The sequence below is a fragment of the Nymphaea colorata genome, chromosome 1 (genome assembly GCF_008831285.2).
Source record: "Nymphaea colorata isolate Beijing-Zhang1983 chromosome 1, ASM883128v2, whole genome shotgun sequence".
NCBI lineage: Eukaryota > Viridiplantae > Streptophyta > Magnoliopsida > Nymphaeales > Nymphaeaceae > Nymphaea > Nymphaea colorata.
Genome location: NC_045138.2, coordinates 35854875 through 35985375, shown reverse-complemented (window position 1 = coordinate 35985375; position 130501 = coordinate 35854875). Strand labels below are relative to the sequence as shown.

The window sequence follows — 130501 nt, the reverse complement described above, 5'->3', positions numbered from 1 at the left end:
AGGTAGATTCATTATAATTTTTTCCTGTTTTTTAAAGTAGGCTCCTGAGACAGTAAAAGTATATTATTATTGCTAAATGACTCGTGAAGGTCTACACTTTTTTCTAGTTTCAAATTGTCCCCTTTCACAATGCCTTTTGAAAATGAAAAGGAAAAAAAATCCATGTTATCATTGTTATGACATCTTCGCTATTAAAATCAAGAAACAGAGAGCACTTTCAATGTCATGCAATTCCGCAGATGGACTGCACAAAACAATTAACCATTGGCACCTGTCTTTAATTGTTTTGTGTATTTCACCCTGCGATGATAAAAATGATGGTTAGTTCTCTTGGGCATTTGTGTTATGATAGAATGTCATAACAAACAATATCTAAATTTAAGCTTATTATTATTAGTATACCAAGAAACATGAGCATGCTTTCACATAATTTTTCAAATTTATGGTCCACGTCAAGCATTACAGAAGAATACACTAATTCAAGCGAGAAAAATTGGACCCCAGATGAAACTTTTTTGCTGGATATATATAAAAAGGCCGAACCGCTTTTCCGTGGTGTCGACAGGACAGCAATGGGCAGTTCTTTTAAAGCAAAAAGGATTTCTTGGCAGCCTTTGTCATTCAATTCCTCAGGATGTTGTTACCTAATTCTGGTTCCTCTCCAGCTTATTTTAAACGGTTCCCACCGGAAAGAACATATCCAATTGCGGGTCCTGCGGTGCACATGAAGTTTGAAGATTTCAGAGACAAAGCCAATCTCCAAGCATTTAGTAATGTGCATATTATAATGTTTTGCTCCAAACCAGGGGTGGAGCGATTATTTTTATTTTTAAGTTTCTGAGGAGGGGAGGAATGTGGTAAATAGCATGATCAAACAAAATCTTTAATCTTTTTTGGGTAGAGGCTGACTACGTTATCTAAAAATTTATCGGGCTAAATTATAATTTTTGAAAATTTTAAAAGGAAAAATGTTGTCTTTCCGTGGCCCTTTGCACAGTTACAAAAGAAAACTTAATTGTATTAGGCTATTGGTTGATACTCAAGCACTCTGTTGCTTTCAATTGCGAGATCTGCCTTCCTTTAATTACTCAACCATTTATGTACTTTTTTTTTTGAAATAGAAAAGTTATTTTGTATTTGCATTATGCATATTATGATGTTGTTTTATGATGGAAAAGGAGCAACAACTTGGACATATAATCGAGAGGCAGTTGGCTTTGACGTAGTGGTTAAGAGCTTATGGTTACCTTGCTGGTTGAATGCTGTTAACGAAAATCAAGAAATCAAACTGAAGACTCACCATCAACACGAAACTGAAGCTGGCGAGCAATACTACGCCCCTTTTAAGGGAGCTAACAGCAAATGGACTTTGAAAAGATCTTCAATAGGGGTCAGCTATTCACAAATATTTTTCGAAAAGTTCTATTGTGTATATTAAAGAAGTGAAACGTCCTTCTTTCAGTGTAATTGCAGTTTCTGAGGTGGAAACCAAGCTATCTCGCATCTGCTTTGAATTTGAAGACCCGTCTCACATTTCACCAATTCTTCATTGAGTTTGTAGTAATTCTTTCACTTCAAGTGCAAATCAATCCTTTGGATGTTAATTGGTAATCTCGTTGGAAGTTTGATGACAAGGGAAAATGGATTTATGCACAAACTTGAAATGATTTATCTTCGCAATTTTTTTTTATTTCTGGAACACATATAAATCTGTAAAAAGTACATTTGACAAAATATAAAAACATCTACACACACACACGCACACATAGTTTTGAATAGCAGAAGAATAGCAGACGTATAATTTATCTGCAAAATGATGTGGGTTGGTGGTTGACGAAAAATTCCATCTATGGCATGGCCGCAGTCAGCTTGAAATTTTTTCTATAAAAATCTTTTGAACATCCTCCTTGATGGTCGTCTCCTGATCGTCTTTGCCATACGAGTGTAACAGCTGCCCCATGCGTGCACAATTCACGGAAAACCTGATGAAGGCCGGAGTGAAATCTTGAAGACCACTTTGTAGGCTTGCCTGGTTCAGCTTCTTCCACGCATCGCCAATCAAATTCAAAGTTTCCTTCCGCGCATATTCTTTGGAAACATTGCGTTCCTTTGCATAGAACTCTACGTAGGAAGCATCGTATCCTCGATCTCTTTCAACCTGACAAAAGACAGACCACAAGAAGGTTACACATATGTTTGCTAGAGATGAGAGAGATCGAGAAGGAGAGATGGGGATGGAGGCAGTCGTGCATGTTACCTTGGAGGAACCAAGATCATCCCACAGTCGGAATATTGCAGCAGGAAGGAAGATGAGGCTTGCGGTGGCATCGAGCAGCTCCATTGGGACCTGTTGGTGCATGAGGAAGTAGAAATGAGTCAGACCAAGCGGTAGTCCACTAGTGGTGGTCGCATTGTCAAAATACTCCTTTGTACTGGGAAGGCTCTGCGACTTCAGCCACCTCACTTCTCGTAGAAATGCTTTGCAGAGAGACGCTGACTGCAAAATTGAAAAGAAAAAGAAAGGGTTTTTGTTGGTTATTAATTATTGGCCAGTCAACCACGAAATGATGTAACAATATCTACGAAAATATTTATAAAGCGTCAAATGATAGGGATATATGTGGTTCAAGACTCAATTAGTACAAGTTCAAATTAAGTAAAAGCGGCTCATCTTTACAAATAAACTCCAACAATTGACCATAAACGTAATAACTTACTTTCGTCATTCATGGATTTTAGATATACCAAAGTTTAACTAGCCATATTGATGCTTAACTGATATTCTTTTTAAACCAAATCTGAATATGAATTTGATCATCGGATGTCATTTCTTACATCCGAATCTAATCCCTAATCGTCCTTTTTTTTTTTTTCATATTTCACCTTTTTGAAGTAGTTCAGTGGGGTAACCCATCTAAATCTGGTACATTGACATAAATGGTCCATGAGCTCTATTATTATACTAGGAGGACTTCGCTGTCTGGAGTGACATAAATGGTCCATGAGCTCTATTATTATACTAGGAGGACTTCGTTGTCTGGAGTCAAAGAAAGCCACCCATCTAACAGCTGGAAAGGTGTCCTCAAGTGCTTTCATCAAATTGTTTGATTCAGGAGATCAAAGAAATATGAATAAATAAAAACTAGCGCAAACTCGAGAAGTCCAATACTAGTATTAAAACAAAATGGCAGAAATTAAGTACTAAAACTTCTCTTTTATTGCAGAAAAGTGACCATTTTGTCGAAGAATTAAATGGACTAATTATTCAATTAATTACATCGATATTGAACAGAAAACCCATAAATGGTCTTGATTAATTGCCGAAAAGAAAAAAAAGAAAAGAAAAAATGATCAGAACCAATTTGTCACGGCGAGAATGCGTTGTCAAATCAAACGGTATATACCCTCCCGTTTCACCCGACTAGGGGAAGAAAAATATTGAAACAGATTAGCACTTACGTGAGCACAGAAGGTATTGCTAAACATACCGTTGCTTTGGAATGCTGAAGTATGTCACAGCCGTTCTGTGTCAGGACCATGAGTCTGATTCCATTCAGTACATTCATGAAGGCCAAAAAGCACAACTTGATGTGTCTTGGGAGTTGTTCCACAGATGCCGTATCCCAGCTAATAAAATTAAGATACCCATTGGATACACCAGTCAATACATCTCAGACAAAAAATCATTAATATTATTATAGATAAGCAAATTAATGGTTTTTCTTTGCGGCAGAGATTAATTTGTTGGAACTCATCAAATCAATATATTATCCGGATTTGAAATGCATAGTTCTAAGAATGACTTCACATGCAGGCTTGCTTCTAATCCAACAAGTTCTAAATTCAGTGTTGCCCAACTGCCAATTCTATGGAATAACGTATAATTAAGGAAGACGGTTGAGAAAGTAACCTCATATACGTTATTCCATATAGTCTGGCTTCGACAAAATAACTTCATATATATGGACAACTTGTAACCAATTTCAAAGGAGTACAATAGTCCTTTCTATTTGACGATCGATACCATTTTTTCCTTTTGACAAATGGAGAGAATATGTTTAATTAAAATTGAAAACTTCAATATATATTGAGTGGAAACGAGTCTAAGACGTGAATTTTTTTATCACAAGGAAAATTTCCCCTCCATTTGACAAACAATAGTGGACCCCAAAGAGTTGTAAACCGTAGGAACACCTTGAAGTTGTTTGATCGGCAATAAAATACTGGCGATCGAGAACAAAGCATCCCGTTCCATGCGGTGAGAGATCGAAACACGAAAACAATATGCATGCCTTCATGAACAAATTCACGCATTTTACATGTTTGGTGTGTGTGCTTGGATATTTTCCTGTACCCCTTTTCGTTAAAACATGCCTTACCTATTGAAAGCTTCAACGAAGAGAACCAGATCATCCAACTGATCATCTCCATAAACATCAAACAGATCATCGATAACAAAGATCAGTGCTGTGATTTTGGCAAATTCAATCCTCAACCGGGAGAATTGTGGCTCTGGCAACGCCAAAGTGGATAACATGAACCACAGCACAGGCTGGTTTCTTGTAAGAAATCCCATTTCCTTGATTATCCCAAGCTCTTCCCACCACCTACATAAATTTCACAAGTTGTACATGAATTACGTCAAGCATACCGGCAACAATTTGAAATAAGAGAGCAAATTGAAGGAAGTACTGGAAAACCCAAAGGAAGTATGGAAAAAGGGACTCTACTTAGAAAATTCTTGAAGATCTCTTTGGTGAAGGGATTGCACATAGTTGAACTCCAATATTGCCAGTTCTACCATTTCTTGATCTTCACAAGAACGTTCTATATAGTGTCTTGCTCCAATCCTTGGCAACGTTAAACGCAAAGGATGCTCTAGCACATGCCGGATTTGGTTGGCTGGAGAGGGGTGAAGAAGTGGAATTAGTGCCTCAAGATGTGCCTTAGCAAAGACCCTGGCCTCACCAAGTATGTCTTCTCCTGGACACTGGAAGTATGAAGCTTCATACAAACTCATTAAACCACTTGAATCTTTAGCCAAACCAAGGTTGAATCCCCCTTCAAAATCCTTGAACTTTTGGAACACATCTACACCACAAAATCAGCAAATAGAATTAGATCAAACTGCAAAATAGAAATCATAATTAAACGTATATTATTCTCAGTAGTAACTAGCAGTTATCTGATATGTATGACTGCCATGCATAAATTGAAGCGAAAAGGTGGTAGGGATCGTCGCTTTTTGATTCGTCGCTTTTTGCTTTTTGATTCGTCCCGATTGAAGATGTGACGAAAAGTGGTGACACTCCATGATACCAGCCCGGATACAACATGTATCTTCATCTTGCCCCATCAATGGGACGGCGAAGGTCAACAAAAGATGCGTACAAATATTGTCCTCATGGTTGCTTCAGAGAAAAAAAAAAAAGTTGATTTCCGCAAAGGTTCACCCACCAAGAAAAATCGTTGATCTCTAAGTCTCACTCACTAAAGGCCCATTTGGTAAGTAGAACAATCTTTTCAAAACATTTGAGTAGATTCATAAAACACTTTTTTAGGCGTTTTATGAATATGCCCAATTCTTTGAGTCAGATATTTATGAAACAATTATATATTGTTCCCTTTGCCAAATGAAAAGGGTGCATCAATTTGAAACCTACCAATTTGAATATGCAACGATATCTAATTACTTAATATGATCTCTTGTATAAAGGAGTTAAAAAAGGGTCAAGACGTTGGGTATTCCTGCTTGGCTTGGGACTCACCTGGGGAAACGTAGAAGCCTTGCTGCCGGAAGAGTCTAAACTGAAGGGCTACCGTATGCAAGTTATGATCACTGGTGTCGGATCCACCGAATTTATGGTAGATGGAGATCAACTTAGCCTCGATCTCATGAGCAAAGTGGTAAGCGATGTCGAAGCGGTGGAGGGAATCGATAGATTTGATGAGCTCCAACTCATTGTCCGTAGCCATGAGTTTTCTCCTTACTTTCTCCTTCAATTCCTCAATTCTGGTGATGGGGAAGTTGCAAACCATTGGCGGCCTATTATTAAGAGGAAGGGAAGTAATTGATAAAGGACTTGAAAGATGGTAATTAGTTTGAGGAGAGGAAATGCAGAAGAAGCGACTCATATTATCAACAGGAGAAGTAAGGGATCAAAAGGCTTTTTGGCTGGCCTGGGCTGTGAGGATCGAAGTGCAAAAGAAACTCAGTGAAATGGAGAGAGTACTGTGGGAGGAGAGGCGAAATAACAACAGTACCGGGTGGTGATCGAAATGAGGGTATTGGATGTCTATATATAACGTAACCAGTACCCCAAACAAACAGCTTCTCTTGTATGTATAGGGAGTCCATCTGCTTACTTCATACATATTTGACCGAAAATGCTCTTTTTCTCAGAAGGCGGTGGTTGAACATGACAATGGCTTCTTTGTGTATGGATGTGAACCGTTCGGATCGGACCCGATAATCCAAAAAAAAACCGAGAATCAAAAATTTTCTTGGTAGCTTTGGCCTGTGCAGCGCACATTCACATCTGTTTTGGATTTAGAAGACTTTTCTTGGTCTGAAATAGGGAGCTGTCGCTGATCAGTTCCCGAAACAAAAAGAAATGAGAAATATCGTTAGTTTTTCTAGGAGGAAATAAATTAACAAGAAGTATCCTTTAGACCTTCCTGAATTAACAAGAAGCAATAGAGTTTGCCATGCAGCAGAGTTTGCCTTTGAGCAACATAAGTCCATGCAGTTTTGACAGTTTGGATATGCATCACAATATGCTAGTTACGTTAGATATTTCACAATAGCAGTCAAACATGCACGCATAATCTTTACATAAAAAGTTCAAAAAAGGAAAAGACGAAACAAGATAGAGCAACATTAAAAAAACATAAGAGTTCAAAAAAATAGAAATATCTCTTTGTCTTTGCAGACTATGCATAATATTCATCAATAATGCCATGCATGACATGCGGGCGGCCGCGGTAAAACTCGAATTCTTTCTACAAGCATATTTCTAATGTGTTCCTCGATGGTGGTTTGCCGATAAACGCATATAACAGCCGCTCCACGCGAGCACAGTTAGGGCAGGATGAAAACCATGAGGACAACTTTGCAAGCTTGCCTGGCTCAGCTTCTTCCACGCATCGCCAATCAAATTCAAAGCTTTCTTGCGTGCGCGTTCTTCCGAAACATCGTACTCCTTTACATAAAAACACCACAAGAACATCACAAAGACATTTGTCTTCTCTGTAACGTTAATGCTAAATAACGAAATGCTTATTTACGTTTTTCACTTATTGGGATACTAATCAATAGTAGTTGTAGCATGCTCGAACTTGTACAAAAAGAAATATTTAGAAGCAAAATTCCCATATTTATAATTAAACCTCGTTCTCATTAATTGATGACAATTTACTTGGTGAAGTGACTCCCTTTGTTATGTTCAAACGAAATAGATGAAATGTTGATGAATATATAAACATTAAAAGCAACTCCTTGAACGTGGAAAGCCTGTTTTGCGTATTCAAGAAAACGCTGTTTTCCTCTCGCACGTTTCATTCATTTCATTTGTGGTCCCATCGATCTATTCATACCGTCATTCTCGTAGGATTACCTTTTTCTTTTTCTAACATCAAGAATGTGTACTTGACAAGTTAAACATTTGCCACACTAAAAGAGAGGCCCGCAAAAGGTGTTTGAATGGTATATGGAATAACAAAAAGCATAAGAACACTTGGGTTTCTCTTCAATTTTTTCTGCTGTTATTAATTATTACTAGAGGCTGACCTCCCGTCAACATTGATGTTGGTAACTATTGCTTGTTGATTTGAGGGAATTTGCTACATATCCCTTCCAATGCCTAACCATATGTAGCGGGAAGAAGCAATATTGAATGGGTACATGAAGACTGGAGGACATGATCAAACAAACGCGCATTGTAGAATACATGAAAGAATTGGCAGCCATGCCATTGCTTTGGAACGATGGAGTATATGTCCACGCCGTCCTGCGGTTTAAAGGCCAAAAATCCAATTCCGCTTACCGCTACGTTCATTAAATTCACAAAGCACAAGTTCGTGCAGTTGGGAAGCGGCTCCACAGAAGTTGGGTCCAAACTGAAAATCCAGTTGCGATTCATCAGTGAAAACGGTCGGTAAAAGCAATATCAAATACATAAAACCCATCATCTCGCACCGGTGGTTGGTGACCGCCATTTCTTTTGTCGCTCGTCCCCTGCCGTCAAGCGTCAGTCTCCGGCCACAATTCGTCGGTTTCCCACAAAGAAAGACCGAGGGAGCGGAGACAAAAATGAACAAAAGAACAAAGAAAACATCGAAACCCTTTTCTTAAAAAAAATTCACTTCGTCCCAGTTATTTTCAGTATTATGTGGCATCCTTTACCAGAATTAGTTAGATGCCTCATGTTTTTAGTAAAAATTCTAAAATACTCGACCTTTCTAAGAATCCAGATTTTATTGTCTGACAAACATGGAAACTTGCTTCGAAGGATATAAATCCAGATCTGTCAAATAAGCTTTCAGTTTGGAAATATGCATTTTATTTCCATTCCACTATTTCCAAAATTTTGTTTCTGGAAACTTTTTTTTTTATTCCACAATTCTTGCCTTTCAAATGTTACCCTATTTTTATTCCACAATTCTTGGCTCTATGAACCCTTCACAAGCTAAACTAAGCATACATACATAACATACGCCCTTTAGTTGGGTACCACTTATGCCGCCTTGTATTTGTTCGTTAACAATTGAAAAAAAAAATGATCATTACGTGTATTTGTTGGGTGTGTGATTAAGATTTTATAAAAGGTAAACAAATAATTTTGTTGATCTGCATAATGTTACGCGTCAGAATGCTCATAAATAACTAACTAGTTTTTGTGAAAAAAAGTGATGGAAGACAAGGCGGGTCGGTAGAGGCCATGGTGCCCCCTTCTCCTTTTAGCTTTTAAAAATTTAAATGTAAATTTAAAAAATTAGTTTAATGTACATAAAAAAAATATTTTTTTATTTTGATATTTGGTAAAATTTTGAAACTATAGTTCGACGGGCACAATGCTCCACGGATATAAAAATATAATTCTAAAATATATATTAATATTTTGTAGTCTTCCTTTGCCGGCGAGGGATTACCCCAAGAATCCCCCTGTTACATTAATTGGAAAAGAAACCCATATTTAATATTACGTTTCTGTCTCTTAACCTGCCGCCTTAAGACGTGAGAAGAGAAATCGGCCCTGCCATTCAACTTTGCTATGCGCTTTCATGTAATCTTTGTCTCTCTCGATCTATTTGCACCCGTGTCCATAAATTTTTATATGTAAAACTGAATTGGCGATGAATCAAAACACATATGGGCTTTTACTAATGGAATGAAGGGAGGTAATTGTGGTGCAGGATTCGAGCGATGAGAAAGACATTGAACAGCTGAAACGATATGTGAGAAGAATGGTAGTGGAAAGTTGCAGGGGTGATGTAGCACTGATGGAGATGGTGGACAGCATCCAGAGATTGGGAGTTGCTTACCAATTCCAGAAGGAGATCATGGGTGTCGTGGAGAAGATAAGCAGATCAGAAGACGAGGGATCGTGTGAAGATCGAAGCCTTCACCACGTATCTCTTCGGTTCAGATTGTTGAGGCAACACGGTCGTGATGTTTCACCTGGTGAATATATTTCTTTGCAGTTATTTCTTTTGACGTCTATGTTTTATTTTCTTTTGGAAAGTTTCGCCAATGATGACCTCTTTTAGAAAAATGGTTGTCATCCGATGACGAATTAGTAAATAAATTGCCTTTTTTTCCATTGAGTGGTTGATAAAATGATAATCAACCAAACAATAATTAAATTTTTATTACTTATATATATATGTATAACATATATATATGTATATATATAACATTTATATTTATATTTTTTTTGAAAAAATACATCACCCAGACATGCACCTCACTGTTCACATGCGTGGCATAGCATAAGAATAGCTAGCTCACATTTTGTTTCTCTCTTGATCACCTCACTTTTGGTTATAATTTTCACATAAATAGCCATTTGGCAAAAATAGCAATATGTATATGCTCCAAATATGGTGACAGATTTATGGGATACAATAACATAGTATTTCATAGCCTTAATATTTGGGATAGATACATAAAACAATTACCTACTGTCATTGTTACCAAACAACCCCTGTTTAGCAGTTGGAACACTCTATTAATCTAACTAAAAAAACTTAAAGCTCAAAAAAGCCGTTGCCGATAAAGCATTTGAATTTTGAACTTGTGCCATCTAACGTTCTTGTTTGATTATTTCGTTGATGGAATTGCAGACGTTTTCAATGCTTATAAGGACGAGACTAGGCATTTTATGAGCAGCCTTAAAGAAGATGTGAAGGGGGATGCTGAGCTACTACGAGGCATCACACCTTGGCTTTGAAGGTGAGGACGTATTGGAAGAAGCCATGGCTTTCGCAGGCCATCACCTTGAGGAAATTGGCATGGAAATGGGCTCGGATACGGACCTTTCTCAACAGGTGGCTCGAGCCTTAGACCTCCCCCTACACAAAAGGATGCTAAGGTGGGAAGCCACTAGCCAGGCAGTATATTGAAGCGTATGAAAAGCAGCCCGGCCATTGCCCAGTCTTGCTCGAACTAGCAAAGCTGGACTTCAACAATGTGCAGTCTTTATACCAAACAGAAGTTAAAGAGCTGTCAAGGTTGCATACCAATCAATCTTTCTATAGTATTCATAATGCTTTCTCAGGTTCATAACTCTTGCAGAGCTAACAGAGTGGATAACACCATTAATTAATGTTTTAGCTGTATGCCTTTTTCATTTTCTCCCTTTAGAGAGTCATCACCACTCTCTTGGAAGAGTCGAGATGACTCAAGAGGCTCCTAGCCTCTTTCTTTTGCAAGGGCGGTGGATGTCATGATTAACAAAAATAATAAAGAAAAAAAATGTGGAAGTAGGTGGAAACATCCACCATCGACTTCCTCTCCCTATAAATAGGGATGATGGGTATGTAAGTGGTGTGTAAAAAATTGTGAGTTGAGTGTGTTTGAAAAGAAAAAGTGTCTTGAGTGGGTATGCTCACTTCGTGAGCTTCTTGGGTGGTACGAGTGCAGCAAGGTGTGAGCTGCTTGGGTGGTACGAGTGCAGCAAGGTGTGTAAGTGGGGTAGCTCATTACGTGAGCTAGTGAGGTGAGTCTTTCTTAGACTCTTGGTGTTCATGTAATATTTTATTATTAAAAATAGCAAGTTCATTTTGTGAATTTCGTTGGTGTTGTTATTAAGTTGTTATTAAGTATACTCTGCCAAAGTTATTATTGAGTATCATTTTGGATGTCGAGACTCTGCTGGATTTTTTTCGCATAAATTTGAGTTCGGATTTGAGTTATATATAGGGCTCGCATTTCGTTTTTCCAACAAGTGGTATCAGAGCGAGGTTCTGTCTGAGGGCCGTTTTACTGGTGAGATTAATTGGGCCAATTATATTATGAAATTATGGTGGCATTAGCGGTTGCATTAAATAATATTAAGAAGCTTAACAATAGCAATTATGGCTATTGAAAATCCTGCATGGAGCCATATTTTCTAGGACAGGAATTATGAAAGATAGTTTGGGATCAGACACAAATATTCCTGTCGACGAGGAAGTGAAGAAGAAATGGATGATCAAAGCAGGAAAAACTCTATTGGCAATTAAAGTATCAATCGAGAAAGATTTATTAGAGCATATACGAGATGCTACAACTCCTAAAGAAGCATGAGATGCTTTTGCAACCCTATTTTCACGAGCTAATGACGCCCGCCTACAATTGTTGGAAAATGAGTTAGCTACATTAACTCAGGGAAACATGTTGATACCAGAGTATTTTATGAAGGGTAAAAATATCTGTAGAGAAATTTCTCAAATTGACCATGAGTCTAAAATTAGTGAGGCACGTATACGGAGAATCCTTGTTCGTGGACTTCGTCCAGAATTTGGCAGTTTTATAATTAGTTTTCAAGGCTGGCCAGTTCAACCAACTTTGTTGGAATTAGAGAATCTCTTGATCAATCAAGAAACGTTAGCGAAGCAAATGGTTGGGCTTTCTCTCAAAGGAAATAATGAGGAAGCGTTGTTTAGTAAGGGTCAGAGATCACGTTGGCCAGCTAAGCCAGTCATTTGGTCTCCAAGTAGGAATGTTGACAAGAAAGAGAAAAATATAGAAAAGAAAATAAGAGAAACTGCACAGCAATGGAGACCAAAGAAGAAATGTTTTAGATGTGGAAAATTAGGTCATATTGCTCATGACTACAGAGTCAGAATAGATGAAGGAAATACAGTCATGACAAATAAGCAATATTGGGGAGCTAACGAAACTGTACAGAAAAGTTCATTTCTGTACTCAATGGAGGTTAAAGAAGATATTACACAAGAAAGATGTAATTCTGCTAATACAAAACCAGTAAAAGGAAAAGAAGAGAAGATCAATTATCAAACTGATTGGATAATTGATTCTGGATGCTCAAATCATATGACTGGTGATGAGAACAAGTTTGTAAGTATGAAAGAACATGATGGAAATCAAGTTGTTGTTACTGCTAACAACACAAAGCTCCCAGTGGCACATATTGGAGAAGCAGAGGTTGTAGCCAACTTTGGCAAAGACCGGATTTTATGGTATGTTTATCATGTTCCAGGAATGACTAAGAATCTGTTGTCTGTGCCACAACTTACAGCTTTAGGGCACTATGTTGTGTTTGGCCCAAATGATGTAAAAGTTTATAAGGATGCAGATGTTCAAGGAACTCCCATGTTTGAAGGAATGAAAGTTGAGTCAATATATGTCTTGTCCGCAGAAACAACATATATTGACAAAGCAAAGAAGCATGACACTGTAGATATTTGGCATGAGAGACTCGCTCATGTTGGATACAACAAACTCCGGGAGATGTCTAATAAAGGGCAGTTGATTGGCCTGCCCAAGCTTGAGATGCGTACAGACAAAGTATGCCCTGGATGTCAGTATGGAAAGGTGCACAAGAGGCCATTCAAAGAATCGAAGTATAGAGCTAAAGCACCATTTGAGCTTGTGCATTCAGATATATTCGGCAAAGTACCAGACCCATCAGTTGGAGGTAAGTGGTATTTTATCACTTTTATTGATGATTTTTCAAGATATACTTGGGTCTATTTCATGAAAGAAAAGTCTGAAGCACTTGAAAAATTTAAGGAGTTTCATCAGATGGTGGAAAAAGAACTTGGGTACAGAATTCGGTGCCTACGAACCGATAATGGTGGCGAATATACATCCAATATGTTTATGGCGTATATGAGACAACATGGTATTCGAAGACAATTTACTTGTGCCTATACGCCTCAACAAAATGGAGTGGCAGAACGGAAGAACCGTCACATAGCAGAAACATGTCGAAGGATGATGCATGCAAAGAACATGCCACCAAGATTTTGGGCAGAATGTGTCAGCACCGCTGTACACGTAATCAATCGACTACCAATGCCGAGATTTAATTTTAAGTCTCCATATGAAATGCTCCATAAAAAGAAGCCATCTGTGAGTTATTTTAGATTTTTGGTTGTGTATGTTATGTTTTTAGAAATGCTCTATAAAAAGAAGCCATCTGTGAGTTATTTTAGATTTTTGGTTGTGTATGTTATGTTTTTATATCTGAGCAGCACAAGACTAAGTTCGATAAGAAGGCACAGAGGTGTGTATTTGTCGGATATGATCCATATCGAAAGGGATGGAGATGTACTAATCCTAGCACAGGACAAGTTCATGTTTCGCGCGACGTCATCTTCGATGAAGCATCATCGTGGTGGTCAGAAGAGAAGAAGATGCTTCCAGACTCTCCAGTTCTTGAGAGAGATGTTCAAAACAAAATACAATTCGAGATGAATCAAGGCGAACCTAAATCGGAAGTTCTAGAAGCAAGACGACCAGATAAACAAGTTCATAGCCCAAGACAAGAATAACGTGCGGATCCATGAAGAACTGGAGTCAGTCCAATCCAACAAAGAACTGCAGAAGAAGAAAGACCATCACAATTTGAAGAGCTAGAAGAAGCACCCATAACACTAAGAAGATCAATGAGAATACCAAAACCAAATCTCAAGTATGTAAATGCAGACTGTGCCATCATGGAGGAGATCGAGCCAGCTTCTTTTGAAGAAGCAAAAGATGTTGAAAAATGATATGCTGCAATGAAAGATGAAATGAAGACATTTGAGCATAACGAGACCTGAAAACTCGTACCAAAGGATTGTCAGTGCAAACGTTCACCAAGTTTGAAGAATGTTGAGAGTCATAAGTAGAGAGTCGGTAATGAGGGGGAGATTGTAGAGAGTCTCTCTTGGAAGAGTCGAGATGACTCAAGAGGCTCGTAGCCTCTTTCTTTTGCAAGGGCGGTGGATGTCATGATTAACAAAAATAATAAAGAAAAAAAATGTGGAAGTCGGTGGAAGCATCCACCACCGACTTCCTCTCCCTATAAATAGGGATGATGGGTATGTAAGTGATGTGTGTAAAAGATTGTGAGTTGAGTGTGTGTAAAAAGAAAGTGTGTCTTGAGTGGGTATGCTCACTTCGTGAGCTGCTTGGGTGGTACGAGTACAGCAAGGTGTGTAAGTGGGGTAGCTCATTACGTGAGCTAGTGAGTGAGTCTTTCTTAGACTCTTGGTGTTCATGTAATATTTTATTATTAAAAATAGCAAGTTCATTTTGTGAATTTTGTTGGTGTTGTTATTAAGTTGTTATTAAGTATACTCTGCCAAAGTTATTATTGAGTATCATTTTGGACGTCGAGACTATGCTGGATTTTTTTCGCATAAATTTGAGTTCGGATTTGAGTTATATATAGGGCCCGCATTACACGTTTTCGAACACTCCTTGCTAATATGGCTAATTAATGCGTCCATTTTGCAGATGGGATATTGGATATGCTCAGAGAGAGCTTCCAGAGTACATGAGGATATGCTTTCTCGCTCTCTAACATACAACCGACGAATTTGACAAGATTTCAAGTCGGAGAAAGGTTTAAACTTCTTACCTTACTTGACCGGAGCGGTAAGTACTCTATTCAGAATTATACAGTGTAGTTATTTCCTGATTTTTGCATTGATTTTGCATGACTTCTTGGTTAATTTCATGCACTTTGATTGATGGATCACGTCACTCGTACTACTGCATAAAATTGATCTTCAATCCTCGATCGAACGTCTAATCTTTCAGTGGACTGATTTTTGCAAAGTGCTTTTCGTGGAAGCAGAATGGTTTTGCAGTGGGCATACGCCAAAGCTGCAAGAATACTTGGACAACGCGTGGATATCCATAGGTTGTCATCTGGGCTTCTTCCATGTTTATTTCCTTGTGCAGCAAAATATAGAGGGCAAAGCCACATATCTGAACACAGACAAGAACTTGAGTCTCATAAAGACGTCGGCCATGCTTTCGCGTCTACTTGATGATCTTGGAACTTTAGAGTTGACCTTAATTAGCATCTTAATTTACCAATTATGTATCAGAAATGTATAACAGAGTTACATATAATGGTTCCATTATATATGTATGTTCAATTTGATGAAGGAGGAGATGAAGAGAGGAGGGTCTGATTAGAGATGGGTGGAAAAAAATGAACAAAGAGTACCGCCGGTTGGCAGCTACCAAATGTCTGTTGGGTCGGGTCCAGCCTCAAGACTTGACCCGACCCGTCACTTAAGTGACGGGCGGGAGAAAGGAGAGGGCACCCACGATGGTGCCCTAGCTCTCACGACGACCCTCTCTCTTTCTTTTTTGGCTCCTTTGAAGAAAAGGAAGAGGCTTCCTTTGTGGCTCACACCAAGCAAGGAGAAGGGGAAGAAGAAAGCAAAGAAGAGAAGGGGAGAAGGAAGACAAGAAGGAAAGAGGAAGAAGAGCACGGTTGTGGGTTTGGGCCGCCGTGTGGGTTCAAGTGTAGAGAGAGAAAGTGAAGAAAACAAGGGAAAGAAAAGAAGAACATAGGTGATTTCTTTTCTTGTTGTTTTCTTGTGCATTCATTCTTGAGAATGATTTATGCTATTCTCTGGAAGAAGAACAACGTAGTTGTATTGCCTTTTTGAAGTACAAATATATATCTCTCTTGCCCGTGGTTTTTTACCCCATTATTAGGGGTTTTTCCACGTAAATTGGTGTCTCTTATTTTCTGCATTGTTTAGCATATATCTTGACATATATTGCTGCAATATTGGTGTTGAAATATTCGATCTTATGTTCGCTGCCCTGTGATTCCGTTTTTAGCAGTTTTGTGGTGGTTTGTCCTCTTTTATTGTTGTTGAATCATTCTTATTGGGGGATACAACTATAACAAAGTGGTATCTGAGACAGGTTAGCGTCAGGTTGGTTGTGTGCATTCTTATTAAAAGATGAAGTCGACCCCTACTAGGATGGTTTCTCTAAATGGGAACAATTGGACAATATGGAAAGCCAAAATGGAAGATTTGCTATATTGTAAACACCTGTATGCACCAACTGAGAACCAGAAGCCAGCGAATATGACAGATGAAAAATGAAAGTTATTGGATAGGAAAACCATTGGCACCATCAGACAATAGTTAGATGATTATGTTTTTCATTTGGTATCCGCAGAGACAAGTGCAAAGTCATTATGGCAGATGTTGCATGATCTTTAAGAAAGGAAAACAACTGGGAACACGGCTTTCTTTATTAGGCAATTGGTAAATCTAAAACTTAGAGAGGGAAAACCAGTGTAAAAGCATTTGAATGAAGTGCAAAGCATAGTCAATCAGTTGTCAGCCATGAAAATGATATTAGATGATGAGTTACAAACACTCTTGTTGCATAGTTCTCTTTCCGACAGTTGGGAGACTTTAGTTGTTTCTTTGAGCAACTCCGCTCCAGATAGTGTGCTTACGATGAAACATGTAACGAGCAACATTTTAAATGAAGAAACAAGGAGGTAGTATTATTGTGGTAAATGCTACCACAATATGACATGTAAATGCTTTCACTGTGGTATTCTAGGGCAGAAGAAGATTGATTGCAGAAAATGAAAAGAAGAAAAAGAACAAAAAAAGAAGAGTCAAGAGAATGTGAAGCCAAAAGAGTACACTGTAGTTGCTTCAGATGATGAGGTAGTATTATTTTTGTCTGAAGAAAATGATTGTCTTATAGTTCAGAATGGTGATTCTACATGAATTTTAGATACTGGAGCATCATATCATGCCACACCATGTAGAGAGTTATTCTTATCCTATAGAGTAGATGATTTTGGAGTAGTTCACACGAGCAACAGTGACACTTCAAAGATTGTTGGGATAAAAGATGTTTGCATTCAGACGAGCACAAGATGCAAGTTAACTTTGAGAGATGTAAGACATGTTCCAGATCTTATGATGAATCTGATTTCTGCAGGAAAACTAAGTGATGATGAATATTGTACTTCGTTTAGTTAGACAGGTTGAAAACTGACAAAGGGAGCACTAGTGTTGGCTAGAGGTGACAGATTTGGCTCTTTGTATGGGATGAAGTCTCGAATCAGTAGTGTGGATCTCAATGCAGTTACTGGTGGAACTTCGTCAGATTTGTGGCATAAGAGGTTAGGTCACATGAGTCAAAGAGGAATCGACTTGTTCACCAAGAAGAATTTGTTGCCAAAGGCAGATGGTACAGAGATATCTCCATGTGATCATTGTTTGGTTGGTAAGTAAGTTGCATCGAGTTTCCTTTCAGAAAAAGCGCTTTTCAAAAACTAAACATGTATTAGATTTAGTTTATTCAGATGTATGTGGACCTATAAATGTGACATCTAAAGGTGGAGCATGCTATTTTGTTACATTTATTGATGATGCATCTAGGAAGGTGTGAGTCTTTACAATGAAAAGCAAAAGTGAAGTAAGTAGTATCTTCATGACTTTTCATGCATCGGTTGAGCGCGAGACTGGTAAGAAGATAAAGAGACTGCGTGCAGATAATGGTGGTGAGTAAATAGCATATTCTTTACGAGAGTATTGTTTAAAGCATGGTATTAGACATGAAAAGACAGTTCCCTATACTCCACAGCATAATGGAATTGCAGAAAGGATGAATAGAACTATAATTGAGAGAGTTAGAAGTTTGTTATTTAACTCTAAGTTGCCTAATTATTTTTGGGCAGAGGCAATGCGTACTGTAGTTTATTTAATAAACAGTTCTCCTTCAGTGCCTCTAGATGGAAACATTCCACAGAAAATTTGGTTAGATGAAGATGTTAAGTATGATCACCTCAAAGTTTTTGGTTGCAAAGCATTTATGTATGTACCTAAAGAACATAGGACCAAACTAGATGATAAAGCTATTCCTCTGATATTTCTTGGTTATGCAGATGATGAATTTGGTTACAGGTTATGGGATCCAAAGAATAACAAAATCTACAGGAGTCATGATATTGTCTTCAGAGAGGATCAGACTATTGAAGATGTCATGGGAGACACGAAGTCGTGTGTGAATGCTAGTGGTGTTCATGAGCCCACCTATGCAGAACCTGAAGAACTTTCATCTGAGCATGGTGAGACTAATGAAGATATAGAGGAAGAGGAAAGAGAGGCAGATGAGCAGTATACAGATGGCAGCCCTATGAAACTCAAACTAATCATGAACATGAGTTGCAGGGGGAGCTTCCTTCTCATTCAGAACCAATTGAGGAGCAATTGGGAAGAGGTAAAAGAACATGTATACCATCTACTAAATATTCTACTGATGAATATATTATGTTTACAGATAGTGGAGAGCTAGAATGCTATGTAGAGGTGCTAGATGATATGCATAAAGATGAATGGATTAAAGCTATGTGGGAAGAGATTAATTCTTTGTATAAGAATCACACTTTTGATTTGGTAAAGCTACAAAAAGGTAAGAAAGTGTTGCAGAACAAATGGGTCTACAAGCTTAAAAATGAAGATCAAGGCAAGTTGAGATACAAAGTTCGGTTAATGGTGAAAGGTTTCAAGTAGGAAAGATGTATTGATTTTGATGAATTTTTTTTTTCCTATGGTTAAAATGTCATCTATAAGGGTAATATTTGGTTTGATGGCATCTCTAGACTTGGAGTTGGAGCAGTTAGATGTAAAAACTGCTTTTCTTCATGGAGATCTAGAGGAAGAAATCTAGATGACACAGCCAGAAGGTTTTGTGGTTGTCAGGAAGAAATACATGGTTTGTAAGTTGAAGAAGAGCTTGTATGGACTTAAACAAGCACCTAAACAATGGTACAAGAAATTTGATGCATTTATGATAAATCAAAAGTATCGCAGGTCAGCCGTAGATCATTGTGTCTACATCAGAGAGTTCTCATCAGGTAGCTTCATTATCTTGTTGTTATATGTAGATGACATGCTTATTGTTGGACATGATTGTCAATTGATTAGTCAATTGAATAAGGATATGGACAAATTCTTTGATATGAAAGACTTGGGGCCAACACAACAATTGTTAGGCATGCGGATTGTTCATGATAGGAAGACCAAAAAGTTGTGGTTATCAAGAGAAATACATTGAGAATGTGCTTAGTAAGTTCAACATGAAAGATGCCAAAACAGTTAGTACACCTTTATTAGCACATTTTAAATTGGGAAATGAGCAATGTCCATCCTCAGCAGATGAGAAAGAAAGAATGGAGAATGTACCCTATGCCTCCACAGTAGGGAGTCTTATGTATGCTATGGTTTGCACATGCCCAGACATGGCTTATGCAATTGGTGTAGTCAACAGGTTCTTGTCAAATCCAAGCAAGGAGCATTGGGCAGCAGTGGAGTGGATCATAAGGTATCTTAAACATACTTTGAATTACTGTTTATGTTTTGGTGAATCTAATACAGAGATAGGTGACTTGAACTCTAGAAAGTCTCTTTCTGGTTATGTTTTTACTTTTGCAAGGGGAGTTGTATCATGGCAGTCCAGGTTGCATAAGTGTGTTGCTCTTTCCACCACAGAGGCAGAATATATTGCAGCAACTGAAGCTTGTAAAGAGTTGTTGTGGATGAAGAGTTTTTTTCATGATATAGGCCTTGGTCAGAAGACCTATGTGTTGCATTGTGATAGCCAAAGCGCTATACATTTGACGAAGAATTCAGCGTTCCACTCAAGGACCAAGCACATTGATGTCAGATATCTTTGGATTCGTGATGTGTTTGAGTAAAAACTGATTCAGTTAGAGAAGATAGAGACAGAGAAGAATCCTGCAGATATGATGACGAAGTCTCTACATAAGGAGAAACATAATATGTGTAGAGACTTAGTTGGGATGACTGCTTTTAAGGCAGTGTATTCATTTTGTTCATTTTGCAGGTATGATCCATCTCTTGATGCTGGAGGGGGAGTTTGTTGGGTTCGGTCCAGCCTCAAGACCCGACCCGACCCGTTAGTTAAGTGACGGGCGGGAGAAAGGAGAGGGCACCCACGATGGTGCCCCAGCTCTCACGACGACCCTCTCTCTCTCTTTTTTGGCTCTTTTGAAAAAAAGGAAGAGAGGCTTCCGTCGTGGCTCACACCAAGCTAGGAGAAGGGGAAGAAGAAAGCAAAGAAGAGAAGGGGAGAAGGAAGGCAAGAAGGAAAGAGGAAGAAGAGCATGGTTGTGGGTTTGGGCAGCCGTGTGGGTTGAAGTGTAGAGAGGGAAAGTGAAGAAAACAAGAGAGAAAAGAAGAACATATGTGATTTCTTTTCTTGTTGTTTTCTTATGCATTCATTCTTGAGAATGATTTATGCTATTCTCTGCAAGAAGAACAACGTAGTTGTATTGCCTCTTTGAAGTATAAATATATATCTCTCTTGCTCGTGGTTTTTTACCCCATTATTGGGGTTTTTCCGCGTAAATTGGTGTCTCTTATTTTCTGCATTGTTTAGCATATATCTTGACATATATTGCTGCAATATTGGTGTTGAAAATTCGATCTTATGCTCACTGCCCTGTGATTCCGTTTTTAGTAGTTTTGTGGTGGTTTGCCATCTTTTATTATTGTTGAAGCATTCTTATTTGGGGATACGACTATAACAATGCCCTCATCCTGCTGTGCTAGACATTTGCCTTGAATTGGTGAGGACGGCCCATCGTTTCTTCCTACATGGAGATGGCAATGCTCACCATGAGGAGGGTAAAGACTTCATGGACACCGCTTGATGTGGAAACTGACATTGGCACCTCCATCCCTTTTGTAATAATGTTTTGGATGGCGTATCGGTACTAGGAAAATGATTCGATTTCTGTGGGCACTGCTGTTTATGTTCTAGTGGGATTAACTATCTCTTCCTTTCACTCTCTTCCTCATCTTATGAAAAAATGAACTACAGGATTTTATATATATATATATATATATATATATATATATATATATATATATATATATATATATATATATATATATATATATATATATATATATATATATATATGCTCAAAGTTCGATTAAGTTTATATTAAGCAGCAGAATGCCAAACCTTCAAAAGATTCACTTTCAGTTATACATTGTGCATATCTTAGAGCTTGAAGAAGCAAAAAATGAGTATCTAGATCTATTGTAAAAGGCTGAACATTTATTTCTGCATAGAGTCCACTTCATCAGAATTGGCCTTGTTAATTTAATAACTTCAAGATATATATTGGAATTGAAGTCTGGTGGAGCTGGGATTTTCTTGTTGGGGGGCTACAAATTTTGTTTTTTTTGAAAGGGGTTCATTATAGTTTTCAAAACTTTCACAAGGGCCAAGCAAATTTTTTTTTTTAAAGTATAATATCTAAATCTTGAATTTTTAAAATCCCAAAAACGGATGGCCTGCCCCCCAGCCCGGCACTGCATATTTAAGCACACACCACTTGTTGAAAAGTCAAATCTGGTGTTCCATGGAGGTCGTTTGATTGCTGTCCACTGGGACAAGACAGACAGGACGTCCTGTCCATTACACCACTGTCATGTCTTCATGGACAATGGTGTTCCTTGTCCACCGTTTGATGATTTTAGGAACAGAACACTATGTTCTTTTTGTCCGGCGTTTGTTTCGTGTGTGTCTGTTCTATCTGTTCTGTCTGTCCTGTTTGACGTTTGTTTTTGTCTTGTCCGATCTATCAGTTCTGTCCGATGTTTAATTCTGTCTGACGTTTGTACTGAACAAAACCTTCAATTTCAATATCTTTGTATTTATTTCCAGAGAATATTTTATTTACAAGTACAACTTCATCAGCAATAAATAAGAAAAAACAAAAAACTTAGAAGCCTTTTATCAGAAAGCAAATACAAAACGCCAGTGAACAAAGGGAGAAGCATTCACATCACATTGGAAGAGCGTGCACCATTCACCTTAGTTTTGAAAGTATTTCAAATGAACTCTTCTTGTAAGGAGTAAAAAAGCATACATTTAATCAAATACAACAGAATGTCACAACAACAGTTGTGACAAAGCTTTTATGAAAATCATATTGGGTTCGTCGATTTCGTTGATCATGTCCCAAAGTAACGAGAAACATCGCTACTTGTTCTTCAATTGTGATTTCTCTTGCATCAGACAATAACTCTCTACTTTTTAGCAAATTGCATAATAATGCATACGCTCGTTGATCTACCCTCAATAGATCTAAACAATTTCTTGGGTGTCTGTGCATACAGTCATGCACAAATTGGGCTCCAGCTAGTCGATTAGTATGTACTAAATTTCTAGTAGGTCTACTTTGAGCTTTTAAGCGTTCCATCATCAACCACATAATAAGAATAAAGATAACTGTGGATATTTTGTCCATCCTGATAATAAATACACAAATTTCATGAGAATAAACACTATTTAATTGCAAATAATTGTAAAATAAAAAATAATTGCAAGCATGAGTTCATAGCAATTTACTATATATTGCAAATTATAAACAATTAAAAACATAAAAAATACACTATTATGAACAATTATTATATCACAAAGAATAATTTGATTATGGATGATCTTAAGTTTTTGTAGATCACCTAACACTGCACATGCACTAAGCAGGGCCACCATTGAAACCATGTCGGGTTTAACATTTGCACTTCTCATCTGCCAGAAGAACTGCAGAGCATTAACAGGACAACCACCATAAATGTTGATCATTGTGGTCCAACTGATCACATCTTTCACCTGCATTATGTTGAATAGCTTAGATGCATCATCAATGGCTCCAATGCTCGAATACATTTCCAAGAGTGCATTACACCTACTTTAAGGTGTGCATCAATTCCGAGTTTAACAGTAAAGCTATGAATGCATCTGCACAGTTTTTCTGACCCCAGCCCAGCACAAGCAGAGATCAGACTCAACATTGTCACTAAATTAGGCCTCAAATCCAACAATTGGACTTCCTTAAACAATCGCACAACATCACCAAACAAGCAACGATTCACTAACCCAGAGATAATGGAATTCCATGTAGCTATATTAGGTTCAAGAACTTCCCCAAGAGCTCAATGAGAGCCATTAATACATCCACATTTCACATACATGTCCACCAAAGAGGTCCTTACGAAAGAATCGCCTGCCAAACCACTTTTTATAACGCAACCATGGTTGCAAGAACCAAGACTCAAATCGATAAGGCGAGCTGAAGATCTAATCAGGCTGACCATGACGAATGAATTAAAAGAGAATTCCTCATATCGCATCCGAGAAAACAAACTCATAGCCTCCCCAACATATCCATTATGGATGTATTTGGAGATCATCAAAGACCAAACCACCTCGTTTCTTGCAGACATTTCGTCAAATACTTGGCGAGCAGAGTCTATGCAGCCCAGACCACCGTACATGTGGATGAGTTCAGCACAAACATAGGAGTTACGCAACATCTCGCCATCAATTTTGTAAACTATCGTCAATAGCTTCAGTATGGCGATTATTTCTCTGTCCTTCCCTAAAAAGAGGAGCGGAGGAGGGTCGGGAGAACGGATCGGAACCTCGTCTCCAAGGGATCAAGGTCGGGCTGGGACTGCGATGAAGACGACAGAGTGGAGGAGGACGATGCAGCCACGTTCTTGCAGGCGATGCGCTCGCCGAGATCCTGCTCTGGTATGGGACAACAAAATGGGGGAAGAGGAGAAAGGCAGGGGAGATGGAGGCGGAGGTGGAGGAGAAGGAGATGGGGGCAGAGGTCGAGGGCTCGGGGTTGGGGTCAGGGGGGAGGAGATGAATTTCTGTCCTGTTTGTTCTGAGGGTTAGCTCGAAACAGAACGGAACAAAAAAATTATTTATACCTTCTTTCAGCTGTCCGTTCTATCCAGTCTGTCCTGTGTCCAATGTTTGATGAAAAAATTTACTAAACAGGACACGCGTGTCTTGTCAAACGGCCTCTAAGGGAACAGTATATATGCATAAGCTGGCCTTCCAAGTTGCAGAAAAATCCATCGTACGAATGACTATTAAGCCATGACATTCACGGTTCACTTTTCATGAACCAAGAAATTTCAACAAACACGACTTGATTTTTGGTGTCCAGCATTCTAACACGTAATCATAGAACATCATCCACACGACGGAAAATCAACAAAGAAAGCTAGAAATTCCTTTCAAATTTGTTGTTCTTTTTTTTTCTTAATCATAATCCTATCGTAATTTTTCTAAAGGCAGATTAAAGAAGGGCAAAAGGTTTTACCAATTGTTTTTTTTTCTTTGCAGTAACTGTTTTCTAGATGGCATGCCCATGAATGAGCAACAACACTTTGGTATTTTCCTTAACACAATTAAACTTAAATTGCCTTTATGTTTGGCTTATACCAGCTTTCTTAACCTTAATAATGTATGGCTTATCCTTGAAACTACTAGTTCTTTTTTACTTTCTTAACCTTATACATATATATATACACACACACAAAGTTGACTAAAAATAATAAGAAACTTCAAGCTGGATATATGAGCGTGTGCAGTATGCCTCTCTTTCTTTCTATACCCTAATGAGGCAGAAAGAGGATCACGGAAGATTAGTGAAATGAGCAATTAATTGGCATACATTTATCCTTTGCCTCTTTTCACCCCATGGAGACATGTTGATTTGTATTTGCACAAAGTAAGCGTATGTATTAGGCAAAGTTGCACGGATGGCCCGGATATGGAAGAGAAGGTTGCTTTAAAGAAGTGGTTGTGAAAGATTGATCATATTAAATCTCCATTTAGCAGCCAGAAATTAGTCTTGGACTAGGATTGGAGTGACTTCAGTAGGCGCTTGTCAATAAAGTTGAAAGCAACTTCTGTCCACAGTTTTATTCCTCGATCGAACATCCCCAAAAAGTAAGTAGACTAGTCGTCTATTACAGATAAGAGAAGCGATCATCTAATACAGAAGTTTCAGACGTTCATATTGTAATTAGACTTTCGACATTTCTTCGTCTTGAATAAGACGGTCAGTTATGCCGGACCATGAAGCATTCCATGGGCTTACATGGAGCAGAGCCTGATCGCCATCGGAGACAGTCTACATGCTGTCAGGACCTCACTTTTCTCGTTTTATCTTTGATGAAAAATGCCATCCAAGACACGCGGGTGGCCGCGGTCAAACATGAATTTTTTCAATAAGCATCTTTCTAATGTGTTCCTCGATGGTCGTTTGCCGATCGTCTTTGCCAAACGCATATAACAGCTGCCCAACGCGAGCACAATTAAGGGCAAACCTGATGAAGGCAGGAGGAAAATCATGAAGACCACTTTGCATGCTTGCCTGGTTCAGCTTCCTCCACGCATCACCAATCAAATTCAAAGTTTCCTTGCGTGCGCATTCTTCCGAAACATCGTACTCCTTTACATAGAACTCTATGTAGGAAGCATCATATCCTCGATCCTTTTCATCCTGATAAAAACACGACAAGAAGATTACATTAGAGAAAGAGAGAGAGAGAGAGGGATATCTAGAGATGGGTGCCATCATACTCTGGAGGTACCAAGATCATCCCACAGTCGAAATATAGCTGCAGGAAGGTGGATGAGGCTTGGAGTGGCGTCGAGCGGCTTCATAATTGACATCTGCTGGCAGGCCAAGATGAAGTAGGCATAGGTTAGATAAAGAATCAAGCCGCTGGTGGTGGTCGCGTTCTTTAGGTACTCGTTTGCAGTTGGAGCATCCTCCAGTCTCAACCATCTTGCCTCCTGCAGAAACGCTTTGCAGAGAGACCCCCACTGGAAATTTCAAAATTAAACAACCTTAGTAGTGCTGGTGATTTGGGGCCATCAACAATGAACTGGGGCAGACTTAATAAATGGAACATGAAGACTGGTGGACATGACCAAACAAACGCATTGTAGAAGACATGAAAGAATTGGCAGCCATACCATTGCATTGGAACGATGGAGTATGTCGACGCTGTCCTGCGGTTTAAGGGCCAAAAATCCAATTCCGTTTTTCACTACGTTCATTAAAGCCACGAAGCACAAGTTCATGCAGTTGGGAAGCGGCTCCACAGATGTTGGGTCCAAACTGAAAATCCAATTGTGATTTATCAGTGAAAACAGTCAGTAATATCAAATACATATCTACAAATAGTTAACCGCTTGATCATGTTGGATGTGAGATCTGTTTGGTGTCACCAAATTTACATATTGGATCTGTGTCTGTATTTTTCAGAGCCAGGAGAGACTACTTGGTGGCCAACAAGTCCTAAGGAACATGAACAAAGACAAACTTAATGAGACTAATCGATGACTTGATCACATGGACCACCGATCAAGATTGTGGGCGTGACACAAGTCCTTTTTTGAAGAGTACTTTTACCCATAGGTGAAAATTTCACCAGATCTAATTGAGACGAATGCAACTAATCGATCAGAATTGGCGTTACAAGATTAATAGTTTACCTGTCGACAGCTTCAGTGAAGACGACCAGATCTTCCAACTCTCCACAAACATCAAATAAATCATCAATTACAAAGACCAACGCTGTAAGTTTGGCAAGTTCAATCCTGCACCTTGAGAACTGTGGCTCTGGCAACGCCAAACAGGATAACATGAACCAAAGGATAGGTTGGTTCCTTATAAGAGATCCCATTTCCTTACTTATTCCTGTCCCTTCCCACCACCTTCAAGAATTCCTCAAATATATTAGAACGTGCAATATATGTTAATCGCAGCACAGAAATTATTTTTTTATTTTTTTTGAAAACAAGCGAAGAGAAAACGAGAGTGTAAGATCCAAAGAAAGAATGAAAAAGGTTTACCGAGAAAATTCTTGAAGCTCTGTTTGGTGAATGGACTGGATGTGGTTGAAGTCCAAAATCGCTAGGTCTACCATATCTCGATCTATTTCGCATCCATCATTGAAAATGTCTATACAACGTCTTGCCTCAATCCTAGGCAAGGTCTTATGGAAAGGGTGCTCTAGCACATGCTCTACTTGCTTGGCTTGAGAGGGTTCAAGAAATGGAACTAATGCCTGAAGGTGTGATGTAGCAAAGTTTTTGGCCTCTTCGAGGATGTCTTCTCCTGGATGTTCAAGCTGTGCAGCTTCATACAAGCTCATCAAACCACTTGCATCTTTTGCCAAACCGAGGTCGAATCTCCCTTCCTCATCCTTGAACCTTTGGAATACATCTACGTCATAAAATAAGAAAGAATTAGTTCAACTATCTAGCAACTAAAGGGAAGGAAAAAGTAGCGAGTGTCATGCATGGTATCTTTTCTCGAATGCATCTTGATATCGATCGATTGTCCAATATTTTCTGTTACTTCCTGTCCATCAACCAGACTTCCCCACATGAATTTGTTGTATACACAGATCTGCCAATTCAATCACATAAGAGCTATAAAATTCTTTAGTATTAAATTTGACGATTAAATTTTGCAGGCAAGTGAGAAAATGACGACCCACCATCCCAACAAGACCTCGAAGTCTCCCTATTCTCTTAGCTTCCAAGACCGGTCTTGAGATAGGTGGCTGTCAGGGATCGCAGCGATACTCCCTTTTAATGATCACACTGATACTCCCTTTTATGTAGTGTACCCCCGCCATTTAAATGCAGAGGCATGTCATAAAAATCTCTAAGACACATTTCAGCCCGAACCTAGTTATATGCGTCATATTGGTGCATGGTTGCTTTTAAAAAAATTTCACAAACGTCGCTCCACTCTTACTGCGTGTGTAAGTTGTGTGCGTCTCTACCCTGCGAAACTATGCTATTCACCTGAGGCTAACTGCATGAGCCTCTTTACTTTTTAATGCACAATGCAGGGGAGGAAAACATGACCAAGGGAGTGCTGGAATTTGAAGATGGGTCAGAACTATCCGGCTTGGATTGGATTCACCTGGGGAGACGCAGAAGCCATGCTGCCGTAAGAGTCTGAATCGAAGGGCTACTGAATGCAAGTCATGATCGTCAGTGTCGAATCTTCCAAATTTATGGTAGATGGAGCTCAACTTAGTTTCCATCTCTTGAGAGAAGTGGTAAGCAACATCGAGGCGATGGAGAGAGTCGATAGATTTCAAGAGCTCCGACTCGTCGATGGTATCATTGAGCTTGCTCCTTACTTTCTGCTTCAGTTCCTCAGTTTTGAGGATGGAGATGTTGCAACCTAGACCTTGAACCATATTCGCAACAGAAGAACCAATTATGGATTCGATGAAAAGACTCAAAGGCGGGCGTCGATTGTGTGGAACTGGAGCACAATCAATTGGAGGAAGAAGCCTCTAATTAATTTATAGGACAAGATAACCAACCTTGGTCTGCACTGCAGGATCCGAAAAATGTGATTCTCGTGATGATCCATTATTTAATTCCACGGGTAAAGGGTGATGATCCTCGTTTTCTTTTTTGCTTACGTAAAGCTGGTGGGCTGGGAACCGAATGCAAGTGGGCCAGAAATACAGTTGGAAGAAAAGCATGTGCATGGTGCACATAGTACCATCTTCTTTTCTCTTTATCCAGACAATCTGGACCGCAGACATCAATTCAAAATGAGGGAAATGTAGAACGTTAATGTATTGGCAGATACACTGCGAATCGGGTGCCTTAGAAAATTAGCATATAGGAGATTGAATCAAACCATATGATCGGCCAAAACATGCATTAATTCCTTATCCAGCTAACATACTAATAAAAAACAAATTGAAAATCCGTTTAAATTTAAATTTTTTATAGCCTATATACACATGTTGATTCGCTTTGGAGTACATATTAATTTCAAAGGTTAATTTGCGAAGCTGGTGGTCAGGAGCCGAGCTTCACGACAATTTCATAATATCCCATCAATCGCCTTCGGTATGAAAATCTTAGACATGGACTTGATAATTGACCTTCCGAACTCATGAAAAACATCCGGAAAGTATGATAACTTTAGTAAAGAAGCAAATTAAGTTTACCATGTGACAATGCATGTTAATTTTAGAAACATCTGGAAAGTATGATAGTTGATCTTACTTTTCCTTGTGCACCACCTTGTTGTTTTTTGGTCAGGTATTTTTTCAGTTTGTGCGTGCCAACATGTATGGGGAAGAGACGTCGATGCATTGCTTGTCTTCCAACAATAATTTCAGTCATCAGACTTGCTACCCAAAGGCTGTTACGACGGAGGTAGTCACTATCGATGCCCATTGGATCAACACAGACCTATTGAGAGTCATTAAGACTGTCCAACCAAAGGCGGAGCTCCAAGGGCTAAATTTGCTTCTAAATTTTATAAAATTTCACTTATTCTATATAAAAATTTTGAAATTCAAGGGCTAAATTTGCTTGTAAATTTTATAAAATTTCACTTATCCTACATAAAATTTTGAAAAATGTCAAAATTTAGAAATTTTCCCCCTCATAAAAAAAAAATTTCTGCTCAGCTCCACCTTTGTGTCCAAAGGTTGGTGATGCCGCGGCTGGTGATCAATGTCCAATGCTTATCAAGTTTCTAAACTCTGTAGCAGCGGGAAGTCTAAGGGCCTCTGGACGACGACGCTCTTGAGGAGTAAGAGAACATGTTCACTTTTTCAATTAAAAGGCTTCCAGAAAGGTCCGTGAAAAAAAGGGGGAAACCCAACTAAAAAGCATCTTTGATGCCCACCCCAATGTGGAGCTACGTGTTGAGAGAACTGATGTATTACACTTCATCTGTAAAGCCTGTGGATCTAAGCGGGCGTTTGAGTAAGCAGAGCACAACAAATGTCGCAGAACGAGAAGTTGGGTTCGGAACTGTAAGTACGTTGTTCGCATTGGGATGCGAGCCCCACCAGCCGCGGCCTTACCGCCTTCCCCAAAACAAAGTGTTCTCAGACAGTCGGGAGTTTTTCAAGACGGACTGCGGGATTTAAGACCCCCGAGTGGACTGATGATCTCATTCAGTCACTCAAACACCAGGTGACCTTTTATCCCCACTGTTTATAGCCAGCCCAGATTTCCTCTCTTCAATGTAAATATAACTAGCGGATGTATACGTATAATTTATTATGCGCATCAAATTTCAATAATAGCGTTTTAACTCTATTTACTTGAGTCCTCTAGTGTACGCTTGATGGGCAGAAAATATCCTATAGCGCTGAAAATAAAATTCAATTTTTTAAAAAATTTTTGATGAAAAAAACTGGCCGTTGGGTTGATTTTTGAAAACTTTTTTTGGAAAATTTTATAAACATAATTTCAAGAAGAAGGAAGGAAAAACAATACCCGTTGGGCATGAGCGTCCATCGCAACAGCCCTCCTCCCCAGCTTCAACCTCACCAGACAGACAGTGCATCTCAGCCACCGGCCATTTGAAGCAACAAAAGGAAGACGATGACGACAGCCCCGGCTCCTTCTTTTTTAGGTTTTCAGAGCCTACAATCACGACAAAGGGTTTCAATGCCAATGGTGAGAGAGAGAGAGATAACTAGAAATCGCTGGCCACTGGTTTTATGATAAATAAAAATAAAACCTAAACAAAAATACCCATGATCTCAAAACATTTCGTCAGTCACCGGTGGTTGGTGACAGCCATTTCTTCCGTGGCTGGTCCCCAAACGTCAATCGTCAGTCTCCAGCCACAATTTGTTGGTCTCTAGCTACTGGGCGTCTAACGCGGGACGCAGTGAAAAGAAAGAATGAACCTCCAAAAGATCCACTTTCAGTTATACATTGTGCATATATCTTAGAGCTTGAAGAAGCAACAACAAGAGTTTGTTGATCTATTGTAAAAGGCTGAACATTTATTTCTCCATAGACTCCGCTTCAGTAGAATTGACCTTGTTAATTTAACAACTTCAAGATATATATTGGAATTGAAGTCTCACTTGCTCCTATCCGGTGGTGGAGCTGGGATTTTTTTTGGTGGGGGGCTAGAATTTTTTTTTTCTTTTTTTGGAAAGGGGTTCATTATAGTTTTCAAAACTTTCACAAGGGCCAAACAAAGTTTTTTGAAAATATAATACGTAAATCTTGAATTTTTAAAATCTCAAAAGTGGGTGGGCGGATGGCCAGCCCCCTAGCCATGGCACTTCATAATCTAAGCACACACTACGTGACCAAAAATGAAATATAGTGTTTCATATGAGGCGGTTTGAGAACAATAATATATGGATATTGTCTTATTCATCTAACCCAAAAATTAGTTAAATTCATTCGGCACTTTTAACACACACATTTCCCTTGTTTATATGTTAAAGAAATGGTTGTTCAAACTTGCTTATAGTCACAACTCACAAGCAACTCCATGATAACTACAGAAAGAGAATGGGAAGAAAAAATTTCTTGTACTTAAACTTTTTATTTGCTAATGAACTTTCTAGGAAGAGAGAGGTTTTCCTTTCCATTGGTGGATAGGTTTTGAGGAACCAAACCATGTGCTTCTTGTTTCCTCCTTTGTCTTTCATTTTCATTAGAGTTCTAGCTTCCACCAAATTTGAAGTCTCGCCTAGGCCGGCCCCTCCTCCTCGTCGCCGCTCCCCCTCCCTTCTCTGTCCCCCTCCTCCTCTATCAGAGGGTGACGGGAAGGCGGGGGTCGGGAGGGCGGGAAAGGGGGTCAGGAGGGCATGCCGGGCTGGGTCCAGGTTCGGGTCGAGCTGAGCGGCTCGACTGGCCGGGTCGAGCTGAGTGGCTCGACTGGTTGGATCAGGCCGGCCCTTATCCGGCCGGATGCCCAGGCCAATTCGTTCATAGCGTTTCACCCTTTTTCGCGCTTCCATCAAGATCAAGGGAACTAGCTCTGTAAGTCTGTCGTTTGCTTCCGGAAGCAAGCCCCACCAGCTACGGCCATACCGTCTTCCCTTAAACAAAGTGTTCTCCGCAGTCGAAAGATGGTGCTCGGGAGTTTTAAGACAGACTGCCGATTTTAAGACCTCACTCGGTCACTCAAACACCAGTTGACCATTTATCCTTATAGCCAGCTCCATATTTCCTCTCTCTAAAGTAAATATAACTAGCAGATGTATATATATTACTAGCAGCAGCCCTCCTCCCAAGCTTCAACCATCTCAGCCACCAACCGACCATTTGAAGCAACAAAAGAAAGACGATCATTATGATGTCAGAGACGACAGCCTTTGCTCCCCTCTTTTTGGGTTTCAGGGACTTACAATCACGACAAAGGGTTTCATTTCAATGCCAATGGTGAGAGAGATAACTAGAAATCGCTGGCCGCTGGTTTTTTCGATGATAAAAAAAAATAAAACCTAAAAAAAAAACCCATCATGCCAAAACATTTCATCAGTCACCGGTGGTTGGTGACAGCCATTTCTTCCATTGCTGGTCCCCAAACGTTAATTGCCAGTTTCCAACCACAATTCGTTAGTCTCTAGGTCGTCTAACGCCGGACGCAGTGAAGAAGAAAGAACGATGTGCAAGACCTCCTAAAGATGACGACGACAGTCTCAGCTCCCTCTTTTTCAGGTTCTCAGGAACCTACAATCACGACAAAGGGTTTCAATGCAGAAAGAGAGATAACTAGAAATCGCTGGCCACTGATTTTTCTGTTGATAAATAAAAATAAAACCTAAAACAAAAAAGAAATAGATAAAAATATCCATCATCTCAAAACATTTCAGTCAGTCACACGTGGTGGTTGGTTGGTGACAGCCATTTCTGCCGTCGCTGGTCCCCAAACATCAATCACTAGTCTCCAGTCTCCAGCCACTGGGTGTCTAACGCGGGACGCAGTGAAGAAGAAAGAATGAACTTCCAAAGGATCCACTTTCAGTTATACATTGTGCATATCTTAGAACTTCAAGAAGCAAAAAACGAGTATGTAGATCTATTGTAAAAGGCTGAACATTTATTTCTCCATAGAGTCCACTTCAACAGAATTGGCCTTGTTAATTTGAGTTTTCCAAGATATATATTGGAATTAAAAGTTTCACATTATCCTATCCGGTGGTGGAGCTGAGATTTTCTTGTTGTGGGGCTGGATTTTTTTTTTTTTTTGAATGGGGGTCTAAATTCTAATAGTTTAGACCCTGTCCTTTTTAAACGTAACATAAACTCATGGAGTTTAGCAGTGAATATTGCGGTAAATATTTATTCTTTGAATAGTATATCAATAATCAAATCATATATCTTTTTATCAGCGAACTTGTGATGACGAAGTTCAATTTATTTGTAATGTTTGCGGCTTGTGTGGGCAATTGAACACACAAAAATGAACAAGGATCAGCTTCTCTTCGTATGGAAATTACTCCCATTGCCTAATGGTAAAGATGTATAGGCAGGAGCGAAAGGACCTGCAAGAGCCTTGACCCTTATTCAAAAGAAAAAAAAAATTACATGTAAATTTTGAATTTTATTATATATAAAAATTTTATAAAATAATAATTTAACCCTTATCAAAATTTTAAAGCTGTAATTCAACTTTTTTTTTTTTCATTAAAAATTCTGAACTCCACCCGTGTATGGATAGCAGAGTTTATGAGATGGCGCGAGGAGGTGGAGAAATGGCAAAATAAATAACGTGCTTCTTCTTTTCCTCATGCCTCGCCCGCCACATATATATAAAGAATTGTCATTCTGCTGCTTACGCCACTGAGGGGTCACCCTCAATATGCCATCCACAATTTCTGTAGGCAGAAAAACACGGGGTTTGCCATAAAATATATGCCAATGCCATTGATGGACGTTCATGATCTGTAGCAGAGCTTAATTATATTTCCACACCAACCCACAAAATTAACTTTATTTATGTATTGATATTTCATTTATTTTTTAAAACTTTTAGAAATGAATGTCCTTTAAAGTTTAAAACTTAAATAGTACTGCTCCGTTAGCCAGAAATTTTTAACTTAATTTCTAGTAAGTTTGCAACAGTGGATAAAGAAAGGGAAAGAAGAGTTTTCATTAGACAGTGTCCACTTAATACCGTTTACGTGTAGTAATATATGAGAATTCCTAACTAAAAATGTTTGTATAGCTGATGGGAGGGAAATCAATTATTATGTATAGGCAAGTAAGCAAGGCATATGAAATTGGACAAAGAATTGTTTTGCAAAAGTACCCGCCTTTATTTATTTTTGCTTTTCTAACACATGCATTTATAAGTTGCATATATAAACAAAAATAAATAGATAACAAAACCCATCATCTCACACCATTTCGTCAGTCACTGGTGGTTGGTGACTGCCATTTCTTCTTTCACTGGTCCCCAGCCGTCAATCCTCAGTCGCCAGCTACAATTTAAAACATCGAACCCTTTTCATGAAAAAAAATCAGTACAAATATTTGTTGGGTGTGTGATTAAGATTTTATAAAATGTAAACAAATAATTTTGTTGATCTGCATAATGTTACGCGTGAGAATGCTTATAAAAAAATAACTAGTTTATTTTTTTTTTAAAATTGACATAAGACAAGGGCAGAGGCAGGGGGTCCGTGAGGGCCTTGCTGCACCCTGTCTTTTTAGCTTTTAAAAATTTAATTTATATGTAAAAGTTTTTTAAAAATTAGTTAATGTATATAAAAAATAAAAAAGAATTGTATTTCAGTGAATAAATTGTAGTCATCCAAAAGTGTACCAAATTGGGTGCTGAATTAGTGAATAAATTGCGTTTTTTTCCATTGAGTTGTTGATAAAATGATGTCGAAGCGGTGGAGGGAATCGACAGATTTGATGAGCTCCAACGCATTGTTCGTAGCCATGAGTTTTCTCCTTACTTTCTCCTTCAATTCCTCATTTCTGGTGATGGGGAAGTTGCAAGCCATTGGCGGCCTCTTATTAAGAGGAGGAGAAGTAATTGATAAAGGACTTGAAAGATGGTAATTAGTTTGAGGAGAGGAAATGCAGAAGAAGCGACTCATTTTATCAACAGGAGAAGTAAGGGATCAAAAGGCTTTTTGGCTGGCCTGGGCTGTGAGGATCGAAGTGCAAAAGAAGCTCAGTGAAATGGAGAGAGTACTGTGGAAGGAGAGGCGAAATAACGACAGTACCGGGTGGTGATCGAAATGAGGATATTGGATGTCTATATATAACGTAACCAGTACCCCAAACAAACAGCTTCTCTTGTATGTATAGGGAGTCCATCTGTCGCAGAAGGCGGTGGGTGAACATAACAATGGCTTCTTTGTGTATGGATGTAAACCGATCGGATCGGACCCGATCATCCAAAAAAACCGAGAATCGGTTACCTAAAACGTTCGAAAAAGGAAAATACAAGACAAGATAGAGCAGCATTAAAAAAACATAAAGAGTTCAAAAAAAAAACAATGGGAAAACAGTAAGAGCAAGAGCAGACATCATCTTCAACAAAAGGCTGATACATGACTGGCCTCTCTCAGTCTCTCGTATGCTATGTCACACGGGTGCACCAACTATGGTGGCGCACCTCCACCCGCACCAACATTGGTGTGGGTGCTGGCGGTGTTAAATGTGTTTTGGTCATTTTAAAAAATGTTTTGGCCAAGTTTTCATCGATATAACAATTCAAGGTAACCTTTAAAAAAAAAGTTTAAAATATGAACAAATAAAATTATTTATATAACAAATAATATATATATATATATATATATGCCGCTCCCGTACCCAATGTTTTTTTAGAACTTGCCGCATCCCGCTCCGGTGGCACCCGCACTCACATCCCATACCATGTGACATAGCTAGTATGCTGTGACATAGCTCGTATGCTGACAATTAAAGAAAGAAAACGAAAAATTTGATATTTTGGTGTGTGACACCAGTGTCTTGGACCTCTGGCCAATATAATCTCACTAGCTTTGTCATGCATCAATCATACCATCGTCAATTCAGCACCTTACCATTGTTAATTGGGCAGATTTGGATTTTTGTCTTGCTGAGGAGGAAGGGCACAATCTGGTATGGGTCAAATCTGGTGCTTTTCTGTGGCCAGGAGGTAAAGAACCCTAATTTGTAAAAGAAAAGATTTTGTCTTTCCAAACTATGTATAATATTCATCAATAATGCCATCCATGACACGCCGGCACATGAATTTTTTCTATAAGCTTATTTCTAATGTATTTCTAATGTGTTCCTCGATGGTCGTTTGCTGATCGTCTTTGCCAAACGCATATAACAGCTGCCCCACGCGAGCACAATTAAGGGCAAGCCTGACGAAGGCAGGAGGGAAATCATGAAGACCACTTTGTAGGCTTGCCTGGTTCAGCTTCTTCCACGCATCGCCAATCAAATTCAAAGTTTCCTTGCGTGCGCATTCTTTCGAAACGTCGTTCTCCTTTACATAGAACTCTATGTAGGAAGCATCATATCCTCGATCATTTTCATCCTGATAAAAACACCACAAGAAGATTACATTAGAGAAAGAGAGAGAGAGAGAGAGAGATATCTCAGAGAGATGGGTGCCATCATACTTGGGAGGTACCAAGATCATCCCACAGTCGAAATATAGCTGCAGGAAGGTGGATGAGGCTTGGAGTGGCGTTGAGCGGCTTCATAATTGACATCTGCTGGCCGCCCAAGATGAAGTAGGCATAGGTTTGATAAAGAATCAAAGCCGCTGGTGGTGGTCGCGTTCTTTAGGTACTCGTTTGCAGTTGGAGCATCCTACAATCTCAACCATCTCGCCTCCTGCAGAAACGCATTGCAGAGAGACCCCCACTGGAAGTTTCAAAATTAAACCACCTTAGTAGTGCTGGTCATTTGGGGCCATCAACGATCAGCTGGAATAAAAGCTCTAAGATTATTATAAAGCTGCATCAAACGACTGTGACGTATGTAAATGGTTTAAGATATACAATCATATCGTTCAATGCAAAGACATTGGTGTTCTCTGTAACGTTAATGCGAAGTGACAAAATGCTTGTTTACGTTTTTCACTTTTGGGGACACTAATCAATAGCAGTTGTAGCATGCACAAGCTTGCATAAAAAGGAATATTTAGAAGCAAAATCCCCATATTTACAATTAAACCTCCTGGATTGGTCACTCATTAATTGATGACAATTTATAGAGAAATTAATTTTGGTGAAGTGACTCCCTTTGTTATGTTCAAACTAAATTGATGAAATGTTGATGAATACATGAACATTAAAAGTAATTTCTCGAAGGTGGGATGCTAGTTTTGCGTATTCAAGAAAACGTTGTTTTCCTCTCGCACGTTTCATTAATTTGTGGCCACAAAGCACAAGTTCATGCAGTGGTGAAGCGGCTCCACAGATGTAATATATATATATATACACACACAAAGTTGACTAAAAATAATAAGAAACTTCAAGCTGGATATATAAGTGTGTGCAGTGTGCTGCTCTTTCTTTCTCTACCCTAATGAGGCAGAAAGAGGATCTCGGAAGATTACTCAAGTGAGCAATTAATTGGCATACATTTATCCTTTGCCTCTTCTCATCTTTTCACCCCAATGAGACATGTTGATTTGTATTGACTCAAAGTAAGCATATCTATTTGGCGAAGTTGCACAGATGGCCCGGATATGGAAGAGAAGGTTGCTCTAAAGAAGTGGTTGGGAATGATTGATCATATTAAATATGTACTAATCATGAAGTACTGTATGAGTTTGTTAACGATAAAGTTTAAAGGTAACCGTTCAAAAGAGAACAATTAAAATTAATGATAAAGGAAAATGAAAACACTTTCACAAAAATCAGATTTAGCTTCTCATGCTTATTCTTGTCAAGATTACAGGAACTTCAACTATTTAAGCTCGTTCTAGGTATCATTTAACCAAGGCTCGTGATGGCCTTCCATAGTGAAAAACCATGCACATTTAATGAAAATAAGTTTTTGATTGCTTGTTTTTATTTGTTCTGTTTCTTTTTTATTTTTTCAACATGTTATCAGAGTAGTAGAATGCTTGATGAAGAAGAATGAAGTCTTGGCCTACATATGACAAAATGCCTCGTTGCCTTCTTCACCAAAACAAGAACACGATCATGTAGAGAAAATATTGAGGAGTCAAACTTGTGATTTCTGAATCTCTGCCAAAGCACGATCTACCTTCACAAAAACTTCATGAAGCAAATTTGGGTTCGTCCAATCACTACCAAAAAGATGACATGGTTACCTTTTACAAAGTTCTGCAGCAAACTTGGACTTTTAGATTCATCGTCCAGTTTTTTTAGAGAAGATGTTAATGATAAGGTTGAAAAGCAACCGTTTTAGAGAGATTAAAGAAGAGAATCACAACAAGATCAATCAAAATTAATGATAAAGGAATCTTTCCACAAAAATCAAATTTAATTTCCTAAATTTATCATTGTCAAGATTAAAGGAACTTTAACAATTTAAGCTGGTCTATGTAACTAAGGCTACGATGGCCTTGGTGAAAAACCATGCAAAAACAAGTTTTTTAAGCTTGTTCTTATTTGTTTTACTTTTTTTTATTTTTTCAACAGGGCTTACATGGAACACAGTGTCATGGCCTTGGGAGACGGTCTACATGAAGCCAACCAAGTTGCTGTCAGGTCCTCAATTTTCTCGTTTTATGTTTGATGAAAAATTCTATCCATGACACGCTAGTGGCCGCCGTCAAACATGAATTTTTTCAATAAGCATCTTCCTAATGTGTTCCTTGATGGTTGTTTGCCGATCGTCTTTGCCAAACGCATATAACAGCTGCCCCACGCGAGCACAATTAAGGGCAAGCCTGATGAAGGCAGGAGGAAAATCATGAAGACCACTTTGCAAGCTCGCCTGGTTCAGCTTCTTCCACGCATCGCCAATCAAATTCAAAGTTTCCTTGCGTGCGCATTCTTCCTAAACGTCGTTCTCCTTTATATAGAACTCTATGTAGGAAGCATCATATCCTCGATCTTTTTCATCCTGATAAAAACACCACAAGAAGATTACATTAGAGAAAGAGAGAGAGAGATATATTTCAAAGAGATGGGCACCATCATACTTGGGAGGTACCAAGATCATCCCACAGTCGAAATATAGCTGCGGGAAGGTGGATGAGTCTTGGAGTGGCGTTGAGTGGCTTCATAATTGACATCTGCTGGCCGCCCAAGATGAAGAAGGCATAGGTTAGAAAAAGAATCAAGCCGCTGGTGGTGGTCGCGTTCTTTAGGGCCCGTTTGATGGGCAGGTGAAAGTGGGCGGGGGAGGAAAAATTTGTACGGGCGGGTGAAATTTCACCCCCCCGGTTGAGAAGCCATCAAACGGGGTGGAATTCCACCCGTTTAACCGAAGAGGGAGCGGGTGGAATTCCACCCGCTCGAAATATACCCATCATGCTATTCTGCTGCAGCACTCGAAGTCCCTCCGCAACGCTCGACCTCCCTCCACAGCGTTCGAAGTCTCCGCAACGCTCGACCTCCCTCCGCAACTCCTCTTCCCTCGTGCCTTCTCTCTGCCAGGTCTCACCGTCGACTGTCGCAAGACCCTCAAGCGGCCGGCGTCGGAGGTTTTTCTGCCGGTATATATATATATCTCTCTCTCTCTCTCTCTCTCTCTCTCTCTCTCTCTCTCTCCCCGTCGCTAGCTGCCCACATTTCCCCCCTTTCTTCCGCACATTTTCCCCCTTTCTCTGTGCTGGGTAGCACCTTCAAATGCCCCCATTTTTTTCCCCCCTCAAACGCCCCCATTTTTTCCTCCCTCGTGCCTTCTCACTGCCAGGTCTCACCGTCGACCGTCGCAACACCCTCAACCGGCCGCCGTCGGACATTTTTATGCCGGTATATCTCTCTGTCGCTCTCTCTCTCTCTCTCTCTCTCTCTCTCTCCCCGTCGCTAGCTGCCCACATTTCCCCCCTTTCTTCCGCACATTTCCCCCCTTTCTCTGTGCTGGGTAGTTCCCTCAGACGCCATAATCTTCACTCCTCCATTTCCGCTTTTTGTATCTTTGATTTGTGTGGTTCTTTTGTGTTTTTTTCTTTAATTTCATGTTTTGTTTCTCTTGTTGGGTGTTCACATTTCTTATCGTTCTTATTTGCGGCTGTCTGTGTAAACGAGCTGCTAAGTAATAGAAGAATTGTAGTTATCCTTATCGTTCTTGAGGTTCTGCAGTTTACTTCGAAGTTTTTGATCTTGGTGTTATTTTATTTAGAGAATGGAAATGGAGAACAATTTCATCTTTCTTGCTGTTTCTGCTCTGTGACCCCACGCCTTTTCACTCTTTGTTCTTGGTGAGATATCTGTATACAGTGGGCATTGATTATGTTTGGCAGGAGTGGTGGGGTGTTGATTTTGAGATCAAAAACCATGCTCGCCATATTGCTAATGTGGAACCTGGTATTACCAATATTTGTAACAGTGCCGAGTGATTTTCAGTTTTCTTGAAACCTGCGATAGTCCCTGTCTCTGTCTGAAAACCAACATTCACAATCTTGAGCACTAAAGCATTATAGTGTGATCAAGGGGCCTTGTAAGTGAATAAGGGGACGTCTTCTCATGAAGAAAACTAGATAAGCTGGAATATTGTGAATGTAGGTGCTGGGATCTATCTTGTTTTATCTGAAGCTTATGTCTTCTTGGTTTTGCTGCTGCTATGTCCTTTCTTTTTCATTTATATAAAGTAACAGAGGATCTTATTAAATTTTTTGTGCTAATTTACCTCATCATTCAAAAATTATAGGAAGTGGGTATGTGTAGCTGCCCACAGGATAACTGTTATTTTATAAATGTCTGTCGTCTTCCAGGCAAATCATTGTGTTATTTTTCTAGGTTCCTGAGCGAACATTTCCCTGTATGGTTGATTCAACATTTGAATGTGGTCAATCTTGTTCTCCAGCATATTTACTCCCTATTGATTGCATATTTTGAAGTTCTGTTTGGAGTTAATACCATGTGCTTCTGTTTAAAGTGTCTTTGAGCTTGTCCATTGTTATCTAGTTGAAGATAATGCCATGCATTTTTCTCTAAACTTCTGTGAATTGCCGAAGTGGTTGTGAACTTTGAAATGTGGCGAGCAGAATAATTTTTGAATCAACTTCTTGCCATGGAGCCTCATTGGGAATCTATTTCTGAACTCCAAATTTCTGAATGTGGTGGTAATTTTGAGATAGCTTGAGTGAAGTTTAGTTATTGGAAACCCATTTTCTGCACATATGGATTGTAAGATCATAATTGCGTAATTAGCATAGCTTGAGATGAATTTCCTTTCTTTTCTGTGTATGAAAGGTCTACTTATGCACCACATTGGCAATGGTGGGAACTTTATGTCATGCTTTTTCTTTTGGTTTCTGATGCTCCTTTGTCGTTCTTTATCGTACAACTGTTCTTCATGCTAGATTTATATTACTGTTACTGTGAAGAATTATTATACAAAACGTTAACATGGAAGACAACGGTCCTTCAAGAGAAAATCTTACGTGGACTGAACCACAAATGGATTACTTAGTCCAGCTTCTTGTGGAGCAGTCACGCATCCCTGGCATGAAATCCGGCGGAGGTTTGAAGCCCAAAGCATACACAGCTATTGAAAAAGCAATGATGGATAGATTCGGTCCAGAATTCACGAAAGACAAAATAAAAAACAAATTGAAGTATTTCAAACCCAACTTGACAGTGATGAAGGAAATGTTGAACACAAGTGGGTTTGGCTACGACCCAATTAACAAATGCATTGAGGTCGACCCCCAAGTATGGAACGACTACATTGAGGTAAATTATAAAATTAATATTGTTAGGTTTTGTCTCACATGTATTTGCTTCTGCAATATTTGAACACATGAATTTTTTCAGAAATATCCGAATAGGAAAAAGTACAGAGGTCCAAAAGTCTGGAGATACTATGATGAGTTCGCCGAGGTATATGGCGAATCTCATGCAACTGGGCAAAACGCAGTCACATTAAACAACGTGCTTGAAGCTGAGACTGAACCACTCCCATGTACACCTGCATCTCAGACATCACCTTCGTACATGCAGCCTGATAGTGAACAGTCATTTACACAGTCGCCACTACCTACAACTCCTACAACTGAGAATCCGACAACCAATACAAGTACACGTAGGTCAAAACGGAACAAGTCTACCAATAATGACATGTATTACAATTTGTTGAACGGTATAGCTAAAAATGTGGACTCCCTCACACATACTTCTAGAGGGTTTCAATATGTCAAATGTTGTAAAATTTTACAAGAGATGGTGGACACAGGGCTACTAGATAGTCATACGAGACTGATGAGTCTGGACCTGTTAGGAGAGGGAACCAATTCCATGATCTTTCTCAACGTTCCACCTGAAGACCGGCTGACATGGTTGTCGCGTAGACTTGGTGATTTGTAGGTAAGATTCCATGTCTATTAGTTTAATTATTTGTATGTTTCATTTGGCACAATAACATTTGTTGTGTGTTTTTCTTTTTATTCCATGAACATCCATGTAGTGAGAAATTGTTGCAATGTATTTGCAGTTTAGTCGAAATAATTGATTTTGTTATTCAAGTACCTTACATGTATATGCAGTTTAGTCGAAATGATTGATTTTGTTATTCAAGTACCTTACATGTATATGCAGTTTAGTCGAAATGATTGATTTTGTTATTCAAGTACCTTACATGTATATGCAGTTTAGTCGAAATGATTGATTTTGACATGTTCGATGACGACGATGAACGAGTGCTTTTCATCATTCGAATGGTTTTTGTCTTCATCTTCTTTTGGTTGAAAGACCGACCATCATCTAGGAGGATTGTTCATCCATTTCGAGATGCTGGTACATCTTTTGTCCAACTAATGCTTCGCGGTCATCCTAGAAATTGTTTGGACTTACTCTGTATGGAAGGACATACATATATGAGACTATATAACATTCTAAGGAATAGAAATTTGTTGGAGGATGCTCGTGACATTACAGTAGAAAAACAAGTAGCTATATTGCTTTTGACAATTGGACATAATGAACGGAATCGTGCTGTTTAAAATACGTTTCAACATTCCGGACAAACAATAAGTAAATATGTCAGCCTAGTGCTACGAGCGATATGTATACTGGGTAAGGATTACGTTCGCCGGCCCAATGATGAGATGATGCCAGCACATATTCGACATTCTAAACGATTCTTTCCATATTTTGAGGTAGTTTCATCATCTTGAACTCAACATGACACATACAACATGACAAACTACAACATGACTAACTAGTTGCCTTGTCATATAGAATTGTTTAGGAGCAATCGATGGCACACATATACCTGCTTGGGTCCCTTTTTCAGATCAAGCAAGGTTTCGCAATAGAAAAGGTTTTGTTTCTCAAAACGTCATGAGTGTAGTCGGTCTAGATACTAGATTCCACTACGTTTTGGCTGGATGGGAAGGAAGTGCAACAGACTCAAGAGTATTGTACAATGCACTAGATCATGAAACAGACCCATTTGTTGTCCCAGAAGGTACGTAGTTCCACCAACTAGTTCAGTCTTTTATTAAGAAGCATGTATCAATCTATAAATAAATTGTGTTCAATTGTAGGCAAATTTTATCTGGCTGATGGGGGGTATCCAAACATTGTTGGTTTGCTTACACCTTATCGAGGACATCGTTATCATATGTCTGAGTTTAACACTCGGGGAGCACGTTCACCTAGAACAGAAGAAGAATTATTCAACCATAGGCATTCATCACTCCGAAATACAGTAGAAAGAACTTTCGGCATGTTGAAAGGTCGTTTTCCAATATTGAAAATGCAAGTTCAGTATCCTTTCCAAAAACAAGCTCAAATTGTTCTTGCTACATGTGTACTGCACAACTTCATAATTGAACACAATCCAAATGCCGAGCAATTTGATGATGAAGATGCACCTTCGATTGATAACTTCGTCTTAAGCGAACCTGAAATTGCAAGCCAAACACATCAGCGATGAAGCAACAATGCTTTGAGAGCAGCTATATCATCTCAAATGTTTACAGATTATCAATTGAATAGTAAGTTTGTTTATAAATGTTGACAACTTCTTCTGTTTGATTGTCTGACATTTGTTTTCTTTTCAACAGGACAACGAAGATGATGCCCCGCCAAAAGTACTATGTGGTTTTCGAAGGACGTGAGCGAGGCATATATGACAGCTGGGAGCGGTGCCAACCATTAGTCTATCGGTACAAGGGTGCCATCTTCAGATCATTTGATTCATTACAAGTAGCAGAAAATCACATGCATGAGTATCTCCAGAACAAATATGGTGTGCAAGTACGTAGGTCTCCACTCATTGAAGATGTCATCGCAAAACAAGATATAGAAGACACGAAGTTTGAAGAACGAAAGTGCAGCCAGAAATGTTGGATTACTTGTTTTGTGATTACATGTTTTCTTTGTTGGATATGTACTCATTGAACTTTGTTTTTTCTTCTTAGTAGAAAGTACACCATTTTGTGGATTCGTACTCATGTAACTTTTGTGGACACTTTCTGTGTAATGTTTTTAGGAACAAATATATAACTTTTGCAGTTGTAGATTAAGTTAAGAAGGTGTTTTCTGTTGTAATGTGTTGCTAGATATTTTTTTTTGCCTTTTGTTATATATATCGTGTGAATGGCCGTGTCTTTTAATGAACTGGCTGTATGGTGATTTGTTTTGGGATGATTGATGAAGAAATATATGGGTTCTACAGTCCATTTTTTGTTTATTGGTTTTGGCTTGGTGGTGGTTTCATGAGGTGATGATCTTTCTCGTTTGGTGGTGTGCTTGGGTAATCTGTACATATAAGAATCGGTGATGAGGTGATGATCTTTCTCGTTAGATGTTTCTACTTCGAAACACAAGCTTTTGTGGCATTTATTTGAGTGGTGATCTTTTGTTGTTTTGTAAGTTAGCATTCTTACTCCTTCCAAAGTGGAATTGGGGAGGAGAAAAAAAACAACATTTTCCAGGTTAAATTTTCCCTGTGCATCAAACATGGTTAAATTTACCACGTTAAATTCTTCATGTTCATCAAACATGGTTAAATTTACCACGTTAAATTTCACCCGACAATCAAACAGGGCCTCGTTTTGGAAGAGGGTAAAATTTCATCCACTAAATTTTTCTAGAAAAATTTACCTTGGTAAATTTACCGCGTTAAATTTCATCTGCCCATCAAACGGGCCCTTAGGTACTCGTTTGCAGTTGGTGCATACTCCGATCTCAACCATCTCGCCTCCTGCAGAAAAGCATTGCAGAGAGACCCCCACTGCAAGTTTCAAAATTAAACCACCTTAGTAGTGCTGGTGATTTGGGGCCATCAACAATCAGCTGGTGTAAAAGCTCTAAGATTATTATAAATCTGCATCAAACGACTGTGACATATATTCATCGTTTAAGATATACAATCATATGGCAAAATGCAAAGACATTGGTGTTCTGTGTAACGTTAATGCTACGTGACAAAATGCTTATTTACGTTTTTCACTTTTGGGGATACTAATCAATAGCAGTTGTAGCTTGCACAAACTTGCATAAAAAGGAATATTTAGAAGCAAAATCCCCATATTTACAATTAAACCTCGTGCTCAATAATTGATGACAATTTATAGAGAAATTAATTTGGTGAAGTGACTCCCTTTGTTATGTTCAAACGAAATAGATGAAATGTTGATGAATATATAAACATTAAAAGCAACTCCTTGAACGTGGAAAGCCTGTTTTGCGTATTCAAGAAAACGCTGTTTTCCTCTCGCACGTTTCATTCATTTCATTTGTGGTCCCATCGATCTATTCATACCGTCATTCTCGTAGGATCACTTTTTCTTTTCCATCTTTTTTTTCTTAGATCAAAAAAGCCTTCTTTCTAACATCAAGAACGCGTACTTGACAAGTTAAATGCGTACTCGACAAGTTAAATACTTGCCACACGAAAAGAGAGACCCGTAAAGGTGTTTGAATTGTATGGAACAACTAAAAGCATCACAACACTTGGGTTTCTCTTCAAATTTTTTGCAACTAAAAGCATCAACACTTGGGTGTCTGAATTGATGTGCTTTAATTGGTAACTATTGCTTGTTGATTTGAAGGAATTTGCTACACGTCCCTTCCAATGCCTAAACATAAGTATCGGGACGAAGAAATATTGATGGGTAAACTTAATAAATGGAACATGAAGACTGGTGGACATGACCAAACAAACGCATTGTAGAAGACATGAAAGAATTGGCAGCCATACCATTGCATTGGAACGATGGAGTATGTCGACGCTGCCCTGCGGTTTAAGGGCCAAAAATCCAATTCCGTTTTTCACTACGTTCATTAAAGCCACGAAGCACAAGTTCATGCAGTTGGGAAGCGGCTCCACAGATGTTGGGTCCAAACTGAAAATCCAATTGTGATTCATCAGTGAAAACAGTCAGTAAATGCAATATCAAATATATATCTAGAAATAATTAGCCGCTTGATCATGTTGCATGTTAGATCTGTTTGGTGTCACCAAATTTACATCTTGGATCCGTGTCTGAATTTTACAGAGCCAGGATGGCCAACCAGTGCTAAGGAACATGAACAATGACAAACTTAATGAGACTGATCGATGACTTCATCACATGGACCACCGATCTACATTGTGGGCTTCACACAAGTCCATTTTTGAAGAGTACTATTACCCATAAGTGAAAATTTCACCTGGTCTAATTGAGACGAATGCAACTAATCGATGTGAATATATATGTTGGCCTTACAAGATTAATGGTTTACCTGTCGACAGCTTCAGTGAAGAGGACCAGATCTTCAAACTCTCCACAAACATCAAAGAAATCATCAATTACAAAGACCATCGCTGTAAGTTTGGCAAGTTCAATCCTGCACCTTGAGAACTGTGGCTCTGGCAACGCCAAACAGGATAACATGAACCAAAGCATAGGTTGGTTCCTTACAAGAGATCCCATTTCCTTACTTATTCCTGTCTCTTCCCACCACCTTCAAGAATTCCTCGAGTATATTAGATCGTGCAATATATGTTAACCGCAGCACATCAATTATTATTATTTTTTTTTTCAAAACAAGCGATGAGAAGACGAGAGTGTAAGATCCAAAGAAAGAATGAAAAAGGTTTACCGAGAAAATTCTTTAAGCTCTGTTTGGTGAATGGACTGGACGTGGTTGAAGTCCAATATCGCTAGATCTACCATATCTCGATCTATTTCGCAGCCATCTCGGAGAATGTCTATCCAACGTCTTGTCTCAACCCTAGGCAAGCTCTTATGGAAAGGGTGCTCTAGCACATGCTCTACTTGCTTGGCGTGAGAGGGTTCAAGAAATGGAACTAATGCCTGAAGGTGTGATGTAGCAAAGTTTTTGGCCTCTTCGAGGATGTCTTCTCCTGGATGTTCAAGCTGTGCAGCTTCATACAGGCTCATCAAACCACTTGCATCTTTTGCCAAACCGAGGTCGAATCTCCCTTCCTCATCCTTGAACCTTTGAAATACATCTACGTCGTAAAATAAGAAAGAATTAGTTCAACTAGCCCGCTACGAAAGGGAAGGAAAAAGTTGCGAGTGTGATGCATGCTATCTTTTCTTGAATGCATCTTGATAACGATCGATTGTCCAATATTTTCTGTTACTTCGTGTCCATCAACCAGACTTCCCCACATCAATTTGTTGTACATACAGATCTGCCATTAAAATCACATACAGAGCTATAAAATTCTTTAGTATTAAATTTTGACGGTTAATGACTCCTAAAGCTGTGACTGCTGCTATTTGACAGGCAAGTGAGAAGATTACGACCCACCATCCTAATGAGACCTCGAAGTCTCTCCATTCTCTTTGCTTTGAAGGTCTTGAGCTAGGTGGCTGTTAGGGATCGCAGTGATACTCTCTTTTAAGGATCACACTGATACTCCCTTTTTAGTTATGTAGTGTACCCCCGCCATTTAAATGCAGAGGTATAGTGTCCATGAAAATCTAACTAAGACGCATGACAGCTCGAAGTTGGTTATATGCATAATATTGGTGCATGATTTTAGTATGGTTAAATACGTTCAGTAAAAAAAAAAAAAGGATGAAGACAAGAAAGAATATTTCTTTTAAAAAAATTTCACAAACGTCCGTCCACTTTTACTGCGTGTGTAAGTTGCGTGCGCCTCCTACCCTGCCCACCTATGCTATTCACCTGAGGCTAACTGCATGAAACTCTGTATTTTTTAATGCACAATGCAGGGGAGGAAAACATGACCAAGGGAGTGGTGGAAATTGAAGACGGGTCAGAACAATCCGGCTTGGATTGGATTCACCTGGGGAGACGCAGAAGCCATGCTGCCGTAAGAGTCTGAATCGAAGGGCTACTGAATGCAAGTCATGATCGTCAGTGTCGAATCTTCCATAAATTTATGGTAGATGGAGCTCAACTTAGTTTCCATCTCTTGAGAGAAGTGGTAAGCAACATCGAGGCGATGGAGAGAGTCGATAGATTTCAAGAGCTCCGACTCGTCGTTGGTATCATTGAACTTCCTCCTTACTTTCTCCTTGAGTTCCTCAGTTTTAAGGATGGAGATGTTGCAACCTAAACCTTGAACCATATTGGCAACAGAAGAACCAATTCGATGAAAAGACTCAAAGGCGGGCGTCGGTTGTGTGGAACTAGAGCCCAATTCCCAATGAATTGGAGGAACGAGCCTCTAATTCATTTATATAGAACAAGACGACCAACCTTCGTCTGCACTGCAGGATCCGGAAAATGTGATTCTCGTGATGATCCCCGCTTTCTTGGAACCTCGTTGTAGGCAATCATAGAAAAGCATGTGCATATCTTTTCTCCTTAGCTAGACAATTTGGACCCGCATCCCAACGTCAGACATCAATTCGAAATGAGGAAAATATAGAACGTTAATGTATAGGCAGATACACTGCCAATCGGCAGGTTTATAAAATCAGAATATAGGAGATTGAATCAAACCATGTGATCGGCCAAAACGTGCATTAATTCCATATCCGGCTAACATACTAATAAAAAACAAATTGAAAATCATTTTAAATTTAAGTTTTTTCTATAGCCTATATACACACGTTGGTTCGTTTTAAAATATATGTTAATTTCAAAGGTTAATTTGCGAAGTTGGTGATCAGGAAACGGAGATTCACAACAATTTCAGAAAGTATGATAACTTTAATAAAGACCGAAATAAAGTTTTCCATGTGACAATTGATCTTATGCATGATAATTTTAGAAACATCCGGAAAGTATGACAATTGATCAGACGTACTTTTCCATGTGACAAGCATGCACCAAGTTTTTTTTGCTGAGGCTTTTTTTTTTTTTTTTTCCTGGCGTGGAGTTTGTGCGTGCCCTCATGTGTGGGCAAGGGACGTTGATGCGGTTCTTTGTCTTCTGACAATAATTTCAGTCATCAGACTTGGTACCCAAAGGCTGTTAAGAGGGAGGTATTTCTTCCACCATTAATGGCCATCGGATCAACACAGCCCTATTGAGAGTATGGATGTCGATTCCCCTTTCACCAACCGGCTTACACAAGGTTGTCCAACTACAAAAATGATATTTTCTCTGTTAAAAACTTGTTCTCTCTTAAAAAATTTCTACTCCGCCCATATGTCCAACTGAGCTTGATGACCCCGCCGCTGGTGATCAGTGTCAGCCCAAACAAAATTGGCAAGAAGCTTATCAATTTTCCAGACTGTAGCAGCGGCAAGTCCAAGGGCTCTACCCCAGTAAGCAGAGCACAACAACTGTCGCAGAATGGGAAGTTTCGTTTCGATGGAACCCTTTTTGTGCTTCCGTCAGGGAACTAGTTCTGTAAGTTTGTCGTTTGCTTCGGAAAGCAAGCCACACCAGCTGCGGCCATACCGTCTTCCCTTAAACAAAGTGTTCTCCACAGTTGAAAGATGCTCGAGAGTTTTAAGGCAGACTGCCGATTTTAAGACCGTTGAATGGACTGATGATTTCATTCGGTCACTCGCACCAGGTGACCACTTATCCCCACTGTTTAGAGTCAGCTTTAAGTCACGGGAGTCCGCATTAAGTCATTAAGTCGGGTGCCGGACATGGGTGCAGCTCCAACTCACATCCGAGCCTAATTAAAATGTCATATTATTAAATTTTATTTTGTTATATATATAATAAATTGAAAAAAAATAATAATAAAATACCATCACTGCACCGTTCCAGCACCTGTACCAACACTGGCACCAGCACCCGCATCAACACGGAACCGAGCACTAAAGTGACATAGGTCAGTTTCATATTTCCTCTCTCTAAAGTAAATATAACTAACAGATGTCAGCAGCCCTCCTCCCAAGCTTCAACCTAACCAGACAATACATCTCAGCCACCAACCGATCAACAAAAGTCCCCTCTCTTTGGGTTTTCGGGGACCTACAATAACGACAAAGGTTTCATTTCAATGCCAATGGTGACAGAGATAACTAGAAATCGCTGGCAGCTGGTCTTTTCGATGATAAATAAAAATAGAACCTAAAAAAAAAATACCCATCATGTCAAAACATTTCATCAGTCACCGGTGGTTGGTGACAGCCATTTCTTCCATTGCTGGTCCCCAAACGTTAATTGCCAGTTTCCAACCACAATTCGTTAGTCTCTAGGTCGTCTAACGCCGGACGCAGTGAAGAAGAAAGAACGATGTGCAAGACCTCCTAAAGATGACGACGACAGTCTCAGCTCCCTCTTTTTCAGGTTCTCAGGAACCTACAATCACGACAAAGGGTTTCAATGCAGAAAGAGAGATAACTAGAAATCGCTGGCCACTGATTTTTCTGTTGATAAATAAAAATAAAACCTAAAACAAAAAAGAAATAGATAAAAATATCCATCATCTCAAAACATTTCAGTCAGTCACACGTGGTGGTTGGTTGGTGACAGCCATTTCTGCCGTCGCTGGTCCCCAAACATCAATCACTAGTCTCCAGTCTCCAGCCACTGGGTGTCTAACGCGGGACGCAGTGAAGAAGAAAGAATGAACTTCCAAAGGATCCACTTTCAGTTATACATTGTGCATATCTTAGAACTTCAAGAAGCAAAAAACGAGTATGTAGATCTATTGTAAAAGGCTGAACATTTATTTCTCCATAGAGTCCACTTCAACAGAATTGGCCTTGTTAATTTGAGTTTTCCAAGATATATATTGGAATTAAAAGTTTCACATTATCCTATCCGGTGGTGGAGCTGAGATTTTCTTGTTTTGTTGGAGGGGGTACAATTTTTTTTTTTTTTTGAAAGGGGTTCATTATAGTTTTCAAAACTTTCACAAGGGCCAAACAAAGTTTTTTGAAAATATAATACGTAAATCTTGAATTTTAAAATCTCAAAAGGGGTGTGCGGATGGCCAGGCCCCTAGCTATGGCACTTCATAATTTAAGCACACACTACGTGACAAAAAATGAAATATAGTGTTTCATAAGGGGTGGTTTGAGAACAATAATATATGGATACATGCATCTAACCCAAAAATTAGTTAAATTCATTGGACACTTTAACACATCTAGACACATTTCCCTTGTTTATATGTTAAAGAAATGGTTGTTCAAACTTTGTTTATAGTCACAACTCACAAGCAACTCCATGATAACTATAGAAAGAGAATGGGAAGAAAAAAATTCTTGTACTTAAATTTTTATTTGCTATTGAACAAAGAAAGTGAGGAAGAGAGAGGTTTTCCTTTCGTTTGGTGGATAGGTTCCTGATGAACCAAACCATGTGCTTCCTGTTTCCTCATTTCTTTCATTTTCATTAGAGTTTTGGCTTCCACCAGATTTGAAGTCTAGCCTAGGCAGGCCCAACCCCATTTTGGAGGCTTGGGCTCAGGCTCGGCCGACCCTATCCCCAACCCCATTTTGGAGGCTTGGGCTCAGGCTCGGCCGACCCTATCGGTTCAGCGTGGCACTGCTCTGTTAAATGTTAGTAAAAAGGTTACTTTATATATATATATATATAAATATATATATATGTATATATATATTTCTAATTAATAAAATTATAGGCCGCAACTAGCCCGGTGCCCACTCTCATCTATGATACACTACAATATAAGGTATTTCATTTTTGTTAAATGGAAAAAGGAAAAAAGTTGTACTTGGTTTTCGATATAGTGATGTTGCAACTACAGTGGATCATTATAGACTTGATTTGCCAAGGTCATCAAAACAGCCCTTCTTTTCCAAGGCTTTAACTAATAGGAAGCTAACAGTTTTGTTCGGGTTGGACCCTACTAAGAGAATCATATCTGAGCCCAAACTTATATTAGTAAATCAGAACATGTAAAATACCTCGAAATGTAATGAAAAAAGTTTAAAAAAAAAAAAATCTTTAAAATACCTCAACTACCTCTTTTTTTTTTCATATACGTTGTGTGCACGACTCCGGTTTGTGACAACAGGGTTTGAAGATAGGGTTTATGCCCTGTCCTTTTAAACATAACATATAAACTGCTTGGAGTTTAGCTGCTGCGAATATTGCTGTAATTATTTATTCTTTTAATAATATATCAAAAATCAACTGATATATCCTTTTATCACTAAAAATGAACTTGTGATGACGAAGTTCAATTTATTTGTAATGTTTGCAGTTTGTGTGGGCAATTGCACACACAAAAATTAACAAGGATCAGATTCTCTTCATATGGAAATTATTTCAGTTGCCTAGTGAAAATGATGTATAGGTAGGAGAGAAGCCAAGAAAGGGCTGGCAAGAGCCTTGACCCCTCTTTTTAAAAAAAAAAAGTACATGTAAATTTTGAAAATTTTCATTTATTATATATAAAAAATTTACAAAATTGATAATTTGGTCCTTATCAAAATTTAGAAACTATAATTCAACTTTTTTTAATTAAAAATCCTGAACTCCGGTTGCTTGGTAGTGAGGACATAAAGCAGGTGAAGTTAAAGTAGTGGTACCATGTGTGAAATTGTATTTCCAGGTGCAGAATGTCACTTCTCATCAAACATGTTCATTCGTCAAAGGCAAATCTTGATGATATTGAATAAAAAAGTAGCAAAATAAATAACGTGCTTCTTCTTTTCCTCATGCCTCGCCCGCCACATATATAAAGAAACAATGACAACAACATGAACTTGTCATTCTGCTGCTCACGCCACTGGGGTGGGGCTTCATGTCATCCATTATTTTATTTATATAGGCAGGGGTTTGCCATCCATAAAATACTTACTCTATGTTGGTTTTTTTCGATGATACGCCAATACCATTGATGGACCTTCATGATCGGCAGCAGCAGTGGCGGAGGGAGGGGGGGCCCGCTTGGGCCATGGCCCTACCCCAAGTGGAGGAAAAAAAAAATTAATTATAAAAATTTAAAAATTTTATTAATTTTATGTAGTATTCATATCCGGGTTCAAATTGGCCCAACCCCTACCTGGATCCAACTCCAACTCCATGGCCCGCCCCACTTTTGTTTGCCCTAGGTTTTCAAAAAAGGAAAAACGCACGAGGGAGAGAAAACGAGAGATAAAGAGAGAAGAAGAGGGTCTGAGAGTGATAAAGAAAACCAGTGAGAGAAAAAGGGAGCACCGACTACCGCACTGAAGAAGGTCTGCAGCGTGACGAAAAGGAAGAGACAAGAGGCGCTGAGCACGAGCACGCTGGTCGCTGCTGCCTGCTAGCTTCAAGAAGAGGTGGGGCCATTTCCTGACTTTCTTCTCTGTTCATTTTTGTTGCTTAGTGAAATATGGTGGGGCCGTTTTTTTCATTTAGTTTTTGTGTTTCTTTTTTGTTAACCTTGTCTGTCATTTTTCTTTTGTCTATGGTGGACCGTGGGTTTCTAATTTCTATTATGCACATTATTTATTTTTTAACTTTGAATCTTAATCGTTCACAGTTTCATCGTTTTCCATGACTTTTCCTGCCGTGATTTATTTTTCCTAGTCTTAATTTCTAAGATTTTGACGTTTTGTGAACACAATCTTAACGTGGCTTGGCAGATTTTTCTCTGCATCCACGAACTGTTTATGGGCTTCAATGCTTCATTGATGGCTGCCGTTCTCACATGTTTTTTACTTTGCAGTCATGTTTTCAGTACCCAGTACCCACGGCATTCTTTTTACTTTAAGTGGGATTTGGGATACCCCATACAATCACTCACATAAATAGATAAAATTAACATTGGAACTTCCTTATAAATGGGACTTGCAGCAATTTGTTTTAAGTCAAAGGAAAAAGAAACGTTGCATTTTCCACTTCTGTGAATTGAGGAGGAAGAAAAGTTGCTTGAAATTTCAGGAGGAAGACAAATCAGCAGGCTGCCTCTCTAGTCGAACATGATTTTTTTTTCTTTTTAGTTTGTGTTTCTAAAAATTGTTATAAAATATGTATTCTGTCACTAAAAAAATCATAGGCAAGCAATTGTCATCACTATTGAACCTTTCACAACGGATTTTTGCAACACAAAATTTTAAAAAAAAATCATTCACTGCAGAGGCAACCAATTGAGTTCAATTCTCTAAAAGGGAATACATGCAGTTAGAAGAGTTGGTGGGTGTGTTGAATCTTGTATCTAATCTCTCTGGAGTTTGGACCACAATGAAGAAAGAAAGATAAGCCAAATCAATGGCATCAAAAATACTGTTCGATTTTCCTTGTCTCTTGTTTTAACGAAAAGGGAAAACTCCAAATTGGCAGATTTCACATGTAAATGCTGGACAGACTTTTTGCTATATTACAGAACAACAATTTGATCTTTATGACTCTTTTCACAGTATAACCTGTTGGTGTTGTTCTCATGGAGTAGTGATATCTGCCCTGTTGGTGACATAATGCATTTACATGACACTGCAACTTGATTAATGATGTGTGTGGATGAATCATAGAGGAGTCCATAGTATTACTCAAAGAAGCACAAGGTTGCAGGACAACCCAGATCCACATCATCAAGATTTTGTCCTTGGATTTAGTGATACACTAGGCACACTATCTGACATTAGTAGTCTTAAAGATGAGAAAATGAAGCACCAGTCAGCAATATGATCAACACATCAAGATGAACTTAGTAGAGTAGGAGAACTTGGTGAAATAGGAGAGTAGCAGCGAAAGAACTTGTTGATTGGCATCCGTCATTTCACTTAAATGTTTTAAGTTAAATGGCGATTTGATGAGAAGTGAAAAAAGTTAAATGGCATCTGTAGGAATTTATAAAAGTAGCTTCATAAAGGCCTAAAATCATTCTTTGTTTTATTTTTCAGACTTTACTTCACTTGTGGTAATTCGAAAAGCAAGTTAGCGAGGGGAGAAAACAACTCTTCATTGTTCTACATAGTGCAAGAGGTTCAACAGGTAAATTTTCTTTATCTATTGTTTATAAGGTGGTTGATTTTAAATTCCTGCTTTTCACAAGTTAAAATTTGAGTACTTTCTTCGTTGTGTATAAATCTTATTGTCTATTTTAAATTTCAGATTTTTTGTGTTAGCTTATTGAGAAAATGAAGAAAAGTATACAAGATTATTTCAAAAAGAAACAAGTTATTGATCAAGTGAGAGAAAACCAAGAGGGAGAAAACCAGGAGGGAGAAGACCAAAATGCTGGTTGTTCTAGTCCAAAAGCTCTTGATGTGGTTCTTTTTTACTCAGATTCTCCACCTTTTAAGTATTCAAAAATTGAAACTGTAGAAAGCATCGTGCGTGATCCAAGGTTGCGACGTCCTATATGGGAGATACCAATAAATAAGAGAGATGAAGTTAGGCGAGCATATATCAATTATGGGTTATATCAGCATAAGCTTCATAGATATCCAGTGTCAGGTTCTTCAAGTCATCCTCGTAAATTTCAAAGTTCTTGGTTTCAAAGATTTCCATGGTTAGAATATTCTCCAAAGACAGATAGTGCATATTGTTTACCATGTTATCTTTTCTGTACTCCACATTCAAATGACAGTCCATTTATTACTGAAGGATTCAGAGCTTGGAAGAGGGTGGGTGGTAGTGAGAAAACATGTGCTTTTCGTAGTCATGAAGGGACAAGTCAAAATTCGCCTCATAATATGAATGTGCGAGCATTTAATGACTTAAGTCGTCAAAGCGTACACATAGATAAAATGATTGAAAAGCAAAGTTCAGAGCTTGTTTACAACAATCGTTTGAGATTGAAGGCATCTGTGGACACAGTTCGTTGGTTGGCGTTCCAAGCTTGTGCTTTTAGAGGCCATGATGAAAGTTCAAGTTCATTAAATCAAGGTAACTTTATTGAGTTCATTAAAATTTTAGCTAATTATAATGACAAAGTTGCACAAGTTGTTTTGGATAATGCCCCCAAAAATGCTAAATATACATCACCAACAGTTCAGAAAGAAATTTTACATGTTTTTGCAAGTAAAGTGAGATCTAAAATTATAGAAGAAATTGGTGATGCTAAATATTGTATTATTATTGATGAAGCTCGAGATGAGACCAAGAGAGAGCAAATGGCTGTTGTTCTTAGATTTGTTAATAAGCAATGTCAAGTTCAAGAGCGATTTTTTGATGTTGTGCATGTGAGGGATACTACAGCAATTACATTGAAGAATGCAGTTTTCACTTTGTTGTCTCAACATAATCTCAGTATTCAAGATATACGAGGTCAAGGATATGATGGTGCCAGTAATATGCAAGGTGAATGGAATGGATTGCAAGCATTAATTTTGAATGAATGTCCTTATGCATATTATGTTCATTGTTTTGCTCATAAATTACAACTTGCACTTGTGGCAGCTTCAAGAGAAGTTGTTGATGTTCATAGCTTTTTTGAACAGTTGACATATATAATTAATGTTGTTAGTGCAAGCAGTAAACGCAATGATGAATTGCACGAAGCTCAAGCAAACGAAATTGCATTTAGAATTGCTACAGATGAACTTCAGACAGGAAGAGGACTTAATCAAATTGGATCACTACAACGGTCTGGTGATACTAGATGGGGATCTCATTTTTCGTCTGTGTGTAGTTTGATAAAAATGTTCTATGTAGCATGTGTAGTATTGGAAAATTTAAGAGATAATGGATCAACATATCAAATACGGGGTGAAGGTAATTCAGCTTACAAAATGATAATATCATTTGACTTTGTAATTTATTTTGCATTTGGTACAAGAAATTTTGGGACAGAGTGATATTCTTTGTCAGGCATTACAGAGAGAAAGACAAGACATTCTAAATGCAATGGTTTTGGTTTGTAATTCAAAAAAGTTTCTACAAGAACTTAGAGAGACTAGTTGTGATTCATTTATAGATACTGTGAGAGCATTTTGTATGACACATGATATCCCTATTCCAGATATAGATGCTCAATATTTTGTAAGAGGATCACGTTCTCGTCGTGAACATAATTTCATTACAGTGAGACATCATTATCATGTTGATATTTTTATTGCTTCCATTGATTCTCAGTTGGTAGAGTTGAATAATAGATTTAATGAGAATTCTATGGAAATACTTCGTTTGATGTCGACATTCAACCCTAGAGATCAATATGAGTCGTTTAATGCACAAGATGCATACACTCTTGCACAGAAGTTCTATCCTGAAGATTTTCTTGACTCAGATTTTATGAGTTTAAATTATCAGTTGAGACATTACAAGAATGATATTTGTCATCATCCAAGTTTTCAAAATTTGGGTACACTATCAGATGTATGTGAAGTATTGATACGAAGTAGAAAAAGTGAAGAATATCCTTATGTATACAGGTTGCTTAGTCTCATTCTAACACTTCCTGTCTCCACTGCAACCACAGAAAGGGCATTCTCTGCTATGAAACTTATTAAAACAAGGTTGCGTAACAAAATGGAGGATGAATTCTTTGCAGATTGTCTACTTTTGTATATTGAAAAAGAAATTGCTCAAATGTATGATTCAGATGATATCATTGATGCCTTTTACAAGATGAAAAGCCGTAGAGCACAATTACAATAGGTAAAGTATTTTGTTGCATCCTTTTTATGTTAATGTTTATTTGAGTTATTATTTAGTTGCAATAATAAATGGTATATTTTTTATTTACATTTTATTGTGCAGGTGAATGAATGATGATATGGAACTATTTTCAATAAAAATAAAGGCAAAAACAGATTGTATTGTATAGAAAGAATGCAAAATTGCTTGTTTTAGGTAAGTAATATTTATTTTGGTTTTCTAGTTTGTAGATGTCTTTGTTTGCTATATTTTTGTTGTGATGTTTGTATGTGCACTTTATGTCCACACCTACGTCACTGTAATAGAAATAGAGCACCTTATCTGTTTAGGATAGATCGCGTTTTGTGCTAATGACACAAACAATTATTAAAATGTGCCGTAGGACAGGTCGCGCTTCACGTTCATGACGTGGGCAATTTTATACGACATATGCTCACTTTTAATACACTATGGTTTTTAAATGTCTAAAGTGTGTGAGTATATATATATATATATATATATATATATATATATATATAATGTATTACAGTTAGTTGGACCGTTCGGCTCGCCCTGAGAAAAAATCCTGGCTCCGCCCCTGGGCAGCAGCAGGAGCTTTAAGTATATTTTCACACCAACCCACAAAATTTACTTCATTTATATATTGATATTTCATTTATTGTTTTAAATTTTTTGGATGTGAATGTTCTTAACCAGTAGTGCTCCTCCTTTAACCAGAAATTTTTTAACTCCTCATTCTCAAAAAATTAAATTATGACCGACCAGTTGCGTCGTCAATGAGTGCTTGAATCTTTTGAAAATCTGAATAATCTCAATTAATTTTATTGAAACTTAAAAGGAAAAGCTTTTTCCCTTGGAAAACTTTTTAATAGCGCCTCTAATTTTATGATATCTGGTAACCTAGAAAGTGTGTGCTTGTATTGGGTCAGAAAAAGTACACTAAATTGCATAAATTTCACCAACAATCAAATAAATTAATTAATTTAAACTAAGGGCCGGTTCTTGTGTTATGGCACAAGAGGCGTTTTTGAGAGTTTCTTTGCCTAAATAAATATAGTCACGTGGACGGTTTTTGTAAATACAACTACTGTCTGTATGCACTAATAATGCAAAGTACGGATGATTGATTTGCTTTCTAGTAAGTTATAAAGAAAGGGAAAGAAGAGTTTGCAATGCAATATTCTCTAGCTAAAAATGAGAATTCCTAGCTAAAAATGTTTGTATAGCTGATGGGAGGGCAATCAATTATTATATGTAGGTAAGTAAGCAAGGCATATGAAATTGGACAAAGAATTGTTTTGCAAAAGTACCCGCCTTTATTTATTTTTGCTTTTCTAACACATGCATATTCAGGTTGCATTGCAGTCAATCTTGACTGGAGGGAAATCAATTATCTATAGATGTGAAATTGGACAAAATAAATACAAAGAATTGTTTTGCAAAATTACCTTTTACACATGCAAATATAAGTTGCACTTTGCAGTCAATTTTGACTGGAATGGTTGGTCCGTTGACTTGACAGCGAGATGTAGGGTCTAATTAAATAATATAGTTCCAATACCCTCATGTGGAGAAAGGTCGGTGTCTTCTTCATTGAACTAATAATGCAAAGGAGACGTAAATGACTAATTTGCAAAGCCACACGGCAATTATTTTGGAGAACCAACCTCCTTTTAGTTTCTTCGAACCTTCATAATCCACAATTATTTTGTGCTGTTAGAGCCGCATGCCATTAGTCCAATCCTTTATTCTTGATATTTTTTGGGCTTTGAAACGTTTCTTTTTCACTTTGTCAGGAGCTTTTAAATTATTTTTTTATTTTTTGATATTTTTTCATAATTAAAAGTTAATTTTCCTGTCCACAAATTTATTTCGATCCCGATTCCGATTGATTCACAGATTCACCCAATCGGTTCTGACACCATTGCTCATAACAACACTTTCTTTTTGTAGGTTTCAGTGTGCTGTGCAACGATGAAGCTGCCAAACTGGTACGAGCTAGGTTCTCTCTCTCGTGAATTTGTCGACAAGCAAAGGGTAGCCGTGGAAAGGGAAGAAAAGAATGGGCCGGCTCCTTCTATAAATGCTACATCGACGTTGTGGTCCGACCGTCGACCGGCATCCTTCTTCTCCGTTTCTCGATCACTCGCCGGCAAGGGAAGAACAGTTCTGATCTCATCATCCTCTCTCTTTTATCAGTACCATGTCAACTACTTCCTGCTTTTGCCTTTTGCCTTCCGCAACCATCGACCAGCGCCCACCGAGGATGCAGCAGAGAGAGGCACTGAATAAGAACGTCAGCAACTCTACTTCCTCCGCCACCCAATTAAACGGCAACCTTCCGCTCGTCCCTCGTTTGAGTCCCAACTATCGGAGCAGCACTTCGGAGCACAACTTGGTCTCTTCGCTAGCCAGAGAGAGGAAGGCAAGTATATATCAAGTGAATTCTGGTGTCCTGGGCATGCTCGATCGTCCGTCAGATTTACCATTGGGATCGCGTACCCAAGTGGGGATTAACAGGTCGCTGAATCGATGAACACTGTCGTCCTGATCGGATCCATAGGCTGCTCCCGAGGCACAGTTACTATCTATGATCAGACGCATGGTTCATGGCTGTGTTGGGAGAGTGTGATTATTTTTGTTCCTCAGTTCCCGTCTGTTTCATCCAGCGGAAAGGGAAATCGAACATTCTCCTTCTACTGGAGTCAACCGAACGTCCCACCGTTTATATCTTTGACCCCTCGGAAAACAGACCACTCACTTTTGGTTGAGTGATCAAACAAAAAGAAGCACATATTTTTGTCATGATCCCCGTTTTGCTCTAGCTGGGGAGCCATTTTTTTTATTTGTTATCCCGTTTTCTTTGGTTCCACGGTTGGGTTCTTCAGTCTTTAAGGCTCTCCAACACGGGTGTCTGTGTTTGGGGCTCAAACACTAAACCAGACTAGAGATTAAATAGAAGTTAGGGAGGAGTCTTACCATTTAAATTCATCAAACAAACTAAAACCAATGGCTCAATTTAATTTTATGAAATCAGTGTCTTTTTAAGCAATAATAAGTAAAGTTATTGTTAAAATTTGCCAGCATTGATACACAGGTTGTGTCCTTACAAAGGATGGAGGCGTTGAAGAACAAAGTGAGGTTGATTCTCAGATCTGCTGCAAACACGTCGGAGATGTTGAGTTTGGTAGATGCCATCCAGCAGCTAGGGGTCGCTTATTATTTCGAAGAAGAGATTGGAAACATTTTGAGCTGCGTTCGTGGTAATTTATTGAATGATGGTATGATCAAAGAGCTTGATCTCCATGATGTGAGTCTTGCATTCAGACTGCTGAGACAACATGGTTGCTATGTCTCCCCAGGTAAACTTGAAACGAAAACAGTTAAAAGAAAAACTTTCTTTCCTTCATTTTCCGTTCTTTAGAATGAAGCTGGAATTTATCATCGTGATCACGGTCCATTTGCAGGAGTTTTTGAAAGTTTCAAAGATAGGAAAGGATCATTCAAACATGAATTGGAACAAGATGTGAGGGGGCTGCTGAGTTTATATGAGGCCTCTTTTCTTGGGATAGACGGTGAAGTGTCGCTACATGAAGCTAGATCCTTCGCTACTTCACAACTGCAGCCCTTCCTGGAGGCCTCGACTAAGGTGGCCCGGGCCTTGGAGCAGCCGTTCCACCACAGCTTGGCCGGATTTCAGGCCAGGCGTTACATTCAAGATTGCCAAGATGGAGAGGACTGCAAGCATGATATCCTGATAGAGCTAGCGAAGTTGGATTGCGATTACACACAGTCCTTGTACCGGAAGGAGCTGTGGGAGGTCTCCAAGTAAGCGCGTCGATCTGATCTCCTGATTAAAGATTTCAGATACTCTGAGAAAAGTTTTATAGAATTAATTAACAAAGCCCAATCTCTGTCTTTATGACAGTCAGAAACACGAGTAGATCTGTTTTCAAGAACTTTTATTTTCAACAATTATCGGAGCAGAAAGGTTGAAAGTAAAAAGTGCTTACCAATAATTTGAGGATGCAAAAAACATTCGGTGACCTATTTGGAAGCTTCCGTTTCTTCTTTATATTCTTTATGGCATAATTTTGTATTTCTATATATAACGATGTCAATCATGGCTCCGTGCTTGCTAGGTGGTGGAAAGGACTGGGATTGGCGGAAGAGCTGGGATTTATTAGAGACCAGGTGCTGGTGTGGTTTATGTTCCCGCTCTCAATGCTGCCAGAGCCACACCTCTCGGATTGTAGGTTGAAAATTACAAAGGTAGTTGCCTTAATCTACACAATCGATGACATTTACGATGTTCGCGGATCGATGGAGGAGCTGCATCTTTTCACAGAAGCAGTTGCCAGGTGAGGGTGAACTGATCATCACCCTTTCTCTTCTGTTCTTCTTCTCCTTTCATTGCTACGTACAGTGTTTCCATCACATGGGCTTAAAGCCTATAAATTAAATTCAGGAAAACGACGTTGATTCAAACCTGCCGTTAATTTGCTTCGTGTGACGTTTAAAGAGGGAGGCACATTTTTTTCGTTCGTTTTGTCCCTTTTCGTCCTATCAATTAAATATCTTTCCTTCTGTCCTGTCGAGGATCTACCCTCTGAGCTACATTTTATGAAGTAGTGTTCTTCCTAGACCATTTTGACTACCGACAAAAGCTAGGCCTCCTAAATTCTTGACAAAAATTATTTTAAAGAAAATATGAACATTCTACCATGTTTTAATTGAAGTTGTTTTTAAGAAAAATATTTATTTTTTTACCATTGAAAATTTGATGTCATAAGAGCCATTCATTTTTTAATTATTATTATAAGAACATGTTAAACTGAAAAAATGACTTGGCATATGATTTTCATCCAAGCATTACTAAGATCATATTAATATGATTTGATTATGCATGTAATTCAGCATTCCTAGCAATTTGTGAAGAACAAATGCACCTCTTAATTTTGTGGTCTGCTAAGTACTCCATTGCTTTTTTAATTCAGGTGGGACCTAGGGTTTGTGCATACACTTCCTGCCTACCTCAGGACATGTTTCATGGCCTTACGTGATGTCACCATCGAGATCCAAAGCCACGTACAGAAAAGGCACGGGCACAATGTCTATGACAAACTGAAACAAGTGGTAGGTGAAACCGCATGATAATAAACCCTACTCTTCCTAATTCCCTTCATACAATACTTTACTTATATACATGCTTATCTTTAATATCTTTATTTTCTCTTGGTTGTTCGTTTGACAAGAAGAAGAACAAACCTCTTGTTCATCAAATACATGTTCTTATAAAACATATTCTAAGGGCACCTTGTTTTTCTTTTAAGAAACATAGTGTGATCATGGATGGTGCTCCTGAAACATGTATTTGGAAACATGGGGTTCCAAAAGATACAATATTCTTATCAAACGCTCTATTAGAGTTTCAGTTTACTCCTTTAGTTATTAATGTTTTTAAATCAACAATTGTTTTTGTGTTTGATATGTTGTATAGTGGGCGACGTTGACTCAAGCATACATGGAGGAAGCCAAGTGGAAAAGTACAAGGTTTATGCCAAAAACAGAAGAGTATCTTAGAAACAGAGTTGTGAGCACAGGGCTGCCTGCTGCTTTGGTTCACGTCTATTATCTCATGGGCTTCTCTGAGCCAAAAGATGGGCCGGTGGATGCGTTGCACCAAAGGGAAGGGCTCGTTTGGTACTCTGCCATGATTCTTAGATTGTGGGATGACTGGGGAAGCACCATGGTATGTCTTTCATCTTATGTATCTTCATCCATCCCTTTTGTTTAAGTATTTTTAAGATCACTGCTTCAGTTAGAGGACCTTATGCCCATGTCTGACGGCCACAAACTAACATTAGGTGAAGCAAACAGTGGATGCAGCTACTGATCTATGGCTTACAAATCCCCATGGATCAGTTGTGGCCTCAAATCTCAGGTATCAGGCTGTCAAACATGTAGGCAGCATTTGATAGCCTCAGATTTGAGACTCTTAGGATTTGAGAACTAATGATTTATAATCGACCCCCCCCCCCCCCCCCCACCTTTCCTTTCACATTATTAATGAAACAAATACACTTTGATATATGAAACTCTTTAATGTGTCTCCCTCCTAAAGTTCTGATAAAACAAGGTTGATATATTTATTAGAAAACAATTTTTTTTTTTTTAATTTCTCCACCTCCCTGTTTCGGATTACTTCAACCTTGCTAAGAGTTCCACGATTAATGTTGGCAATTACATGCATGTACAGGATGAGCAAGAGAGGGGATACGATGCGTCATACATAGACTGTTACATGAAGGAGTTTGGCGCAACAGAAGAAGAAGCAAGAAAACACGTTAAGCAGATGATCAGCAGCGCATGGGAGAAGATGAACAGGGAGTGCCTTGTGCTGCCTACCAACCCTAACCCTTTCCCTCCTTCCTTCGCAAGGGTAGCGCTCAATGCAGCTCGGGCCTGTCCGGTCATGTACCAATGTGAGAAGGATGGTCGCCTCTTGGACTTGGAAGAACACATCAAAATGCTTCTAGTCGATCGCATCTAGATCTGCAAATTCCTAATCTCCCTCTCTCTCTCTCTCTCTTTCTCTCTCTCTCTCTCTCTCTCTCTCTCTAGAATTATTGCTAGATTTCAACCAAGCCACATATCTGTAAACTTAAGAAAAGTATAAGTTATTGCCGCATTGTATCATTATTGTAACCATGAAGGTAGTTCCCTTCAATTTTTTCTTCACAAAAAAGAATGCTTCAAATTCATCCTCTGTTTAGCTTAGGATCATTCACATCTATTCCTCTATATATTTATTGTACTACCATATATATAAAAGAGCGAAGCAATTAGCATTCAAGGAAATAAGGAACATGTCTCATGCATTGATTAATATATACGTCATGTTGTCACCACATAAAGAGCGAGTACACTATCGTGGCCAGACAGCATGCAGCTGCTTTTCGAACAAGAGAAAAGGCTGGAAACACGAGGGTTTGATCATTGAAGTCAATTCCTTTCTTGATCTCAGCATTGGAAAACATGCACGTTCATTCCTAACTTAAAATTTCATTGAAAATGTGATCGAACGAGAAGATGCACTACCACCACTAATCATCTTCGTGTGTACCTGCGTCTGGAAAGTTTATCTGCTGCTTTGCCTACCTGTAGTCGAGCTTCATTTGAGCAATATATGGATGGTTTCGGCCCGTTCTGGCCTTCTCTAGCCTTAGCGCCATTACTCCTGTTTTCCGGATCATTAGGAATTACAGGATACGTTCTTCTTCGGTGTCGCGAAGGTTGAGGCCCTCCTCGATCGGAAGTTTACAACATATTCTGTGGATGAAGTTCCTGTTCTATGATTACAGAGACGATTCAAACGCCCTCCAAGTGAAAGAATATTCCATGAAATGTCTTTAATCATATTCCTTGTTTTTTTTTCAGTTATTACTACACGTATTTCAACTTAAATAACTTAAAATTCATTTTGGCAAGGTGGTGAAGGCCGATACGTGATATGCTGGTAACATATATTGGTTTCGAATGTGAGAAACTAAGGGGTGTTTAGTTACCTTTGATATAATCAAGATTTGAAATCCATGGATTTAATATCTGACTTTCTCCCTCAAACTTGTGTTGGACTTTTTACCCATGCTAAAAGCAAAATGTTTGGTGAATTACAGATCTTAGGGTGCATGTCACATCAGCAGCAGTGTGCATGTTTTGACAAGGCCATGGATCTAAAATATAAAGTAATCAAACACCCCAGTCTCAAGTTTCTTACCTGACACCATGAACGAATGTCATTCTGAAAACTGAAAATTGACCGCAACTTATGGTTTCCATTGTGCTTTTGGGGACGAGCAATTTGTGGCCCATCTTGAATTTTTTGATAAAATAATAATGGTTCCTATGTAAATTATATGATCACGTAACATCAACTCCTACCTCACACCTTCTTATGATGGTACTCAATGTATTCTTCTGCCATTATTTGAACACAGTATCAGATCGTTTACCTTATGGAAGCTGGCAATTTTAGAGAAGGCAAATTTACTTTGAAACCTTATAGCTTAAACCCATGTTTTTTACTCTCTTTTTTGTTGGCATGTATGGATGTGAACACTGAACTAGAGGCCTAAAATTGTAACAATAATCATATTCATCCTTTTAGGGGTCTTTGGGAAGATTAATATGCGATTAGTCCCATGCGCCTCAAAAGTACTCTATGAACCTACTCCATTTTTTGGGGCACATTTATGATACAATAACAGTATGTTATGGTTGCCAAACGACCCCTTATAATACTCTTCTTGGGCCCAGCTTGCTTATGTTTACTTTTCTCTGTGTGAGCGTGTTTGGTTTCTTAACTACATTAAGTTATGCATAGTTTTTCATATGAAACATTTGAATTTGATAGGATCCGAATCCAAGTCCAATACCGGCATCTCTTGATCAGGGCCAATCAATAATCTGGGATAGTTAGACCATTGCCAAATTATACAGAAAACATTACTCTTGCACTGTACTTTCGACCTCTGTTCTGTTAAAACTAAAAAGTATGTTTGAATGGGCTAAGATTTTTTTTTCCTAAACAGTGTAAAGATGCCGTAAATGTGGTTTGCATTCGGAAGAGTATCCTGAGAGCCTAGTCAACCAGAACGTAGGAGAGTGACTGGAGGGACTTGTGGCACGACTTAAAAATCTAGAACAAAACGGCTGCACTGATGGGAGCGCGCTTATTTTGAGCGTGCGAGAGATAAACTGTCTCATGACTCGATGTCAACAATTGATTCAAGCATGCTGTTTAGGTTTAGGACGTGTTTGAGTCGAACCAAGAAATGCTTGTAAAAAATGTCACAACCATTTGACTCCTCATGGCGCCAAATCATGCAGTCTTAGGTACTTTTCCAATCTTATCAATCGGAACTTCGCTGAGTTTAAAAGAAACTAGCGGTTCCTGCCAGCCCTTTTCAAGCAAAAGAACTATATTGTCGACCACCCTTCTCTGTGTGTTTTCATGGGTACATACGTTGACAACTTGACTTAGGTGCACCGGACTTAGGCTAGTGGTGGAGCCATATGTGGGCACTTGCCCATACGATCGTATAGGGGCAGAACTAAGAAGCTAAAATATAATTTTAAAATTTTAACAAAGGCGAAAATAAAATTTTTCAAATTTTTTATATATGTTAAACTAATGTTTTTGAAATTTACATATAAATTTTTGAATTTTTTCAAATGTTAGCCAAAGCCCCTGCTATTGCCATCAATTATTTTCTCATTTATAATAAATATTGGTGTCTTTAAAAGTCTAAAATTTTTTGAATTGGCGCTCCTCTTGGTCTTATTATCAATTAAAAAAAATATTCAACCCACCAAAATCTTTTTTTTTTTTAAATATGTACAATGGAGAAGACCTGTTTCTGATGTGCATGATGATCCGACTACGAGCCATTTTGATTATCGGGACGGTCAAGATGGACCCGGAACAGTTTCGAGCGTAGCCGAATCGAGTTTCATTCCAATTTCCATCGGGTGTCCCCAAAAGAGACGAATCGGGTCTCAGCAATTTCGGGACTCTCTGCTCGACCACGCCGATTTTCGCATCGGACCCTCCTAATTCCTCTCATGGAATGGCGCCGCGCTGGATCTGAATTCCGGCGGTTCCTCTCTCTCTCTCTCTGTGGGTGGTGGGGTGCAGGATCATATGAATGGGTGCTCTGACCAGATAGCGTATAGGGACATCTCGCAAGACATCGAGAAGGTGACGGGCTTTCTTTTGAAGCCGCAGACTTTCGGTTCCCGGTACTCTCTCTCTCTCTCTCTCTCTCTCTCTCTTGTTATTTTGAATTTCAAAATGCTATCGGTTTGTAACTTTTTGAGACTGATGTCTTCTTTCATGAGTTTATATTTTTAATCCACATTGGTATGTAAGTAATTTGGGTTTTATTGTGGTTGCATCTCTTATCTCCGTTCTTTCCCTGGATGAAGCCCCCAACTTGAGTCTCGTCGCTTCTGGCGGTTTTTTCGCGGCTTTCAAACGTCGCGTCTTTGTTACGCGCCTTTTCGAGGCGTTTCCTTTTTTGCCTTCTGCAAATCGATTCTTCAAGTTAGTATTTTTCTCTTGTTCGTTTGTACCTCCTTCATTCGATTCCTGAAGCTGGTATCCTTTTTTTTTTTCGTTTTTGTTCCTTTTTTGGGTTTTTGCAGATTAAAGATCTTATGTTATGGCTCTCTTTTTTTTTCTCTCTCTATCCTGCAAATTAGCTATAGTATTTGGTGGTTGCTGTTCTTGTGATGGCTTGGATTTGGTTGTTACGAAACCCTCATTGTTTGGATGTTTGGAGATTATTGATAATTGAACGGGCTTCTAACCGTTTTCTCATAAACGAGTTACTTTGCCGCGTAATACTTGGGTCTACTTGTTCTTTTACGATCCCCGACTTGTTGGCAGATCAGCACTTTGGTTTCTTCCAGATACTCATGGTTGGCCGCTTCATAGTTTCTTCTTATGTGCTTATTTCGTCATCCTTCGGTGTTTTTTGGTTCCTGATACCATCTTGATCTGCCATCCATGTTGGGTCTTCCATGGTATTAATTTGTGGTTCTTGAAAGTTTGAAATGTGGGTTTCTGGCTTTCTTCTGAGGACGCCGTTTGGTTATGGCGGTTGGAGTAGTTTGTTGTTTGGTTGCTTAAAGTAACAAATTCTTCTTGATGTTGTTCGTCATATGGTTGTCTCTCCTATCTTGGTTTGGCTTTTGACGTGTCTAGGATATTTTTCTCTATACATTGATTGAATACCTATGTTTGTTTTTCCTATTTAGTTCCTCTTTTTGGACGTTCTTTCTTACTTCTCACGGGTTCATGTTTTTTAAGTATGAAATTCTCCCGTTATTCTGATGCTTTTGGTAACTGAAAAATAGGGGAGCTTTTCTAGAGTGAAGGCCTCATGTCTGCATCAGAAGCTGCCCCAACTCCGGTTGCTGCTGACCCTTCAACAGGTCATAATTCTAATTCGCTGCCTACTCCAAGGAGGAGGACCGTGATCCAGACAGAAAGGACTACTCATGTCGAACTCTTGTCAGATAGAGGGATCCATGGCTCCAATGCAGTAAACGTCACAGATGGTAAGGATACGAACCATGTAATTAGAGGAGAGACAGCTCTTGATAGATCAAAAGAGACACCGTCGAGAAAAGGTGTGCCAGCTTCAGCTGTTACACCTAGGCGAAGGAAAGTTGTTATGCGAACTGAGCAACCAGGGTGGGAGCGATGCATTAGTGTCACTGCGAAGCTCAGTCTGCTGATCCTTGGGATTGTTGGTTTGATCAAATTATTGTCATGGCACACCAATGACAGTGCTCCATTTGGCTTGCTGGACTATGAAAATAAGCTTGCTGAAATTGAGGGCTCACTGAAGGCTACAACAAAAATGATGCAAGTTCAGGTTGAGGCCATTGACCGAAAGATTGAGGGCCAGTTAGGAAGTTTTAGGAAGGAGGTCATTGGAAAAGTAGAGGAGCAAAGTGTATTGCTTGGTCATAAGATCAAAAAGTTGGAGGATAAAGGGGAGTCTCTTGAAAAGAAATTGAAGGAAATGGAATTTTTGTCAAAGGAAGAAGTTTCACAATTTCTGAAGGAATTGGTTAACAATACAAACTCGGAGATTGGTGACCAAGAACTGAACTGGGACAAAGTTAGGACTGTTGCTAGGGATATTGTCATGAAAGAAATTGAAAAGCATGCAGCTGATGGGCTTGGGAAGGTGGACTATGCATTAGCTTCTGGAGGTGGAAAGATAATTAAGCATTCAGAGCCATATTATGCTGCTAAGCTGAACAATTGGTTTTCATCTAAAGGTGGCGCTGGAGTTCATCCAAGGGCAGACAAGATGCTTGAACCTAGTTTTGGAGAGCCTGGTCAGTGTTTCCCACTGAAGGGAAGCAGTGGATTTGTTGAGATCAAGCTGAGGACTGCCATAATACCTGAAGCAATCACTCTGGAACATGTAGCAAAGGTCATTTTCTTTTCCTCAACTTGCTTTTGTAAGTTTTAAATATTTTATTGCTATAATGTTAAATTACATTTGGACACCCCTTTATGTTACCTTTATATGTTGGTTGTATGTAATATTGCTGTTTTTCATTTCAGAAGTTGAAAGATTTTGAGGCACTAAAATGATGATGAAATATCACTGTAGCAGTATGTATGTTGTTCTGATTCTTCTGAATACTAACCAAATGTTTAAATCACATCTAAACAATTTTTGTTTGCTAATCTGGACATGGTCAGATGTAGTCAGTTCATCACCTTGTCCATTATTGTATATTTTTCTACATTGCTGAAGATTTAACTATGTTTTGAGCATATCAAGAAATGGTCTGCCCAAGTAACTCAATGTTTTTAAGGCTGAGAAAATGTTAATCACTTTTGAACTGTATTAGGGATTATCTTTCACACTAACTGAACTTACCTTCAATGGATATGGTTGGAAAACACAATTTTCTTTTTAAATAAACGTAATAATTTATCTCAGAGCTTGGAGATAGAGAAATATGGTTGCATCCAGCAGCATATGGCATGAAGATGCCAATCCTGACTTGGAAGCTTTGGCCTGAAAAAAATATTCAAGATTCTGCTTAGCCATAGGAAAGTCCATCACGAAAAACGACGACTAACAATTAGAACAGATATCAAAGGTTTCTCCTCAAACCACAAAATAAACTCTCGTAAGATCAACATAGAATTTAGAAACTGATCGATTTAAGTCTCAAGTTCTCAATATTCAATTTCACTTTGCGTAATGTTTCTGGTGGAAGTTAATTTATCATGTGTTGCCTTCATAATTTCAGTTGTTTTAGTCCTTCTAGCTAGATACAGCATCTAAGTTGTCTATCCTCCTTTGAAGCAAACTTGTGTAAAACCAACAGAGGGTCAAAAAGTCGAATCCTCAACTCAGTTATCAACTTGGAAATAACTGATCACTTTGGTCTGTTGTTGCTGTTTCAAGTCTCCAGAATTCATTCCGTTATGGCATGAGGTTTCTGGTGGAGGTTTCGTTGTATCATGTTCATGCTTTAATTGTGGAAGCCTTGTTCTATTGAAAACATAAAAGAAAGGTCACCTCCCTACTGCTCTTTCGAAATTGTACCAGGAATAAATGAAAAAAAAGACAATTCCATGATTATCCTTCTCTAAGTCTAAGGGCAGGAAAAGTCTTAGCCGGAAGGGAATATCATCTTCTAGCTAGGCCAGAGAAAAGGGTTATATGGGGATAGGCACCAATCTGCACGAATAAGGAACCTAGCAATAAATAATGGGTGACAGTAAAAAGTTAAAATTTTTCTAGACTCTTCACTCAATTTCATGCCCGGTTTTCTTGTCTAATTAAGTTATTAAACTCTGGCCGATCTGATAATCCCATTGTGCTATCGTTTCATGGTGAGGATTCTTGTTTCCATTTTTTTTAGTTGTCTCTGGCACTTATTGGTTAACTTCCTTCTTTTGGTGAGTGAAATTTGTTGGTGCTGTATCACCATACAGCCTCAACGTTGACCTGGGGAAAGCTTTGTGAGGATGTTTTAGTCTGAGGAATTTATTGGGATGGCCTTTGATGTGTGAATGATACTGGAAATAATGGAGTGGAAATGTTGAAGAACACTGCTTTTGGTTTGGCTACTGCAATTTTTTTCCGAGAGCTTGAAATACCATCCAAAGTGAAATGCATGTGCTACTGTTGCACTAAAGCAAGAGAATTTGTCTTTAGTTGGACTAAGGTTGCCTTTGATTTAACAATCCTCTGAATGCTGGCTGCTTGTACTGTATAGGAATACCAAATCAAGAAAGGTTTCCTGTGCTATGAAGCTGCTGCATGTGATGCTTTATTGGGAAGAAAGTTTAGGTTAAAAATGTTAACCATTTGCAGTCTGTTAACAAAAGAATTTTCCTCTTGCAAGATGGTTTAAGTGTTAAAGATTTTTAAGCACATATTTGTCTATGCATGTCCAAGTTAATCAGTTTGCTTGTTCGTGCAATTATTGTGCAGAGCGTTGCTTATGACAGGACGAGTGCCCCCAAGGAGTTCAGGGTTTCTGGCTGGATACGTGGTTCGCTGGAAGAAGCATCTCCTGAACCAGACAAGATGGTTTTGCTGGGTGAATTTGTATATGATCTTGAAAGAAGCTTTGTGCAGACATTCCATCTCAATCCATGCACTGCTGCAAGCTGCGTGGTTGATGTGATCCGGCTTGACGTTTTGTCTAACCACGGGAATTCATTGCACACATGCATCTATCGCTTGAGGGTCCATGGATCAGAATCAGATTCTATTGTGCCAGTTCCTGGACAATCTTGAAAGGCATAGCCCTTCGGATTTTGCCATTGTTCTCACTCTTGCAGCATTTGACGATGTACATCTGTCTCCTTTGCTGTTTGGCTACGAGGATTTTGTATTTCTGCAGCATCCCAATGTTTTATCCCTTTTTCTATTTGAAGTCAGGACTGACATGCTCTGAATGTATTGGGGAGGAAATGCAGCGTTGTGTTCTCTTATAGCTCAAACGTCCATGGGCACACGGGCAGTTAACTAGGACATGTATGGAACAGTGAATAGAGAATGCGTCTACCTGTTCTGTAATGCTTTTAAGTCTATCTTTCTTTCTCTCTCTCTCTCTCTCTCTCTCTCTCTCATGAGGCTGGCTACGGCAAAAATATATTTGTTTTCTGCTTTTTGGAGCTTTGTTGTAGTGTTTATGTTGGAGAGTAGCAGTTGCCATGGAAACATTTGCTGGCGAACCAGTTTCAATCCTAACTCAGGTCCAGCCTCGCTTGTTCTGCTCGTTCGTTCGTCATCTGATTGTGTCCACTACTTTAGGCCAATGATAAACGCAGACTGACTTGGATAACCAGAAGCCGAAAATCATTGAACTGGGCATCTGCGTCTATGTAACGACTGGGTGCATCTACATATAATGGTTCCACCGTACCCCATACTAAGTAAAACACGGGCGTGAAGGCGTGTCAAGCTGGAAACGCGTGCATCAAGTCTGAAAACTCAGCCCATTGAGGTCGAGTTTCGGCATTGTTATCTCATGACAAGGTGTTTGAGTTATACTCTTAGAATGGCACCAGTTTGAAGAATACTAACCCAATGAAATTGATGAATGATCGCTAATTTGAGAAGTGGGGAAAGAAAAAAGAAAAAAGAAAGAAAATGCTACTAAATGATTAAGGACAATGGAAGGTCTGGAATTGGACCGTGAGAGGCTCCAGCCCAAAAATATCAAAGCGACGAGGTGGTCGCAACTCGCAAAAAGGGAAGAGTTCCGTTGCCGGGATTTGAACCCGGGTCGCCTGGGTGAAAGCCAGATATCCTAACCGGACTAGACGACAACGGACTTGTGACTTCTCCTTCGCACAAGCTTTTATAAATAGACTATCTCTAACTTATTTATCGTCCTTAGGTCACCCCATCCCACCATTCTCAGAATCTGAACGCATCTAGTGGAGCCCATTAAGGAGACACCATTACTGCTTCTAAAAGGAGACATGATCTGTAACGTGGCAGCTTGCTCAAATTCTTATTTCATCTCCAAGAACTTGTATAAGGATTATCTTCCACTTGTTGCTTTAAGTATTGCTTTTCTTCTGCCTTCGATCTTTGATCATCCTGTTTAAGAAGATTATGGTAACATCAATTACTATTTTTTTTTTTTTTTATCATTGTAGTTTGTTTAAACGTCTGGATATGTCCTGTCATGGACTTAACATCCGATCACTGCCCACTTGGACGCATCTCATGTGATCCCATGGCCCAAAAAACTTGCAATTTTGTATTCTTAAAAGCATATACACATTCTTTAATAGTTGACTCTGATCTTTGGGAGCATGTAGCATCACATGACTCCAATGGCAGATCCTCTTCTTTAAAAGAACATATACTTGCAATATATATATATATATATATATATATATACATATCGTAGTATATGTGAAATTTCAAAAACTTGTTATCTCTTTCCAATAGTTTCTGCATTAATTTGGAGATGCTCCGGCAGAAGTTTAATAATTTTCAAGGCGCCATTCTGGCCATGCATCCCTCGTGTCGATCACGTGCAAGTTGGCAAGAGCGCTGACACGTACGGCCATTTTGCAATAACCTGACCCCCCAAAAAAAAATGTAGCTTTTTTTTCGGATTTAAAAGATAAAAAAAAAATTTTATTACTAATAAAAGAAAATTTTTTATTCTCTTGTTCCACTTAAAAAAAAATTGGAATTTTGTCGAGTTCATGTCATTTATCAGTGGGGCACGTAGCCCGAAATATAATTTAATCGACCAATGTAAGCGTACTTCACCATGATCGAAGCTTAGCTTGTTTTGGACAAGGGCCTGTTTGTTTTCACCTTGAAACGTGACCGAGTTCCCGGTTGGCAGTCTTACTTTGAATGGTAGTTACGGAAGCATCGGATGAAGTTCTCAAACATTGGAGATGGCGATTTTGCCTTTGGCAAAACATGCATGTGATTACATGTAGAAAGACATGCTCCTCAAGCCTATCTAGGAATACAAATGGATCGACTAATGATCTGATTTGAAATTCATTTAGTTAGATTTGGTTAAAACAAAGAAGGTATCTGATACTAATGAAATTCAAATTTAGTGTGCAATTTTACAACCAAATTAAGACTTCAGTTTTGATATCGAACTATGATATCATAAAGATTCAACCCCATTTCATATATAGGTTTATTTGTGGTCTTCTCCTAGACGGATGAGTCCGAATCCAAATCCGATTAAAGTTGATTAAATTGAATTTGATAAATGTTGCATCCGTAGCAATGCATGTGCCATATACTTTGGGGTTGAACCTAAAACCCTGATGGCCGAGCCAAGAAGTTGGTCGAAGGGATCATTGACCAGGCTCGAGCCCACAACTTGAAGTGGGGTCGTGTCATTGGCGGAAGACGAGTTCAAGCATTTAACTTAACCGTCAAAGGCCATGATTGGAGGAAGAGAATCTGGAAAGTTCAAGCACGTCTCTCGCTCCACCTCATTTAAAGGAGTGGGAAGAAAAACAACATTGATGGGAAGGTGGATCCCATTCCCATCCATCATTTAATTCATTATTCAGAAGGGACAGGTGGGCCAAAAACTGTTTCACGGTTCATGGCGTCCACCGGAATCCGGCGACTCGCCGGAATCTGACACGCAGTAAACGACACCTTGGAGATAGTATTCTTCTCTTCTTTAATCTTTCCCGAGGTTGAAAAACAGCACCTTGTAGGTTGTACTCCCACATGCCCCCCACAATGACCAATTTACCCCTAAGAATGTATCGGAGGTTCAACCGCGTCTTTTATTTTAGTAGTCCGAGTAAAAACAAGAAAAATTTCCGAGGACCCCTCCATTTATTATGAAATTCGAGAACCGGGATCAACATTTTTCAAAAGGCTCTTACGGTCCTCCTTGGTAAGCATCTTGAAAGTAAGACATAGTTATCGATTAGGATCCAATTTGGTAGCCTACAGTCTGAATCCAACATAAGTTAAAATCTCTCTTCTTTTCTGTAGAATTGGTTGGATAATTGATACACTTAAGCACCACAAAAGATTGCATTTAAAACATATGAACTGACAGTCTAAACCAACTTTGTGAAAAGCTAGTAATGTCTGACGGAATTTGAATACGATCCGGTAATGGAACTGAGTTCTGACTTTCAATTCAATGTAATTTGGGTCCAAAAGTGAATCCGATTGATCCATTAATTGAGTTGGCCTTTGAGAAACCCAGATCCGATGAAAACCTCTCTTGGCATCTCCCTCTCCGACTCCTCGGGCTGGACTGGACAAGTCGAGGAGCAAGCAACACCTTCGGATCCTCCTGTCTCGATCTGATGATTTGTCCGGATCCAACGTGCTTCCAATCACACGTCGCGATTCGATCCGTTTGGCGGCCCTCGCCGGGAAACACGTAACCGTCAAGGCAACACGTCAATAGCCCGCCACGTTCGCAAAAGGGTTAGGTAATCGACGGGTCCGGCGACCATACGAAACAAAAGTATTTTAACGTTTTGGAGGAGAAAAAAAGGAAAGCTCATACGTTAAGGGCATTCCGGTCATTGCGCTCAGACGCAATATCATGCCTGCAGCTTTTTCACTCAAATGAAATGACTTAATTGCCCTCGCCTGATGGGGCCCACTGGCCACCAGCAGGGGAAAAAAGGGGGGTCTGCGCTGGGCTCAGGCAATATCAGACCATGTGCAATGCCATCCCCACTCTCCAGTTACATTTTAGAAATAGAATTTTCTGAGTTTACGTCTTGAATTTTAACCGTGTAGATGAGCTGTACAGAATTTTATCTTAAAAAGTTTTATTTCAATAGGCATATATGATTTTACCACCACATTTATTTTTTTTTTAAATATTTCTTGCCTTTTTGTAAAATCTCAAATATATCAATAGACACGAAATTGCCTGCGTACGTTTAGCTATTTTGTAACGTGAATTTAAAATTGACTGTTTAAGCGTGGCTGTATGACCTCTTGTGGAGTCTCACTGGAAGTCAAAGATGCGATGAACAAAGGCTTTGATGCGAGGGGAGAAAATCGGTGGCTTTTGGAGTATGCGGTCATATTACCGGCGGTGCTCTCAAATATATTTTATTCGTTGCTTCTGTACTTTGTTCAAACTCCCCCGTATGTTTATGTATCTTAATTCATATGTTTGGTCGGTAGGTACGTTGATTGAAGAAAACCGCACTGCTGAGAATAACGCAAGAGCTTTTTCATGAGCAATCACATCCCATATGCTTTCATCCATGGCCATCCCCACCTCCACCACCACCGATTTCTTTGACCGGAATCTTGCCATCTCCGGCGTTGACTTCGACCGTAGGACAACGCTTTGACAGATTAGGTCCTACATTAACTATGCAACAACGTATTCGGACATATAAAGGTTGCTTTTCCAGTAAATCTACAAAAGAAAACGTATATACAGGCGACAGAGAGAGAAAAGAACAAGAAAATAAAAGATTTTAGAGCCAGCCGTACTTCTCGCATCATGAATTCCATCGGAGGGAGAGGTAGAAGTAGAACTCTCCCCGTCAAGGGCCTCTACAACTCTGCTTCCTCTCTCTCTCTCTCTCTCTTTCTTGTACACAGTACACACACACTCTGCACAGTTCTTTCATAGTATTCCATCTTGCCCAAGTACTTTTCTTAGCTGCCTGAAATGAGTGGAAGTGAGATGGGTTTAGCTTCTGTTGTGCGGGGAGAAGCTTGGGAAGAAAGAGAGAGAGAGAGAGAGAGAGTGGAACGCTTCATGGTCGAGAAGCTTCTTGGTGGGTTTTGTTGTGACAAAAAGTAAGGCAGTGAACAGTTTTGTATTTATTGCCTTCTTTGGGTCCGGAATTGTGATGTCTTTGATTGATTGTTGATGTTTTAGTTATTTTTTGCATTTATCATATGCATTGAATGCTGCATGCGGCGGCCATTTACGCTGGATTCAGTCAGGGGTTTGAATCCATGAGCAATTTCAGGACTGGGGTTGTTGGTGGATCGAATTTTTAGCCATCCTGCCATGGGTTTTGTTTTCTTTCCAGCGAGTCTGTTCTGGTATGTATTTTCTATTGGTTTGGTGTGAATGAAATTTTTTGGGTGGGCGTGATAAGGGTTAGGGCTAGGGTGTGTTCTTCTTTGGGGGTTTCATATGGTTGGGATCTCGGGTTTTAGGATGCAGTTCTTCTGGTGGGTGGCTTTGTTGGTTGTTTTCTGTGCTTTGGATTCTTCACTGGGGCAGTCTGAACTGGATTATTTGCTGGAGTTCAAGAAAGGGATTGAGAAGGACCCGTTTGGTCATTTGGATTCTTGGAAAAAAGATTCAGTTGATTCAAATGGTTGCCCCAGCAATTGGTTCGGGATCGAATGCCAAAATGGGTCAGTCACCAAGATTACATTGCCCGGTGCAGGTTTGGTGGGGACTGTGAACTTCTCGATGATCAGTAAACTGAAAACTCTCGGCAATTTCTCGCTGCCGAACAACCTTCTTCGTGGTGGACTTACACCAGACATTGGGTCGATGGCATCATTAGAGTACTTGGATCTATCTGGTAACTTCTTGGATGGGAAGGTGCCTAGCAGCTTGTCCAACCTGCAGAGTTTGGCTTATCTGAATCTGTCATCAAATAACCTCAGTGGAAACCTCCCTTCTGGCTTTGAGAAGCTTCACCGATTGACGTACATTGATCTGCACGCGAACAACTTAGAGGGTGATATAGGCAGTTGGTTTTCGCAGTTGCAGAATGTGGTTCTTGTTGATCTCAGTTTCAATAAGTTCAGTGGATCATTTCCAAAAAATATAAACAATCTCACGTTTATTAGGTCAATCGGGCACATGAATATGAGCCACAATTTGTTGTCTGGGTCGCTTTTCACTCCCAATGTGAAGCCGTTGTTTGACAACTTGCAAGTGTTTGATGCAAGTTTTAATCAGCTCTCTGGTGACATCCTTGCTTTTAGTTCCATGTTTGCTCTTCAAGTTCTGCGGCTTCAGGGTAATCTATTTTCGGGGGATCTGCCCGTAGTACTCTTTAAAGAAAATTCTATGGTCTTGAGTGAACTGGATCTTAGCCTCAACCGGTTCCAAGGTGACTGTCTGTGCTCCTTTAGTCTTGATGGTGCTTGCTTTTGCGTTTCTTGGCATAGTGTATTTGAGAACTATTATTGCTTCAGTTCAGCTCTGTGGAAAGAAATTTTAGACCCATGAAAATTTATGCATATACCATTTTACTCGTTCTTTCTTGAATCCCGTTTATTTCTACTCTGTGCCAGCCTTAGGACAGTTACAAATGTATTTGTCAGCATGACAATTAGGAACCATATTTATGTCCTTGAGTTGTATGAGAAATAATAAAAGATATTGGTAAGTGTGAGGGGGTAATTGAGTCTTGTAATGTAGGGTCCACTTCCACTGATGATCATATATGTTAATCCGTAGGATGAGAATGCTTATAGGGTCCTCTCACAACTTAGCTTCACCTCTTTTTTGCACATAGATTTTCATAACTTGCTTTGGCACTTTGTCCCTAGTTGAATAGTGAAACTTCCCGCGAATCAATAAAGCTTGACAGTCATGCCATGAAATTCTTCATTTATCACAACCTTGTATGTTTACAAATATAGGCATACTATCTGGATCTCATAAAGACTTCAATGTGATTTCCTTTTCAAAAACTATAATTGCATTCATCTTCATTACAATTAAGGTGCTTGCATTCCAGTATGGGTAATTGAAAAAGGTGGAGATCAGATTGAACTATGAGGTCTTAATAGCTGTTCTTACCAGATATGTCATGCTATCCCTAGTTGAACAGTCGGTTGTGTTTTTGCTTTTTAGTGTCATCTTTACATTGTTTTATACTTCTTGCCTTTGAAACCATTAGAGGATTGGCATGATGAAAATGAAAATTGCTGATATTTTTAGGACTCTTCTCTTGGGGAACTAGAACAAGTTTGCTGTTGGTCATTAATTTTTTTCACATGACATTTAGAGATAGCATTCCTATGTGACATGCATGTTACTATGCAGTTTCCCTGGTGCCAAAAGCAAGTTCCTTTTCTAATTGTGTTGAACAACTTTTTAAATCCTTCTTTCCAAAAAAATTGATTTTGAACTTTGTTAACATTACTCCAAAGTTATACTGATTTATTGGGAAATTATTGTAGCTCGGCCAAAGGGGAGACTCTCAAACACTCCCCATGTTGTGCATTGACGTATATATATACTGCATTAATCTAGCTTTAGACTTTATTTTCTAATAAATTAAAGCATATTTTAGATACCTATCTTCACAGTTTTTGTAGGAATAGTCACATTTATTTTTAGTAAGTTTATTACTCCTTTTATGTGTCAAGAGTAAGAATATTCAATTAACTGTTGACGTTTTAGTAAGCTTATTTCTGCTTCTGCTTCTGCTTACAAGTTCAAACATGGCCTACTCTTTTATATGTAAGAAAATGTTTTACACATACTAACATAAATTTTTCTATGTCATTCATCATCGAGTGAGCTTCAAGCTGGCTGCGGGCTTTCTTAACCCAATGCAGCACCCTTATGGTGGTTTGTTTGTTCAACTTGTTAACGGCACACGTTTCTATCCAAGATCCATATGCTGCTGATTTTCTACTGTTCAAAGCTCAATCGCTGGTAGTCAGTTTTCTAAAGTAGGTCCAACTCCACCATCTGGACGAAACTGTCTTGGTTTTGCATAAACTGATCGTAATGTACAAAAAGGAAATTGATGAAATCATGAAGCGATATGGTTGTTGGTCTATGGTAGATCAGAAGCTCGGTTGGAATTACCTTGCACTGGACTATTCGTGTGTGGTTCTCATCTTTGTTCTTTAATATCATTTTGACTTGTTTGATCCCTCACTTTGAATGGGAAAAAAAAAAGCATTCCTTTGTTGCATTATAGTTTGGCAAAAAAGCCTTAAGACCAATCTACCAAAGAATATCTAATTTTCTACGTGCAGAATTATTATGGCAGTGTTATGTTTAATAATCTACTATATTGATATAGACTGCCTACTATGTTGATTGGCTAAATTTCTGTTTCCCATTCTGCAGGCCCTGTTTCTAGCATTACATCTTCAACCTTAAAGGTGCTGAATCTTTCCTCAAATGAGCTGGCAGGCACCTTGCCCAAGTCAATAGGAAATTGTGCTGTTGTGGATTTAAGTAATAACAAGCTCTCAGGCAATATAACTGGCATTCAGTCATGGGGGAACTATGTTGAATTTGTTGATCTCAGTTCAAATTCATTGTCAGGAACCTTGCCAAATCAAACTTCTAAATTTTTGAGGTTGACCACCATAAAATTGTCCAACAATTCACTGGAAGGAGAACTTCCCAACGTAATGGAAACTTACCCAAAGCTAAATCATGTTGATCTTAGTCATAACAAACTGACCGGACATCTTCTGACAGGCATCTTCACATCATCAACATTGACCTATGTAAATCTTTCTGGAAACCACTTTACTGGATCAATCACTTTCCTGAGCTCCCAAGCATATATTTCTGCACCATCAGATACACCTTTGCTTCCTAGCCAAAATTCAAGCCTTGATGTTCTTGACCTTTCTAATAACTTGCTGAGTGGCTTGTTGCCTCCTGATATTGGTAGCCTTGTCAATCTACAAGTACTGGATCTTAACAAGAATGATTTTTCAGGACCAATTCCCAGTGAAATAAGTATGCTTAAAAACTTGGTCTATCTTGATCTGTCTAACAACCATCTAAATGGTAGCATCCCTGATGGTTTTTCTCCAAGACTTCAAGAATTCAATGTGTCTTACAATAACTTGTCTGGCAATGTTCCTGATAATTTGTTGAAGTTTCCTGATTCCTCATTTCATCCAGGAAACCCTTTGTTAATTTTGTTGTCTCCTTCACCCAAAGATGGACCAGATCATGATGACAAGGGAAAACATCAGAACCATTTGAAGCGTGTGGTTTTGGAGGCACTGATTGCAGGCTCAATAGGTGGAGCAATTGTTATACTAATATTGTTTCTGCTTATTACTTACAAGCCTAGACCTTACAGAAGGGATGATCAACAGAATTCTAACAATAAAATCAGTGGGAGGGATGTCAATATTGACAGATCTTCTAGGCCACATGCTTTCGGATTTCAGAAAAATGCAGAGGCTATGCCAACGTCTTCAAGCTTTTCTACTGATCACCTTCTTTCTTCTGAAGGGAGATCACTGTCTGCACTTGGGGATGTTGCTCTGGCTGTAAGTGAACCTGTTGAACAAGGATTTTCCCAGTCAACAAAAGGACCTGTCCAAACTGCAAAATCTTGTGCAGGGGAAAGTTTGCCTCCTCGCAGTTCGAAGAGAACATCTCTTGGCTTTTCATGTTCACCGTCTGCTGATGCCTCATCATTGTCTGAGAATCCTGCTAGCTTGAAGGTGCCCTCACCTGATAGGTTGGCTGGGGATCTGCATTTCTTTGATACCTCTTTCGTGTTCTCTGCTGAGGAACTCTCACGTGCACCTGCAGAAGTCCTTGGTAGAAGCAGCCATGGAACATCCTACAAAGCTACACTTGACAATGGCCATATGCTGACAGTAAAATGGCTCCGAGAAGGTCTTGCTAAACGCAGGAAGGAATTTGCTAGGGAAGCAAAGAAGCTTGGAAGCATCAGGCATCCAAATATTGTTTCCCTTAGGGGCTACTATTGGGGTCCAAAGGAACACGAGAAGCTCATTGTGTCAGATTATATCAGTGCACATACTTTGGCTCACTACCTTTTTGGTAAGATGTCTCTCGTGCTAAACATTTTTTGCTCGTTGAGATCTCAAAATCACCAGATCATATTTCCTCATTTTTTCCGGAATCTTTTTATGTTTTAACCTTTAGTTCCATTCCAGTATTTACTTATTTGGTTTCTGATGCTTTACGATTGGAGGGAATGTAGTATGAACATCTGAAGTGCTCTTTGGACTTGGTTGCATTAGATTCTAGTTGCCTTTGATCTTACTTCTAAAATGCCTTTGAGTGGGCTGTGTCAGCCAAATCCTTGGATCTCAATTTCCGTTGTCCTGGGTGTTGGTATTACTGTCAACAGGCAGACTAACTCCTTTTTGTATTCTGTTTGTACACCTTATCCACAGAGCCTGAGTCTAGGAAGCTTCCACCACTCTCTGCAAATCAACGCCTCAAGGTGGCTATTGATGTTGCTTGCTGTCTCAACTACCTTCACAATGAGGGAGGCCTTCCACATGGAAATCTTAAAGCGACAAACATCTTGCTTGAACCTCCCAGCTTGAATGCTGTCCTGACTGATTACAGCCTTCACCGTCTGATGTCACCTGCTGGCACAGCAGAACAGATACTAAATGCTGGTGCACTTGGGTATCGAGCCCCTGAACTGGCCCTTGCAGAAAAGCCACTCCCATCTCTAAAAGCGGATGTTTATGCTTTTGGTGTGATCCTAATGGAGATCTTGACTGGAAAATGTGCTGGAGAGATAATATCTGCAAACTCTGGGGTTGTTGATCTCACCGACTGGGTCAAACTGTTGGCTACTGAAGATCGAAGGAGTGAGTGTTTCGACCAGCTAATTCCTGGGGTTGAAAGCCCTGGTGAGCATCGGAGAGGGCTGGAGACCATGCTTGAAGTCTCTCTCAGATGCATTCTTCCAGCATCTGAAAGACCCAATATCAGGATGGTCTTTGATGATCTGAACTCTGTGGTGCTATGAGACTGTGAACAGATGTGCAGATTCGCATGTACATTATCTACTGATTCAGCGTAACTGAAGAGCAATCTCTTTGCGGAGCCATGGGAAGGCCATGTATCTTAGATGGTCTCAGCTTTCAGATGCCAGTCTTCCTTTCCCTGGGTTTTTTTGAGTCTGTGCTCTAACCCTCCATTCTTTCTTCTTTCCATGCAATTGATTTATTGTTTGGGTGACGCCTCGTTGGTGGTATTGTGGGGTTTGGAACTGGATGCAGATTAATTGAAGTTGAGTGGTGGTATTGATTTGTCCTCTTGGCTTGCTTTCCTTTTCTTTTTTTGCTCTATTCAAATCAAAGGCTGGCATGCTTTTCTGTTCTCATTTTCTTTTCCTCTTTTGCTGCGTCGTCATGGTTAACACACGACCACTTGCTTGAGGACCTCCTCCCTAGGGACTTCTTGGTGGTGACATTTTCTTCCTTTTTTTTTACTAGATGTGACTAGCAAGAAGTTAAAAATTCAACGTGAAATTGCATAGTATCATGCGAGATCTCTAATATACAAATACAAAGACACGGTAAGAATCTTTATCTTGGTAATGAGCTACAATCGCGTCAGAATTTCATTCAACCTTTTGGAGGATTCTCTGTAAAAAATTGTGTGAAATTTGTTGATATTCTCAGAATGCTCTTGGTATCTGGGACATTGTTTGTTTCACCTCCCTCTTCTTCTATGCGAGGGAGAAAGTACTGAGGTTTTGGGTGAGTTCATGCTTGGATCCGATTCGGTTATGTGATTTTTGATGTGCAAACAAATAGCTCTTGTTGTGGTCCCTTGGGAGATCCAATTGGAGCTGTATCGGGCATTCGTCCTTTTAGTCCTTGGTCCATTTATGGATATTGATTGGCATGCACTTCCGGACAAGTTAAATGAAATCAATGACGGAATCCAATGCAAGAAAATTTTGACTTTTCTGGTGTATTATCACCCAATTTACATCTTTTTCTTATTTTGTTTTCTACTTTTAAAATGAGGTTCAAGGTAAATCTGAACCTGCTTGCTCTTGAAAGAAGAGGTAAAAATCCAGCGAGGAATCGAACTGAAACTGTTTGGCAGCCGCTTCACTGAATCGATTGTGAATTGTCAAAAAATAATAATATATATATATATATATATATATATATTTCTAGAAAATAAAAGGATATGTATAATGGTTTGAACCGAAAAGAAATTTAGATTAGATTCTCACCAATTTGGGTCACCGGCACCCAAATCGGATTGGTAGCGATCCTCCTGGTAGAAAGTAGAAACTCGGAGCGAGTTGGTTCGTCGATAGCGTTGTCGCTCGGATCACCGATCTCCATCCTCCCCTCCCCTGTCCGCTGACCCCGATCCACGATTTCGTTCCGTTTGGAATTGTGTTCTTTGAGGATGGTTCTTCTGACTTTGGGTCTAGGAAATCTTTTCCGAACTGTTTTCTTGGTTTTTCCTTTTCATGTTTCTTTTGTAACTGCTCCCGCGTTAGATTCTTTGGTTGCTCGGGATCGATTCTGGGAATGAAAAGCTAATCTTGGTCTTTGTCTGCTTTCCCTTTGAATTGGGACTTTTCTGCTCGGTGAGTCGGTGTAGGAAGTGAAACTAGATTTGTCACTCTTGAAAGTGAATTTGAATCAGATTTGTCAAGTGGGAAGGAAAATTTTGCCTTGCCAAGTTGCTCTTCGCAGAATTTCTCAAGGACAAACCTTTCCCTGTTTGTGTGACATGAGATGATCGACAGGGGAAAGGAAAACCTTCTTTTGTTTCTGTAAAAGAAAATTCAGACTGGAAATTTTTGAAAAGTCTCAATCTCTCCACACATGCACTCACACAAAGTTTCTATGGTGAGTGCAGTAACTCCAGTTAGATGTGCTCAACGACAGGAGTGGAACTTGACATCCGCCTCTGTTCAGCATCTACATTGGAAAATGAGAAAAACGAACCATCGAAAATCTGGATAACCACTGAGTTTGAATGCATGAAAAACACTTCATGGACAAAATTTATCTGTCCTTCAGTTTGGAACATGAAAGCATGGTCTTCAGCAAACAGTTTGCTGTTCTCTGTCTTTCATATGAATGAACTTTCAGGTTGGTCATATTTGCTTGTAAAGGAGGAGTTGGGCGCCCTGGGCCACATGCGTTTTCAGAAACCTAAAGGGAATAACACTGCGATGGTACAAAATGTTTCTGCAATTTTAATTTTGTCATCTGTAATCCTTTTTTGCTTCCTCTGTTAGCTTCACATATCCGAAGATTGTCGATAGAAATGACGAAAACTTCATAGGGGAAGAAAGTGTTAGGCAGTCATATATATGACTGGTGATATGATGCGCCCATAGGCTATTGCATGAGTCAATGCTGAAATCGAGAGTCCACCAACTGTGGAAAAGCTTTTAAAAGTTGCAGCTGTAATAATTGCATGTATTTATTGGCTACTTCTATTGCTAGGAAAATTAACTATGTGATCCCAACATTGATGGTTGTAGATGGATATCGTACATTGACCAGAAACAATTCAGTCACTTTAATTAAAAGCTATAAGAATCTAGATAGAAATCATGGAAACCGTGACTGAATCATTATTTCATAAATTGGGTTACCGCTTGTGCTGCTGCCTGCCTGAGCCTGCTCCTAATAATCTTTTTAATTTTTAGGATATTCGGCTGTTTATATTTCATATTATGCTGTCAACCTGAATCATTTCGTTTCATCTACACTCTCTTTCATTTCTTTCTCATTTTTCAAAACTCAGCACCTCTCTGTCGGTGGTTAAAATTTCATCTTCTTTTTAGGAAATGCCATTTCTTCGAAGGTTAACTCTAACCAGCAACCACATTGATAATAGTTTGCAAAATTTTGCTACTTGAGATTACTTGTTTGTATCCGACTACGTGATTCTTTCATGCATGTTAAACATAGTCGATGTCCACTTCTGAGAATTGTCGGGCATCATGACCTTGGAGCTGAACCTCAAGCTTCACGTCACTGGAGCCGTAACAATTAAAATGGGTATTTTGGCAGTTGGAGAAAACAGGAACTTCAATTTTTATTAGTTTTCAGTTGGCTATGATTGTTAAGTTGTACCAAGATGGCAGAAGTACGTGTTAGCCTTGTTTTTAGATGGGCATTCAGCAGCAATTATTGAACTTTTGACTTTCTTCAATCCAACTTCAATGTCTTGGAAGTCCAACTCCTAAACAGAGTACTCTTATTGCCATGCCTAAGCTTTCTTTCTCTTTTTCCTTTTTTCGTTCGACATCTTTTCTCTCTTATTCCCCTTTTGAACATAAAAGAGAGGTGCGCAGTTCGCTTTCAACAGAAATAATGGCATCCTGATGCTTTGTTGGGTTGCATTGTACTGCACCTCTGTCATTGCTCTAAGTGAACAGATCACAGTAGCCCTTCTTTCCAGTCAGGAGCAACACATCATTTCTGCCAGACTCCTTTCATGGTGGTGGTAGAATGTTTTTCCAGTTAACTGCAGAAGCCATCAGGCCCCTTCTTTTCTCTTTATGTGTCTGCGCCGCTTCTCTTGCATTTGGTTTAAAGGGGGAACTGGTGGCGCTGCTACCAAGAATACGACTGTCATTTTCGGGGATACAAAATTGAACTCAACCACAGCACAATCAGACTGGGACTTTGATTCAAGAGTTGGATGTGAACCAGATAAACTGTAAACCCTAATTGGGCAAATCTGGAATCCAACATTTTGCACCCATTTGGAATTATATTTTTGGGCATATCTTTAGATCAGAAACCAAATTCAGACTAAAAAAAATTTCTTGTCGAATCTGCATGTTTATATTTATTTACCGGTCGGACATTCAGTTCTTAACCGTTTAAACCCCATATGAAGTATGGAAACTAAATGCGCAAGTGCATATGTCCACTCCAAGAAATAAGAATGGCAAGTGGCATTATAAAAGAAAGAAATTGCAGCAAATTGCTCTAGAAAAAGAAATTGATGAAGAGAATGGTAGTGAGAAAGAGGTCGGACGCACGAGCTTCCTTCCGTAAGCTTCGCGGGTGTCACGTTTAAAAAAAGTTAAAGACATATTCTCTTATATATATATATATATATATAAAAGAAATTGATAGGTTCGTGACCCCTAAGTGTATAAAGAATAATGTCGTCTATTGATATTTTCAAAATGAAGGACAAAAAAAAATTAAGGGAAAAAAGACTGTTGGTTAATGATATATGACTAAAATATTTTGTTTTTTTTTTCTCGTTGATCTTCTTTCAACTTTTTATTTTAAAAAGATCAATAGTCAATATGATTCCTTCTTGTACCTACCTAAGGATCACATGCCTACTAATCAATCTCTCTTTCTCTCTTTCTTTTATATATATATATGTTATGAGGTCTGTTTTCATAGGGAAGATAGGGTGGAAGAACTCTAGTTGATCATTCTTTATATAAGCATAATTGTCTTTGTCTTTTCAAATGTTCAGTCACCGTCCTACTCTCCCAAAATTTGATGCTTGCAGCGCAGATGCTACAAGGAAAAGTATCTGCGGCGGAATGTTTACCGTTAGTGTCTGAACATGTACTGGTGTTCTCTTTCACCGGTACAGAGTCGTCAAATTTTCTGTCCCCTCAAATGAATCAGTTTTTCTACTATAAAGAAAGGAACATTTAACCCAAGATGCTACTACGCTAGTTTTCGGATGCCCAAATATGATTTTGCATATAAAACTTTTCGAACTTTCGAAGATATCAAATCTTTGTTAATTTTCGAGCCATTTTTACGTCTAATCCACATGCCAAAAAAAAAATTTTAAGCCATTTCAGATGTTCTAACCCAACAATACATTAATTGACATGCAGCACAATTACAGCCCTAAACCCCAAGAGCACAGAGAAAAAGGAATCACTCGGTTGGTAGAATTCTCCTCCACTCCCATTAGTTGCTTTATAATTCATAAGGCTGATAAAAAGCAGCATCTCTTTAAATATTTTGATCCATGTCACATGGGTACTTTTTTTTTCTCATACTATCATACAATCATTTAGGGGTATTTAATTGCATCTATCTTAAATTCTTAGGATTTGAGAACCATAGATTTAAGATCAGCCCTCCCCTCTCCGGTCTTAAATCCGACTTTTTCTCAAATAAAAAGAAACAAAATAAGAATTTCAAGTAAAGATCTTTTAGGAAGTATGAATTTTACGGAGGACCTTTTGCCATATTAGTAAAAGCATGCTACACTATATTCACATCAAATCTATGAGCTTCCTTAATGAATTTCTCGATATAATTTCTATAAGAAAAGATAGATAGTTGGAAGGTAAGGTAAACTGCACCGACGTCATGGGTAGCGAGGCAATATGAACTTTCATTCTCGCCTCGCCATCTTTCAGGAAATTAATTTGAAAGCCTTAATTTCATTTGGCGTTAAAAACGTTAGCTTGGTCGTGAAGATATAGATCCTCCGATGCGACGTACTAAAAGCACAATATTTGATTTGTTAAAGAAGAAGAAAAACATTAAAGGGGAGGAAGAAAGGCGAATCGAATAAAACCATGGAAGGCCCACTCGAGTTCCAACCTGCCACGGAACTCTAAATATTTGCTTTTTCATCTGCCCCACAGTCATATTTTTTTTTTTTTAAAAAAAGAAAAACAATCCAAAAAAGAAGAGCAACAGTACAGGATGCAAACAGGATGGTCACATGCAAAGCATTCTTTAGAAGGCGACCAACTTAAAAGCATGCAATTTGACTTTCTTTTTTCTTTGTGGCAAATAATTATAGACAAAAGAAATGTGAATATATATATATATATATATATATATATATATAAATAGAGAGAGAAAGACAAGTAAAGATGAAAATTACATATACTGATTAGAGTCATTTAGTCAATTTAATTTGTGGTTTACATAGAAAGAGAGAGAGAGACTATGTAAAAGTACAAATTATATGGCCTGATGTGAGTCTGTTATACAATCAATCCCATATCGAAAAGCACCTTTTGCTTTTGACGCGCTCTACGTATAGAACAATTTTCTTTTTAATGTCAAATACAAATTATACCGAATAAAAATCCAGAAAAACTAAAACCACTTCTTTTTGTTGTTTAAAGGTGTGGAGACATTGTTGAAACTATTGATCAGGCCATCTTGATTCTTGCCTTGGCTTGGGGATTCATCCACTTTCATTCGTGGATCAAGCCCGCCTATCATGGGTAACGAGATTTGGATTAAATAGTACTATGACCATATCCAATTAATTGCGTAGTGCTTAACCATAGTAAATAATTCCACAATTGCATATATCCACATGTATTTTTAAATATAGACAGATATTCATCAAAATAATGTATGAGAAAACTTCTACGCCATATTTAAAATTCACTTACTGTGGAATGTGAATTTTCTAATTGGATGCGATCACCGAAATTTGAATCCGAAGATGGGAGTGCAGAGCCGTAAGAGAATCACCTTATCTTATGGGGCGGTGGATCGGGTCCACGATTATATGGTTAGTTATTATACAATCTAATGATGGCCATTAAGCGTATATTGTAATGCAATAACGTCACTAAATCTCATCCTTTTAAAAGAAAACCTCTTTACAGGCAGAGACGGGAAGGTAGAGGAGGGGTGCTGGGGGCCCACCATCGCCTCTCAGGCCGGTACCAATTCCTCGGGTGGCAAAATCGGCGATCCATGTTTAGGCGGGGGAGGGAACCACGGAGGGTACCGAGAATATTGATCACCTTTCGTTGCAATTACGTGTAGCTCCTTCTTCCGTTAAGTCCACCAAAGCGTTTCAACTTTCAAGAACATCCCTTTTCGCTCTTTTGGCGGTCATGGTGCTTGTGGTGTAGCCAGGTCAGATTCAGATGGCATGTTACTGTTCGCTAAAGTTCCAGCTAATTTGACTGATATGCTTTAACTAACAAAATATCGAACCAAATTCGGTTTTTTTTTTATGTACAATCAGATTTAAATGTTCATTGACATCAAGAATCCATCTTATTTGATACAAAATCCATATTTGACCATTAATCAGATATATATTTTTTAACCAAATCAAACTAAATAGCAAGTTATTGGTATTTTTCTGTAATGCTCGGGTGCTAGATGAAAAAGCTTAATTCTTCTCTTTTATTTTCTTTTGAATTTAACTAAAAAAAGGAGCAATGGCTTCATCAATTTCGATATCTTCTACGGCGCGTTTGATAATCCTAAAAAAAGTTTCAGATGGTAGTGAATAGGAGATTTGAGATGAAATATACGATTCAAAATTTTCATCAAAACAAAAACTGTTATGTTGTAAAGCCAAGAAATTAAAAATAAAATCAGCTCTAAGAGGATTCATTTTTTTTTTCTTGTAAAGTTCTTGTTCTGCAGGGAAGAAGCTTCACTCCCTACGGCCGACGATGTTGGGCTTGGGCGCCCCAACATCCATGACATTGTAGACGAGGGCGAGGTTATAATTGGAAAGACAACCCTGAATATGATTTTCAAATGAAAGAAGACCCCGCTGTCGATTGCGCGCAGGAAAGGTGCTGGAGAAATGGAAGGAAGTGATCATGGTCGGCCCCTACATATGCTTTCTCGTCTTAAAAGAAATGCTACCGCCCTCTCCTGTCATCAGCTCCGCCGTCCAACCGCCTCAAAGAAAAAGCAAAGAATCTGAAAAAGAGCGATTAATAGAGAGAGATTGAGCGTTGCAAACCAGAAAGAAGCTTCTTCTTCAATCCAAGTAAGTGGATCTCTTCCTCCTATTGCGATTAGCCTCGTAATATCTGTGGTTCTTCTGTTGTGCCCATCAGGAAGATGGAACTTCTTTGTTGAATCGAACCTGGTTCTGTGCTCTTCTGTCTGCCGCTGTTACCTTCTATCTCTTAATTTCTACATTTTAGATAATGCCCATCATTTGTTTTTGAGGGTGTCTGTCTGATATCTGATATTTTTGCAAACAGGTCCTTAGGTTAGCCTTTGCTGGAACTGTTTACTGGCTTTATCAGATTGCCGAGATTGGGGAACTGAAAAATGAAGATGACTATTGATTGGAGAGAAGTTGGTTTTCACGCAAAGAAATGGTTGATCCTTTTCAGTAGGATTTCTTATAGGTCTGTGCGTCGACACCCTTTTGTTGCGGGCATGTTAGTTTTTCTCGTTTTGTTGTACAGATACTCCCCTGCTGTGTTCTTCTTCGTGCTTTCCAATTCTCCGGTGATCATATGCACTGCTGTTCTCCTTGGAACACTTCTGAGTCTTGGGCAGCCCCATATTCCTAATGTCACTGAGGAGGAAGAGGCGGAGAGCAGGCAAGAGATCTCTTCTCTTGAAGTCGTTGGTGGTGTTGATCATGTTGTCGTTGAGAAGGATGGGAATTCTGAATTGCGGACTCCTTTACTTTACAAGGAAAGAGACACGATTAAATCATTCGACGAAGGGGTCGATAACGATCTAAATTCGAATTTTGACAAGATAGAGGCCAACGGTGCGGATCGCTTCCCAACCAGCAAAGAGGAAGAAGGAAAAAAGGGTGGAACCAGTATCCCTGCGGAGAGACAGAAAGATGAAGAAATTATCGTTGGAGATCCTAAGAGCGAGTTTGAAGTGTTCTTTACTCCTATACGTGTCAAAGGAATGGATGAATTGCAGATGGGCACTAGCTATTCGGGAAGAGAACTTAATGGTAATGAAATGGTTGAGGACTCAACTCTCGACGAAGCTCAGGAGGATATTGAAAGCAACAGCGAATTTTATTGTCGTTCAAACAGCGGAAGGACTGTTTGTTTTGTGACAAATGATATGGAGAAGTCAAGAGAAGAGCAGAATCTGGTGGACCATGATTCAGAGACTAAGATCAATGTCAAAGATTTTGAAGATGATGGAAAAATTCCTGAAACCAATGTTCCAAATACTCTTCCTTCCTCCTTGGTATTACCTCGGGTGCGGGTTGATCATCATGGCATGTGCTCTGACTCTAGTTCAGACGATACTGGGAGTTCTTCTCCTGATACTTCTTTGGTAGATTTAATACCCATGCTCGATAAACTTTACCCTCTTAAATCTACTCAACCCTCTTCTGCTGAAGTATCTAATAGTATTAATGCTGAGGCTTCTGAAAGCTATATTTCTGTTGTTGATGATCAAGGTGACAATCCCAATGATGGGGATGATGAAAATGACAGTGTCGAGATTGAGAAGGAACGTGAGAGGATTCCAGCAGGAAAGCATGAAGGACAAAAGTGCGTCTCTGGTGTCACCTGGACTGAAGATGACAGAAATATCGTTATGGACATTGGCAGTTCTGAATTAGAGAGGAATCAAGGGTTGGAGAATCTGATGGCAAGGCATCATGCTAGGAGGAACCAAAAGATCAAGGAAGAGGAGGATCTTATAGACCTACAATCAGAAAAGGATCTTATAGACCTACAGTCAGAAGATAAAATGTCTTTGTTGGACTGTGATGACTCTACATCCAATATGGTCCTGGAACCTGTTCAGATTCAATCCCAACCAGTTGCTCCTTCCAGTGAAAATCCTCTTGATCTACTCTGCAGTAAAGCAGAAGAAATGGTGGTGTCTTCGGTGCCTTCATCATCAGCCATGCCACCTTTAATCCCATCGGGAAAATGGGAACCTTTTTCCCTTCTGCAAGAACATGCTGATGTGGAGGAGGTATTTGTGGATGAAATGTTAAACCATGGAGAATCTATGACAAGGTTGAATACAAATGAAACCCTGATCACTGGAGCATCAACATTTGAAGCTATAGATCACCGTGAGATTGACACTGACATGATTCCCCTTTATAGTACACCTGACATAGAATCTGTTTCATGTACCGAGGGCTTATTTCATGTTAATTCACTTGTTGACATGAGCCTTGCTGAACCCAAAAAACAACAAACAATTGATGCTAGTTCTCCTTCCTTGAGTTTATATTTTCATGACGATGTTAGTGAAGCAGTTGGTGCAAATACTCAACAACTATATATTTCCAATCTTCAGTTAGAAGAAGAAAGTATTGCTAGTATTCGGAATGGAAGTGTGAAGTCTAGCACAAGCCATGTTGTGCAGAGTGAATCACTTTTTTCTGTGGATTGCCAGAAAGATTGGGAAGATAATTCTGTACACTCTAATCCTTGCATATATGCTTCAAAGTTAGATTCTTCTAGCACAGGTGAGCAGGTGTGTGGAGAAAAGGTTGTTGATAAAGAGGGAGAGACAATAACACTGCATGCTCCGACTGGCTCAGTAAATATTTTGGTCACTGGAAACACCCTGCTAAGTGAATCAATTGCAGATGAAAATGGCCTGTCTGTTGAGAGTGATCATTCTGACAGTGGACAAGCACCTCTAGAGTTTAAAGAAGCTGAAGAAAAAGAGAAAGTCTATTCCAGAAAAGAGTACACAAGCGAGGCATCATCAAGCTTGATTATAGTAGCGGACATGGAGTTGAGGCCACTGGGACCCCCAGAATTTGAAGAAGTTAACGTGATTCAAGTTGGCAAAACTGCAGTTCAAGGTCACACCACTCAGGCAAGTCAAACAGAACAAGATTCTCATTTTCTAGAAGAGTCATCAATTGAAACAGATAAACTTGTACGTGTTTCTGATTTGTCCACATGGGCACCAAAACCAGAAGTGGAGCTGCTTGTTAGAGAAGATGCAAGAAACCTTGTTTGTGAGACTCAAAAAACACCATCTTGCTCCGAGAAATATGGAGGGGTTGCTCATAATGTTGAATTATGTCAGCCATTGCTCTCTAAGGATGATGAAGATTTTGTCCACATTCATGCTCATTCATATGAATTTGGGGAGAAATCAGATTCTTTTGTCATTTCCATGTCAGATGGCTCTTCAACAGTACATAGTCAAACTATTGTAGTATCAGATGGGGCACGTGTTACAGGAGATGAATCAGCTGTTCATCCGTTATCTGTTGATAATGGAGGAGGATCAAAGGTCAGTTTCTTGAAATATCATCAATTCTTTATTAATATTCAGGAACATTTTCAAAGCATTGGATAATAAATGTTGCTGTGCTGATTTTCAGGTGGTAGGGTTCCACGATACTGGAAATTTGCATGTTGATTATATGCAATTGTCTAGTGATGATGTTGGTTCTGTGGGGCACACTGGTGTTCGCATTACTGCATCAACCACTTTGGAGCCCTTGAAGCTTCTGGAATCAGCAAGTTCACCTGGCGTGGAGCCAAAACCAAGTGGATCCGATGATGAATTACCAAAGCATGTCTCTGTGCCATTATCAGATGCAACTAAAGAATGTAGCACAAGGAGGGAGTTCATGGGAACTTCAATAATTCAAGAGATCAGAATGTCTGTCTCAGATTCTTTAGACTTGCATAATGAGATGAATCAATCAGGTGTTACTAGGATTTCCCAGGAGTATCTAGGTGCCGACCATGACAATTGGGTCATGGGAGAAGGGGAAGTAGAATCCATGAAAGAGCTTGATGAAGACCTGCTGCAGGAATTGGATTCGATTGGTGACTTTGGAGTTGCAGAAGAGATGTTATGTGTCCAAAAGCCTAAAAAACAATTGGAATCTGGTGAAGAGTCTGAGGAAGCTGTTGGAACAAGTTCCTTGACACAGATGATAGTTCTTGAAGCACAATCAGTGGAGGACATTCATCTTGCTTTCAAGCAGTTCAGGGAGGGAGAATCCAGCAAATCATTTCAAAAACAAATGGAATCTGGTAAAGAGTCTGAGGAAACAGCTGAAACAAGTTCCTTGACACAGATGATAGTTCTTGAGGCACAATCAGTGGAGGACATTGATCTTGCTTTCAAGCAGTTCAGGGAGGGAGAATCTAGCAAATCATTTCAAAAACAAATGGAATCTGGTGAAGAGTCTGAGGAAACAGCTGAAACAAGTTCCTTGACACAGATGATAGTTCTTGAGGCACAATCAGTGGAGGACATTGATCTTGCTTTCAAGCAGTTCAGGGAGGGAGAATCTAGCAAATCATTTAAAAAACAAATGGAATCTGGTAAAGAGTCTGAGGAAACTTCTGAAACAAGTTCCTTGACACAGATGATAGTTCTTGAGGCACAATCAGTGGAGGACATTGATCTTGCTTTCAAGCAGTTCAGGGAGGGAGAATCTAGCAAATCATTTCAAAAACAAATGGAATCTGGTAAAGAGTCTGAGGAAACTCCTGAAACAAGTTCCTTGACACAGATGAAGGTTCTTGAGGCACAATCAGTGGAGGACATTGATCTTGCTTTCAAGCAGTTCAGGGAGGGAGAATCTAGCAAACAATTCACTCATGATTTGGCTGAACATGAAAATGATTCTACTCTGTATGAGGGTGGCTCTGCATGGGAGCATTTGGAAGTGAGGTACGACGAGTCAGAGGCAGAATTTGTTGAAGCAAGATCTCATCATGACATGTTAAACCAGTTTTCTCAAGGCGATAGTGAGAAACATGATTCCCAAGCTGATGTCAAACACTTCCCCAGTTTGCATGAGAATCATGAAATGTTGGAAGTGCTTGAAGCAAGAACGCTTCAAGTTCAGGATATTGACTTGGCATTAAAACAATTTAACAAGCAGGGTCCTGGGGAAAACTCCCTCAATAAACCTATTTTAGAACAGGATCAACATGTAGCTTCCAACTCTGAGAGGTCGAATCTTGAGATGATCGAACTTCAGACTGCCATTGTTGAAGTGCGTGTGGTCGAAGAAAGAAAATCTGACAAAGTTGGTAAGAAGGAACCCCACAACAGCTTTGATGTAAACAGAGAAAATACATCAACTAATGACAACAATAAGGTAGATGACTCGAGTTCAAAAGATATGCTGGCAAATAAGGTACAAAAATCCAAACATAAGAAGTCATCTAGCTCTAGCTCTAGCTCGAGCTCGAGCTCTAGTTCAAGCGAGTCGGGTTGAAATTTGAGCTGATAATGCGACTGTATATTTTTTTCATGCCACTTCCTTTTTTAGTTTGAAAATTTTCATGGGGTGTGAGTCTGTAGGAGTACTATACGAGGTTTTTGGTAGTGGCGATTGTTTTTGAGGCTTCGTGTGCCTTTTTGTGTGGCCTGATTTACCTGTGTATTGGTGGTGGTAATCTTGTTCAATAGTAAAAGCATTGGCTGATTTGGCTTAATTCTCAATGTCAATCTGTCTTCAAGATTTATGTTTTCGTTATGTATCCAACGGATTGATGATTGTTAAGTCTCTTGTTCTCTTGCCTGTCATGTAGTCAAATGGATTTCGACTCTGTTCTCTCTCTCTCTCTCTCCCTCTCTCTTTCGCATACGTATGAGGTGTTTCAAGAGGGACTCATCGAGTATAATAACTAGGGCAAATAGGCTCTCCTCTTCCGCCGTGGAAATAGCTTCATTCCATTTCTCTGCTAAGACTACCCACTGGCAATCACAGGTCATCATAGAGAGCCGATGATGGCCAGATCATAACATCGTTGGTTTCTCTCGTCGACTTTCAGAAAGCTGTTACTTTTTTCTCAACAGTTCGAGCAGATCATCATTGTATTTGATCGTAATGACGATGAAAAGCTGACCCCTATCTTCCTCTTCCCCCTCTTTCCTCCTGTTCTGTAGTTCTTTAAAAGTTTCGCCGGCCTTCTGAATTTTTGTTGATTCTCAGGCCCTAAATCTGTCGATTGCAGCGACATTTGGGGGAATTTTGCATGTTCACTGTTCAATTGACTAATATGGTTTGCTACATTTTGTCGTTCATTCTCTATGATCGGATACTTTCGGTGTATTTTGATCAACGATTTGCTTAACAACGCGAAAGCAGACGACGAGAGAGTTGCAATCATTCGAGTACACTCTTTAACAATAGTTTTTTAAGGCAACCTGGATCGCAATCTCGAACATTCGACAAAAATTGACCGCGAGTGAGTTTATATTCAACATAGAGAAAGAAAGAAAGAACACAGTAACAGGCGCGGAACTCTCAGTAAGATGACCAACTTAGAAGACACTTTTTCTCTATTATGAGAAAACTCATTCCGGTCCAGCTTATCAAGCTTGGCCCATCAAACTGGGGCAACCAAATGTTCACTTGCAGGTTTAAGTTGAGCTTGTGAAGCGCTCCACCGATCAACAAAAAGACGGTGCATACCAACAACATATACAGCACTGTCCCTAACCCCTCTTCAAATCTACGTCTCCTCGCAGGAGTCCAAAATAAAGGAAGAACCAAAGAAACCAGACATTTCTGACTCCGCCAGTATTTCATAGCAATTACAAAATCTTCAAGCAATTACATTTGTAGCTGGTCTTCGCTCGGCTTCACATTGACCAGAATCCAAATTGGCAATACAAATGAAAGTTACAAGGTAGTTTAATTAGGAGATTGGAATGGGCGATATCCTAGATGTTGCCGAATGACTAAAAAATTTTTATCTTATTACTAGAACCACTATATACTAATGTCAAAGCACCATGAACTGTCTTTGCGCCATGAACCGTCGCTATTGCCCCTATGTTTAAGAGATTTAGCAATGGTTTTTGGTGACAACGTCCATTAGCCGACTAACTTTAGTTCTCAGTTAAATTGTCAGAGCCTTTGATTTAGTTGTCAATTGTTTTCTTTGGTAATAGACTGACAATTCATGCAAGTCTAGAAAACCTGACGATCTTAATTCTTGTGTATCTCTTAAAAAGTAGATGTAAGAGTGATCGATTTGTGAGTGAGAGTTCCAAATCTGAATCCGAATAGATTTTAAAGCAGTTTAGATTTTGTGGTGCTGGAGATCCGACCCGTTTACGTCCTCGCCGACCAGTGACAAGGCCGGACACGGCTTCTTGGTCATTTGTTCAAAAGGTGAGGAGATTAACGGTGATTTTATTGTCTTAAAGAGGGAGGGGCTGTGGCCGGTGAGGGCTTCGATGGCCCCTGAAAACTCGCGCTGAAGGGGAAGACCTGCTTTGCATCCCTTCGCTGGGAAGGGGAGTGGACATGTAAAATCGCTATTTTACCCTTCCAACAAGCCGCCTCTGCACCTTCAATCGCAAATCGGGGGCTGCTCTTCCGGCCGCATCCTTCAAACGAAGTCCAGTAAGCGGTCCCCTGCCTCTTCGATCTTCCTAATTTCTGTTTCTTCTAGTGCTTTTTTGGTGTATAATCTGGCTAAATTGGTCAAGATTTACCGTATGTGTCGTCAAAACCCTAGGAATTGACGATCGGTCATCGTTCTTCCGGCTGTTGCATCTTGTCCTTTCACAGTCTCATGTTTTCCTTCGTGTTCTTCTTTGTCGTTGCCAGATTAATGATTTGATTAAACAGTTAGAATCATTGATCCTGTTTTTTTTATTAGTCTTTTCCTCGCGATCCTTGTTCTGGAGTAACTTGAGTTTGGAGTAGTGGCAGTTTTCTGATTAATTCAGGATATGATTTTGTTAAATCACCTTTCCTTCGTTTCCGTTGGGTCTTCCTCTTCTAAGTATTGTTGTCAAATGACTCTTGAACTATTTTATCAGGGGACTGGGGTGAGCCCGAGGGTTTTGTTAAATGCTTGTGATTATTCCGGCTTAACGTCTCAGTAAGCTTCCAATGCTCTTGCTGCTTTACTTTAATGGTTTATTGTCGTGGGAGGCAATAGTTCAATAAATTAGATGCCTCCTTGTGCCATCCTTTTTTTTTTGCTTCAATAGTGATGAATCGAATAAATGAAAGACTAATGTGATTTGACATTTTCAAATTGATTAGCAAAAAGACGTATCACAGAGTTTGTGTTGAACTTCATTTTTAGGACGAGATATTTTTCTCTCACATGCGTCTATTATGCATATGCTTTTTAGATCAGGAAAAAAAAATTGTGGCGAGCGTGGAGGCTGATCGTCTTTTAGATGAAATTACTTCGTTATTTGGTTTTAGTTTCTGCTTGTTGCGTCAGAAGTCATTCTTCCACCTGGTGAACTTTTGCCTGCTTTTTTTTTAGTTAGCTTTCTGAGCCAAGCAGTGATTTTGCAATTTTGCATATGGTGTAGCTTAGTGGTTACTGTAGTTTTTAGTGAAACTTAAGGTTCAACCTATGTAAGTGATACGTTCAGTAACTTTGCAATTTGTGCATTTAGTGTACCTTCCAAAAAATCGATGATTTAAGTGATTTTGTTATTTTCTTCCCCAGATTCCTGCATTTTCACCATGGAATGACATCAGAAAGTTTTTGAAGAAAAATTTTGAGGAAAAGGATGACGAGGTTCCAGGTTGACGGGAAAGTGGTGGAGAGAGTGGATTTGTTGAAACGGAGACATTGGCTTTGGCGCTTGAATGTCTGGCCGTTTGCCATTATATATTCTCTTTGGGTTTTCATAGTCTTGCCAAGTCTTGACTTTACTGATGCAGCTATAGTTTTTGGTGGGATAGCTGTTGTTCATATCCTAGTGTTTCTGTTCACTGCTTGGTCAGTTGACTTCAGATGCTTTGTTCAGTATAGTAAGGTATATGATTGATTTCAAACTTTGCTTAAGATGTTAGTATCACTCATTAACCAGGCATTTCTTTTCATAGATGTTAAGTGCTGGTTTGACAGCACGCCTGAATTCTATTGATTGTTCATTATACATGCCTGTCATGTCGTGTATTATTTTCACATCAAGGCAAATTACATGGTGTGGTTTTCATATCTATTTTCAGGCTATAAGCCAGACATGGATGTTATTATAAAATTTAGTTGCTAGGGATACTGCATAAGTTTTGTGTATTGACTATTCAGAAAGTTCAATTGTGCCAAGAGAACTTCAAGTATTATTAAATTGAAGTCTGTTGAACTTTTCTTTTTGAATTGTTCGTGGAGTCCATGTTAGAAGTCAAAGTCTACAGTCTGGTTTCAAGGGTGCATGTTGTTAGTAGCTAAAATTTGTTCGATATGGTAGAAACTTTTGATTATTTTTTGCTTTAACAGTTATTTTCAAAGTTGTTAGAGTATAAGGTTCAAAATTCAATATATAACCAAAACTCGAAATAGATCTTGCTCAATGGATCTTGGTCCTTAATCTGTCTTTTTCTTTTCCTTTTGGTGGTTTCCAATAAGATAGGTACCCTACCATGTATGAGGAAGCTTAGGTTTTCTTTAAAATTTTTTCAGTCTGTTAGGTTCTTCTTCTTTCATAGGTGTGTTTACCTTGTCACTTCTGTTTCTCTCTATTATTTATGTTTTTTTTTTTGCAGGCTAAGGGTATTCATGATGCGGATGCTTGCAAGATTACTCCTGCAAAATTTTCTGGTTCCAAGGAGATTGTGCCACTTTGTTGTCGTAAAATTGTAGGTTCTTCATCCTTTCTCTTTGGTGTTTCTTTTACCTATGCAAAAATGCTACATAAAATGCTTGAATAGAACTTATACTTGACCTTTCTGAAGGATCCAGATTTCATACGTAATTTTGTTTCGAGTAATTGAACTCTCAACTCTCAAGTGTCTGTTCATGACAGAGTATCTGCTTCTCTTCTGACTGGTTCTTCTTGTAGTCATTGCTATGGTTTGATATGTCTAGTACACATGGGTTATTTAGGGATAGTTCTGAAGGAGATCAAAAGCATCACAGAGACATTGTTTTGAGAGCACTGACATGGCATTACTAAGCACGACACTGATTTATGCTGATTCCAAAACCCTGATGTAGTAGTGGAAATACTTGTGCACTTAAACCCTTTCAGAAGCATCTGAAACCAGATTTTTATTTGAAGTATATTTCTGCTCCAGCTGAATGGGATTGTGATCGTTTCCATACTGGGCTTATCTCAGCTTCTGAAATGGACTCCATGCAAGCTTTTGTTCTCCCCTCCCCCCCCCCCCCTTTGATAATTTTAATGCTAATCCAACATGGGTATTGGCTTTAACTTCCATGTCTGAACATACTTCTCTCATGTGGCTGTTGGTTGGAAAGTAGTGATGAAGCACCACTTGTTGATTTTGGCATTCATAGCCTGCCTGTTTGTTATCCCTGTGCCTTGTGGTTGCGTTGTCGTTCTCTTTGGTGTTACTTTTCCTTTTCCCTGTGGCATTCTCTCCCTCTACTCCAATGATGTTAGTGTCCAATATCATTATATGATTTGGATTCTGAGTTGTGAATTGTGATTTACTCTGCAGGTTTAGCTTGATATCCATTGGCTGTATGTTCGCATGCTGATTCGTTACTTTTTGGAGCTTTCAATGTAGTCTTCCTTATGTTTAACTTATGCAACTTACATCGTTCTTGATATGTATTTTATGTTTGTCTTTTCCTCGTTTGATGGGTTTACAAATAAGCAGACGGCAGGGTCTTCAACATCCCAGACTATTGATTCAGAAGAAATCTACTTTGACTTTAGAAAGCAAAGGTTTATTTTTTCAGATGAGATGAAGAATTTCTGCAAGCTTCCTTATCCATCAAAGGAAACATTTGGATTTTATCTTAGAAACACAGGCCATGGTTCAGAAGCAAAAGTTTCTGCTGCTATTGAGAAATGGGGACGTAATGTGTAAGCTGTTTATCATCCTATTATTTTAACTTTTTTGTTGTCACACGGTGTGGGCGCAGCGAGGTTACATATGTATGTGTGCATGTTAACAAACAATAACAGTTAATAACCTGTGATTTTATCATTGATTCCAAAAAAAGAAAGCAAATTGTCCTTTGCTGCACCTGCACTAGGGAGCGGCAACTTTTTCGAAGAGTATGCTTTAGCTTTTCTAGGTATTGGAATTGAATTAGTTTTTTCCTTTTTTGTTCTTTTGATATCTTTCGATGCTGCTTGTTGTGTGCATACTGAATGACCTCTGAGACACGCTTGCTTGACTCTGGGAAATGGTCAGATGTTATTGCTCAATTTTATGTCACAGGACTGTGCAAACATTCAACCTTGCATTTTCCCCTCTCAAGTAGTCTGAGAGCACATTGGAATGATCCTCTTAAGAACATGATGCATTTTTATTATTGCAACATACAGTCTTTAACCTGGAACTTAGTTTTCAATTTGGAGAACTCATACTCACACTTGCTCAGGTCAGTGTTACAGAAAACACGTTTGTTTGAAAAAATCATTAAAAACAGGTCAGCCAAGAAGAAGGGGAAAAAATGTGTTTTTTTTCTAAAAAAAAGCCAAAAAATCACGTTTTAATTTTTTAGTTACTAGATTTTTTATTTTCACATTTTTCACATGTTATTTTTAGGATCTTTCCTTTTTTATTTTTTAATACTTTCCTAGATTTTCCTGAGAAAAACAATTCTGCCGTATTATAACCAAGAAAAACTTCACCTTTTAATACCCAAAAATGATATTTGTGACAATGCTTTAGGGTTTTCTGTCCAATCTGAGTATTAAATTATTAATAGTTTGGGTGGCCCAGTTATCTATCCAGTGTGAAAATTTTCTGAATTCTATTTTGATTGTATTTTATGAACTTAAAATTTGAGAAATATGCAATTTGCCTTTACCTGTCGGATTCGTGAGTTGTGTATGTCTCATTCTTATGTGAGGGAAAATGGCATGAAAGGTCAAGTACTGTAGAAAAAAGTCCAAATGTGAGCATTGCAGACTTAGGTACAGAATGTTGTGCATTTTTCCACCTGTGCTTAGATATCATTTTAGTTTCTTTTGTTCAGTTAATGCTAGAGCGGCCTTATTTGTATTTAATTTGATAAGCAACCAGCTAACCGCCTGCTGCTCTCTTCGATTGTTTAGGTTTGATTACCCCCAACCAACATTCCAGAAGCTGATGAAGGAGCATTGCATGGAACCTTTCTTTGTTTTCCAGGCAAGTAGTTGGGAGCTTTTCATTAGTCTTTGCCTTGAGACAGCTTCTTTCCTGTTAATTGCTGATTTTTCTATGTTATTCATGTTTAGGTTTTCTGTGTGGGCCTTTGGTGTCTCGACGAGTATTGGTACTATAGTTTGTTCACCTTATTCATGTTATTTTTGTTTGAATCAACAATGGCAAAGAGTCGATTAAAAACATTGACAGAGCTGAGGCGTGTGAGGGTTGATAATCAGACAATTATGGTGCATCGATGTGGGAAGTATGTTATGAGATGATTTGGTTGATTGCAGTTCCTATCACAACCTTATGCTGCCAATGGCTGCTATACTGAGATGCTGTTATTGTTTGATTGCATAGGTGGGTGAAGCTGTCCGGAGTGGACCTCCTTCCTGGTGATGTTGTTTCCATTGGACGCTCTTCTGGTCAAAGTGGAGAGGATCGATCTGTCCCTGCAGATATGCTTTTGCTAGCAGGAAGTGCAATAGTAAATGAAGCAATTCTGACAGGCGAATCTACTCCTCAGTGGAAGGTATTGATTTATTTCTTCATGGGGTTATGCTCATGCATTTTACATGTGTGGGGTGTGGGACATTTGTAAAAGCATTTTTCTGTCTCATCCCCTCAATGAATTGAACAGAGGCGAGTGGCATGGCTCCATCCATTGTGGCCAGTGTCACTTGACTGACCTGTTCCATTACACCATAATTTTGATGGTCAAAAGAAGAGACTCTTTTCAATCTAAGTTGTCCAAAGCAGGCCCTCTATCGGTAAGTGGTAGCATAAGCATACTTTTCACAGGTTTCTAGCCATGCCTGTGATCAATCTTCATGGAGGAGATGGCAGCAACCAGTTACCTTTGATGCCAGCATCATTATTTCTGCAAACTGTTGTACAGGACTGCTGCCCATAATAGTTACAAAAATATCAATCTCGGTCAGGTCTTAGTAAGACAAAATCTTGTGATAAAATAAGATGGGAGTTTGATATTGAGAAATCTTGACACGTCCTGGTTGTGGGTTAAGATATAATTGTGTTCCTTTCAAACTAGCAATCTCATAGATGCACACATACGCCAGAATTTGTTTTTGCATGGGAAAGGTTGTACTGAGCTTCTCCAGGATGAAACCTTGGCTCAAATTTCTGTATTTGTTGTAGAGCCCCGTAAATGAATCTTCTTCTACCTGAATAATTCCGAATGATGATTTTCATAATGATGCCAGTTTGTTCAGTTGGTTGCAAAGATAAGTTTGGTGGCATGTTTGTTTATTTTGTCTTTTATTCTGTTAGGTTTCAATATCAGGTAGAGGTATGGAAGAGAAATTATCTGCTAGGAGAGACAAAAATCACATCCTGTTTGGAGGGACAAAAATCTTGCAGCATACTCCAGATAAGGTACTTCAAGCTGCTACTCCTTACCCATCCTTTTGAGAGAGTTTTATGATTTTTCTGAGATCTGTAGGCAGTGCATCTGAAAACGCCTGATGGAGGGTGCTTGGCCGTTGTATTACGTACTGGATTTGAGACAAGTCAAGGGAAGCTGATGAGGACAATCTTGTTTTCCACCGAGAGGGTACACTAGTTTTGAGTTATTATGCTAAAATTTTCTGCTAAATCACTGTCTGAGTTTACTTTCTTCAATTGTTGTACTAATAAGGGACATGTTTCCTATTCTCAGGTTACTGCAAATAGCTGGGAAAGTGGGTTGTTCATTCTGTTTCTAGTTGTTTTTGCACTTATTGCTGCTGGTTATGTTCTGAAAAAGGTCAGCTACTTCTTTCAATCAAGCACCAGCCAAAGGGCTTCTATTGAACATATCTGCAATTAGAAGCATGATAATTTGAGTCTGAACTTTTTATATAAATTTCTTCCAACACATGTACCTTTATTCTGATTGACTTACATCGTATGTGTGTATCATCAATCCAGGGACTAGAGGATCCATCAAGAAGCAAGTACAAACTCTTCCTAAGTTGTTCACTAATTATTACTTCTGTGATCCCACCTGAGCTTCCTATGGAACTCTCCATTGCTGTCAATACATCATTGATTGCACTAGCACGCCGTGGTATTTTTTGCACAGAACCATTTCGAATTCCATTTGCTGGGAAGGTCAGTGGATTTCTCTAGAATTTTGTTCATGTTCTTCTCATGCATCCTATGCAGTCATTTGATTTACTGATATGTTGTTATTTTATCATTTCTAGGTTGATATATGTTGTTTTGACAAGACTGGTACACTTACATCAGATGATATGGTATGACATCCTGGAAACCTTTTTGGTATGCAAGAATTTATGTAAAATGTGTATGTTCAAGTTTCTGATTCATAGGTGGTGCTCATCAGGAGTTTAGGGGGGTTGTTGGCCTGACTTCAAGTATGGAATTAGAATCTGATACAAGTAAAATTCCATTACGTACCCAAGAAATCCTTGCTGCATGTCATGCGTTGGTGTTTGTGGACAATAAATTGGTAAGGCGAAAATATGAGTGACCTTTTTGTTCATTTCCTCCAGCTTACATTTTTGACATTAAGGATTTCTGCAAGCACTTTAGAATTCTATGGTGATTCAGTTGCGGTGGTTTTCAATATGTAGGTTGGTGACCCACTTGAGAAGGCAGCAATTAAAGGGATAGACTGGACATACACTTCTGATGAGAAGGCCGTGCCTAAAAGGTAAGTTGATCTATAGGCATCTGCAGTTGATCCTTTTGGCTTGGTTGTTCTTATATCGAACAGTTGTATGTCTAGGCTCTTAAAGTTTTCAGTCAAAAGTTTTGCCTTAACCTTCTTGTGTCATTTCCATCCAGATAGTTAGAATGAAAGGGCAATCTTGGCCTCGTTTTTCTTGTCACTTTCTAGAGAGGAAATGGCGTTATAGTTCATGAAAAAAAAAAACTGGTGGACGATGAAGGGATATTAGGTGGTTTGAGGTTCTTAACTTGAACGGTTGCACATTTAGCCTTTTGGGGATTTCAATCAAGTTTTATCTTAAACCCTCCCGTGCCATTGCCGTCAGATTGGTAAATTTCCTCTTTGAAGGAATAAGTCAATTGGCCTCTTTTTTGCTCGTCACTTTCTAGATAATTGAAATTATAGCTATGTAATTAAAGTGCTATTATGTTCGGTAAAGTTGAAAGAACAGAAGCTGGTGGAAGATGAAGGGTTATTTGGCGGGTTATGGAGTCGGCTCCTGTGATTTCTAAATATCTCTGAAATACTATTTTATTGATGTAGTAATCAAAATCAAGGCTTGGGTCAATTATCGACACAACAAATTGCAAGGCACTTCATTGGCTGAAAATGCTGTTTCTTTATTTCCGTAACTTCTTGTGTTTATCTGTGAATCCTTGTAGATGTGAAAAGAAAGAGAGGCACCAGTATTCAAATTACTAAAAATATGCTCAATTTAAGATATCAGTTTAACAGGAAGAGCAAGCTTCTTACATCTTTTACATAAATTTGAAGTGTCTTTTATTTGGTTCAACTTTCAAGTTTGTTGAAATTGGAAGGGAATTTTCTGATAGATGCAGGAAAAGTCCATGATCTAGTGAATTGATTTTAGAGGTTAACTGCTGATGTTTGACCCAGATTGCAATTTTCGAGTATAATGTTGTTAAATTGACAGTGCTGAGGATGCCTTTTGAAATCTATTAAAGCACACATTATAACTGTCTGCAAATAATCATGGTACAAACACTAGGTATTTATTTGACTGGCCTACAAGGGCTTGTGCTAATTGAGGGTGAGCCCGATCACTTATGAGGGTAACACCTTGGAAAGGTTGATGCGACAATGGTAGGTTTGAGACTTGATTCTGGCTCTTCAACTTGACACCTTTCACTTTCCCCTCTTAGCACCTTTTGATTGACAGGGGTTGTGAACATCATCAAGTAGATGTGATGTTATGAGTTTTGAAGCCCAATAAGACATTCCTCACAGCAAGAACAAAGCTTGATCTAGTTGCTGGTAGGCTGGGGTAGGCTCAAGGGTTCTGCCAATTTCTGGCCAGTAATGGGGGTATTTTCCCTTGTAAAAAAGGAACAGCCTTCCTTTACTCCCTTATGAAGTCTGACAAAGGTGGTCGTTATAATTATGTATTAAAGGTAGCTGTTTTCAAAGTCCACTTGGGACAAACATGTTGCAGAATTCTTATTGGAAATTGTTCATGTGTGCATATATGTTTGTATGATCAGGTGGTGGGTTGGATGGGCATGTTTATCCGTTCCTTGTCTGACTGTGGAGGTCAAACACCATTTTAGAAGTCATAATGTGCATTTGCAGATTTGTTATTGTTTATTTCTTTCTAATTTGATTGCTCCAGAAAAAAGTCAAGCTTTTCTCTTTCATGTTTCAAAATAACATGTGAAGTTAAGAAAATTTTGGGACAAGGGAGATATGAATTATTCAAAACTATCATAAATATTTATCACCTGTTACAAATTTGATAATTAGTTACTCTTTATTTGTTAGTAATGTGTGTGTTTGTTACAAAGTCATGATTTTGATGGTTTATGCATCATTGCAATATGAAACTTATAATGCTGCCTATGTGTTGGAACTTGGAAATTCATAATGAAGGGGCCTTATTCGCTTTCCTAGAAGTGCTTTATGCTAATATTTCTGAGGAAAGTGCCTTTTTCACATGGTTCTGCAGTATTGATCGGTGTCTATTAAGGAACTCACTATTCATTTACGCTTTGGCAGGGGAAGCACACATGCTGTACAAATCATCCAACGACATCATTTTGCTTCTCATTTGAAACGAATGGCAGTTGTTGTTCGTGTTCAAGAAGAATTTTTTGCGTTTGTGAAGGTTAGTCACTGTTAACATATAGTCATGGCCCTATGCATGTTGAAATTAAGTGTTAAGTCTCATTAATTTATAGAGAAGGAAACACCTTCTGTTGATATTTTCACAGAAAAAGCCAGTTGCTGTGGTATGTGGATCCCATCTAGAAGTATAGAAATTGAAAAGGAAAAGGATAAATAGTTAGCTGAGAAGATTCTTCTATATGATGTTGGCCAATAAGTTTGTCTGCAGTTTTGTTTGTGTGTACCTAGGCTTCAACCGTATGGATGTGCTTATATGATCTATTTACCATGTTAGTAGTTTACTAACCTGTGTCGTGTGGTTTGCATATTCCAATAGCAGAAATAAATTTCAAAGAGTTCACACCATGAGTTTGCTTAAGAAATGGTCAAGTAATCATGTCTCACTGAACTCTAATTTGTGTAAGTAATTACTAAAATATGAATGTAATTACTATTGAATGTGAATGCATGGTGTTTCCTTTTTCCAAGGTCAGCTATATGTTCTGATGATGAGAATAGTAATACAATAGTCAACGCTTTTCAAGAAGATTCAGACCTGAGATCTTAAAGTATAATCTATGACTCTAGAGGCATTACTTGATAGAATACTACATTTCAACCATGTTACTGCATCATGTGTTATGCATATAGGTTCTTTTAGATATTCAAAATTTGATATCTCAATACGTCATTTAACTGTTAATTGAAAGATCCTTTTCTTTTCAGTTTTCTCAAAATAAGCCAAGGCATTACTCTTATCCCCCTGAAATCATCAGCAGTCTGACCAAATCTATCCATCATGGTCCATCGAAGAGTTCATTTGCACCTAAGACATGTTCCATTACCCATTTCTCATACCTTTAGATCACGTCTGTAATCTGATCTTACCCTCCCAAGATGTTGTAATTATGTGCATGTTTTCCTTCTTTAAACTTCCATGGTAATCTGGTCTGAGGTTGGCTTCTGTACTGCTTTACAGGGTTGATGGTTAGTTTGTAGTTGATAGAATGTAAAATCTTTTTTGTCACTGTTTCTTATTTCTGTTCCTGAAACATGAATTTCTTTTCTTAACTTGATTGATACTTGTCATGCAATTAGTAATCTGTTATGATAAGAAGTGTTCATTTAGCACTGACTTAAGTGTTTCACTGTACAGGGTGCTCCAGAAACGATCCAAGGGCGGTTGACTGAATTGCCGCAAGGATATGTTGACACCTATAAGCAATTTACTCGCCAGGGCTCTAGAGTTTTGGCCCTTGCATACAAGTCTATTCCTGAAATGACCGTAAGTGGATCAAAATTAAAATTTAGTAATTTGCTGAAGCTTTGAATATAGTAATTTGCTGAAGCTTTGAATATAGTAATTTGCTGAAGCTCTGTGTTCTGCAACTCTTCCCGGTTATGTCATTTTTTCTTTGATTTTTTTGTAAACAATTGTTGCAAGGTAATTTGACGATTAGCTATTGTGATGTCATATGAGGAGTTCATATTAGCGCACTTCACAGAAGCACCAGTTCTAGCTTCATATGGAGTGCATTTATGAACATTCAACGGGCGGCCAGTGCCATTGTATTAAAGCATTAATAATTTAATATACAATCCAGGGGATACGAGACCTACTTTTAGCTTTTTTGTTTTCTTTTAGCAAAAACTGAAGTAGCACTCATCGCATCCAAACAAGTGTGGATTTTATGTTGTAATTGGTATTCCATGGTTTTTTGGGCTCAGGTCAGTGAGGCCAGGAACTTGGAAAGAGATTTGGTGGAAAGTGATCTGATTTTTGCTGGTTTTGCAGTAAGTACCTTGCAAATTCTTCTTGCCCTCTTGATGACTGTTTAGTCAGCTTGCTTGTCTAGCAGCCTCCCAAATATTTGTTCCAAGCATGTTAAGCGCTTATTTTGATGGAATTCTCTGGATCTTATTTTGAATCATTGGATCTCTAAATGTCAGGTTTTCAATTGTCCTATTAGAGCAGATTCTGCAACTGTGCTGTGTGAGTTGAAGGGATCCACACATGATTTGGTAAATAACACAAAATGTCAGTGTTTATTCTCCAAGTATACTTACTATCAAAGATTTTCATGGTTGACCATCTTTCTTTGTAGGTGATGATCACTGGAGATCAAGCTTTAACAGCCTGCCATGTGGCAAGCCAAGTACACATTATTTCTAAACCATCACTAATTCTGACTCCAGTGAGGGGCTCTCAAAGATTTGAGTGGGTCTCACCAGATGAAAGTCAGACGATTTCTTACAGGTGAGTGTCTGATATGACAAATTCTTGTCGTGTCTAAATTTGCTTAGGCTTCCTAACTGTGCCATGGACCTGTCACGGTATATGGCTTAGCCATGGTAGATGGACACATAAGAACTGAAGAAAGAAAATGAAAAGAAGAGGAAGGAGAGAAAACAAAAGTAAAGAACAAGAACAAGGACTGGAGTAGAAGAAAAAGGTGCATGTGTGTGGGTATACATATGACAAACAGTCATATCTACGTGTATTCCTTGAGGAAAAATAATTAGCTTGGGACTTCATTTTTGAAATTTCATATGCATGGAAACTTGTATTGTTAAAATAAAACTGATTATTAAATAAATACACGCACACATACTCTATAGGTGTTGGCCACGTTTGCTGCCAGAATTGAAGTAATTGCCGCTGAGTTTTGATATTTATGCAGTCAAAATGAAGTGGAATCTTTGTCAGAATCTTTCGATCTTTGTATTGGCGGGGACTGCTTTGAAATGTTACAACAAGGTTCAGCTGCTCTGCAAGTCATTCCATTTGTAAAGGTGAGCATCTGGGAGATGTGACTGTGGTACTTATTGTAAGCTTCTTACTATCTAATCATATGTTTTCTATATAAATCAGGTCTTTGCAAGGGTTGCCCCAGATCAGAAGGAACTCATAATGACCACTCTCAAGACAGTTGGGAGGATGACTTTGATGTGTGGAGATGGAACGAATGATGTTGGGGCATTAAAGCAGGTTGACATCATTTTCTGCTTTTCTACTACACGATTCCTTCATATTTTGGATTAGAATAAAGGTTGTGCCATACATGCCCCTGTCCTACGTTTTGGAACAACTGGACCTACTTGGTATTGCAAAGCAATTTTAACTTTAAAGGAGGCATTGTTATATGTTTGATATGGTGTTTCAGGTTTTGTAGTTTATGCAGTTTGAGGTACCCGGTCATCCATTCTTTGTAAGGGGTTATTTCTTATTGGCGTGGTTGAGTTGATGGTGTTCAGGTCCATCCTACTTCTGGCGTTTCAGAACTTTCTGTGCCCATCATGTTAATCTTTGCTGCAAAAATTGTTCTTGTTCAAGTTAAACTCTAAATAATAATTTTCTTCCATTCCTATTATGACCTTCCATGTAGTCTATTCCACAGGAATTGAGAAATTGGGACTCGTCTTGATGAGAACAAACATAGACCATTTTGAGACGATACTGATTTTTCCTTTTGAGTCGGGGTCAAGTCTAATATCGTGTTTGGAGCTCAGGATACAATTTCTGGACCATGTCACGCTGTTACTCCTATTTGGGCTATTGCTTTGTTCAAATGTGTATCAATTGTTTGTTTTCCAGTGTTTCTGTAAGGTTGCATCACCACACACTTTGACCATGTCCATTTAACCAAGTTTTATGAGATTACTCTGCAACCATATCTGCCAACACACCCATGAGATTACAAAGTAAGATTTTCTACATTATTATAGAACTTTTGGGATCTTACCTATTGCAAATGTTTAGGAATTCATGCATGATGGTTGATCTGGCGTTTTGATTACCATCCCATACTATATAGCAGAACTTTTTACTCTCAAGAACAATGTTGTAGATCCTAGCATGATTTGTTGCTTTAATATTTTATATTTTGTAGGCTCATGTGGGTGTTGCCCTACTGAATGCAATACCACCAGCACAACCAGATGGTTCATCATCAGCTGAAGCTTCCAAGAGCGACACGAAGGTCGGGAAACAGAAGAAGCAGTCAAAACCAGGAACGGAGTCGCTTGGTCTGAATGGAGATGGATCCGGACAGAGTAAAAGCAGAGCCAGTCGAGCACCAAAGGCATCAGAATCAGGTTCTAACGCCACTGCTAATCGTCATCTGACTGCAGCTGAGAAGCAGCGTCTCAAGCTGAAGCAGCTCATGGATGAGATGAATGAAGAGGGTGATGGCCGTTCCCCACCCATTGTCAAGCTCGGAGATGCGTCAATGGCATCACCGTTCACTGCAAAACATGCTTCAGTTTCGCCCACTCTTGACATAATCCGCCAAGGTCGGAGTACACTTGTGACGACACTTCAGATGTTCAAGATTCTGGGCCTCAACTGCCTCGCGACTGCCTATGTTCTAAGTGTTATGTACCTGGATGGCGTTAAACTCGGCGACATGCAGGCCACCATAAGCGGTGTCTTCACAGCAGCGTTCTTCCTCTTCATTTCGCATGCCCGGCCACTTTCAACACTCTCGCCTGAGCGCCCGCACCCAAATATTTTCTGTGCTTACGTCTTTCTCTCCCTGCTTGGTCAGTTTGCAATTCACCTGTTATTCCTCATCTCATCAGTGAAGGAAGCGGAGAAGTACATGCCAGAGGAATGTGTAGAGCCAGATTCCGAATTCCATCCTAATCTGGTGAACACGGTCTCTTACATGGCTAGCATGATGATTCAGGTAGCCACTTTTGCCGTGAACTACATGGGCCATCCTTTTAACCAGAGCATAAGGGAGAACAAGCCTTTCTTGTACGCGCTCACTATGGCCGTCGTATTTTTCACGGCTATTACTTCCGATCTGTTCAGGAGTTTGAATGATTGGTTAAAGCTTGTGCCATTGCCGCAGCCTTTTGGTACGAAGCTGCTTGGCTGGGCAATGCTCATGATGGTGAGTTGTTTATTGTGGGAGCGGTTATTGAGGTGGGCCTTTCCAGGGAAGATGCCATCACGGAAGAGGCGGCAACGTCCGGCAGCTATAGCGCAGAAGAAGGCATTGTAACCTACCGAGAAACTTTGTAGCGAATTTTCTCCCCATTTTCATAATTTTGTCTTTCTAAGCTTTCATCCTCATCATTGTTTAATTTATAGTAGAATTTTCATTGGACAAGGAGAGAGGTAGTTTAACATTAATTAATATTTGGAGAATTCAAGCACTGAAAGGTCCATAACGCCCGAAAGGCTTCTTTGTCCCTTTTTAATTTGTACGTCTATTTTCTTGGGAACGTTCCAGAGCCCCTGGATTTTGGCACGTCCACTTGCTGATGTCTCAACGGCACTCGCCAGGAAGTCGACTTGCCACTACCTTGGCGGGTGGCCTGTGGCGTCGCTCGTGGGCAAGGTCGGTTCAATAGAGAAATCCCATGTAACGTTTCAGGATATTCTAGTCAAATGAGAAGATAAGTTATCCTTGGACTCACGTCCTGGTCAAATTTAGCGTTGGCTGCTGCAAGGCGGTGAGCTGAGCTGGGCTGGTGCAACCCTAGTTGGAAACCAGTAAGGGCCCAACGCCATCCCGGGCTCGGAGGCTGTTGGGTTGAAACTAAGTTTGTGCCTCGATTTTAGGCTCTTGAATCGTGGCATGAGATTCTGAATGTCTGTCTAAAGAGCTTTCCCTTTTTTTCTCGCTTATGGGACCAAGCCCGCAGACGTGCACGCATGTAGAGTGAACTTCGAGATTGTCGCTTCACGAACTGAACTGGTGATCACAAAATTATCCGCATAAATGTAAATGTGCAAACAATATTTTATAAGAATTTCCAATTCAATGATAGTTAAAAGCTAACAATTTTCACAAAACTGTGCATAAATGATAACTCTACTTGAGAAAACCTAAGATTCAACTTGAAATTTATTTTATTCAGTTCGACAAATAATATTTTGTAAGGAATTAAGAAAATTGGCCGATAAACGGAATAGTTCGCATGCGATTTCCTTAGTTCTTAAACGTGACGATGGCACCCACATCGTTAGATTTTTGAAAGGTTGCTCCTAGATCTATATGCCTACATTAATGTGCAATCAACGGTGAGAATGCTTTTTTACTCTAAAAAATAAGAGCATGAATTTGAATACAAAAAACCGTTTTGGAAATAGACTAGAAGCAGAAAAAAATTGGAGAAACCAAATCCTACGTGTCTGTGACAACGCCATAGAAAAGTCACGATGCCACCGGGCAGGTGGGCTGGCGACAGTGGGGGAGGAGCCGGCGGAGCTATTCCTTCAGAAGATGTGAGAGAGAAGACAGAGGAAAGGAAACAGATCTGATGAGCCGTCCGATTTAATGTTAACTGAATGGTAGATACATACTATCACCGTCCAGTCGATTTCCTGCAATTCAATTCCGTAGATGAACTTGGAAGGTTAAAATTTCTAGGTTTGGAAAAACACGTATTCAAAATTTGATATGCGAATTGGATTTTATAATGTTTTAAAATCAAACAGTTAAAAATCTAATTTAGGCATGAGTTTTCTATATTTTCTTTAAATTCATAAATTTGAGTCTTACAACGTTAATTGCAGATTTAAATTTGAAAATTCCAGTCAGAATCTTGTCCAGCAGGCTGAATGGCTAAAGTAGGTGTTGAATTCGCCTGTCATATATGTAACATGCACATAGATAGATATTGAGAAAAGGAAAGGAAATCGCCATGGAAAGAAAAAGGATTAAAACAATTCAGGAGTCCACGAATGTTCCAGCAATCATCTTGATCAGTCGACATACTGGAAAAGAGGAACACAAAGTATTGATTGCAGCCACATGTAGAATTTTTGCTTCGTTTCCCATTTGATTAGTGGAGTAAGCCAGCCGCAACGCATCAGCCTAACTCTGTCCTTAATCAACAACCAACTTCAGATCCACATTAGTTTCCACAGTTTCATTCCTTGACTTAAACCACAATACCATGCGAAGCAAATGCGTGCTCAATTTGTCAAACCAAATACATATATGGCAATGTGACCACTACTTATTCTTTTTCTGCCGCTTTAAAGAGCAATCACAGTCGCAACAACTATGGTTGGAGGTCATGATTAGTGAATTTATACACCTAAACATGTTAACATGGCTTATTTAGCTAGAATAATCATCTGGATCACATATACTTTGTTGCAAAATATGCTTCTTTGAAAAATTGCGACGCATTACAATTGAAAAACTGCAAAAAGCAGTTCCAAAAAGAAGAAAAAGAACAATCTAGAAGAGCGAAAGATCCGATTCAATCAGGTTGGCCGGTTGGATCAATTTTTTCGATTTTCACGACACCGGGAAATAAAAAAACACGTCATAACTGCATGTGAAAGTCTTGGAAATATGTGAAAGCGAAGGCGGAAGAAGGTCGATGCGTTTAGGCCGGGTTTAAGGGTCTGCCGTTTCAGCTGCTGGGCATTAGCTTAATCAACGAGCCAACGTTCCTCGTCCAGATATGACATATCTTTGGGATGGACGGTAGGGACGAGGCTTATGCAGTCGAAGTCGGAACCCACGCTCGCCCTGTCCAAAGAAGAAGCGCCTGCCTGAACCGGGGCTCGACGGCCGGAATTGCGTGCGGTCACGTCGCCTCCAGGCGCGGCGCGCTGCGCTCCAGTCCGTGTGGGCCCGCGTTTCCGCTGCCAACTGGCCGAGCTGTCCGCATATCATCCCAGAGGAAAACAAAGAACCCCCAAAAAGTAAAAAACGACCGTTTGGCGAGCTAACCCGAGGGCAGGTTGGTCATTTGGCCACTAAAAGTCAGGGTCAGTGGGGCTCGCTCGCCTTTGTTTTTTGACGTTGGGTTTACTTTCAGGAGGAGGAGATGCTTTTTCAGGTGGAACGACAAAAATGCCCTCACTGGGATCCCGGATCCATTTTTTGTTTTGATACATGATTCGGGTCTGAGCTTGCGGCGCAACTGCCACACCACTCATTTTTGCACCTTTGAATGCGATTTCGAGGAAAGAATCACGTAAATCGAGGTGGGTATCGTCCGGAAAGGCTAAGAATTGCTTCTTTATTCAAACACTTTTATTTCTCATTTATAAGCTTTGCAAACTTGAACCGATTCCCTACAACTTCTCGTGATGTTGCACGTAAGAAACTAGATCCATTAAGATTTCGGGTCACAGAACCCCCCAAGCCCGTTTTCAAATCATCCTATCCGGCCAAAGGTGATGCCCTCACGATCAGGGTCACAGTTAAGCAGGGATCCATGTTCACCTATCCAAATTTTCAATCACAAGAGACGACAACACCGGGGGTTACTTTCGGCAAAACAGGATTCCCCCATCTTTTTAACCCTCACCTTCTCCGACGCCGTGGTTGTGGAGAACAAAGACTTTTTCTGGAACGCGGACGACGCGTTTTGGTTCAGATAAATGTCTCAGAGAGCCCTTTACCTGGTCGCCTCCTCCCTCTTCTCCCCTCTACTTAAGAACCCCATTCATCCCATCCCCCCTCTCCCTCTCTTATCCCCATTTCTCAGAGACGCGGAAGAAGAAGGAAGGGGAAAGAAGTGATATAGCGGAGGTAGCCCAAGCTACACCAGTTTTTCTATCATCAATGGCGGAGCGCGTGCACCCAGCCGCTCCGGAGCCCGCCAACCAGCCGCAGCCTAATCATTCGGAGTCCGACGCAAAGTCGAAGTTCGACTCGGGAGAGCACTCCAACCCTCGCTCCTCTCCGACCCCCAGCTACGTGATCCAAATTCCCAAGGACACGATCTACAGAGTGCCCCCACCCGAGAACGCCCGCCTCTACAAGAATTACTCCCGCCCCAAGCGCGGCTGCTCCTTCTGCCGCGTCCTCTGCTGGTTCGTCTTCTTTCTCATCCTCCTCGCCATCGCCGCCGCCGTTGCCGCCGCCGTCCTGTACTTCGTCTTGCAGCCCAAAGCCCCCTCCTACTCCATCGATTCCCTCTCCGTCAAGGGCTTTAACGTCTCGCAGACGCTGATCGCGTCTCCCGAGTTCGACGTCTCCGTCCGCGCGGAGAACCGTAACAAGAAGATCGGCATCTTCTACGAGACAGGCAGCAGCGTCTACATTTCGTGCTCCGGCCAGCAGCTGGTTTCCGGCCAGCTTCCGACGTTCTACCAGGGAACGCAGAACGTGACGGTCTTCGTGACGGCGCTTACGGGGTCGAACGTCCAGCTGACGAGCACCGTCCGCGACGCGCTGATCCAAGGGCAGAACAACGGCCGCGTCTCCTTGTACGTGTCCATCGACGCCCCCATCAAGCTCAAGGTCGGTTCCGTCAAGACGTGGAAGTTCACCGTCAAGGTCCGCTGCGACGTGACGGTGGACAAGCTGACGGCGGACGCGACGGTCGTCAGTAAGGATTGCGCATACTCCGTCAAGTGGTGACCGGCTTCCGGTGGACGCAGTCCATTATCATCCTCGTTCCCGTTTTGTTATTTAAATAAGTAGAGATGGATGGATTATTAAATTTTTGCGTTTTGTATAAATAGAGAAGACATAAAGACATTACTTGGTATACAGTCACCTTTTTTATGATATATTTTTTTTTTCTCGAGGCTTTTTTTGCCTTTTTCTGGTTTGGGTTCTGTATTCCGCTTCCTTTTTCTTCTTTTCTGGATTAAAGATGTTCTCATTTTGGGAGAGCTGTCCATGATTGGCTTGATTTGATTTTAGTGTGAATAAATAATGAAGCTTCGGTAGTTGTTGCCAGCAATCAAAGCAACTTCCGGATCGGCACGGGGCGCCATTAGCTGTTGCCTTGAGGTTTCTCTATTTCCTCGTTAATTAGGATCACGAACACTCTGTCCTTGCTTCCGAACGACTACTATTCATGTTCTCATACATGAAGGCAAACCATATAATATTAAAGGGCCACTACCAAAAAAGCGACTGCTTAATTTCTTCTACTCTGCATCCTGCCACTGCCATTATCCCACTTCCATCTTCTTCAAATCTGTTTAGTCTGATTAGCATGTTAAAAGGACATTGCAATGGTAATCGACACAATCATGAAGGCAAATTATATAATATTAAAGGGCCACTACCAAAAAAGCGACTGCTTAATTTCTTCTACTCTGCATCCTGCCGCTACCATTTTCCCACTTCCATCTTCTTCAAATCTGTTTAGTCTGATTAGCATGTTAAAAGAACATTGCAATGGTAATTGACACAATCATGAAGGCAAATTATATAATATTAAAGGCCCACTACCAAAAAAGCGACTGCTTAGTTTCTTCTACTCTGCATCCTGCCGCTGCCATTAATCCCACTTCCATCTTCTTCAAATCTGTTTAGTCTGATTAGCATGTTAAAAGAACATTGCAATGGTAATTGACACAATCTATGGATGCTGACATTTGGAAAAAATTTCCTCAAACGACAATTCCTTGCTTCTTTTACATCCAGAGAAGTCCAGATTTTCTTAGGAGAGAGTCATCAACTAAGAAAGAGCGGTTCCGCTTCCGCGTGAAAATATGTTTGTTGCTTTATATATATAAAAAAAAAAAAGTTATTTTTTTATATTGGCAAATGAGGAACGTTCATTGCGGGTCCTTCAATCCAAGAGTTTTTCATTACCATGTACACAATTTCTTAGGGGAATCATTTTCCATTAAACGTAAATGCTGCAGACAGCGACAGGTGACGTTATGGAGTTTAAGCAAAAGTATGGAGCGGGGGAATGATTCAAGCACACAGTGACAGGGGTTGGACGCGGTCTGGTAGACGATAAAAATAAACAGACGAGGCTTCTTATAATTGAAGCTGGCGGACGCCATTGGAGAGAAAAGTTCAACGAAAGCGCGCGGCTGTCTATTATTATAAGTCCAGTTACATCTGGGAACATGCACGATGGAGACGTCTGAACCATTCTTCAGAGTTTCGTGTTGCCTTGAGGCAAGCACGGAATGTCGTCACACGTATATCTAAGATTTTCTCATTCGCGTGGTGGAGAGCATCCCCTGAACAAAAACAAGTTGGTGGTTGCGTTTTTAACAAGGCAAGCAAATGTTTCCTTAGAATGTCAAGAACATATCGAGTGATTTAAAATACTAAATATGGGCGGATTCTAAGCTCTCCTATGGTTTTTAAATGGAACTCAAATCTGCAAGTTATTTCTGATATTCTTTTCACACCTATCATCTAAATGTGAGTTACAAGTTTTGAAATCCCTTTAAAATGCACCATATAAGGAAAAACTATTTTCTTTCTTCTTTTTGTTTTTTTTTTAATCGCACTTTTAATTCGTACGAGTATTAGTTATGTGACATTGGTTTCATCATTAGTGTAAAAACTAAGAAATGAGAGCTAATGCAGAGTAGCCTAATCTGTAGCAACGTTTACGTGAGAGCCAAGAACCTCCATTCCTAGTTAGGTAGGAACAACTTGAGGGCTTGTTTGGCATGAAGAAATAACTGACCAAGATCGTGAACTCCAACCTAAAAGTCTACTTGGTGGTACAAGGATCATCTTCTTCAAATGCCAAAACACAGCTCCTGGATCTTTAAACATACATAGACAACAACAGAAGAAAGAGAGAGAGAGAGAGAGATTCGCTACAAACAGGAATTTTCAGCAATTTTTTTTAGTCACTTTAGCAAGTTTAGTGGAAATTTTCAAGACGGCGCCGAATTCTTTGAATAAATAGGAACTCCAAAATCACCTGGAGTGTAAACGAAGAGACGGCCGAATCGAGCAACAAAGAGCTTTCCCGTTCCCACAAAGATCAAATAACCGCTCCCACCTTCGGAAGCTTCTCTTTTTTTCTTCTCAATGCTCAAGTACTGGAAATTTTTTGTGCCGACTTTGATGAAGAAAATGTGAACATCAAGCATTCCTACTTGAGAACGACAATTGTGAGCGGAATTGATCCATTCGAAGTCTTCTTTATGCATTAAAAATGACAATTGCATAAGGAGAAGTGATCAATGAAAGCACCATCGTTCCTTCATTCGTTGACAATTGGTTCCTATCCTCTTGTTCGTTGGACTTTCACTTATCAATTGAACTTGGAGAAAACTCAACTACCTCACCGTGGAAGAAGGGGCGGAGCCAGGAGTGCCGGCAGGGGACCATGCACCCATACCACCCTCAAAGTTTTTTTAAAATACATATTTTAAAAAACTTCCATCTAGCCTATATAAAAAAATTTAATATTTTGGACCCTTGAAAAACTTGCCATTTATATTTGCAATTTAATCTCTACCACTTTATCTCCTTGAAATCAACAATCCGGATGATTCTCATTAAGTTTGATATATCAGGGTTTGTTAGCTACTTGTATATATGTATCTGTTGATGGGAGTATACACACACCTCAATTTGAATACTTTACTACTATATTCCATTCTCCCGATCATTTTTACTAAATTATATTTAATGAAGACAGCAAAGAAGACTAGAGGAATATATATATATATATAAGGACTAGCCATCAAAAGTAGTTCATGCTGGTGAAAAAAGTGACGTTTTGAACACTGGCACAGTTGGCTTTGGCACATGACTATGGAAATTGTCCAATGGATTGTGAACAGGGCAGAGCCAAGGGGGGCCGGCAGGAGCTTTGGCTCTCTTTCAAAAAAAAGCTAAAAATGTATATGTATATTTTAAAAAAATTATTTATCCTATAAAAAATTCTGAATAATCATATTTTAGCTCTTGTTAAAATATTAAAACTATAATTCAACCCCCCTGGTTGTGAACAAATTCGGATTGTCGTTTTCTGAATTTTTTCAATAATGGTTGTGAAGTCTGTCATAAGGGCAAGAGTCATGTTTGACTCTTCCACAGGATTGAATTTCACGTTAACAAACCCCTCAGATTATTTATTTTGACGTTTGGAGACCATGAGCCATTATTGCATTATAAAGCGTCATTATTGACAACTCACTACGCTGCAGTATTGCATGACTCTTTGAATTTCTTGAGGCAGATTCATAAAACAATGTATTAGTGTTTTCACTACCGAAGGACACCATAGTTGAACATTGGATTGTTGTTGAGAATCATTTGCTACTTAACGGGCATCACAGATTATAGTATGACCCTTACGACTAAATTAGTTAATGTTGATACTCTGGGATCTACTGAAGGATATGTATCATCGATCAAATCTACAGAGTTAAAAAAAAAAAGAAAAAGAAGAAGAAGAAGTTAGTGAAGCTAAATATTGAAGTCTTGTTAATGTTGCTATTGGAGTCACAAAAATAAAGACCCCCTGGTCAATGAGCTTAGGATCAATGATACAAGAACACCGATTCTGCTTGTGTGATAGCAGTGGGATTTCTCCTCTTGCCTCACGTCCTTTACATCATCAGAAAAGAATAGTAGATATTTTAGCCAAGCCTCTCTTCATCAGAAGGCACAGATTTCTTGTTCAAAGCTCAAGGGGAAAAGTAGCATAACGAGCTTGAAGGAGGCTTCTGGAGTTGAAGATGACCAATTAGGCCAGCTTGCATCATCTGAAGACAAATATGAGAATCGACAATCTGGCCAACATCTGACTTAGATCCTACCATAACTTCCGTGTAACAATAGGTTTTTGCATGAACTGAACAGCGTTAAAACATTCAGTTATTTTTCTTGCTTGTCTGTGCAATCCGGCAACCCGACCCTCGCAGTCCCGGTCCTTCGGTGATACCTCACGGGGCGTGCACCATCTTCTTCTTCTTAGACGAAGGCCTTCTTGGATAAAGAGCCAAAATAAGAAACAGAAGACAAGAGAAGATCAGTCTCCCAAAGAGGAGAGACGAGCAACGAAGACGTTCATGTGGGAGAAGAAGATAACTCTCGTTCAAGCACCACGGCGTTAGATATAACCTAACTGTTACCATCATCCGACCCGTAAGAACTCGGCTCAAAACTGCATTAGTGCTCGGTATAGTGTGTCTAAGGACCCGTTTCAGTTCAAGCATGGGATGTAAGCATCTAAACCCTTTCTCAAAGCCTTTGAAATCAAGTTTTCTCAATGCTTCGACACATATGATGTTACATTCCCCGCTCAGTTTTTTCCTTTCGAACGCAAAAAGAAAAAAGAAATAAACATACAGCCTTAATTTGACATGTCATTTTTGTTCACCATAGCAATATATAAATTTTTGATGAAAGCATGTAAATTTAATAAGTTGGATGCGAGGTTGTAGTGTTAGTTGAAAAAACTAGCCGTTGAATAGAAATTTGTCGATCAGAAAATACTGCACCAAGGCACATGTCCGGGACTGTATGAATCCAGCATACACACACACACATCCGTGTTTTACCCGTCCGGTACTTTTTCCTGCAATCCAGAGACCCAACAAACTTTTCAAGAACATACTTCCACCGGAACAGCAACATGCGCATCAGAGATCAAATAACAAAGGGGAGAAGAAGAAAAATGGAATGCTATCGTCATGCAGTGCTGCTAAGCAACAAAAATCTATAAACATATAAATATCATGAAACACAAGTACAACCACAGATCGTGGAACCTCAAGAATTACAATAGAAAAGATTTCTAGGAGGGAAAGAAAAAGGAGAAAAAGGCCCATGCCTCAACATTGGATATGACTCTTCATCTCTGGACAAAATTAGCTTTCCTCGTAATGGAATTCAGATTCCTGTCTCATCATCAACTGAACTTGCCTAACGCCATCTTCTTCTTCATCCTTTGACCGTGATACACAAAGGAGTCCACTATCCCCGCGACAGTGAAAATACCTGAAATTTGGACATAGCAAACACCAGTTCACACAAGTGACGCCAAAACATGACTCGTAAGCCATCTGTTTCAACTTTCAGCAAATGTTGGAAAAATGGACTTAGTTTAGAGATGAAGGACCTCCAACTATAGCACAGACGCTCGTTAGAAAATGTAGAAATGATACTTTTGACTCCGTAAAATTCACCTGTAATACATGAAAAGTCCCTCAGTAGATTCACATCATTCAATACCAAAGTCAAAAGTCTTAAGCATGACCGAAACTGGATAACTTAACAAAAACAATAAAGAAATATAACTGAGCTTCTACTACAGCCCCACAGGCAAGTTACAGGTCTCCATAAAGTCCTAAACAATAAGAATCATGCAGATAGTACAATTAGTTTCTATTAGGGAAGACAGTGACTTCTAAAAGGATCGATATTAGTTTGTGTGGATCATCTTGATTGCAGATTTAGCACTTTCTACTTCCAACTAAATATCTGCATCTCCAACCCATGCTTTCATTTTGTCTCACATCATATAATGATCTTAAGACCAAATAAGGTTTTGAGAATGCAACAGGTTGTCACAAGTGGAGAGGACTCCGGTCAGTGGATGGCCGGCCTTTCGTAGGCAGGACATAGTCCCATTGCCATGGCACTTCTCTGTTGATGGTTCCTGAAGGACCAAGAGGCTTCACTTGGGAGTATTTAAACAGTTCGACCAGTTAAACCAGCAAGGTAAGGTCTCCCACCATTGATGTGGTCATTTGTTCTTGCAAAAAACAAAAGCGATTTTGGCTTAATCCTAAAACTAGAAGTGCAAATGGGTTAATTTAGGAAATTAGGACAACTGAATAGATAGGAAATCACAACTGGTGCATCTTAAAAACGGAACTTCATATCCAAAACCAAACCATTTACACACCCAGTTTTAACATTCAAATGTGCTCTCTATCTGCATCGAAGATGAATTTATCAGTTGCATATTCATATTCCTTACTTTTTCTCCAGCAGTTTTTTTATATTTTAACTTTGCCCAGCACAGGCATTAGACACTGAATGCAACAGCCGTCATGGCAAGCAATATGAAGAACTCTCCCTTTTTAGCAGGTTCGCCAAAAGGGTAAAAAAAGGACCATTACTGCAGATTGATCATTAGCACCACTCTTCATTCATGAACGAAATGCACCTTTTGCAGATACAGGACATGCCAATAGCGGAAAATTCAGACGCACCTTAATTGGAGACAAGTCATAGAAAAAGAAAACTCCTGGAAGGGACTGAGTCCGACCACTATCATCTTTGAAGTGCTCAGTTACGGAGAACTGCAGAAACAGATACCAGATGAGGTAGTTGGTGCAATTATATGGATACTCAATCATCAGCTTGGAGTTAGAATGTCAAGAAAAAGAGCTACCTGGTTAGACTCGATCGTGCGTCCCCTAACATCAGTGTAGATCGTAGGGACAACCTTTGGAAAAATGAGGGAAAAAAAAAAGCATCTAAGACCACCTTAAATGTAACCATAGAATAATCAGACAGAATGAAATAAAGAATCTGGCAGCAACATCACTGGAAGATAGAATATTCAGTAAAAGTGCATTAAAGTATCGACAATACCAATGAATTCAAACAGATTCTAAGGCAAAAAAACACTAGACAGCTTTAACAGCAAAACCTAATTATAATTTCTAACCCAGAAGTGAACAGGTAGACATCAGAAAAAGGGAGAATTGTACCTTAATGAAATATTGATAAGCTCCAGAAAGTGTATGTTGTATCCACTGCACACTGCAAGATTCAGAAGCAAAATCAGGAACTTCCATATCATGCAACTGGAAGTACAGTGTTGATCAGTCCAGTCTGGTAACTTGAATTTAGACAACTCTGTGAAAAGAAAATGTAAGTTGAAGGTAAACGACTTGGTCAAAATGAAAATAGATACTTACCCATCAAGTGGATTTACAACACCTGGAAAATCATCTCCAAAGGACAGCTTATTTATCTTGTGACTTAGCTGAATAAAATGTAAAGAGTGTTAAAGATCTCATAAAAGACAAGCTAAATACTACATTCCCTGATTCCCTCTCTTTCCCTATCCATATCCAGATTAGACAGGTTAGAAGCTAAAAACTAAATTCATGCTTCTCTCCTCTGTTATGCTTAACATTTTTCCAGAAATATTAGCAAGAATGACTACATTACATTAAAACTATCCTTCTCAAACACTAGTAAGTCATGGACATGGACGTTTGCTTGATGAAAGCTCTTCCCAGGGGCAAAGTGAAAATTGCCAGCAACTTTATTGACTTCCAAAAAACCATGAATGTTGCATCCTTCACCTTCTTCTTCTTTTATCTTCTGAAGAAAGCCCTCTCTTTTGCACTGCATGAAAACCAATCATGAGTAAAGTTTTAACTTAGATCACAACAGGATAGTGACAGCATTCTAAAGTTAAAAAAAAAATGAACATTGCAGGATCTCTCCTAGAAAACATAATGAAATGATAGCTTGACAAGTAAAAAGGAAATGACACAAAATGAGAAAACGATCCTCTTCAACAACTGCACCCTGTGAACATAAAAGTACAGAATTGCACAACCATCACCCTCTTAAGGGGATACTAGATTGCCGTTAGGGCTGCTAATGCCTTGCAGCCAGGATAATGCTGTTTCTAGCTTCTGAATCCCAAACTAGGTACACGTGACTAAGCAGGACTCTTTAGCTTTAGATGGAATGTTGGGAATCAAGATGAGCTGTTCATGTAATTTTTGGGTTTTCCATTTCTATTTTTTACATGTTAAATCCTAATAAATGTTAGACTGGGTTTGGGAACAGAAGCTTAAACAGGATTTAGTTTCTGAAACTATTTAGCCAAGTAACACAGACCATCAAAAAGGCTGCCATGTCTGAGTCGATGCGTCTCAGGTGCAGGTAGGCATCACAAGGGTCAGGCTTGGGTTCAAATCAGATTACACAGCATCCAGTTACTTGAATCCGGAAAAGGCCAGACCTGACCCAAATCCGAACATTTTCATCCCCATCCACCACCTAAACCTGCCTAGCACTTATAACTACACAGGTCAACACTGATTGGAGTAAATTCAGAACCCCCTTTCACTTTTGCATTTGCTCAACAATCATCCCTTTTGAGAAGGTAAGCAGAACAAAGTTTCTTAACAAGCTAGTTAAGTAGGAAAAAAGGATCATATTATGATCTTTGTAATTTTCTTTTTTCAAGATAGGTAAGCCCGGTGGGGCAGAGTCCAATCAGCTTATAACTTTTCGAAAAAGAAAAACCCTGAAAATCAAGATGCCATAAGATAAACAGGGGAAAAATCATTTCATACAAGTTAAGCACCTAGCCAGACGATCTCACAATTATAGAAGACTACCAAAACTCCAGGGATATCATGCAAACCTATGTGCAATGGAGACTGATAATATGTGGTCTATTGACATTGAAGTATCAGTAATGGTGGTTGCAAAAATTAAAAAACTACCTGATCAATCAAGTCAGCATTTGACAGTGCCCAGCCTTTTTTCCGATAGGCCTCACGAACTTCTTCACATGAGTTACAACAATCATCATCTGACTACATTAAGGTAGCATGAAATGATCAGAGGTTCAGTAAGAAATATCTAAGCATCCGTTACTTGGTAAAGCAGCTCTTTCAAGAAGATAAGTTGTGGTTATCAAGGACATACGTTTAAACAGTTTCAGCAGGACATATGTTTAAAAAATAAATTCAGCAATTACAAATTTCAAATGATTTTAGAAAACATGGAATTATACAGAGCTACAATCAGCCTCCTGCACAATGTTGCCCATTTATTTGGGAAATAAGTTTTCCGAAGAAAAATCTATAGAAACTGAGATAACAATTCAAAGAAAAGCATACCACTTCTGCACCATAACAAGAACCACAGTATGTCTCATTATGCTCAAGCCTTCCTCCATGTCTCTGTAGGGGCTTTTCAATCTGAAACAATTAAAGATGATAAATGACATTCATCATTGATGTTTAATGATAGTTACCATCAGCACTTGCACAAGAAAGCCATATAGAAAATGTAGCATCAGGATGAAAAAGATATACTGTGAGGAAAAAGAAAAACATCAACATGATATCAGTAGATAGTGTATGAAAGGAATTTAAGCATTCCCAAGGGATTTACGTATTTCTTGTATTTCTTCATATTCTAGTTTCTTGAGAGTATGAAACTGAATGTTGATGTAGAATTTGAGGATCGCGTTAAAGTGGTCCCATCAAGCTAAGGTTTTAGAGGATATTCTTTTTATCGTTATAGACCTGATCTTCAGAACCGTTTCACTCATTTTGATCTAGTACATTTTTATGGTTTTTCCTCAAGACATTAGCACAATTGAAGCATGTAACTTCTGTTACATTTTATTTGATTATTGCTTCTGAATCTTGATGCTTCTGTTCTGGTTTTCATTGTTCTATCATGCCCACATGTCTTTTTTGTTCATACTTCATAGCAATATGGTATTTATCATCTACATTTGGGACAGTATTGTAACATAAGGATTTGAATGGCTTTCACAAAGGATAGGCACAAAGCATTGTAAAAGGAACCATTTCTGTACTGTATGGCATTACAATATTACATATATTTAATGCATCGGACAGCTGAAAACAACTAGACTACAATATTACTGAAACTAAAGAAAGTCAATCTCCACGTTTCTTCCTTTGCCACTACATGGTACAAACACCAAGGCAGATTTAAAAACTAAGAGATTCCTTGAGAATGTTAAGGTTACCATGAGCCAATGGTGTTTCATAGAATCAATAACAAGAAACTATAAGAACAATGAAAGCGACAATTTTAGACAAGAACTGCATGGGAGATGTAAAAAAGCAAATTAGTATTCTTATCAGTAGGGAAATACACAATGTGCACCAACTTCAACATAAAAGCCAGATGACATTTTGCACTTTCGTGCATTTGATCAAGATGGTAAACTTCAACATAAAACACGTTTTTTTCAAAAAAACGCAAAAAAAAAACGCAACAAATTAACTAGCCGTTTAAAACTTTAAATAAAATGTGTTTTTTTTGAACTCGCAATTTTTTCAGTTTTTTTCATTTTTTCAGTTTTTTTAATGTCAAACAGTTTTTTTTTGTTCATTTTCTATTTTTTATTTGTTGCAAATCTACTTATCTTTTGATGTTTGTGTTATTAGTGTCTCACTTATTTTATTTTTTCCCAATTTTAGCTTTTTAAAATTTTTAAAATTTACCATATTTTTTCCGTTTTTTCGCAGTATTATACCGAGAAAAACCTCACCGTTTAAAACTCCGAGATGTTATTTGTGACTAGTCTATAACATGTTATCCCCATACAGCACTTTGTACATACAAGTTGCCTTCAAAAATACCTACATAATCAAATGCTCAAAGTATCACCAAGAAAACATACATACTTTGACACCGTGCAAGGAAAAAAAAATTACATCTACAAAGAAGATGTGACTATCTATTATTCATTGAACGGCACTAGGAGACTTTGCTACCATAACAATTACCATATTCCACATGATCCCTCCACCTCTCCCAAGCAAAAAAAAAGGAATAACATAAAAACAAGACATCATTGTATCAAAATCGCAAGGTAAATATCCAATATTATTACAATGTGGAAAATTTTCAACTACCCTAAGTAAAAGGAAAAGTCATCAAGACCTTGGGTGAACCAATTCCATCTGACCTCGTCCCAATGACATTACCATGCTGATCAATCCTCTTCTTGAATATGTCATGTCTCTACAAGAAATAAAAATGGGGCTTAAGCAATAACTCAAACCCAGCTCCACTTAGAAAAGAAAACGACCTAACCATATTTCATTTGGTAGAACAATAACTTCAATCTTCTCAATGAAGCAACTTACAATATCAAAATGTTGCTCCCCACTGATGTCCATTGCATCAAGACTAACGACAGAACATGCTAGAGCTGGAAAAGTCACATCGAGCTGTATAAAAGAATCAAATCTATTATAATGTACTAAACCCAAAGATGGCAGCAATTGCTAATTAATAAAACATTCTCAAAACTATCCCCTCTCTTTATCTTAGAAACTGGCGCGGAACAATACAATCGGGTCCCACTCCCAGTAAGAAGAAGAACAAAAAAAAGGGGTATCCTACGATCATGGCGACATATAACAAATTCAAGAAAGCCCAATTCCCTCATTCCAGCAGCAATTGCAAAATTCACGAGTGAGAAACAGAAACTATAAACGACCAAGAAAGAGATACAACATTGATGCGGAGAGTTCCTCCTCTTCTCACGTCGACAGTCAGCTCCGAGACGGTAACAGGATGAAGATAAGCTCCTGTAAAAAAAGAAACGGGCAAAATAACAAAAAAGGACTAAGTAACAGCTTACTGAATTGCTTTCCAATAACAAACACCTTAACAAAATCACGGGGAGGCAGAAGCCTATCACTTCCGCCGTTACTTTTCTCCGGGAAAAGAACAGTAAATCTCAACTTCCTAAAGACAGTAACATTTCTTTCCCAACAACGAAACAGAATCCCAAGTAAATCAGCGAAGAGAAAGCTTAGTCGTTTCCTTGGATTTCTCAAAATTTCATCTCGTCAGCAAAGATCACAATTATGGTGTCGGCCTTTCGAACTTGAAACTCTCAAGCAGCTAAAACCATCGCCAGGTTGTGAAGGAAACAAAAGCAGAATAAGAGAGTATAGAAAAACGACACTGAATCTTGGCTGGGTCATGAAAAAGATAGAAAACGTCCGGAGACGCGAGTAGTTTCTCCCTTCTTCCAACAGAACCCTTATAAGAAAGGAACATGTCCACCTCTTAAGAACCCTATACAAAATTCCTCCTAAAAAAAGCATACCTGCACCTTCACCTTCACCTATGGTTTATAATCCTATTGGAAGGCATCAACTGGACTCAACACCCCGTGATGAGCAGACACGCTCATGAAATGAAGAAAGGACTGGACCATCCTATGGAAAACAATAAGCTCAAGAAGGAAGTGGTAGAGAAACCCACTGAATTCCGAGAAGACCAACAAGAAGATGAAAATGGAAGAGACGACGGTGATGAGTCCTCCGGAGAGCGTCCTGCTGTAGAAGTCCTCGTTGATCTTAGGGTAGGCGTCCAGATTCCTGACCTTGTTCAGAAAATCCATCCCCTCCACCCAGATTCCAGCCGCCGGAGAAGCGAGAAGGGTCGTGGAGTCGCCAAGCACCCTTTTCCGATCCTTCCCTCTTTCCTGGATCGCCTCCCGCTGCGGCCAGCAACTCTTCCCCCCCTTCTAGGTTCTTCTCTCCTTTCTTTCCCACCTTCTCTTCTTTGCTCCGAGCCACCTCCCACCTTCCCAATTTGGATTTCGGACATCTTTTAAGATTTTAAGATCCAAATCTGGCTTTTTAAAAACCCACTGAGTCTTTTAGCCGCTGCTTGGTTAAGTGACATTGTGCCCGCTTCACTTGGCGGCATCTGGAAAATAATTGGACCAGATCCAGAAACCAACTAATAAAAAATTCAATCCTCAATTAATAACTTATGTGATCACGCAAACCACATGATTCTTAGTAGAAGTAAAAATGGTTTTCAACATTTTTGTAAAAAAATAAGCTATAACTTGGAAGGATTACGTTTTGTATCAAAAAAATAATAGTAAAGTGATCCTGGCAAGTTAGAGTGTGTATGTTTTGAAATTGCAGACGGTGGGAAGGCAAGGGGTTAAAGGAATTGCTGGTTTGAGTCAACAAGTTATCACAACCAAAACATTATAGATAGAGACTCCAGCCAAGAAATATATATTATCAAATCAAACCCATTAATAGTACAACACAATTAAGATATATGGGGTGTGCCATCAGATTTAAGCTTCAAGGGAAGCAGCTTCATTTGATTAAAAATTAAA

At 39.2% G+C, this 130501-nt stretch overlaps 11 protein-coding genes and 1 non-coding gene across 17 annotated transcripts; 7 read left to right on the top strand and 5 right to left on the bottom strand.

Annotated features, from left to right (window-relative positions):
• Positions 1-1864: 1864 nt before the first annotated feature.
• LOC116246472 (trans-ocimene synthase, chloroplastic-like) lies at positions 1865-6039 on the bottom strand. Its single transcript, XM_031618369.1, has 6 exons — positions 5769-6039; positions 4731-5091; positions 4380-4607; positions 3489-3543; positions 2258-2347; positions 1865-2158 (listed from the first exon to the last, which is right to left on the bottom strand). Exons 1-6 carry the CDS (start codon positions 6037-6039, stop codon positions 1865-1867), a joined length of 1299 nt encoding a protein of 432 aa, XP_031474229.1.
• A 3426-nt stretch (positions 6040-9465) lies between these two features.
• LOC116246463 (exo-alpha-bergamotene synthase-like) lies at positions 9466-19555 on the top strand. Its single transcript, XM_031618357.1, is given in 13 exon segments — positions 9466-9682; positions 10345-10409; positions 10411-10605; positions 10607-10778; positions 12864-13142; positions 13623-13648; positions 13702-13733; positions 14951-15036; positions 15039-15091; positions 15257-15359; positions 18384-18515; positions 18779-18910; positions 19386-19555. Coding segments are annotated over 13 exon segments (1662 nt in total).
• A 5933-nt stretch (positions 19556-25488) lies between these two features.
• Positions 25489-28500, bottom strand: LOC116246454 ((3S,6E)-nerolidol synthase 1-like). Its single transcript, XM_031618346.2, has 6 exons — positions 28290-28500; positions 27206-27578; positions 26846-27067; positions 26324-26468; positions 25925-26170; positions 25489-25844 (listed from the first exon to the last, which is right to left on the bottom strand). Exons 1-6 carry the CDS (start codon positions 28411-28413, stop codon positions 25551-25553), a joined length of 1404 nt encoding a protein of 467 aa, XP_031474206.2. The 5' UTR covers positions 28414-28500; the 3' UTR covers positions 25489-25550.
• A 10603-nt stretch (positions 28501-39103) lies between these two features.
• LOC116246448 (putative monoterpene synthase 8) lies at positions 39104-48772 on the bottom strand. The gene is made up of 7 exons (XM_031618335.1): positions 48681-48772; positions 48488-48570; positions 47308-47680; positions 46948-47169; positions 46424-46568; positions 39249-39344; positions 39104-39169 (listed from the first exon to the last, which is right to left on the bottom strand). Exons 1-7 carry the CDS (start codon positions 48770-48772, stop codon positions 39104-39106), a joined length of 1077 nt encoding a protein of 358 aa, XP_031474195.1.
• An 11479-nt stretch (positions 48773-60251) lies between these two features.
• LOC116247351 ((3S,6E)-nerolidol synthase 1-like) lies at positions 60252-64800 on the top strand. Its single transcript, XM_031619501.2, has 7 exons — positions 60252-60541; positions 61214-61478; positions 61584-61944; positions 62259-62477; positions 63114-63252; positions 63617-63868; positions 64376-64800. The coding sequence occupies exons 1-7, from the start codon at positions 60320-60322 to the stop codon at positions 64667-64669; spliced, it is 1752 nt and encodes a 583-aa protein (XP_031475361.1). The 5' UTR covers positions 60252-60319; the 3' UTR covers positions 64670-64800.
• Positions 64801-67676: 2876 nt separating this feature from the next.
• On the top strand, positions 67677-72782 carry LOC116246410 (SUN domain-containing protein 1-like). Of its 2 annotated transcripts, XM_031618394.2 has the most exons (4): positions 67677-67920; positions 68107-68224; positions 69040-70133; positions 72162-72782. In XM_031618394.2, exons 3-4 carry the CDS (start codon positions 69066-69068, stop codon positions 72468-72470), a joined length of 1377 nt encoding a protein of 458 aa, XP_031474254.1. In that variant the 5' UTR covers positions 67677-67920; positions 68107-68224; positions 69040-69065; the 3' UTR covers positions 72471-72782. The 2 variants fall into 2 exon arrangements, with proteins under 2 accessions (XP_031474254.1, XP_031474173.1); XM_031618313.2 differs by lacking the exon at positions 68107-68224.
• Positions 72783-73438: 656 nt separating this feature from the next.
• Positions 73439-73512, bottom strand: TRNAE-UUC (transfer RNA glutamic acid (anticodon UUC)). Its single transcript has one exon. It is a non-coding gene; the product is annotated as a tRNA-Glu (tRNA).
• Positions 73513-77151: 3639 nt separating this feature from the next.
• On the top strand, positions 77152-83676 carry LOC116246330 (probable inactive receptor kinase At5g10020). The gene is made up of 3 exons (XM_031618201.2): positions 77152-78763; positions 80746-82440; positions 82800-83676. Exons 1-3 carry the CDS (start codon positions 77827-77829, stop codon positions 83387-83389), a joined length of 3222 nt encoding a protein of 1073 aa, XP_031474061.1. The 5' UTR covers positions 77152-77826; the 3' UTR covers positions 83390-83676.
• Positions 83677-90827: 7151 nt separating this feature from the next.
• LOC116262598 (uncharacterized) lies at positions 90828-96628 on the top strand. Of its 3 annotated transcripts, XM_050075413.1 has the most exons (4): positions 90828-91119; positions 91340-94340; positions 94432-95439; positions 95587-96628. In XM_050075413.1, exons 2-4 carry the CDS (start codon positions 91410-91412, stop codon positions 96292-96294), a joined length of 4647 nt encoding a protein of 1548 aa, XP_049931370.1. In that variant the 5' UTR covers positions 90828-91119; positions 91340-91409; the 3' UTR covers positions 96295-96628. The 3 variants fall into 3 exon arrangements, with proteins under 3 accessions (XP_049931370.1, XP_031497951.1, XP_031497955.1); XM_031642091.2 differs by having other exon boundaries at positions 90830-91119; positions 94432-96628; XM_031642095.2 differs by lacking the exon at positions 90828-91119 and adding an exon at positions 91132-91221 and having other exon boundaries at positions 94432-96628.
• Positions 96629-98246: 1618 nt separating this feature from the next.
• LOC116253966 (probable manganese-transporting ATPase PDR2) lies at positions 98247-113095 on the top strand. 2 transcript variants are annotated; one of them, XM_031628981.2, is made up of 23 exons: positions 98247-98436; positions 98859-98920; positions 99509-99821; positions 100552-100644; positions 101632-101840; positions 103044-103116; positions 103206-103378; positions 103477-103648; positions 104407-104511; positions 104579-104689; positions 104795-104881; positions 105046-105228; positions 105324-105374; positions 105464-105589; positions 105714-105793; positions 107825-107933; positions 109089-109217; positions 109661-109726; positions 109883-109954; positions 110038-110189; positions 110614-110725; positions 110805-110921; positions 111823-113095. In XM_031628981.2, exons 3-23 carry the CDS (start codon positions 99573-99575, stop codon positions 112939-112941), a joined length of 3588 nt encoding a protein of 1195 aa, XP_031484841.1. In that variant the 5' UTR covers positions 98247-98436; positions 98859-98920; positions 99509-99572; the 3' UTR covers positions 112942-113095. The 2 variants fall into 2 exon arrangements, with proteins under 2 accessions (XP_031484841.1, XP_031484835.1); XM_031628975.2 differs by lacking the exon at positions 98859-98920.
• Positions 113096-116250: 3155 nt separating this feature from the next.
• Positions 116251-117428, top strand: LOC116248140 (NDR1/HIN1-like protein 13). The gene has a single exon (XM_031620759.2). The coding sequence runs from the start codon at positions 116476-116478 to the stop codon at positions 117274-117276; it is 801 nt and encodes a 266-aa protein (XP_031476619.1). The 5' UTR covers positions 116251-116475; the 3' UTR covers positions 117277-117428.
• A 4488-nt stretch (positions 117429-121916) lies between these two features.
• LOC116263128 (uncharacterized) lies at positions 121917-129956 on the bottom strand. 2 transcript variants are annotated; one of them, XR_004174573.2, is made up of 14 exons: positions 129622-129956; positions 128863-128936; positions 128490-128573; positions 128284-128364; positions 126474-126554; positions 126075-126167; positions 124777-124956; positions 124521-124588; positions 124311-124362; positions 123989-124042; positions 123807-123896; positions 122708-122774; positions 122420-122586; positions 121917-122164 (listed from the first exon to the last, which is right to left on the bottom strand). XR_004174573.2 is itself a non-coding variant. In XM_031642735.2 (13 exons), exons 1-13 carry the CDS (start codon positions 129758-129760, stop codon positions 122498-122500), a joined length of 1152 nt encoding a protein of 383 aa, XP_031498595.1. In that variant the 5' UTR covers positions 129761-129956; the 3' UTR covers positions 122281-122497. The 2 variants fall into 2 exon arrangements, 1 of the variants encoding a protein (XP_031498595.1); XM_031642735.2 differs by lacking the exon at positions 121917-122164 and having other exon boundaries at positions 122281-122586.
• Between the last annotated feature and the right edge of the window lie 545 nt (positions 129957-130501).

Bases quoted from the DNA above. Each gene is read 5' to 3' on its own strand.
- LOC116246472 (XM_031618369.1), bottom strand. From the start codon at position 6,039: ATGGTTTGCAACTTCCCCATCACCAGAATTGAGGAATTGAAGGAGAAA. The intron at 4,608-4,730 runs GTAGAGTCCCTT...AAATTTATGTAG, and splicing joins GATCTTCAAGAATTTTCTAA to GTGGTGGGAAGAGCTTGGGA. The intron at 2,348-3,488 runs GTATGTTTAGCA...ATGCACCAACAG, and splicing joins TTCAGCATTCCAAAGCAACG to GTCCCAATGGAGCTGCTCGA.
- LOC116246454 (XM_031618346.2), bottom strand. From the start codon at position 28,413: ATGGAAACTAAGTTGAGCTCCATCTACCATAAATTTGGAAGATTCGAC. The intron at 27,579-28,289 runs GTGAATCCAATC...TTTATGACGTAG, and splicing joins TGGCTTCTGCGTCTCCCCAG to ATGTATTCCAAAGGTTCAAG. The intron at 25,845-25,924 runs GTATGATGGCAC...TGTTTTTATCAG, and splicing joins ATGATCTTGGTACCTCCAGA to GATGAAAAGGATCGAGGATA.
- LOC116246448 (XM_031618335.1), bottom strand. From the start codon at position 48,772: ATGGTTCAAGGTTTAGGTTGCAACATCTCCATCCTTAAAACTGAGGAA. The intron at 46,569-46,947 runs GTAAACCATTAA...TTGGATTTTCAG, and splicing joins TTCACTGAAGCTGTCGACAG to TTTGGACCCAACATCTGTGG. The intron at 39,170-39,248 runs GTATGATGGTGC...TGTTTTTATCAG, and splicing joins ATGATCTTGGTACCTCCCAA to GATGAAAAAGATCGAGGATA.
- LOC116247351 (XM_031619501.2), top strand. From the start codon at position 60,320: ATGTCAACTACTTCCTGCTTTTGCCTTTTGCCTTCCGCAACCATCGAC. The intron at 60,542-61,213 runs GCAAGTATATAT...ATTGATACACAG, and splicing joins CGCTAGCCAGAGAGAGGAAG to GTTGTGTCCTTACAAAGGAT. The intron at 63,253-63,616 runs GTAGGTGAAACC...TATGTTGTATAG, and splicing joins ATGACAAACTGAAACAAGTG to TGGGCGACGTTGACTCAAGC.
- LOC116246410 (XM_031618313.2), top strand. From the start codon at position 69,066: ATGTCTGCATCAGAAGCTGCCCCAACTCCGGTTGCTGCTGACCCTTCA. The intron at 70,134-72,161 runs GTCATTTTCTTT...ATTATTGTGCAG, and splicing joins CTCTGGAACATGTAGCAAAG to AGCGTTGCTTATGACAGGAC.
- LOC116246330 (XM_031618201.2), top strand. From the start codon at position 77,827: ATGGTTGGGATCTCGGGTTTTAGGATGCAGTTCTTCTGGTGGGTGGCT. The intron at 78,764-80,745 runs GTGACTGTCTGT...CCCATTCTGCAG, and splicing joins TAGCCTCAACCGGTTCCAAG to GCCCTGTTTCTAGCATTACA. The intron at 82,441-82,799 runs GTAAGATGTCTC...CCTTATCCACAG, and splicing joins TTTGGCTCACTACCTTTTTG to AGCCTGAGTCTAGGAAGCTT.
- LOC116262598 (XM_031642091.2), top strand. From the start codon at position 91,410: ATGAAGATGACTATTGATTGGAGAGAAGTTGGTTTTCACGCAAAGAAA. The intron at 94,341-94,431 runs GTCAGTTTCTTG...GCTGATTTTCAG, and splicing joins ATAATGGAGGAGGATCAAAG to GTGGTAGGGTTCCACGATAC.
- LOC116253966 (XM_031628975.2), top strand. From the start codon at position 99,573: ATGACGAGGTTCCAGGTTGACGGGAAAGTGGTGGAGAGAGTGGATTTG. The intron at 105,375-105,463 runs GTATGACATCCT...GGTGCTCATCAG, and splicing joins CACTTACATCAGATGATATG to GAGTTTAGGGGGGTTGTTGG. The intron at 109,727-109,882 runs GTAAGTACCTTG...TCTAAATGTCAG, and splicing joins TGATTTTTGCTGGTTTTGCA to GTTTTCAATTGTCCTATTAG.
- LOC116248140 (XM_031620759.2), top strand. From the start codon at position 116,476: ATGGCGGAGCGCGTGCACCCAGCCGCTCCGGAGCCCGCCAACCAGCCG.
- LOC116263128 (XM_031642735.2), bottom strand. From the start codon at position 129,760: ATGGATTTTCTGAACAAGGTCAGGAATCTGGACGCCTACCCTAAGATC. The intron at 124,363-124,520 runs GTAAGTATCTAT...TGAATCTTGCAG, and splicing joins GTTGTAAATCCACTTGATGG to TGTGCAGTGGATACAACATA. The intron at 122,775-123,806 runs GTGCGTCTGAAT...CATGTATTACAG, and splicing joins ATGACTTGTCTCCAATTAAG to GTGAATTTTACGGAGTCAAA.